Consider the following 142,206-nt stretch of genomic DNA (forward strand, 5'->3'; position numbering starts at 1 on the left):
CCATAACTTTATCTTTCCCTCTCTTGTGCCAAATTTTAATATTAAAGTTCTGCAGAGACCAATGCATTAAAGGCTGGTTGTTGTTACATATTTGGGACAGGATCACTAAGGGGTTGTGGTCCGAATACACAGCAACAGGCAGTGGAGTGGAACCGACATAAACCTCAAAGGGCCTGATCTACTAAGATCCCATATAAAGAGTGCTAAATTGCGTGTGCATTATAACAGAACGAGATTTAATGCCATGGAATTGGAGGTGTTAGTGGAAGAGGCAAACAAACATGTTGTTGAGCTACAGCAAAGAAAAATAATATAACTCAAAGAAACGCGATATGGGAGAGTATCTGCAAGAAAGTAAATGCTGTGGGTAAAACAAAAAGAACAACCAATGAAATTAAGAGAAGATGGCAGGACATAAGAAGAAGAACAAAAGAAAAAATAGCTCATAATAAAACCTTTGCAAATAGAACAGGTTGGGGGCCGGTGGAAGAGATGCCTTTGACCAATATTGAGCAGCAGGTGCAGTTCGCTTTCAGTTAAAAAAAACTGTTCTCTCTGTCCTCTTCCATGCCGTCTCCTCCTCACCATAATAACTGCAGCCATCTGTGCATAACGCTGTGCCGATTGGCACCTACCTTTCAAACGTATTAAATATAGATGCAGTCACAATAACCGCAATTATTTTCAGGCTTTGTAAATCACAATGCGTGTGAAGTATTTGCATCTACTCCTCCCAATATTTTGCGCACTGGGGTAGAAACGCCCGATATTGCATATTCATTAAGGCAAACTTACTAAATGGACAGCATGTGTTATTCTGCACGCAATCCTCAGTGTGCACCGTTAGCAGTTCGCCTTGCATGTTTTTTTGCGGGTGAAATCAAGTTTGCACACGTTTTTATACGCGCAAACCTTTAGTAGATCAGGCCCATAGTATTGAAGGGGCCAGGAATAAAGCTAATGCTTCCTTCTCAATTGTACTGTAACTCACTTGATGTTTGTTGAACTTCTTAGAGAAGAAACAGACTGGGTGGTCCACACCGCAAACATCTTCTTGCAGCAGCCCCGCGACCACTAGCATCATCATCAAGTTTGAAGGGACTCAGAATGTCTGGAGAGGCAAGAACAGGTGCGCTCCAAAGAAGAGCCTTAGCAGACTCAAGAGCTTCCTGACACCAAGAAGTCCACACAAAGGGCTTAGAGGGACTGGACAGGTTACTCAGGGGAGTAACGATATCCGCAAAGGTTTTGAAAAATCCACGATAGTACCCACACATCCCCAAAAAACGGACCCGTCAGGTCTGGGGCGCTGATAAATCTACAATTGACTGCACTTTTGCATTGACTGGACACACCTGACCTTGTCCGACTTTCTTGCACAAATATGTCACCACTGCTTTCCCAAACTCATACTTTGTTAGATTTAGAGTTAGGGAAGCATCACGCAAATGGCTGAAAATCTCTGTTAAGGTTGCCACATGCTCAGCCCAGGTAGAGGAATAGGCCACAACATCATCTAGATATGCCTCGCAATTTGAAACACCAGAGAGCACCTCAGACATAAGTCGCTGGAATGTGGCAGGGGCGTTCCTGAGGTCAAAGGCATTACCTTATACTGCAAAAAATAATCTGGTGTCATAAACGCAGACATTTCTGTGGGGTGAGGAGTCAGGGGCACCTTTCAATACCTCTTAAGCAGATCAAGTTTTGTTACAAATTTTGCCGAACCCACACAATCAACAGAGTCCTCAATCCATGGCAGCGGAAAAGAATCTGGTTTGGTGATAGCATTAATCAAAACCAGAAAGTTATCACCAGGCTGGAACTTTCTCAACACCGATTTCTGGTCATATCTGTTTTTTATTTTGGACTGAACAGAGGACACCAACTACACGTCAAACACAAGGAGACCCTTGATGGTTATGCAATACAAATGGAAAATGTATTTCTCAATTTTGTTGAATTTTAATCAGAATCTCTTCAACATTGAAGCCATGTAAGAAGGTGCCATATTTGCTTTCCACAAACCAGAACCTAATGTTATTTCATATTTTCTTGAATTGACGTACAGAAATGACTCAGACACATAATCCATTTTATCATCTAAACTACTTCTTCTGAGAAGGCTGAGCGTTTGGTGTAGGAGCCCCTCCCAGGGGTCAGTAGTTGAAAAGTGGGTTTCACACTGAACAGTTTATTGTTTCATTACAGTCCCACAATCAAAACATTTTATCGAAATAATTAGTTGTGAACCTCCCTTTGTTTTTATGACCAATAAGTGAGATCATATAGAATCACTTTTGACAGGTGTTGTCCAACTAAGTACTGTAGCATATCCAGCAGGACTCCCTGGACCTGTGACGTGATTTTGGTGAGAATATACAGTATTACAGTGAAGTTATTGAATATTTTTCATAATAAATATTTCCCAAAATTATACGAAACACCATTTTCCCAAACTAAGTACTGAAGCATAGCCAGCAGGACTCCCTGGACCTGTGACATGATTTTGGTGAGAATATACAGTATTACAGTGAGGTTATTGAATATTTGTGTAATATCTCTTTTCGGTGTTGCACTTTGTAGACGGTCCCTGCGCACTCGTCTCACAGCAGGCTGTACATAGACACCAATGTCCTGTGTCCATCACGGAGGACGAATCATATTGATGAAAACTGTCCTGTAGCCCGTTGTCCACCTTACTACGGTGGGAATTATGCAGCGATGGTTCTGTGAATATCTTTCCAACTTTACTGAACTGTTTTTGAAGGTGTGGGGGATTGGGGCTACGTGAAACCGGTCGGGATGTAGAAGGGGCTGCGTGGCCTAAAAAGTTCTAGACTGTTGTTCTAGATCTATAGCAGCATAACTAAGAGCAGGTCTAAGACAAGCCTGGACCGGCTCTAACTATAAGCTTTATCATAAAGGAAGGTTTTAAGCTTCTCTTAAACGTACAGATGGTGTCTGCCTCCCGAACTGAAAGTGGGAGATGATTCCATAGGAGAGGAGCTTGATAGCTGAAAGCTCTGGCTCCTACTCTACTTTTAGAGACTTTAGGGACGACAAGTAAGCCTGAATTCTGGGAGCGCAGTGCTCTAGTGGGGTGATAAGGTACTATCAGCTCTTTGAGGTGTAATGGTGCCATATTATTAAGGGCCTTGAAGGTGAGGAGGAGAATTTTAAATTCTATTCTAGATTTAGCCGGAAGCCAGTGTAGTGAATCTAATGCAGGAGAAATGTGGTCTCTTTTCCTGGTTCTTGTCAGGACACGTGCTGCAGCATTTTGGACAAGCTGCAGAGTCTTTAACGACTTACTGCTGGAGCCTGACAATAAGGAATTGCAATAATCAAGTCTGGATGTAACAAAGGCGTGGACTCGTTTTTCTGCATCTTTTTGAGATGTTAGGCAAGTGAAAGAAGGCGGTCCTAGAAATTTGTTTTAAGTGAGAATTAAAGGAGAAATCAGGATTGATGATCACTCCCAAGTTCCTGACTGTTTCATTGGAAGCAAGGGCAGTGTCGTCTAGCACAGCTATATCATGAGATAATGTATATCTAAGGTGTTTAGGGACAAGTATTAGAACATGTTTTATCTGAACTAAGTACTGTAGCATAGCCAGCAGGAGACCCTGGTCCTGTGACATGATTTTGGCGAGAATATACAGTAATTGAGAGAAGTTATTGAATATTTGTGTAATATCTCTTTTCGGTGTTGCACTTTGTAGACGGTCCCTGCGCACTCGTTTCACAGCAGGCTGTACATAGACACCAATGTTCTGTGTCCGTCACAGAGGACGAATCATATTGATGATAACCTTACTACGGTGGGAATTATGCAGCGTTTGTGCTTTAACATCGTTTCGCTTATGACTTATTGATCCGGGAAGTCCGAATCTGTGAATATCTTTCCAACTTTACTGAACTGTAATCCAAGTGGGCAGAGAGCCAACAAAGTGCAACGCCGAAAACATATACTGCAAAAATGTTCAACATTCTTCAATATTTTGAGGCACCAAAATTAATACACAGACAAATGGTATTTTACTGTTAAGAACACAACCATAAATTGGAGAAAATATTCAAACACCTCTGAGGGTCAGAGTCTGTCAAACAGTCTGGTTTCTTGTGAAAGAGAGCTGATGATGAATCTCTAATTAGAGATTTTCTTTGATTCTGTTAAAAAATATATATTTTTATGGTTTTGCGAAAATTAAACAAAAGCGCGTTTTTCCAAACTAAGTATTGTAGTATAACCAGCACGAGACCTTGGATGTGTGACGTGATTTTGATGAGAATATACAGAGTGAAGTTATTGACTAGTTTTCTCTTTTCGGTGTTGCACTTTGCAGACGGTCCCTGCGCACTCGTCCGGCTGTATACTGAGACCACATTATTTCTGTGTCCAGCTCGGAGGACAGCTCGTATTGACTAAAGTAAGCGTGTAGCCTGTTGTCCACCTTACTGGGAAAGAGGCGTGGTGTGTGATTTAAGAAGGTTTCGCTCGTGACTTATTGATCCTGGAAATTCGAATCGGTGAATATGTTTCCAACTTCCCGAAGTCTTACTGATCCTGGAAGTAACACCTTCCCTTTGCTGTGAAATGAAAACTAACTGCCTATAGACGGAACCTGCAGAAGGTCTTATCTTATTAACGACGGTAAGCAGACTGTATTTCTATATAACCTCTGAGTGTTGTATAATAAAGAGCAGGAGTGAACCAGAAGATTGTTAAGATGTCGCTGATAAATCGGCCCCATAGGTTTGCTGGAACTGAAACAGTGCAACAGATAGTGTGTTGTCTTCTATGATGTCTCCCTTAAACATCTCATTACATTACATTTCATTTAATTGACGCTTTTAATCCAAAGCGACTTCCAATAAGTGCTTTCAACCTTGAGGGTTCAAACCCTGAACGTCTCATGTTTCTGTGGTGAAAAACTGTTTCATTAAAGACAAGAGAGCTGCAGGTTTCAACAGCCACCTGAGAATTAGAGATCAGCTATCTGTTTACTGTGTACTGGTGTTATCATGGAAGTTTCAATGTCAGACAACTACTGTGAACATGGTCTGTGTTTGAGTTGTGTTCAACTTTCACTTTCAGATATAGATGAAGAAGGGTGGAGTCTGAATATACGTGAACGCACCTCCACCTCTGAACACGTCAGAGGTTTGGTGAAAACTCTTGGTAAAATCACTCTTCCACTTCCTGCACTCATCATGTGATCAGTTATCATGTCAGAAAAACAACATCTGCTCACATATCAAACCAACTCTTAGCTGTGTGGGCGTGGTGTGTTACAGTATCTTGTAACAGCCAACAACACATGTAGGAACCGTTTGCGAACTTTGAAAGGGAACAGAAATAAGCATGAACTTTGGACTGAGAGCAGAGCAATGGGCTGTAAAAGCTGAGCTGACTCCAGTGCTAGGTTTAATGATTAATGTTATCTGCCTGTGAAGATACTCAGTCATCCAGATCATGGTATATCCAAGTGCTAGAAAACAGGTCAACTGGACATGGTTAAGTTTCCTCCAGGTTACCTGAGAGGCTGGACCCACCCTGCTGTTGGTTTCACTGGGAGTTGTTGACACACCTGCCCCGTGTGTCTTAACCCTCCTCCTCTCTTCAGAGATGTTTTTTCTAGTTTAACGTAGATGGCTTCCTTCACTCCTCTTTCAAAACATCGGTCTTTCCTGGCCAAAATGTGGACTTTGTTGTCTTCAAATGAACGTCCATTGACCTTTAGATGTAGGCAGACTGCTGAGTCCTGACCTGAGTCACCAGCTCTCCTGTGCTGTGCCATGCGTTAATGAAGAGGTTGTTTAGTTTCCCCAATGTACAGGTCTGAGCATTCCTCACTACATTCAACTGCATGTACCACGTTGGGTGTTTTGTCTTTGGGGTGGACCAGCAGACAGTTAGAACTGAAGAAGGCTCTTGGATGACAGGTGAAACGTCTTCAAGAAACTCAACCAAGTCCAGTTTACCTATTTTTTAGCACTTGGATATTAATGTTACCACTCACCGAAAATTAAAGAAAGACTTTATTAGATTAGCAGCAGTAATGTTGACAGGTCCCTGCTGTTCTGTGCAGTTTGTACAGCTGAGTCCTCTTTGTTTCCAGATGTCTCCCTCTTTTTGGATTTAAAAATCATCTCCAGCCGGATCTCAGTGAGGGTGACTTCAGCTCAAGGAAACTGCCAACCTGCCGTTCAACATGAATTTGAGAAGTAAACATTTGGAGGCTGCATCTTTGTTGGTAAAGTTGCGTCACACTGCTCCTCGTCACCTACAGTTCTGCTCCTCTTTCCTCTCTCTGTCACTTATTAGCTGTTTTGTAGACATGTCCTGTGGAGGATCTCCGGAGAATTGGGGGCCTGAATTTCTCTGCAGTTTTCCTTTCACACATGCACAACGCAGCAGGAGATTCTCCGCTCAGACAAGTTCACAACAATCACAAATTCTCTGTGGGATTCAAATGAGGGGGGGTGCAGCAGGCAGAGGCAGGATGTGACGTATTAATCCCTCTGCGTAGATCACATGATTTTGTTTACAGCACATTCGCACTGCTGTCGGCTCTTATCACAACAAACACTTATGACATCTTTGTCGGTGACAGAACTTTTTCACCCAGAGATATTTGTTTTCTTTTTGTTTTATTAATTTTTACCATCTGCATAATTGATCAGCGTCAGCAGAATTCTGACAGGCTGCACTTTCAGTCACATTTCGTAGCAGTTGTAAATCAAAGAAACAATAAATACATAAACCTGAATGAGTGGGCTGCCCAGAATAATCCTGACTATGGGCAGCACTGGTGTAGCTCCACCTTAACAGATGCAGACTACTCAGCTTTTCATTTTAGGATGACTATTTGGGCTGGATACTGTTACAATACCTACAATAATCTCACTCCAGAAACAGTCTTGGGACATTTTTCCAGCGGGTTTAAAACATTGAGATTAGGCTGTAAGGAGTGTGGAGATGCGAGACGTTTTTTAGTGTCCGGACAAGCAGCGGCCTGATAAAGCGGCGCCGGATTACGCTCGCACTGAGGTGCCGGGTTCGCGCCATAGCTCTGATGCTGTGAATGAGACTGTGAGTGCGGTGGCTGGTTGACAGCCTGACACAAGGACTCAGCGGCTCAGAGCCCGTTTATGAAGCTACATGCATCTGAGGCTGCAGAGAACTCCTGCAGCTCTGAGTGTCCAGTTGCTGCACAGTCACAGATAAAAGAACATGTTGAGAAAGCAGCTTCTTCAGATGCAGAGATCACACTGTGAACAGCTATGAGGGACAGAGTCTGTCAATCAGTCAGGTTTCTTGTGAAAGAGAGCTGATTAAATCTCTAATTAGAGATTTTCTTTGATTGTGTAAAAAAAATAAAAAGTTATTTATTAATCTTTTTGTATGGTTTTGCATTTGGTGGATGATGTGAAAAAGGGTTGTTTCCGGTAATGTACAATAAACAGATTCTGAAAATCTCCTCTCCTCTCCTCTCCTCTCCTCTCCTCTCCTCTCGTCTCCTCTCGTCTCCTCTCCTCTCCTCTCCTCTCCTCTCCTCTCCTCTCCTCTCCTCTCCTCTCCTCTCTCAGTTATTGACTGTGTCAACATGTCAACCAAGTTTAACTAAGATGAAAACCTTTGCCCTATCCTTCACAGATATGTTTGGTCAAAGTCTTCTGTGTGAATACGCTGACTTGTCATCCAACTGAGTATCAGATAGGGAATAAATGCTGTCCTCTTTGTCCATCTGGTAAGATCCTGAATGAGAAGAATAGGCTGGAATGTTTTTTTTAATGTTTTAGCTTCTTCTGTTGTAAGTAATAAAAATGAAAGTGCAGCGCATGTTACGATGTTACGTTATAACCTGCACTTTACCCTCAAGATGATTTGTCTTTGTTCAACAGAAATATTTCATGAGATTAAATAGTTTTCTTTTCAACAGGAAATCGTGTTATAACACACTGCACGGAGTTCAGGAGCACTTCCTGTTTGCCCTGTGTGAATGACACCTTCATGAATCTTCCCACTGGACTTAAACAGTGTTTACCCTGCACGACCTGTGATCCAGGTAGATTTCTGTACTGACATTTACTGTAGGTTTAAAGGGTCCATATTGTGCAAAATACATTTTCTGGTCTTTTACTATCTGTAGTTACTTGAAGGGGGTCAGTAGGAACCCTCAAAGTATGAAAACAGTCACTCCGCGGACTTTTTCACTCAGTCCATTCTAAGAAATGTGTTATTGAAACGTTGCGTTTCGTACTTCCTCTCCGTATGATGTCATCATGGAATCGCACTCTTCTCTCAGCCCCACCCAGCCGGTACCAGTCCAGCCTCCGGTCATCATCTTAGGGGTACAAATACCTCAAATTAAATCCCAGAAAGGTGTAAAATATGGGTCCTTTAAAATCAGTAAGGAGGCTTACTGCAAGTCTTAAAGTGTGAGCTGAGATGGAGCTGAGCTGTTCTGATGATGTTTTTTACAGTGTCACTGTGTTAGTCTGTTTAGAATAGTTTCCTGCATATCACTGATCCTCTATGTGTCGACAGATTCTGGTCTGAAGACAAACACTTCATGCACAGCAACAACGGATTCACTTTGTGAACCTCTGGAAGGATTCTACTGTATAGACCCCATACAGAACCACTGTGCAGCAGCACAGAAACACAAACAGTGTGAACCAGGGCAGTACATCAAACACAGAGGTGCGTTTTCTAATGCTGACTTTAAGATTTAAGTTTTCAACTGTAAAAAGCTTTGAAGACCACAGAGCAGGTTATTTGAGCCATCCAGTCAATTGTGAATCATTTGGATGATATGCAAATTGTTATTGTTTTTGCAAGTTGTTCATCTAATTGGCTTCACACACGGCATCTGTATTATGAATTGTCAAACGGCAGGTGAAAGTCACTGCCAGTTCATTTTGATGATTTAATGAGTTTAATTTCACCACATTGGACTGAAGAAGATATTCTGATTATCTGATCTCCATCATGGAAACAAAAGTCATAGAATCACTCAGCAATTAGTCTTCAACGTAAAAAAGCGCAATGTTTGCTGGTGCAATGGGTTATACCGATTGGAATAACAGATTTATTTTGAAAAGTTGGGAACTTTGTTCTGAATATTCGTAGAAATAGTGACAAATCATATATATAAACCACACACGAGAACAGTAACAAAATCAATTTAATTTTATGAAAAACATTGACTACTGCACTGTAGAAGTCAATGTCATCCTACCTGATAAACCAGGTAGGATGAACACAAAGTTTTCTAACTTCACTCTGCACCATAGACTGTTATAAAAAAGCTCTGTACACAAAGTCCAGCACACAAACAATACAAAGTGACAGTATATTGTAGAACTGTTTTAGGAGGACTCACTAATAACAAGGAATAATTCTGAAGTTGCACACAATTTGGGCTGCATACAGACGTCCACATATGGGTCTGTGCATGTATTTGCATGTATTGCATTGTCATTTACAGGGACCACAGCTGACCCCAGTGAACTGGCGGATGAGCAAACTCTGAATGTGTCTTTAGTCATGTGTAGGGCTGTCCAACAGAGGCAAAGATGTAATGACACCTCTCTATCTAGAAAACTCTTACATTGTTTCAGTCAGAGAGTGGTGGACATGTCTCATCATGGGTTAGATTCACAGATTTCTGTGTCCATTTAGGAAAAGTTCATCAAAACAGCCATAAAGATTTTGGCTGTGGACAGTGGACAAAAGTAGACGGACAGACAAATCTTCCATCTATCAAGATGATTTGTTTGAGTTGGAGAAAACAAATCAAAATCCCATCTTCCTGTGCAACTGTGATAATAATAGTAACAATAACTTTCTCTCAAAAAAGAGAGAGAGCTGAGTGGCAGCCTGACAAAATTAACAATAATTGGACAATTTTGAAAAACAGCATAATATATACAGTGTTATTTCAAATTTGTATTATTCATATTTGTATTCTTACTACATTTTGCCCATGCACTGCTTTCCCTGTGCTGCTGCGTTGACTGGGAAATGGAGGATTATTAAAGGTACATCTTATCTGACCTTGTCTTATCTTTACACATTACTCAAACCAGTGTTACAAAGCAAAAACAAAACATATATAAAAACAAATAATAAATATAGTCATAAAAGACAGTGCAGTGATCCAGGTGTGATGAGATAAAAGAATATGAAATAGTTTCTGTATCTTTGAAATGTAACATAGAAGAACAGAATTCTGTCAATGTTCCTTAGTTTATAGAATCCTGTTTGTAAGTTTAGTGGCATGCTGCTCTACATTTCATCACACCTCACATAAAAAGGAGAGAATTTGAACAAAGAAATGTTTGCTGATCAAAAACATTAATGATCAAATATTTTTTTACCTTTGGAAATAAGACAGGTCTGATGTCAAATACCACTTTGCTATATAATCCTAATATGATGTGTACACTAGTAACTGTGTATAGTTTGTGTTTGTACAGGAACAGCCCAAACAGACTCTCAATGCTCTGACTGCAGTAATGGAACATTTTCTGACGGGACGCGTACGTCTTGTCAACCACACACACAGTAAGTAAAGAGTCTCACCAGACATGGACGTGCCTGGTTTCTTACACTTGCAGTGAATCTGTGGTGCCTCTACATGGTCCTGTGAAAATGTCCCCCTGTCGTTCCAGATGTGAATCACTAAACCTTAAGCTGATGCAACCAGGAACAGCTTCAACTGACGCTGAATGTGGAAATTCCAGTTTAAATAACTCAGCAGTTGTAATCATCTTTCCACTGGTTGTTTTGGGTCTTTTGGTGTTCGGATTAGTCGCCTTCTTTCTCTGGAAAAGATATCGTTCAGGTACGATGTGTGTGTGGTGGAAGAAAATGTTCTCATGGATGATAAGACCTCCATCAAGTCATGATGTCGTTGATTAAGAGATTTTTCATTTGTTTTGTTTCTGTTACAGGAAAAATAAATGCATCCACAAGGGTACGTTTGTTACTCTCTTTTTCACAGTGTATGTTCTGACTCTGTGTATATGTTGCTATGATGCTTGATGACAATACTTGGTTGATGAAGGTAATTTTATTATTTTATTTAATATTTCAGGAAAACGAAAACACAACTGGAGGAGAATCTGTGACGATGATGGAGTGAAAAGCAGAAGGTGAGACAGCAGCGTGTTCTACATTTAAATATTCATTAGTTGAGGACTGTCTAGAGCCGCTTTCAGACATGACCTAAGGAGGATGTCTACAGAATTGGGTCCAGACTCTCGCCGGTGTTTGTCTTTTACGCAGCAGGAGATTCTCTGCTAGGACTCGTTCAGGTGAGGGGTGGTGCAACAGTCAGAGGCAGGATGTAATATATCAATTCTGCTGCGGAGATCAAATGATTTTGTTACATCACATCGACACCGGGGTCGGCTCTTATCACCAAAAGCTCTCTTGGTGTCGTCTTCAGTGTCTTCTTCGTGTAAGGCACCGCTTTTTTATGCAGAGAGATTTGTTGTCTTTTTTTTTTATAACTACTATAACATGTTTGAAGCTTCATCAACATACCCACTCGCTCGCGGTGAATCCTGCTGTATTGACACATTAGTTAGAGTTTTAGAGAGAAACTCCGGAGAAAGTCCTGAGGCTCTCACTCTGACTTTTGCATTCTCACATACAGCCTCTCTGGAGATTATCTGGAGTTAATGCATGTCTGAAAGTGTCTTAAGACTTCTCTCTGTGAAGTCTGTTCACATGTACAAGAGGTTTCCATTTTAATTCCACATATTTCTCTCCTCAGCAAAAGAGATAAACCTGCAGAGAACCAGTAGACTGTTTGTTCACTGCAGAGTGAATGTGCTCTAGAATCCAGGTATAATCCCACTGGGTTCTAGCACATTGTCTTTGTAGGGTACAGAAATAAAACCACTGCTTTGTTACAAAGGGCACACAGCTCATCGTCTCACAGATGTCACTGCACCAAAACTACAGTCGGCTGGGAATATGAAACTTGGAGCGTCTCCCTACCCCTACCCCTTGTTTTTGAGGGTTATCTTGCCCCTTGAAACGTAGTCACAAGGGTTAGTGGTTGAAATCTTCCCCTTCAAATTGGGACCGCGTTTCAAAAACCCGACACTTCATTAGTAGTTGTTGATGTAAACTAATCCGACAAAAAGTTTTGCCGGGGATGTCATTGTAATAACATTGTTGAGATCTTAAATAAACCAATGCTATTGTTTGCAGTTACTAAACTGACAAACCTATAATATCCTAATAACATCTTTGCTAATGCAGGTGAATCAATGACATTTGCCATTCATCCAATTGAAATTGAAAAGCTTGGATGCTCTGCATTATTTCACGTATAAATCAAAAGCACACAGCTTCAGGCTGCTAGCAGTGGTCTGTATGCAACCCTGCCAGGAGGCTTTGTTATTAGAGGGTTGTTTCCGTGTTTATGAAGCTGTACATATCTTCACACTCAGTTAAGTGGAAGCAATCTTTGGACTATTATTATGAAAATACATAAGAAATAGCTAGTGTCATATTTTTATCTTTATAAATGTGTGAGTAAAGATTCTGTGTTTCACCTGTAAAAAGTTATGTGTTTGAAACATAGATGTCTCTTTTTAAACAGTACAGTGTAACACTGGGGACATTCAGTGCAAATGGATAAAAACAGTATGCATGCACACAGAAGAAGATCTGATGTAGTACCAGAGTCTGGTTCGTAGTATTATCTGTTACTAAGCAACCAACTACATAGTATTTGTGTTTTCAGGGGCTCTTTTAATCTCAAAATGTTTTTCTACCATTTTGCTGCAGCTTCTGGGATGAAATATTTAAATGTTAGTTCACCTGACACCTTCAGATATAGGCGACTTAACTATAGTTAAAGTTTTAAAGTAAAGAACTTGTTTCACCGATTATTATATTTTTTTATTAAGCTCTATCACAGATCATTAATACTGAAGCAGCTGTGTAAGCAGCAGGTGAAGCTACAGTAAAATACATTATTAACAGTTGTATATGCAGCGATGTTCGATATATTGTGAGAGCTTCTTTCTCTTTGGATCATTAAAGCATTTGAGAAAAGCTTTTAACAACTAAGACATTTGAAATAACTACATTTATTTTTCAGAAACGAAACATTTTCAAAACCACTGGTTTGGTTTTTAACAATGTGTTTTAACAGCTTGTTATACTATTTGTTGTTTAAAATCTGTCAAATACATGTAATGGAGAATAAAATACAATAATTATATATATCAGAGTAGAAGTATGAAGTAACAAAGTGGAAATACAAAAGTACAAGTGCTTACATGATGTCAAATAAATATTTGAGATTTACAGTATTTGTGACATTGAGTAGTGTAAACTGTCCAGTCTGCAGAGGAGGAGTTATCATGTTTATCTTGACGTGCATATGCTCTTCTCTTAAGGTCTAAGCAAGGCTAACTCTAGCCAGGTTTTGATAAGCCATGTGTTGGCCATGTGCATGCAGCCCAGAATAATTCATTGTAGAAAAGAGGATAAAATGTCCCTAAAAGAGGCAAAAACCTGTGAGGTGTGTTTTTCTCCAGCAGAGCAACAGATAATCATTAAGCTTGATGAAGAATTCAAACTCTTATTCATCAAGAAAGGAAACATGTCCCACTCAACAAGGCGAAGGAGACGTCATGGCAGAAAATATCTGACTTTCTTACAGCAGATGAGGATTATACAACCACGTGATAAAAATAAAACTTCTGAGGAGGGAGTGAACCCACAGACAGAGAAGAGAGAAGGAAGATTCTTAGCACTGATCTAACAAAGTGAGCAAAATGTCAGTAGTATTAGAAGCTGCAGAATTTGATTACAAACTAATGTTTTTCACAGGTGATGTTAATCTTCTCCACAGCCCACATTGTTTTCATAGTTTGTTTTAATAAATGAACTGTCAGATCCACAAGACTGAGAATATTAAACTGTATAATATGAGTGTGAGTCTGGAGCTCCACTGAGCGGACCAGGGGTCTCATTTATAAAACAATGCTTGGGATTCATACTAAAAGTGTGCGTGCGCACAAACGCCGGAAATGGCGTACGCAAAAGAAAATTCCGTTTATTAAACCTTGCGCACGCACACCTGAACGCAATGTTCACTTTATAAATCACAGTCCACCTGGAAACGTTCGTACCTGGATCTGCCTTATACTCCGCCCTCCACAAGCCCACTTCCAACCATAAATGGTCAATGCAAAGCACGTCATGAATATTAAATTATGCTGCTGACCAATGGGTTTCTGAAACTGACATCGAGGTGTTTGTTAGTGAGGTGGAGGTGAAGAGTGATTTTATGGGACAGCAGTGATGTCAATAATAAAGAAAATACACTGATACTCTGCTGCTGCTGCTGTTAACACAGTGAGTGAGAGTACGATAGAAAGAACGGAGCCTGAAATAAAAAAAGATCCAATTCAAAGGTGGAGGCAAAAAATAAAAACCACCCTCTCAGAATTTGAGGGAACTTGTTGTATTGTCTGTTTGTGTTTTAATCATCCAAAACTGCAGGATTATTAAATTCAGAGACAGCTGTGATGTCCTCAATCTATAGAATTTAACAGAATTATTATTATATGCTCGTGTTTGTACTGGGATGGTTCGGTTCCGTCGGTCGATCTGTGTGATACTGGATTCAGTTCAGCACAAAGATCACAGATCAATAGAATCTATATCAGCTGATCAGACATCGCTGAACCCACGCTTCCTCCTCATCCTTCCATTCACGTGCACACATCACGCAGAATCACGCACCAGTGTCACGGCGGTATTTATTTATTTAGAGCATCGGACCGATTCCCTCACATCAGTGGATCCTCACCTCCTCTCTGGGATATTATTTGGAAAGTTTCTTCATTTCTTGTAAGTGATCTCCTGTGCGCTCTGTGCGCCTGATGGCACAGTCACGTTCACTGCAGTGATTTGATGATACACGCACACTGTTAGAAGATATTGTTAAAAACTGTTCATGACTCGGCTCCATAACTCCACTGTTTAATGGAATCTGAACGTAATTTGCTGTAAGTTGTTTTATATGTTTTTCAATTAAAAGGTTCGTGAAACAGATATGTCGCGCGAGCACAACTAAAGCTGTTGGTTTTAATGTAAATGATGAAGTGGATCAATAATCTGCTTCAGTTCACCACCTCCCGCCTGCACCGCCACTTTCCCGTCTCCAAAACGTTTGTAAACGCATGGGTCAGAGTTTGTGTGGAAATACGCAAATTTTCCCGTCAAGTTTGTTTTTATAAATTACATTACATTTCATTTAGCTGACGCTTTTATCCAAAGCGACTTACAATAAGTGCATTTAACCATGAGGGTACAAACCCAGAACAACAAGAATCAAGAAAGTACTATTTTTTCAAGAAAACCAAACTACAAAGTGCTATAAGTAAGTGCCATTTAAGTGCTACTGAATTGTTAGTTTAAACCTTTATTCAAGGTATAGTCGGAAGAGGTGTGTTTTTAGTTTGCGGTGGAAGATGTGTAGACTTTCTGCTGTCCTGATGTCCATGGGGAGCTCGTTCCACCGTTTAGGAGCCAGGACAGCAAACAGTTGAGTGTTTAGCTCGCAGTGAGGGAGCAGCAAGCCGATTGGCAGATGCAGAGTGGAGTGGACGGGCTGGGGTGTAACGTTTGACCATGTCCTGGATGTAGACTGGACCCGATCCGTTTGCAGCACGGTACACAAGTACTAATGTTTTGAAACGGATACGGTCAGCCATCGGTAACCAGTGAAGGGAGCGGAGGAGCGGAGTAGTGTGAGTGAACTTAGGTTAAAGACCAGTCGAGCTGCTGCATTCTGGATGAGCTGCAGGTAGACCTGCCAGGAGGGAGTTACAATAGTCTAGGCGTGAGATGACCCAACGTTTGCATGAGAAGGGGCGTGCGTACGTTTCAGGCCTCGTTTTGTGCGTACGCAACGGTTATAAATGAGACCCCTGGCCTCTTTCATCAGGCTTGGTTTCCAGTACTCTGCCTAATGGCCATGACCCCCAGGGGGCAATGGGATTAACCACCAGGACAATGTCTCCAATGTTCAAGTTATTCCTCACTTCTGTCCATTTCTGCCTTTCTTGGAGCAGCAGAAGGTATTCCTTTGTCCATCTATGCCAGAAAAGGTTGGCCATATATTGGACCTGTTTCCAGCTACGCCTGGCATAAAGGTCAGATTCCAGAAAGGATCCAGGGGGTAGAATATGTTGTGTTTTTAGCAGGAGTATGTGATTTGGAGTCAGCAGCTCTAGGTCATGTGGGTCAGAGGACACAGTAGAGAGGGAAGTTATTGAGGATTGATTCTACCTAACAGAAGATGGTTTGTAGGCCTTCATCGTCGATGGTTTGCTGATGGAGAGTGGACATCAGCACCTGACGGACAAATCTTATGAGTCTTTCCCAGACTCAGCCATGGTGTGACGTTGCTGGTGGATTGAAACTCCACTGAATACCATCAGGAAGTAGAGCGCCTTGCATTTTCCTCTCGTTTAGTGAACTCTGGGCCTTCTTGAGCTCTGCCTGAGCCCCCACTAAGTTTGTACCGTTGTCTGTTCCGGCAGACTGGTCAGGCACTGCAGGATATTCCCCCTGATTCAGAGGAAGCTGCTCAATTAATTGAAGAGCATGATGTGGAGGACGACATGGAGGAAGATGAGGGCTTCGCTGATATTACAGATGATCCCACAGGGTTGGACCTGGGGGTTCTTCAGGCTTCAGCCTCAGCCTCAGCTCAGACTCCTTATCCCTCCACCATTTCATCCGGTCTTCCTTCTCCGGAACCTGGAACATCCTCACTTGCTCCTGGCACAAACACCCTGGCACCTGGCTCACCCTCTGTGGCTCTTTGCACTCTAGCCTCTAGTTCATCCTCTGAAGATCAAGATGATATTCAAGCTGAAGATGAAGACATGGTAAATCTAATTGTGTTCGTTTTAGAATATGTATGTAGAAATGAGCATGTTTCTTCACTATTTTTGATAGCATATGTTCACATATTTTATCAATAAACAAACAAAGTATTACATCTTCTAAACTGTTAAATCCTTTGCACAGGCTGTTGATGACCAAAACCTCCCTAGATACCAGCATGTGGACAGACTTGCTGAGTATTTGGTGGAGCTTCGGGATCAGACCTCTCTTTGTCTCAGCAACCAACAGGCGAGTGCTATTATGTCACTGTGGGACAAGCTGGATGAAGGTGACAAGCAGCGGGTGGTTTACGTAGCACAACATCAGGAGAGACTTGTGAGGTTATCGGTCCGGTTGCTCTAAATAAATACCGCCGTGACACTGGTGCGTGATTCTGCGTGATGGATGCACGTGAATGGAAGGATGAGGAGGAAGTGAGGGTTCAGCGATGTCTGATCAGCTGATATAGATTCTATTAATCTGTGATCTTTGTGCTGAACTGAGTCCAGTATCACACAGATCGACCGACGGAACCGAACCATCCCAGTACAAACACGAGCATATAATAATAATTCTGTTAAATTCTATAGATTGAGGACATCACAGCTGTCTCTGAATTTAATTATCCTGCAGTTTTGGATGATTAAAACACAAACAGACAATACAACAAGTTCCCTCAAATTCTGAGAGGGTGTTTTTTTTGCCTCCACCTTTGAATTGGATCTTTTTTAATTTCAGGCTCCGTTCTTTCTATCGTACTCTCACTCACTGTGTTAACAGCAGCAGCAGCAGAGTATCAGTGTATTTTCTTTATTATTGACATCACTGCTGTCCCATAAAATCACTCTTCACCTCCACCTCACTAACAAACACCTCGATGTCAGTTTCAGAAAGTTTCACTTCCTCTTCTCATTGCTTGATGCCTTGAACTTGTCATGACTCACCGTGGAAACCCATTGGTCAGCAGCATAATTTAATATTCATGACGTGCTTTGCATTGACCACTTATGGTTGAAAGGGTGCGTGTAGAGGGCGGAGTATAAGGCAGATCCAAGTACGAATGTTTCCAGGTGGACTGTGATTTGTAAAGTGAACATTGCGTTCAGGTGTGCTTGCACATGGTTTTATAAATCTGAATTTTCTTTTGCGTACGCCATTTCCGGCTTTTGTGCGCACGTACACTTTTAGTATGAATCCCACGCACTGTTTTATAAATGAGACCCCAGGTGTGGAGAGTATCACCCGTTGCATGTTAGATGTGAGTAGCTCACCTGCCCAGTGGCCTGACTGCTGTCAGATGGTGTAAAACATTTTCATTAGACTCTGCAATATTCACCCAAGCCCTGCAAAGAAGGGTAAGAGGGCTGATTCAAGGTGGTCCTTAATTTTGAGGGACTACCGTAAAATAAGGCAGCTTGTTGTTGGCAACTGCCGGGTGATGCAGGGACTGAACTTCATCTGGTGGAGGTGAATCAGAACACGCTCATCCGGTGGCATTATAACAGGCAGAAAAAGCAGGAGCTCTCTGTGCTGCTCCAGGGCACTGCATTCCCTCCAGCCCTCCCAGAATCAGATGAGCCTCTTCAGGAGGCAAGAGTGCTCCCTGCTGCACCCACGCCGGCACGACAGGAACATCAGTACCGGCTGCCGCAGAGTACAGCAGGTCAGGCCAAACAGAGGCTGATGGGATCTAGTCAGCTCCCATATAACATCAGGCCAAAGGGACCAGTGAAGAGGCTTTATATGCCAAAAACATCAATAGTGTTATATTTGTGTCTAGGCAGCTAGAAATACATTTATCAAATAGGAATAGATACAATAATTTGAATTTTTCCTTTCCTTTTTCCTTTAATGTTTCCCTTTTTCCTCCCCACTATGGTTGTTTTACACGATAATAACTGAACGAGTTATGTAGGACTGGCAAAGCCCAAGTTTAAGGTACCCTGATTATAGCAAATCCTGCTTCATAGTACAGGACCGAGACATTCTGCCACATTGTTCATCCTCCTTATTTCATGAGAAATATAAACCAAGCTGAGGTTCCACCAAGAATTGAATTTGGATCACAGGATTCAAAGTCCAGAGTGCTGACCATTACACCATGGAAACATAACATTGAGCAGCCAAATCATTACCACCACTGCTTCAGGATTGCTGCAGATACACATTATAGACCAGGTATCCTTTTACCGAGCTGCCGCATGTCCTCCCTAATCTATTTATTTGTGTTCATCAGATAATACCGTAAATTAATTTAAGGACATAATTCATTTGCTCCACAGCCATGTGTCAGTACAATACAGGAAAGTTATCAATTCATGTCTAGAATCTGAAATGGAATACGGGATGTAGTGTAGTGATGACAAATCAGATTTGGTGGCATTCTATTGGCTGGGGAATTCAACAGACTTGTTACCCCAAACAATCTAAAAGCTGAAGTTGGAGTGCAGGAAATCTGTTCAAGCAACAAATTGTCTGAGTACAAGCGAACAGTTTGAGAACATGAGGAGCAAATCTATGCTCAAGCTGGAGCCTTTGAGTGCAAGTGCAGGGTTTTGAGTGAAAGTATTACAAAATCTGGACATCAAATCATTAAGTCCTGCTATCAAACACAAGAGCACACTCTTGAACAAAGAGATGAAAACACCTGACAACATTGGTGGTTCCATGGTGTAATGGTCAGTTCAAATCTCAGTGGGACCTGATTTTGAGGAGACCAACAGTTGTCCAGTCCATCAGCACTTGATGACTCTGTTCAGGAAAGACGTGACATATTACCCATTGATAGATGACCTTTGATTGACTTCAGTGATGTGTCTTGTGTTGTGATTGAAATGGCCAGGCCTTTGGATGCAACAAACAACAACAAGTCTTTGGGCAAACTGTTTTCATAAGTTGGGCTTCTACAGAATTGAAACTATAGAAATATGTTAGCATACTACAAAATAACTTAAACTTAAAGTGCTTTACCAGCTGATCCATGAAAGAAGCTGAAAGTTAGAACATCTTATTCATTTCCTGAATAGAGATTTTGATAATTAGCCATTATATTGTAACCATCAGAGGTAGACTTAACACAAGCTATATACTACTGTAGATGTCTGTATGATGTGAAACTGCATTTTACAAAAATGTGTTTTATTAGTGGTGTAAAGGCAAAGTACTGCATTACCCACAATCTTCAGGTGTAATAGCAATGTCTCTGATTGGCGGAGCTCACTGTTATAATAAATCAGGAGGAAAATAAAGTCCAAAATGGGGGAAAATAAGTCATTGGAAAGGGATCATTCGCAATGCATTCTGGGATCTGGGGTTCCTTCCCTCTCAAAATAATTGTGTACAAGGTCTTGTGTCTTAATCGTTTCCCCCCCACATCAAATGTTTTATGGTGATGATTCATCCTGCTGTGTGGACCGGTTCATGTCGGTTCATGTCGGTTCAATAACTCCCGTACGGTCCCGTTAGCATCGCCATTACTGCTGGTATCTTGCCTGCAGGCTAGCGGAGCTAAACTAACAAGCCAGGTACAGAGACACCGATACCGGCTCATCACTACTAACACATAAATAAAATACTATAGTTTACTTACCACAGAAACTGGAGCGCAGACGTCTTTAACTTCTCCGTCAGGAGAACAAGCCGAACATCAAACCGTATTATTCATCCGATATGTGAGTTAAACCTCTCCACAGACTCAGGTCCTGTTCGGTGACGGGGGTTAGCCTGTTAGCTCAGGTGAAGCTGAGCAGGCAACAGGCTAGGAGCTGGAGTCGCGAGCTAACGGTGACGTCACCTGTCCATCAAGTGATAATTATTCATAATTTCAAACCTGAAAGGTTTGAAACCTTGAACCAGGCTGTAAACAGGTTTAATTCTGCTCTAAAGTCGGGATTTTAACATGGGAGTCAACGGGAATTGACTCCTTCTTGGAGCCAGCCTCAATCGCTCAGTCCGGGATGTTGCCGCTTGGTCCGAGCACTAATTCAGACATCAGGACATTCTGACGGGGCGAATGAAATAAACCTGATTGGCAGATTCAAATGGCTCCGAATAAAGTTGACCCACTTCTGGTCCTGCACATTGAAGAACCTCATGACTGTGTGTGTGAATGATGTATGATTCAATATGATTTAAAATGTGTTGCCTTGTATTAATGTTACAATTATAAATGTCTGTTATAAATATTATGATGACATCATGTTTGTAATTGTGATAATAATAACTTAGCGACTGGTGTTTGATTGAGTCTCTTTACGCAGCTTCATGATTTATTATAAACTTGTGTGACGGTGTCCGGTTTTCCCCCCAAAAAACAGAGACCCTCAAACTTCTTTCTGCAAGAAAGTTGCCACAGTCACTTAGACACAATGAGGCTTCATTTTTGCAGCAGCTTTAATTTATCTGAAGCTCGATGCAGACAACAAAACAAATGTCTCCATTCAACCAAGCTGTGGTATAATAATAATAATAATAATAATAATAATAATAATAATAATAATAATAATAATAATAATAATAATAATAATAATCAACATCACCAGCATCATATTATGATGATTATTATTATATTTATTATTATTATAATAATTATTAGGGCCCGAGCACCTCCGGTGGGAGGCCCTATTGTATTTCGAAGGATTTGTATTTCCCTTTTGGGGCTTTTTCACGGCCGAGACATGCTCAAATTGTTACCAAAGTTTGCAGGGAATTCCAAACCCCAAAAAGTAATTGTATTCTGGAGTAATTTGAAATGGGCGTGGCAAAATGGCTCAACGGCGCCCCCCGAGCCCCCCGGAACGCGTTCACATTGACCGATCTTCACAAAAATCGATACACAGGTGTATCATGACCAGACAAACAAAAAAGTCTGGAGGTGCAATTTGAAAAACGCAACAGGAAGCCCGCCATTTTGCATTTAGTGGCCATTTTGGCCATATTCCACATTTTTACTTTGAGGTACTTGTACCAGGGCTTACATCAGATCAACTTCAAATTGAGATGAGTGTCATCGCAACAAGATGGAGATACAAACTTTTTCAGGCAAATGAATTGTTTTTTTGAGGGCTTTAACATGCTCAAATCGTTACCAAAGTTTGCAGAAAATTAGAAAGTGGTGAAAATTTACGTATTCTGGAGTAATTTTTAGGGCCCGAGCACCGAACAGAGTGGGAGGCCCTATTGAAATTCTAAGGATTATTATTATTATTATATTTTATTGGACTTAAGTGATATATTTATATTCTATTTAAAATAAAATTGTGACTTTTGACTTTAAACGAATTTCGTATCGATAAACTGTGATTGTTTTAACTCACATATCAAATTACATGTTATTTATTTGAGTTGTCTACATCCATGTATTGTTTTTGTAATAAATCATGTTGTTATTACTACTTCGTGACTAAATACAGTGCTGATTGCGCAGTGTAGGAGCTGGCGGAGGGATACTGGATGAAAGGTTTTTTTCTTTTCTGACGATAGTGGTATGACCAGAATATCATATATATCCGAAAGAGTGAACACTTTGTCAGACTTCTGCATCACACTCTGATGTTGAGAACTCTGTCCTATTCAGCTGAATATAGACTCTGATATATTATGATAGATTCTCAATTATTTTCTTAGATATACTCTTTTGTTATATTCTCTGTTGTATTTCCTGCTACAATAATTTCACAAAAGATGATCTAAGAATTCTTGTTTAATTTCTCTCAACAAGAATTTCCACCACACTTTCATATGCTCATACACACAAAACTGCCCTCTCTTGCACAGATATATTATATTTGAAAGAGAATAATAGCATATGTAAGAGAAATAAATAGTACATGTGAATGCAAATAACCATGTCTTAAAAAGAACTGGTCTTGATGTACTTATAGTACTTACATTCCCTTATTGACCTCCCAGTCTGAATTTAAACACAGAATAGGCACAAACCTTAGGGGAATCCCTCAGCCTAAATGATAACCGCATGACTTTGGAACAAGGTTGCCTAGGATGCACCACGTTGCATTCCACGACCCGTGAGTGACAGAAGTCCTATTCCGCACCGCCTCTCCACACATACGCAGTCTCCCTAGATCCCGACACTTGACACAGCTCCTCTCCTCGAACAGCCTGGCTGGTGAGGTGGCTCAACGCTCCTCCTCTCGTCCGACAGCTTAATTAGCGAGGCAGCTCGACACATCTCCTATCCTCCAACAGCTTGACTAGGGAGGCGGCCCAATGCAGCTCCTCTCTTCCGGCATTTGACTGGTGAGGCGATTCGACACAGCTCCTCTCTTCCGACAGTTTGACTAGCGAGGTGGCTTGGTGCAGCCTTTCCTTTCGCACAGACGCGCTACAAGAAACAGGCTAGGCTAACGATAAGGCAGAGCATTTCTCAAACATCTGTGTATTACTCCCTTATTCTTTCTCAACGACCGCCACTACTTTTGCCGCTAGACTCACATTAAAGGGTCGCAAGACTTTACTCTCTAAGGCCAGAACGGTTTCCCATGCTACACACTCTTGGATCTTCACGCTCCCTCTCCTCCACACTCTTCCTCTTCTCCCTGAAAGGAACACTGTGACACAGGAGTCCCCCTTAGTATTCACAGGTGTATATTACAGCCTACCCATAACAGAACATTTTGATTGAATAGGAAATAACATTGAATTCTCAGTTCCTGATTGATGAAGCATGGTTTCACTGACATGGCCCGCCTGCCGAACTAGAGATCCACAAGGGAAGATGGTGGACTGGGAGCGGAACCACGCTTCCTCCTGAGGAATATTTTCAACTCTCCCACCATTACAACGATGTCAGAAATGCTGGATCCACACTGGGACCTTCTGTAATACTGACATCCAAAGGGAACTCTTCAAATGTGCCTGAAGAGGAAATGCAACGGTGACTTCAACCTGGTTTATCAGGTGTAGCGTTATCAGGGAGGACCAGGGGCACTTCCTTTCAGGGCAAACCTTATATAATCCCGGGGACACACTGGTTGTCCCAAGGCAGACAACACTGGTTCAAACTGGGAGCGTGTCTGCCCTAACCCTGAACACACCTCATTGTATTGGTGGAAGAAATTGTAATGTCCCCCTCATTACTACAAAAACTGACCTTGAAAAAGAAGGTAAATAAGAAGAAATACCATGGTTATCTCCCTCACATTCTAACAAAGCTGTAAAGTCGTCTTAAATACAGAGCCTGCACCTGCTCAGGGGTCTCATTTATCACCGTTGCGTACACACAAAACGGGGCCTGAAACGTGCGTACGCCACTTCTCACGCAAACGTTGGGATTTATAAAAACAAACTTGACGGGAAAATTTGCGTATTTCCACGCAAACTCTGACCCATGCGTACGAACGTTTTGGAGACGGGGACGTGAGGTGGTGAACTGAAGCCAGATTATTGATCCAATTCATCATTTACATTAAAACCAACAGCTTAGTTTTGCTCGTGCGACATTTCTGTTCCACACGAACCTTTTAATTAAAACATATATAAAACAACTTACAGCAAATTGCGTTCAGATTCCATTTAACAGCGGAGTTACGGAGCCGAGTCATATCTTCTAACACTGTGCGTGTATCATCAGATCACTGCAGTGAACGGGACTGTGCCATCAGGCGCACAGAGCGCACAGGAGATCACTTACAAGAAATTAAGAAACTTTCCAAATAATATCCCAGAGTGGAGGTGAGGATCCACTGATGTGAGGGAATCGGTCCGATGCTCTAAATAAATAAATACTGCCGTGACACTGGTGCGGGATTCTGCGTGATGTGTGCACGCGAATGGAAGGATGAGGAGGAAGCGTGGGTTCAGCGATGTCTGATCAGCTGATATAGATTCTATTGATCTGTGATCTGTGATCTTTTTTTAAATTCAGGCTTGGTTCTTTCTATCGTCTTCACTCTCACACATTGTGTTATCCACAGCAGCGGCAGAGTATCAGTGTATTTTCTTTATTAGTGACATCACTGCTGTCCCATAAAATCGCTCTTCACCTCCACCTCACTAACAAACACCTCGATGTCAGTGTCAGAAAGTTTCGCTTCCTCTTCTCATCGCTTGATGCCGTGACTCTGTCAGGACTCACGGTGGAAACCCATTGGTCAGCAGCATAATTTAATATTCATGACGTGCTTTGCATTGACCACTTATGGTGTAAAGTGGGCGTGTGGAGGGCGGAGTATAAGGCAGATCCACGTACGAACGTTTCCAGGTGGACTGTGATTTATAAAGCGAACATTGCGTTCAGGTGTGCGTGCACACGGTTTTATAAATCGGAATTTCCTTTGGCGTACGCCATTTCCGGCTTTTGGGCGTACGTACACTGTTAGTATGAATCCTACGCAATGTTTGATAAATGAGACCCCAGAGCACTCATAGCTAAATTGGAGCTACAAGGAGCATTTAAATAAAGCAGAAGCACTTTTCAGGACTGTAAACCAATCGGGGATTGAGAATTTAAACTGTCTTCCTGTTTGGTCAAACTCACTTCCTTTTTAATCATACTTTCTCACACAGAGAATGTAGTAGTAAGACTATAGTGGCGAGCGTGTGAGAGTATGCTGGTGCATGTTTACACTGGTGTGTGATTATGATGTGTGTGAGAAAGGGTATAAATTATTTGTCATAGGGCCTTACTATATCAAACTGCTCCTCATGTGTTGGATAGGCTGGCATGAATAGTCTGTGTTCAGTGGGGCTCTTGTGATGTGCAGACTGACATGAGTGTGTTCAATTTCTAAATAAGTTCAGAGAAATAAACATCAATAGTAACGTAAAAACCATGTTTCATATTTTTTATTGCATTTTATCACAAAAACAAATAGCACTCATATTTATAAATGGGATCTGAGAGGTAATGGCAAATATTAACCATATATGCTGTCTTTATTGATACATTTTGAGATAAAGTAGATATGTCTCTACCTTAAATGCGGTACCGTTAAATGTTGCACCTTTGGGCAAATATTTAATAATTATAATAAAATATTAATGTTAAATATTAATTAATTGATATTAAATGAACCTCGGTGCACCAATGATTCAGTCTCATGAACTTACAAACTACAAATTTGGAACTCTGATTAATTAAATGAATTACTATAACCAAAATTCAGTAGTTCAGTAGTTAGCAAAGTTGAAGGATTGAAGGAAGCTCTTGACAGTGTAGAGGTTGGCAAAATTCATACATGTGCAGTATTAATGAAGACAACATGTGTGTTCAAGAAAAACATTTATTATGGAAATAACAAAAGTAAAAAAACACACAACTAACTAAAAGAGTACTTAGTATATACAGATATACAGTGTATGTGACTGCATGTGTGTGGGGCTCAAAATGGCTGCAGCGTCCACTATGAAGGCCACATGGAATGAATAGACCAAGTGGCTGAGGTCACGTGTGTGTGTAGTTTGGGGAAGTGCATGTGTGAGGTGCTGGTGTCAGGTTAAAGAAAGTGGTTAGTTGCATGCAAAAAAAGACCCTGAGTCTGTGTAAAGCAAAACATAACTAAAAACAGCTTTCAATCAATCAATCAAATTTTATTTGTATAGCCCATATTCACAAATTACCTCATAGGGCTTAACAAGGTGCTAGATCCTCTGCCCTTAACCCTCAACAAGAGTAAGGAAAAACTACCAAAAACTCTTTTAACAGGGGAAAAAACTTCAGAGAGAGCCACATGCGAGGGATCCCTCTCCCAGGACAGACAGAACTGTAATAGATGCTGCATGTGTGTGAGAACATTAGCAAAATAACAGTATTTAAGAAACAGATTGTATAAGAAAAATGGCTGATAGAGATGAAGAGAGCAGCAATGACAAATAAATTGAGGTTCAGTAATGGTAGAGTATGCAAGTAGACATATTGTATATCAAGCAGTCTTGTTGAAATGCTTTCAGTAACGCTTTTATTACCAAAATATCACAGCAACATAAATCAAACTTATAAACATCACACTAATTAAATAACAGTTTTTGCTTATTTTAACTAACTAGTCCAGATTTGTTAACAGTCCATGGGAACAGAGGGGGGTGGGTCCGTTTGGTGCTGTCCGCGAAGTCCAGTGAAGCGATCTTGCTGGTTTGTGGCTTCTGTTGTTGTGCATCTGGCAAGACTGTGTCGTGGCTGCTCGTGCTGAAGCCCTAAGGTAGACTCTCCTGTGGCTGCCTTTTGGAAAGTTTTAGCAGTGTTGGTACATAGTATTGGTGAACAATAGATGGGCATATACATTTGTAGCAAAATCCTGACCACATGTCTCTTTTGTCCTGAAGCCAATATGAATGAATTAATGAATTAACAGTTCATTAATAACTCATCATTGATAAGTCATTATTAATAACGACCACACAGTGACCAACAGTAGCCGGAAGTTGGGTCCAGGGGCAGGTTTCACACCTAGCTGTGAAGATGTGAATGACTCTGGGAGGCTGAGTTCAGGAAGCTCTCCTTTGTCTTCAATCAGATCTGACCTGCTACGACTTACAACACATGACAAGGGATTTGAGAAATCGGCCAATCTTCTTGAAAGCAACTACAATAGGGGAAGGAGTAGAGGATGCTCCTTCACTGCGCATAGTGGACTTTGCCTTGCGCTTGGGTTTTTTCAGTGTGCTCTCCTTACTGGTACAAGTAGAAGTTTCTTCCTGAACTGAATGTGACTTGTTGAATTTAATTTTGGTTGCTTCTTTCATGTGTATTCTGGACTTTCCCTTGTGCTTAGGTTTCTCTGGTGCTTTCTTCAGACTGAATACAGCTTTGATGTCAGCAGTAGTTCCTTTATGATCTGCAAGTGAATCTTCGAATTTGGTAGAGGATGCTCCTTCACTGCGTATAGTGAACGTTCCCCTGCTCTTGGGTTTCACTGGTGGTTTCGTCAGTCTGCGCTCCTTACTGGTGCAAGTAGCAGTTTTTTCCTGAACTGAATGCGAGTCATCCAAGTTAGTATTGGCTGCTTCTTTCATGTGAATTCTGGACTTTCCCTTGCGCTTAGGTTTCTCTGGTGCTTTCTTCAGACTGAATACAGCTTTGATGTCAGCAGTAGTTTCTTTATGATCTGCATGTGACTTATTGAATTTAGTATTGGCTGCTTCTTTCATGTGAATTCTGGACTTTCCCTTGCGCTTAGGTTTCTCTGGTGCTTTCTGCAGATTGCATTCAGCATTGATGTAAGCAGCAGTTCCTTTATGATCTGCAAGTGAATCTTCGAATTTAGTAGAGGATGCTCCTTCACTGTGTATAGTGTACGTTGCCCTGCTCTTGGGTTTCACTGGTGGTTTCGTCAGTCTGCACTCCTTACTGGTGCAAGTAGCAGTTTCTTCCTGAACTGAATGCGAGTCATCCAAGTTAGTATTGGCTGCTTCTTTCATGTGAATTGGGGGAAAATGTTTTCTTTTAAAAAAACTATGCCAAAGTGCATTATCTGGGGTGATTCTTTTTTCCGGATCTACTTCCATCATCTGCTTGAAAAGGTTAACAAAGGATGGCATGTCCTCATTCTCAGTAGTATTTGGGTGATCCTTCATTGTCTCATCAATACTTTTAAACAACAAAGAAGGGAGTACATTGTGGGTTGTTGAATGACCATCGACATGACAGTCACACTCTTCCAGTAGCTCCCATGAAACAGATTTGACGTTGAGAAAAAAAAAGTTTGTGCTGTAAATTCCAGAATTTAGCAGTTTGTCCTCTGGCTGACCCTGCAAGCGCACCATTTCTCTTATTCTATCAAATTCGCAGCTTGCTGAATAAAAGTCTTCGCCAAAGAACATGAAGGCTACAATACAGCCAAGAGACCACATGTCTACAGCCTCATTTAGAGGAAGGCCCAGAATGACTTCAGGGGCCCTATAATCAATGGTCTGCATTTTATAGCCAGTGGTCAGTTTGTCGACAGAAAAAGCCAGACCAAAATCAATCAGCTTCACCTTGAAAGGCCAGCGTTTATGGTTAACCAACATTATGTTGTCTGGCTTGATGTCCAGATGTACCAAACGTAGGTTGCTGAGAGTCTTGAGAGCCATTACTATCTGTTGTGTGATTTCTTGAATCTCATTCAGATACAGTGGCCTACCAGTCTTAATGATTAAATCATCAAGGGTCATGTCAAGCATTTCAAATTCCAGTATATAACTTTCCTTGGTTATGAAATGCCTGTTAAGGCTGACTAAGTTCTCATGTTGGCCATGGCTCCTGAGTCGCATAAGGGCATTCAACTCATTTTCAGCATACCAGGCAAATTTTTTTGGAATGACCTTCACAGCAACTATCTCCTTGGTGTCTAATGTAATGCACTTGTACACTTTACTAAAACCCCCTTCCCCTAGTGGCTTCAGAACTTTATATGTGTTGCAAAGAATGTATTTGGATGACATTTTTGCTGTTAAATGTTAAATGTTAAAAGTTAAACGAAAGTAATTCCAACTGTTTGTTGCTAGCAGTTTGTTGAAATATGGCTCACTATCCTACTTCTTTTTCCTCATTTGGTACTCATTCGGTACTGTAACGATTAAATATCAAGGGTAATAAGAAAGACCTATGAAGTATTACCCTTGATATTTAATCGTTTCTTCTTCTCCTTTGTTCATACTTCATAGTTCTTTACAAGGTTAGAATTTCCTTTAATGTTATATGTTAAAACTTCCCTTTAAAGTTTTTGGTCACAATTTTGCCTTTCAATTTTTAAATTACACTTTGCCTTGTAAGTTTTGACGGTGACATCCACTCAATTGGTTTGTTTTGGTTGTTGGCATCTTTTTCTTTTTTTTGTTTATTAAATTGGATTTTGAACTATATTTGGTAGGAGAAATACAGCTCTAGAGTTCTGGAGCTGGGCAGGGCCTCCTGTTGACTACCTGCGCAGCTGAGCTTCATCTCCTCGTCGACTCCACCCCTCCTCAGTCTATAAAACCCCAGCTCATCTTTACGGTCTTCGCCAGATCGTCTGTCCACCAGTGTGAACCAGCTGCTCAGCGTCATCTTGTTTTTTTAACATCATCTGCTCTGGCCTCAGCCTACCAGCTCCCCCCTTATCACCACCAGCCTGCCTTCCTTCTGGTCTCCACTCCCTACCCCACCCCACTCCAGCTCCAACCAATTGAGCAATAAACATTTTTACAACCATTTATCTATTTTGTTTGCTTCTGGTCCACTAGAATCACATTATAACACTAAAACCAATTCATAGTATCTGCATATTAAATATTGAATAAAATGTCCTTAGTTAGTGACATGGAACTATCAATGGATTCCTGTTTATAATTTTGTCTATGTCAAATGGCAACTGATTTTACTGTACAGTATGTTATCTTTATGAGGTGACATGAAACATTCTATGTGTGACCCTAGTTTACCCTCAATCACATTTATGCCAGGACACAGATTACAGGTTACACTAACACAGTCAAAAGACAATTTTATTATAGTCGGAGACAATAAAAAAACCCTATAGCTGGGCAAGTTACACAGGCCAGCCGACTACGAAGGACTAGCCACACACACACACACACACACACACACACACACACACACACACACACACACACACACACACACACACACACACACACACACACACACACACACACACACACACACAGCAGACTTAACCACTTGTGGGGTTGAATACTTATCTGCAAGAAATTACACCATAACTCGACTGGCTAAATTCGTAATCTGTACAGCCCGGCAACTAAATGAAGGAGAGAGCTAGAGACAGCTTTAAAGCAGTTTAAAGCACCGACGAGGCAGTAGGGTTGTCTTATCAGAATCAGAATCAGAATCAGAATTCTTTTTATTGCCAAGTATATTTGCACATACAGGAAATTGCCTTGGTGTGGTTGGTGCCTTTGGACATAAAAACAACAAATCGGACATAAAACAACAATATATACAGAAAAAACAATAGGTTATGTTATGGGCACGTGCGGTGCTAAGGTGCAGTGATTGGTTCCGGATAGTGCCAACAATATATAAGTTATAAGTTATGTGCGGGGGGGGGGGCAGAGTCAGTGTGATGCAGGGGGCTTGTTTGTGAGCCCCACTGCCATGGGGAAAAAACTGTTCAGGTGGCGCGAGGTTTTGGTCTTGATGGCCCGGAACCTTTTTCCAGATGGGAGTCTCTGGAATAGGTGGTGGCCGGGATGGGAAGGATCAGCAATGATCTTGCCTGCTCTCTTCCTGGTCCTGGAGTGGAACAGGTGTAGGAGAGCCGGCAGGTCACAGCCGATGACCTTCTCAGCTGACCGAATGATCCGCTGCAGTCTGCCCTTGGCAGTGGAGGCAGCGAACCAGACGGTAATTGATGAGGTGAGGATGGACTCAATGATGGCCGTGTAGAACTCGACCATCACTTTCTGCGGCATGTTGAATTTCTTCAGTTGCCGCAGGAAGAACATCCTCTGCTGGGCCTTCTTGGTGATGGTGGTGATGTTCTCAGCCCACCTCAGGTCCTGTGCAATTATAGTCCCCAGGAATCTGAAAGACTCCACTGTTTTAACTGGGGAGTCGCACATGGTGAGGGGGGCGGTTTGGGCTGGGCTCCTCCTGAAGTCTGCTACCATCTCTACAGTTTTCAAAGCGTTCAGCTCCAGGAAGTTCTGGCTGCACCAGGAAGCCAGGCTGTCAACTTCCTCTCTGTAGGCGGCCTCGTCCCCATTGGAGATTAATCCAATTAGGGTTGTGTCGTCTGCAAACTTCAGGAGTTTGACAGAGTGGTGGCTGGAGATGCAGTTGTTGGTGTAGAGGGAGAAGAGTAGAGGGGAGAGCACACAACCTTGTGGGGCTCCAGTGCTGATGGTCCGGGGCTCAGAGACAAGCTTGCCCAGCCTCACGCGCTGCTTCCTGTCTGTCAGGAAGTCAGTGATCCACCTGCAGGTGGGCTCAGGCACGCTCAGCTGTGTCAACTTGTCTCGGAGAAGAGCTGGGGCGATAGTGTTGAATGCGGAGCTGAAGTCCACAAACAGGATCCTGGCGTAGGTGCCGGGGGAGTCAAGGTGCTGGAGGATGAAGTGGAGTCCCATGTTGACTGCGTCGTCTACAGACCTGTTGGCTCTGTAGGCAAACTGCAGTGGGTCGAGGAGGTGGTTGGTTATGGCCTTGAGGTGGGTCAGCACAAGGCGCTCAAAGGTCTTCATTACTACAGAGGTCAGGGCGACTGGTCTGTAGTCATTAAGGTCTGTGATCCTCTGCTTTTTGGGAACGGGGATGATGGTGGATGTTTTGAGGCAGGCAGGTACCACGCATTCAGCCAGTGAGGTGTTGAAGATGTCCGTGAACACTGGAGACAGCTGGTCCGCACAGTACCTGAGTGTGGAGGGGGAGACAGCGTCTGGTCCAGCTGCCTTGCGGGGGTTCAGTCTTACAAAGGATTATATAAAACAAAACAAAATATAAAAACCTAACCAGCTCAGCCATAGGCTACGAAGAGTGAATAAATATTTGCAGCCGATTTAATCAGAAAATATACAAAAAATAATCTATAGGCAAGTAGCAAACTATCAAGGTAAGTTATTAAAATACTAAATTTCCTCAGTTGGTTTTTAAAATGGGGAGAACACTGAATGTCTCAGCCTGCCTTAACTTGAAACTTCACATTAACACAGACAAGGACATCTTTAAAAGGAATCAGTAGAAAATATGATGTCACATTATATGCAATATTTTTTTGAATTTAACATGTGATACTATGTGTTCTTTAATATGTATGTAAGTATTAATGTTGTTTGTCTCTGTATATTGGCCCAGAGATACCCTTGTTCTGTAGACCTACACTCTCACCTCACTCATTACACCGTCTAACTCCTTTACCACCCAGTCTTACCACCCCGTCATCTTTGACACTCTCTTCCCCATGACAAATTTAGCTAAGAGTAAAATAAAGGATTTCATAATTCATTGTCTTAATCGTTATAAATATTTCAGTGAGCTGTTCCAAGAGCATCACTTGTCTAGAGAGAGTTTGTTACTGATGTACATTCAATCATTCAAATATGTCAGGTTGTCCACTGGCAGTTTACAGACTATTGCACTATGCTAAATTGTAGTATACTTGTAATTGCCTGTAGCTTTCGCGGAGGGGACAGATATTATTGCACGAGACATCACTCGCTCCGGGATAATTAGAGACTTCCTGTTGCTTGATAAAACACCTGCTTCACGTCGACATCTTGACGATTGCAGGAAACGGTAGGACAGCAGTTGTATGGTGATTCCTGAAACAAAGAGACAAATTTGAGTAGAAGACTGGATTAATCATCGTTTTAACACCCCTCGCTGAGTGGAATGAGGTACAAAGCGGTCTAATTAGGGCCCGAGCACCTCCGGTGGGAGGCCCTATTGTATTTCGAAGGATTTGTATTTCCCTTTTGGGGCTTTTTCACGGCCTAGACATGCTCAAATTGTTACCAAAGTTTGCAGGGAATTCAAAACCCTAAAAAGTAATTGTATTCTGGAGTCATTTGAAATGGGCGTGGCAAAATGGCTCAACGGAGCCCCCCGAGCCCCCCGGAACGCGTTTACATTGACCAATCTTCACAAAAATCGATACACAGGTGTATCATGACCAGACAAACAAAAAAGTCTAGAGGTGCAATTTGAAAAACGCAACAGGAAGCCCCCCATTTTGCATTTAGTGGCCATTTTGGCCATATTCCACATTTATACTTTGAGGTACTTGTACCAGGGCTTACATCAGATCAACTTCAAATTGAGATGAGTGTCATCGCAACAAGATGGAGATACAAACTAACTCAAAGATCGATTTTTCATCACACGGTGTGACCGTGGCGTGGCGTGAAAGTTTGATTACACGCCATTAAAACACGAGGTTCTGTATCTCAGATATATTTGATCCAATCGAGTCCAAACTAGTCATGTAAGACAAGAGTCCCGGCCTGATGACATCTACACAGAAATCATGACTTAAAATCACAGCGCCACCTGATGCCAACAGGAAGTGACATGTTTCATACTTTGATGCACTGCTCCTGGCTGCTTAACAATAAACAGCTCAAATGAGCTCAGTCAAGTCATTGGACCATGGTCAGAATCGTGACATTTCCTCAAACCGTGTAAACATTGAGGTGCGGCGAAGGATCATCCTTCGCCAAAGGACACGATGTTGTCATAACTACAGTGTGCATTGTCCTATCACTGCCAAACTGCTGTCTCATGATCAGAGACCAAGCCTGAACAGCTCTATGTGTCAATATTTCCTCAGTGTCATAGCGCCACCTACTGATTCGCCATGAAACAGGAAGTACTTTGTGAATCCACTCTGCATTATCCTACCGGACCCCAAATGTTGACCTATAATCACAATCCAGACCTGCACAGCTCCATATATTAATATTAGTGCAGGGTCATAGCGCCACCTACTGATCAGTGTGATAATTAAGTTGTTGTAACATTGTCCAATTGACACAAAATTACTCACGCTACATCAGAGCCCCTTCTTCAACAGATATATTAGTCTGTATGTAATAATAGTGATGGCGCCACCTACTGGCAACAGGAAGTAAGCTTTGTTTTACAACTATCGTTCGATTTACATAACATTTTCACATTGTGATCTGCAATTGATAGCGTGGACCGTAATGAGCAATTAGCAGGCAAGGATCGGCATCGCGTGACGGACGCAGGAAGTGAAGCGTTTGTCCTTGCCGCAGTGCGCAAAACGCATGCAACGTGGAGACATGCGCTTGTTCAATGATCTCTCTCTCCACTAACCACAACAGGCTTCAAATTGCCTGTGCTCGGGCCCGTTAGTGCTACAACGTAGCCCTAGTTATTGTTGTTATTGATATTATTATTATTTGTATATGCATTATTATAATAATCATTATTATTATTATTATTTTAATTAGAGAGGTGACTATGACTATAGGAACAGAGTCTAATGCAGAGTTTACAAATAGTTCTAACGTGAAATATGAAAATGTGTGGTATTGTTCATTGTAAGAATTGTGAGTAGTGTAGTTCTAGTGCTGCTCACACCTCTGATAGACTTACTTCTCTAGTTAAATCTCTACATATTTATCATGTGCAAATTATTGTGAATAATATCGTAGGAACTTGTATGTGACAGCACCTGAAGGCAGCACCAAAAACTAACTTAATGTGTGACATCACAGAGATAAAATAAAAAAATTATAAAATAAAATAATCAGACCTATGTCCAAATTCTAAAGGAGCGAATGAAATCAACTTGATTCAAATGGCTCAGAATGAAGTTGACCCACTTCTAGATCCAGGCCCGTTGAGAAGTAAACACTCACTCAGCTTGTTGTTCCCTCGACAGATGTGACAAAAGACAGATGTTAGGATTTACTGTACATGAGCGGTTCAACTCCGCCTGCCGTGCTGCCAGTGTGTGACTGATGTATGATAGAGAAACTCCTGCACCTATACAAGCACCTGATGACTGTGTGTGTGTGTATATATAATAGAATAATATAATTTAAAATGTGTTGTCTTGTATTTGTAATTAATGTTACAATTATAAATGTCTGTTATCAATATTATGATGGCATCATGTTTGTAATTGTGATAATAATAACTTCACGGCTGGTGTTTGATTGAGTCTCTTCAGAATCAGAATTCTTTTATTGGCCAAGTATATTTTCACATACAGGAAATTGACTTGGTGTGGTTGGTGCATAGAACATAAAACAACAATATATACAAGTAGACAAAGTATTAACTGAAAAATTAACAAATGGCAAAAAATAAAAATAGAAATAAGAGACCAATGTTTTATGAAATAGAAACATTTTACTCAGCTTCATGATTTATTATAAACTTAATATTGTTTGAATCATAATTATATTCTTCAATGTTTGTAATCTCGATGAGCAGCTTCTCACATGTTCCTCTTGTATTTATTTATCCTAGAAACGGAGCTCGCAGCAGCTGTGTCTCTTCTGCCACTGCGCCACCCAGCGGCTGCTTCGGGCCAGTTCCGGTGGCTGTGATGCTGTCGGTCTCTCCTGCGTGACAAGGGCGCCACCTGCTGTCGTATTTTTTCATAAATTTAGGACAATTCGGGACAAAATTTCAGACAAAATGAGGAACGCTTCACGAATTTGCGTGTCATCGCTCATTTGCGTGTCACCGCCCGCCCCCCTCCCTTCTCTCTCACACACTAACACACTATCCCCCTCCCCCTCTGTCTAACTGCCTGCACTATTTGTTTTTGTTACTTCATTTCCGCACCAGTCCGCCCGGTTGTTGTTTTTAGCCCCTCCCACTCACCTTCTATTCCTCATCAAGGGCCAAGCACCACAGGTAGCTCTGACTGACAGGTACACAAACCAATTAAATCAATCAAGACACACTAATTTTACTCAACCATTGCTTTTAACTTTCTTCATAACAGTTTATTTTAGAATTATCTTTAACTGCTTATTATCTTAATCATATAAAATTCATATAATACCTAAATTATGACATCATTAGTTTTATCTGTTTGCTAATCACTATTTTCTTTGTATATTAACCCAAAGTCTGATTCAGAGTTTAAAACCTACCAGTGTCTTAAAAAAGTCTAATTTGGATGCTTCGGCAATAAACAAATACAGGCCCATATCAAACCTGCCATTTTTGGAAAAAATCATTGAAAGGGTTTGTTCTTCTGCAAATTCACACTTTCTTGGTCCAAAACAACATTTTCTAGAGGGTTAGATTTTCAGTCTGGATTTTGAACACACCACAGCACAGAGACTGCACTTATTAAAATTTTAAATGACATACATCTGAAAAATGATGCATCCAAAACTCTCAGTGCTGCATTTGACACGGACGATCGCAACATACTACTTGACGGACTAGAAAAGTGGGTGGGACTTACTGACAATGCTTAATTGGTTCAAATTTTACTTACAGGATAGGGACTTATTTGCCCTAATTGTTCATTATGTATCTAGGCGAACAAAGATTACATGTGTGGTTCCTCAAGGATCCATTCTCGGGCCACTTTTATTCAATATCTACATGCTCCCTCTGGCTCAGATTATGGAATATTATGACATCTCTTACCGTACTTGTGCTGACAACACAAACATTCTATATCAGAGTGTCGTCTCAGTACTACAGTCCCTTACTTTCACTGAGTAAGTGTATCAAACATATCAATGAGTGGATGTCCCAGACTTTTCTCTAGCAAAATCCAGAAAAGAAAAAAGTTATTGTGTTTGGGCCCCATTAAAGGTTGAAATATCGGGTAAATATTGCAAAGTCTCTTAAAAATGTTTTTCAACCAGCCGAAAGTCACTCAGTCAGTAGCTCCACAACTCGCAGCTAACATACAGCGGATTGCTGAGGGCTTCTTAAGTGTCCTGAACCGTGCGAATGTTCCGCAACTAAACTGCTTAATTGTTTTATCTCAGGCAAATGTTATGTCTTTATATAATGTATTTAATGATTTTACTTCAATGTCCAGTTTGATGCAGCAGCACCCGTAATCCAAAACAAATTTCTCCCATGGGAGACAAGGAAACCTTAACCTCAACCTGGAGCCTGAGAAAACTCTGTGATCATCTGTTATGTCACAGTGGCCCATATTATCTTCCACGTTTTCCTACACATACTCCTCCTCAATTAGTTGAGCTGTCTCCTCAGAATCAGGGTTGTAGAGCCAGCTCCTCTCTGGACAGATGTTTGTTAATGCCGCCATCAGAGAGGGAGAACAGGCCCTGGGACTGAAGCTGCACACTGATAGGTGTGACATAAAGACTGGGTACAGCTGATGAGCATATGATGTATTGCATCCCAGGGCAAGTCAGTGAATGAAGTGCCAGATATCCAGCTTCACAGTGATGTCTGGACACCCTCTGAATCTGGCCTTCAGCTTGGTCTCTCCTGCCTCTGCACAGCAGCCACAGTCCACATACAAGGCAACAGGGGGATTCACACCAGCCTGCTGGTATCTCTTCAGCGGGTCTGCTGCAATCAATCAGTCAATTCATTTATGAGTATCTGACCATACTCATTTCAGTGCGATCAAAAGGTCTTGTTCTCGGTGGTACAGCCAGGGTACCACACTTTACTGCAGTATGTGATCATGGCCTCAATGGCACACTTGCAGAAATTAACCAGCAGCTGTGGACACCACAGTTGTGTTGCTGGACCACGTCATATTCTGGCTGATGGGTACTCCCAGGTATTTAAGAGTCTGAACTGCCTTCACCCTCTCTCCATTGATGTTGATGGGCTGATGTCTCCTGAAGTCCAGTATCACTTCTCCTGTTTTGTTCGGGTTATGAGGTTGTTGCTGCAGCTCCAGCTCTCCAGGTTTTTTTACCTTTTCCCTGAAGGCTGACTCATTGTTTTTGGAGATCCTGCCCATTATGTTGGCTCTGCCCAGATTTGCACAATGTCAGAAGTGGGATTCGAACCCACGCCTCCAGAGGAGACTGCGAATGTAAAGATGTAACTAGTTAATATTTGTAAATAATAATTTTATTGTAAATTGTTTTTTTAAATGTTTGTATTGAACTCTTGGAACTACTGCGTTAGTTAATTCCATATGCCCTGTTTTGATCTTGAGTTTAAGTATTGATATATTATAATCATTGTATTTATTGTACCTTTCATGGTCTGTTTAAATTCAATCTTTCAAAAGCGTTTCTATAATTCTTATTTCTATGAACAAATAAAACTGATTTACAGCAATGTATGAGTGGGTGTTTTTAATGACAGTTAGCAGCACAACAACAACAACATCAATAAGAATAAATAATGGTGATTATTATAATGATGAAGCAGATGACAACATTCAATAACAGAAACTGCTGTGTGATTTACAAGTTGACATTCTAACTCTGATGTACAGTAGAAGACATGTCCTCCACCCATGTCATGTGATGAGTCCTGTGGAGTGGGAGGTAGTAAAGGTATGTTGTGCAAGAGTAGGTAGACTTGATGTTGGCTAATTATTAATAATCATAAAATATGATTATTAAAATAATAAAATAAAATAATTTATTAAAATAATAAAATTATTAATTAAAAACAATAAAGTTATCAATTAAGAATAATGAAATAATTAATGAGAAACAATAAAATGATCAATTAAGAATAATACAATTTGTAATTATAATTTATCAAAGACGGGACACCACCCTGGTATCAGGGACCAACAATCAATCTGTAAAGATCAGTCTCATAATCTGGAAAAGTTCAATTAGAAATCTCAATATTTACTATTGATGATTATATAATGAACAGTGAAGGTTTTAAATTCAAGCACTGCTATCATAATCCAGCTGTATTCACATACATATGCACAAATAATCACAAAAATACCGGTACTTTAAATACAATAGAATTTATTTAAGATAATAACATCAATGTTAATTAATGACTACTATCCTAACAAGAACCACTATATCAAAGATAAAACCACAAACACGATTTATAACACACATGCAATACCTGTGTGTGTGTGTGCGTGCGTGCGTGCGTGCGAGAGAGGAGGGGGAGTCAAGATGGCGTAGGAAGTCACGGGGGATGACGTCATATTACTGAATTCAAGATGGCGGTCTAACCGCGTGGTGTCGTGTTACTGAATTCAAGATGGCGGTCTAACCACGTGATTTGACGTAGGCTCGAATTCAAGATGGCGGTATAAACTCGTGGTTTGACCAACAGGAAATGGAGAACAAAGGGATGCTTTGGTTTATCTCGTGGTTCAAAGCGCCGAATGGCGTTGAGATGCGATCGCACTATCTAAGTCCCCGAACGGGTATAACACGTGAATTATGTGGATGCAGGTCGGAACGTGTGTGCAGGCGGGTTTAGGAGAAAAGAGAGAGAGAGAGAAAAGGAAACATGCAAAGAGTGATCAGAGGAGATCTCAAACACCGCCAGAGACAACTTTGCGGGGACTTTACCACTCGGTACCCAAGCAGACGAATTAAGATCCGTCCAGCTGTGTACCTGAGAAGTGTCCGGCCTCCCTCCAGGGGGGGCCATGGGGTCTGTTGGCTCTCAGCCAATGGAAGGCCCGAGTTTAAACTCGGGCGGTTAAAAAACATGGGGGTCCCCTGAAGCATTCTGGGTGTTTTGCCTCATGGCCGAGACAAAAACTCTTGGCAGGCTTCTCAAAGCCCAGGTAGGCCTCATCATCGGCCTTTGTCTGAGCTCGATCCCCAACAGGTAGTTGGGAAAAGAAAAAGTTATGACACAAGAAACTATTCTCATAACTACGTAATGTGTATAAAAATAGGAGGAAATTCGTCATCTTATGATGAATGAGCACGCACCTGCGCATTCCCATTCGCGGAATATCCAAAAACATCCAAAGTGTTATATTTGTGTCTAGGCAGCTAGAAATACATTTATCAAATAGTAATAGATACAAAATTTCTAATTTCTTCTTTCTTTTTCCTTTTTTCCCTTTTTCCTCCCTTTTCTCCTCCTTTCTCTTCTTCCCCTTCCTTGACGGACTATTGTTCCCCAGTTTACACAAAGGGCTTAGAGGGACTGGACAGGTTACTCAGGGGAGTTACGATATCCGCAAAGTTTTGGAAAAATCCACGATAGTACCCACACATCCCCAAAAAACGGACCCGTCAGGTCTGGGGCGCTGATAAATCTACAATTGACTGCACTTTTGCATTGACTGGACACACCTGACCTTGTCCGACTTTCTTGCACAAATATGTCACCACTGTTTTCCCAAACTCATACTTTGTTAGATTTAGAGTTAGGGAAGCATCACGCAAATGGCTGAAAATCTCTGTTAAGGTTGCCACATGCTCAGCCCAGGTAGAGGAATAGGCCACAACATCATCTAGATATGCCTCGCAATTTGAAACACCAGAGAGCACCTCAGACATAAGTCGCTGGAATGTGGCAGGGGCGTTCCTGAGGTCAAAGGCATTACCTTATACTGCAAAAAATAATCTGGTGTCATAAACGCAGACATTTCTGTGGGGTGAGGAGTCAGGGGCACCTTTCAATACCTCTTAAGCAGATCAAGTTTTGTTACAAATTTTGCCGAACCCACACAATCAACAGAGTCCTCAATCCATGGCAGCGGAAAAGAATCTGGTTTGGTGATAGCATTAATCTTCCCAAAGTTATATTACAAAAGCGGGGAATTTGCAACAACCATTGAAACAGGGACTATGGGAGACAGATTGGTGTCGCTAGAGGACTAACATTTTAACATGTTTACATGACATACTCAGGATTTCGTGAGTTTTAATCACATAATCACTGTCACTCAAATGGCGGTCCACAACATAGGGACCGTAAACTTTAGCCTGCAGGCCTGAACCCCCAACTGGTAACAAAACCAGAAAGTTATCACCAGGCTGGAACTTTCTCAACACCGATTTCTGGTCATATCTGTTTTTTATTTTGGACTGAACAGAGGCAAGAAACTGTCGAGCCGTTTCACTGGCATGGTACGACTTCACTTTCATAGAGCTGACATCATCCAGCACAGGGATTCCCAAAGTGTGGTGTGCACGAGCTGCCTCTAGGGGGTGCGCGAGAGGAAACATGTAATGGTGCTCTCTCCCCCTCCCTCTCCCTCTCTCTCTCTCTCTTGCTGCAGGCTGAGCCACCTGCGCTGCACTTGAAAATCCTCAAATGGATCATCTTTTTTATCCATATCTGTTTCTGAGCCTATGCATGTGCCACTCTTTGTTCTTTACGGGGTGGATCGTGTGTAACTTTATTGTAATTTGATTCAGATTAATGGTGTTCTAATTTCCGTAACCGCTGTTATGTATGGTTAATTGTAAATTTAATTTGATGCAATTTTTCTTTAATGCGGCTGAAAATATGACAGCATTTTTCCCCATGTTCTCTCATGATGGGCAAATCTGCCTCTGAGCCTGCGCGTGTGTCCTCGCCATCCTCGTTGCTCTTTAAAAGTGACGGCTTGTGTAACTTTGTTGAAATTTATTGAAACCTTGTTGCAGTGTTTCAGTTTCATTCGAATGTGAGAGCGCATTGTTGCGATCTCTTGATTATTTTGTTACGTGTGTTCTGATCATGTGTTCATGATTAAAGATGATGCTTTGCATGCAGCTATAAATAGGCTCTGTCGCTGTTTTTTTGAAGGTGTGGGGGATTGGGGCTACGTGAAACCGGTCGGGATGTAGAAGGGGCTGCGTGGCCTAAAAAGTTCTAGACTGTTGTTCTAGACCTATAGCAGCATAACTAAGAGCAGGTCTAAGACAAGCCTGGACCAGCTCTAACTATAAGCGTTATCGTAAAGGAAGGTTTTAAGCCTACTCTTAAACGTACAGATGGTGTCTGCCTCCCGAACTGAAAGTGGGAGATGATTCCACAGGAGAGGAGCTTGATAGCTGAAAGCTCTGGCTCCTACTCTACTTTTAGAGACTTTAGGGACGACAAGTAAGCCTGAATTCTGGGAGTGCAGTGCTCTAGTGGGTTGATAAGGTACTATCAGCTCTTTGAGGTGTAATGGTGCCATATTGTTAAGGGCCTTGAAGGTGAGGAGGAGAAAATTTAAATTCTATTCTAGATTTAACCGGAAGCCAGTGTAGTGAATCTAATACAGGAGAAATGTGGTCTCTTTTCCTGCTTCTTGTCAGGACACGTGCTGCAGCATTTTGGACAAGCTGCAGAGTCTTTAACGACTTACTGCTGGAGCCTGATAATAAGGAATTACAATAATCAAGTCTGGATGTAACAAAGGCGTGGACTCGTTTTTCTGCATCTTTTTGAGATGTTAGGCAAGTGAAAGAAGGCGGTCCTAGAAATTTGTTTTAAGTGAGAATTAAAGGAGAAATCAGGATCGATGATCACTCCCAAGTTCCTGACTGTTTCATTGGAAGCAAGGGCAGTGTCGTCTAGCGCAGCTATATCATGAGATAATGTATATCTAAGGTGTTTAGGGCCAAGTATTAGAACATGTTTTATCTGAACTAAGTACTGTAGCATAGCCAGCAGGAGACCCTGGTCCTGTGACATGATTTTGGCGAGAATATACAGTAATTGAGAGAAGTTATTGAATATCTTTCATAATAAATATTTCCAAAACTTAAGCAAAATCCCTTTTTCCCAAACTTAGTACTGTAACATAGCCAGCAGGACTCGCTGGACCCGTGACATGATTTTGGTGAGAATATACAGTATTACAGTGAGGTTATTGAATATTTGTGTAATATCTCTTTTCGGTGTTGCACTTTGTAGACGGTCCCTGCGCACTCGTCTCACAGCAGGCTGTACATAGACACCAATGTTCTGTGTCCATCACGGAGGACGACTCATATTGATGATAACTGGCCTGTAGCCAGTTGTCCACCTTACTACGGTGGGAATTATGCAGCGATTGTGTTTTAACAACGTTTCGCTTATGACTTATTTATCCGGGAAGTCCGAATCTGTGAATATGTTTCCAACTTTACCGAAGTCTTACTGATCCAGGAAGTAACACCTTCCCTTCGCTGTGAAGTGAAAACTAACTGCCTATAGACGGAACCTGCAGAAGGTCTTATCTTATTAACGACGGTAAGCAGACTGTATTTCTATATAACCTCTGAATGTTGCATAATAAAGAGCAGGAGTGAACCAGTAGATTGTTAAGATGTCGCTGATAAATCGGCCCCATAGGTTTGCTGGAACTGAAACAGTGCAACAGATAGTGTGTTGTCTTCTATGACGTGTCCCTTAAACATCTCATTACATTACATTTCATTTAATTGACGCTTTTATCCAAAGCGATTTCCAATAAGTGCTTTCAACCTTGAGGGTTCAAACCCTGAACGTCTCATGTTTCTGTGGTGAAAAACTGTTTTATTAAAGACAAGAGAGCTGCAGGTTTCAACAGCCACCTGAGAATTAGAGATCAGCTATCTGTTTGCTGTGTACTGGTGTTATCATGGAAGTTTCAATGTCAGAGAACTACTGTGAACATGGTCTGTGTTTGAGTTGTGTTCAACTTTCACTTTCAGATATAGATGAAGAAGAGTGGAGTCTGAGTATACCTGAACGCACCTCCACCTCTGAACACGTCAGAAGTTTGGTGAAAACTCTTGGTAAAATCACTCGTCCACTTCCTGCACTCATCATGTGATCAGTTATCATGTCAGAAAAACAATATCTGCTCACATATCAAACCAACTCTTAGCTGTGTGGGCGTGGTGTGTTACAGTATCTTGTAACAGCCAACAACACATGTAGGAACCGTTTGCGAACTTTGAAAGGGAACAGAAATAAGCATGAATTTAGAACTGTGAGCAGAGCAATGGGCTGTAAAAGCTGAGCTGACTCCAGTGCTAGGTTTAATGATTAATGTTATCTGCCTGTGAAGACACTCAGTCATCCAGATCATGGTATATCCAAGTGCTAGAAAACAGGTCAACTGGACTTGGTTAAGTTTCCTTGAGGTTACCTGAGAGGCTGGACCCACCTTGCTGTTGGTTTCACTGGGAGCTGTTGACACACCTGCCCCCTGTGGGTCATGTGTGAATTGCAGTGAAACTTCCTGGGGATGGAAGTCAGGACTCTGTTGTATGTGGCTGAAAGGTTGTGTCTTAACCCTCCTCCTCTCTTCAGAGATGTTTTCCTAGTTTGACGTAGATGACTTCCTTCACTCCTCTTTCAAAACATCTGTCTTTCCTGGCCAAAATGTGGACTTTGTTGTCTTCAAATGAACGTCCATTGTCCTTTAGATGTAGGCAGACTGCTGAGTCCTGACCTGAGTCACCAGCTCTCCTGTGCTGTGCCATGCGTTAATGAAGAGGTTGTTTAGTTTCCCCAATGTACAGGTCTGATCTCAGTGATGGTGACTTCAGCTCAAGGAAACTGCCAACCTGCCGTTCAACATGAATTTGAGAAGTAAACATTTGGAGGCTGCATCTTTGTTGGTAAAGTTGCGTCACACTGCTCCTCGTCACCTACAGTTCTGCTCCTCTTTCCTCTCTCTGTCACTTATTAGCTGTTTTGTAGACATGTCCTGCGGAGGATCTCCGGAGAATTGGGGACCTGAATTTCTCTGCAGTTTTCCTTTCACACATGCACAACGCAGCAGGAGATTCTCCGCTCAGACAAGTTCACAACAATCACAAATTCTCTGTGGGATTCAAATGAGGGGGGGTGCAGCAGGCAGAGGCAGGATGTGACGTATTAATCCCTCTGCGGAGATCACATGATTTTGTTTACAGCACATCCACACCACTGTCGGCTCTTATCACAACAAACACTTTTGACATCTTTGTCGGTGACAGCACTTTTTCACCCAGAGATATTTGTTTTTCTTTTTGTTTTATTCATTTTTCCAACTGCATAATTGATTGATGAAAGAATAAATATTTGGTCGTTTTAGTGTCCAGTCGTCTCCTCCTCTCCTCTCCTCTCCTCTCCTCTCCTCTCCTCTCCTCTCTCAGTTATTGACTATGTCAACATGTCAACCAAGTTTAACTAAGATGAAAACCTTTGCCCTATCCTTCACAGATATGTTTGGTCAAAGTCTTCTGTGTGAATACGCGGACTTGTCATCCAACTGAGTATCAGATGGGGAATAAATGCTGTCCTCTTTGTCCATCTGGTAAGATCCTGAACGAGAAGAATAGGCTGGAATGTTTTTTTTAATGTTTTGGCTTCTTCTGTTGTAAGTAATAAAAATGAAAGTGCAGCGCATGTTACGATGTTACGTTATAACCTGCACTTTACCCTCAAGATGATTTGTCTTTGTTCAACAGAAATATTTCATGAAATTAAATAGTTTTCTTTTCAACAGGAAATCGTGTTAAAACACACTGCACGGTGTTCTGGAGCACTTCGTGTTTGCCCTGTGTGAATGACACCTTCATGAATCTTCCTACTGGACTTAAAAAGTGTTTACCCTGCACGACCTGTGGTCCAGGTAGATTTCTGTGTTGACATTTACTGTAGGTTTAAAGGGCCCATATTGTGTAAAATACATTTTCTGGTCTTTTACTATCTGTAGTTACTTGAAGGGGGTCAGTAGGAACCCTCAAAGTATGAACACAGTCACTCCGCGGACTTTTTCACTCAGTCTATTCTAAGAAATGTCAATACCTCAAATTAAATCCCAGAAAGGTGTAAAATATGGGTCCTTTTAAAATCAGTAAGGAGGCATGTTACTGCAAGTCTTACAGTGTGTGGGCTGAGATGGAGCTGAGCTGTTCTGATGATGTTTTTTACACTGTCACTGTGTTAGTCTGTTTAGAATAGTTTCCTGCATATTACTGATCCTCTGTGTGTTGACAGATTCTGGTCTGAAGATCTACACTTCATGCACAGCAACAACGGATTCACTTTGTGAACCTCTGGAAGGATTCTACTGTATAGAACCCATAGAGAACCACTGTGCAGCAGCACAGAAACACAAACGATGTCAACCAGGGCAGTACATCAAACACAGAGGTGCATTTTCTAATGCTGACTTTAAGATTTAAGTTTTCAAAACTGTAAAAAGCTTTGAAGAACACAGAGCAGGTTATTTGAGCCATCCAGTCAATTGTGAAACATTTAGATGATATGCAAATTGTTATTATTTTGCAAACTGTTCATTTAATTGGCTTCACACATGGCATCTGTATTATGAATTGTCAAACGGCAGGTGAAAGTCACTGCCAGTTCATTTTGATGATTTAATGAGTTTAATTTCACCACATTGGACTGAAAAAGATATTCTGATTATCTGATCTCCGTCATGGCAACAAAAGTCATAGAATCACTCAGGAATTTGTCTTCAACAGTAACAAAATAAATTAAGTTTAATTTTATGAAAAACATTGACTACTTCACTGTAGAAGTCAATGTCATCCTACCTGATAAACCAGGTAGGATGAACACAAAGTTTTCTAACTTCACTCTGCACCATAGACTGTTTATAAAAAGATCTCCACACAACATCCAGCACACAAACAATACAAAGTGACAGTATATTGTAGAACTGTTTGAGGAGGACTCACTAATGACAAGGAATAATTCTGAAGTTGCACACAATTTGGACTGCATACAGACGTCCACATATGGGTCTGTGCATGTATTTGCATGTATTGCATTGTCATTTACAGGGACCACAGCTGACCCCAGTGAACTGGCGGATGAGCAAACTCTGAATGTGTCTTTAGTCATGTGTAGGGCCGTCCAACAGAGGCAAAGATGTAATGACACCTCTCTATCTAGAAAACTCTTACATTGTTTCAGTCAGAGAGTGGTGGACATGTCTCATCATGGGTTAGATTCACAGATGTCTGTGTCCATTTTGGAAAAGTTCATCAAAACAGCTGTAAAGACTTTGGCTGTGGACAGTGGACAAAAGTAGATGGACAGACAAATCTTCCATCTATCAAGATGATTTGTTTGAGTTGGAGAAAACAGATCAAAATCCCATCTTCCTGTGCAACTGTGATAATAATAGTAATAATAATGTTCTCTCAAAAAAGAATGATAGCTGAGCGGCAGTCTGACAATATTAACAATTGGACAATTTTGAAAAACAGTCTAATATATATAGTATTATTTCAATTTTTCATTTGTTTCATATGTTTATTCTTACTACATTTTGCTGCTTTCCCTACACTGCTGCCTCGACTATGAATTTCCTCCATGGAGGATTATTTAAGGTACATCTTATTTGAGCATGCAAAAAAATATGAAAACAAATAATGAATATAGTCCTAAAAAACAGTGCAGTGATCCAGGTGTGATGAGATAAAAGAATGTAAAATAGTTTCTGTATCTTTGAAATGTAACATAGAAGAACAGAATTCTGTCAATGTTCCTTAGTTTATAGAATCCTGTTTGTAAGTTTAGTGGCATGCTGCTCTACATTTCATCACACCTCACATAAAAAGGAGAGAATTTGAACAAAGAAATGTTTGCTGTTCAAAAACCTCAATGATCAAATATTTTTTTACCTTTGGAAATCAGACAGGTCTGATGTCAAATACCACTTTGCTATATAATCCTAATATGATGTGTACACTAGTAACTGTGTATATTTTGTGTTTGTACAGGAACAGCCCAAACAGACTCTCAATGCTCTGACTGCAGTAATGGAACATTTTCTGACGGGACGCGTACGTCTTGTCAACCACACACACAGTAAGTAAAGAGTCTCACCAGACATGGACGTGCCTGGTTTCTTACACTTGCAGTGAATCTGTGGTGCCTCTACATGGTCCTGTGAGAATGTCCCCTGTCGTTCCAGATGTGAATCACTAAACCTTCAGCTGATGCAACCAGGAACAGCTTCAACTGACGCTGAATGTGGAAATGACAGTTTAAGTAACACAGCAGTTGCAATCATCGTTCCACTGGTTGTTTTGGGTCTTTTGGTGGTTGCAGTCGCCTTGTTTTTATGGAAAAGATATCGTTCAGGTACGATGTGTGTGTGGTCGAAGAAAATGTTGTCATGGATGATAAGACCTCCATCAAGTCATGATGTCGTTGATGAAGAGCTTTTTCATTTGTTTTGTTTCTGTTACAGGAAAAATAACATATGTATCCTCTTCCACAACGGTATGTTTGTTACTCTCTTTTTCACAGTGTATGTTCTGACTGTGTATAGGTTCTGTGCTTGATGACAATACTTGGTTGATGAAGGTAATTTGATTATTTTATTTAATATTTCACGAAAAGGAAAACACATCTGAAAGAGAATCTGTGACGACAATGGAGTGAAAAGCAGCAGGTGAGACAGCAGCGTGTTCTACATTTAAATATTCATTAGTTGAGGACTGTCTAGAGCCGTCACTCTGAATTTTGCATTCTCACATACAGCACCTCTGGAGACTGTCAGGAGATTATCTGGAGTTTAGTGCATGTCTGAAAGTGTCTTAAGACTTCTCTCTGTGAAGTCTGTTCACATGTACAAGAGGTTTCCATTTTAATTCCACATATTTCTCTCCTCAGCAAAAGAGATAAACCTGCAGAGAACCAGTAAACTGTTTGTTCACTGCAGAGTGAATGTGCTCTAGAATCCAGGTATAATCCCACTGGGTTCTAGCACATTGTCTTTGTAGGGTACAGAAATAAAACCACTGCTTTGTTACAAAGGGCACACAGCTCATCGTCTCACAGATGTCACTGCACCAAAACTACAGTCAGCTGGGAATATGAAACTTGGAGCGTCTCCCTACCCCTACCCCTTGTTTTTGAGGGTTATCTTGCCCCTTGAAACGATTCGATTCTGTGTTTCACCTGTAAAAAGTTATGTGTTTGAAACATAGATGTCTCTTTTTAAACAGTACAGTGTAAAACTGGGGACATTCAGTGCAAATGGATAACAGAAAATGTCAGTAACTCGACATCAGTGCCTTACTGTTTGGAAAGACAAGGCCTACTACTTACTGTAAATTACCTATTAATGCCCTATTGGTTTTGATACATTTATTTTGAAATGGTTTAGACGGAAGGAGAAATGTTATACTTTATTTTGAAAAGGTAGTTCCTGAAAAACGGAAAAGATCGCTAAATGGCAGGTGTGCCTCGCTGTTGCATGAAAAAGTATTCCCATTAGTTGTTTAGCACCTGGCTGAGAAAGGCACAAGGTTTGTGATTATTTCGTTTATTGTTATTATTATAGGCTTAATTCTAAACGTCTTTGTAAGAAGTGTAAGGACACGTGTGTGTGTGTGTGTGTTAAATTTACTATGTGGGGCAAAGTATGCTAGAACTGAAACTGAATCATTATGATAATATGATATGGAGTTTATAAGGAAGTCATATTTGTTTTGTTTTCCTCCTAGTTCTTACGGTGTGTTCATATAGCTACACTTACCCTTAAAGGTGTAATTTTCACATCTCTTTATTATATATCGGTCTTTTGAGGATAAACCAAATGGATCGGCATTATGCCTCAGGAAGTCTTTGATTTCCCTGACCATTTTACGGTCCATTTTTACTATATATTTATGTGTCCCTGACTAAACTGTTACTAATCTGAATATTACCCTGTGCTAATTTATGCCTATTGCTACTCAAATCTACCCAATATCTAATATCTACAATAATCGATCCTATATCTAGGTACTTGAGATACTTGAGCATTTGTATTAAATTAAAATGTTTGTGATGTGCTAATATGTTAATTGGTGAACATTAGCTGGGGAGCCTTTAAATCTCTGGGCCATGTTGTTTGAAGAATTGTATATAAAATGATCATGTGCTGAATGTACTGCTGATACAAAGTGTGACAGTCTGACTCAGAGATGCAGTCTAGCACCTCTGAGTACAACAACATGCCTCGCAATAACCGCAAACAGGCTTGTTGTCAAACTGAACTATGTTTCCTGCCATATAAGGAAATGTACCCAAAACAGGAAACACGCCTGGAGAGAAGTGACAATCAAGACGTTCTGCAAATGTAACCCCACCTATACCTTGTAACTGAGCTTTTGAATAAATACACTGTACACGGGAAGTACCGTCGAAGTTGGCTGCGACCTACTCAGAGGTGCGGACTTCCCTTGCAAGTGAAAACTAAGTACTTGTCTATGTGTGGTGTTTGATTCAGTGAATTCTTACAGCATTGTTATATGTCTGGGTGAAATTCCCTTGACACATGTACGCTTTAGTTACAATTTAATTATATAGTATTTGTATTGTGTCTGATGAGGAAACGGAGAGATAAGAAACAGAGGACACAAACAAATCTTCAAAGGTGTGGCTATTACTTTAGTGAACCATAGAGGTTATTTGGACATAAATGGGTCTCTACAGTGACTTTTGTAGTGCCATGGCAGTTTGAACTTTGTGAAGATGAGTGCGCAGATGTGCATATGTGTTGCATCTACACACAATAAAAGGCCTTACACCAAACCAGCAAACCATGACACTAGTATTTCTTTCTGACGTAAAGCTCTTACGAGCCTCTCATTACTCATGTTTGTATACTTGCTTCATACTGTTAAGACTAAAATCTATGTTTTCCTTTGAATATTGTTAAGACTAAAATCTATGTTCTTCTTTGAATATGTGTCTGTGAAGATGGCAATGAAACTGAACTAAACAAGTGCAGTATGTTAGACAGGGGTGGGGGCAGGGGCAGTTTGGGCTGAATCTGAATAGGTGGGAAAATGTGTGGCCTTCACATAGTGACTGATAGTAGCCGTTGCTGGCTGGTTTTAATCTTGAAGTTGATTGTTGTGTGTGTGTGTGCGTCACATCGCAGTTCAGTCTTGCACCTGTCTGATAATGCCTGTTTGAGAAGACTGTACATCTGTGGCAGACAATAAACTGTACTTTAACTTGTTCTCATACCTAACTTACTATATTACAGCATAAACTCCATTAGCTTTATTTCAAAAATCACACATAGATGAATGCACTGTTTTCTTAAAAAATACTGACATACCCTTAGAAAGAATTCAAGCAGCGGCCACTAGGGTCTGAAGGACAGATAGGAACATGTGCATGCCATACTGAAAGCTCACAAGCTGTCAGCCGATTCAAGGCTTGTTTTAAAACACCAAACCAAACACTGTCAGAATGTGAAGATTTGACCCAGCGACTGTCAAAGGAGGGACGAAACTGGAGCGGCTTCTCATCATTGACAAATTCCAGTGCCTTGAGGCTGGGACCAGCCTGTGCACTAGCCACGTGACTCCCCCTCCTGCTGAAGTTCTACCTATTATTATAAATATTGCACCCACCGTCTGCTCGGGGCGACTCTTGACTTCCCTGGCGGTATTAGGCGGCTTGCGGGTTGTACGTTGAGTGCCCATAGCTATGTAGTAGCTGTTCATTGCTTCTAAATAAATACTTTTTTGAACCAGACCGGTATAGACATTTGGAGCGCCTAAAAATTACGAAAACACAACTATGTTTTAGTCTCTCATTTGATATACATTTATCTTCATAAATTGTCATGGCTTTTTACTGCAGAATAGCTGAGAAATTGAAGGACAAGTCTGTGAAAATGCCCCAATGTATTCATAATGTAGTAATATTTGGATGAATTTTATGAGTCTTTTCCAGTGGATTCCTGTCCGTGGTGTCTCTGACTATGCAATTTCCAGATTAGAATTGGGAAGAAACCTCCTGTTTTCACAGACTCATTCCACTTCAACATGACAGTCGATCACCTCTGAGTGTCATCGACATTATATCAGGAAAGACTGAACTAAATTTTCTAAATTAATCCACTTTAAACTGTGAAAAGGGATTTATTTATTTTTTTTAAACAATTATTTAATTGTTAATGAATATCATTTCAGTGTCTTACCTTCCTCCATGTTGTTTGATGTACTCTCAAAAATGCATTTCCAAATACACGTTCAAGGATATGAGGTGGAGTGTGTCAACTTTACATTTGTCAACTTTGATTGCACTAGTTGAACTTGTTACCCACATTGATGGTCTGCATGAGGAGCTACAGAGACAGAGTGGAATAAATAAAATGCAAAAGAAACAATGGGGAGAAATTAAACCACTTGTTTGGTACTGTAGATATATATTTTTTTAATCACACTTCAAATATGTTTACCATTTGCATTTCACACTGCCGGGAGTAAATAATAAACAAAAAAACAATTACAATAAACTATTCATATTGCACCTTTTAAACATGCTTTACAAAATACACAAAAATATACACTAATAAATAGAGCTAAAAATACAATTAAACTTTTGAACAACGGTGAGCGACCTACAGAGAGAGTAACATCTACGATACGATACAAATTCCTTTATTAGTCCCACAATGGGGACATTTGCAATGTTACAGCAGCAAAAGACATCAAGTTGAAATATAAAGAAACAAATAGCAATATAGAAAAATATGAATGGAATTGAAATAAACTGAAAATAAACAAATATATACAGTGTATACAGAATATATTGCACAAGGGAAAGTCCTGCGTCAGTCCTCTGTATTCTCTGTCGTCCTCGTCAGTGATGAGGCCGACAATCGCAGAGTTGTCAGAGAACTTCTGCAGGTGACAGGAGGGTGAGTGGTAGGTGAAGTCTGCAGTGTAGAGGGTGAAGAGGAACGGAGCCAGGGCCGTTCCCTGCGGGGCCCCTGTACTGCAGATAGCCGTGTCAGACACACAGTCCCGGGTGGTGGGGTAGTGTGCTGGGGGAGGAGATGAAGGGGGTTGCAGCTGGGCTGGCAGGGTAGGGGGCGGGGCAGGTCCCTCCTTTATACAAAAGGATGAGAACGATTGAAGGATTCCGGGGATTTAAGCGCATATGCAGCAACTCCAGCTTTCACCCCTTGCTCGTTCCAGGTCCTTGGTGTCCATATTCAGGCACTGTTCATGGAACCATCTTTCACACTTGTCACACTGAATCTGTGAAATGACAATGTGGAAATCTCAAATATGATTTTAAGAGTGTTCTCTTACATTTAAGTGGAATTTTTCCACAGTTAAATGACCTGGGGGAATAAGTACTGTTGGAATTGTATGGACACTGCAGAGGTATGCCTTGTTGAGACACAGAGGGATGCCACAGACCCAGTGGCAGATAGAGTTGCATTGTAAAAGCAGAGGCTTATAGGGAACCAATCGAAATCAAGATGTTCATTTTTCCACAGCCATTATGGTTTTGTATTTATATAGCGCTTTTCTGGTCTTGTTGACCACTCAAAGCTCTTTACAGTACAGTTTTACATTCACCCATTCACCCATTCACACACACATTCATACAGTGCATCTATTAGCAGCACTTTGTTGTTCTATGAGGGGCAATTCGGGGTTCAGCATCTTGCCCAAGGACACTTCGGCATGCAGATGGAGAAGACTGGCCGACCTTCAGGTTGGAGGACGACCGCTCTACCCCTCAGCCACAGCCGCCCCCATTACATTGTGCAATCAAAATTTACTAATACTAATCTACATAATAATTACTTAAAGCATGAAAACATGTCATGGATGATCAGTGTAAATACTCTGCTTATATGTTTTCAATTAATGTTGAATTTTCAACTTAAATTTCTGCTTCCACAACACCTGAAAATGCTACTATAAATGCTACTACATGTTTTAAGGCAATGTAACTAAAATGACATTCAGTCTTAATATCAGTTTAATCCTTCCCCATTTTCCAACTTGAAAAACCTAACAGCAGCTTGTTTTGTGACACTGTCATTGATCTTCAAAAAAAAACATCAATCAAAACAATAAAAAAAACAAAGAGAAATTAAAAATACTCACCCAATTTGTCAATGGAGGCCCTGATCCAGGAGGTTTTGCCAGCGAACACATGGCACAATTATTGGCCAAATCAAACACTAAAATATAAGCACAAACTATAATAAATTAGAAACACCAACATGTGAAATTTATTCTTACATGCAGTAGTGTACATACTAAAACCTCCACCCCTTGTTTTGTAAGTAAGTATAAATACAAATAAGTTCTAGAGGCAGCATTTTTACATGTTGTGGTAAACATAGATCTAATAAATAGCTTTTCTAATAAAAAGCAGCATGGCCCATAACTACAATTTTTAGGCTATTCTTAATCAAAAGCTACACTGTAAAAGCTCTGAATGTATATCTTAGGAGGAGATTGTATGACTGCTGTGAACCCTCCCTTTGCTCTACAGTTACTATCACTTTCCTCTGAAGCTTACGTAAAGATTGTCAGTAGAAATTCAAACCACAGACAAATACTCTTCACAAACCTGATGCCTGATTTCAATATCTGAAGAGCCATTTTTTGTCTCTCAGTGGCCATTTCATTTCTTGATGTCCCAAATGTTATGACTGGAACAGCTGGAAATGCCTTCATCACTGCCCTGGCCATCTAAACCAACACAAACGTTCAAATCATAATATGTACCTCGTGATTGCAAAATGCAGTTTTCTTAAGGTAAGCAAAATGTGTCCTATTCATTATTACATAGCTGTTCTACTGCTGATTATTATACAGAAAACTGTGTAATGACTGAATGTATTGAAGACAAGTGTGAGCTAACCCACTTAAGAAAAACAATACATTTTTAGGTGTCAAATTATATCCAAAATCACTTACCATGATGACAATGACCCCACAGCTACTGCTATCCTGCTGTGTTGGATGAGTCAGTACTCCTCCTTTCCATTTTTTGTCGACCCACTCAGTTTTTCCAAGGCTCACTCTCCTCATTTTCAGATACTCACTGTGTGTTGTTTATGAAAGATATTTGGAATTCAAAAAAGCAGGGAAGGTTTGCAACATAAAAGGAAAATTGTAATGAGATCCAAGTATTCTTACAAAATTTTTATTACAATTTACATTTTAAATTCAAAATAATTCTGTTTAAAAGACGAATGTAATTCCTTGAACGCATGATAAGATTACATTACACGACATTTTAGAACAGATTTCTTTTCAATTTATAATCAAAATGTATCACCTCTAACCTATTGAACAACAACAGTCTATATATATATATATATATATATATATATATATATATATATATATATATATATAGTGTTCACAAATGGTTAATCCAGTATCATATAGTTCTTCGGCGGCAAGTTTGGAGTTGTCTTCCTCATTGGAACCTGGTGCAGGATCCACCAGATAAACAGTCTTGTTGACTGCATTTATGTACTAACATTTTTTAAATGAATTCAATTAACCAAATATTTAAAGGGGACATAGCATGCCCATTTTACCACAAGTTGATATGGTTCCTTGGGGTCTTAATGAAATGTCTGTAACATACTTTGGTCAAAATACCACAAGGATCATTTAAAACAGCACCCTTTTTACCCTGTATAAAACAGCCCTCCACAGAGTGACCTGTTTTGAGTGCCTGTTCCTTTAAATGCTAATGAGCCAGCTCCCCCCTCCCCCCTCTCCCCCCATGATTTTAAACGATATAAATTACATATTTTATATGATATAAATTATCAAATATGCATCCCATACTTTGTATTCCCCTTCTGTTGTCCTGGAGTTTTAATTTTCCCAATCACATAATTAAATGTCCCCCTCTGCCCATCCACTACAAGCACACAAGCAGACAGACAGAGAGAGAAAGAGAGGTGGGGGGGGGGGGGGCTATGAAGACCATCATTTACCCCCGAACCCCGACATTCAACGGGTACAACAACAAGCGGAGAAAGCAGAATCGCGGGCTGACCTTATATATACAGTCTATGGGGCTGACCAGCGCGGAGAAATGCACCAAGACCATGTAGGGAGACTTCCAGTTCCTTGTTACGACACAAAACCCAGGAAGCTCAATCGAGTCGCTCAAGCATGACGTTTCTGACTTAGAGGAACTATAACAAAACGCGCGAGTGTTTTTTTCCCAGAGTTTTTGGGTTGGTAGACATGCCAGATACCCACATTAACCTGTAGAAGCACTAACAAAGTGGAATTTGCATGCTATGTCCCCTTTAATAGACCTTTATAATAATACCAAAAATCTGCAGGATTATAAAGTAAATTCACATACTAACCAAAAGATTCCAGTGTACATTTGCAATATTTACAAACAACACAATGCCCTGGAAGTTCTCAAAGTTCACCTGTGAAAGTATAAAAATATTTATTTTAGTTTCATTATGAATCATTATTAAATCATTATTTTGACATATTTACAGTGATATAAAATGATGCATTTCACTATTCACAAATAATACACAAAAGTTTCTATTAATTCTTGCCTCTATTAAATTTGTAGTACCTAAAATTCCAGCTCCTACACACACACACACACACACACACACACGCACACACTTAGCATTCAGATTACCTTGGCTAAACTTTGACGGGCAACCTGCTCTCTCTTCCCAAACAGGATCACACCTGCTGTGTAGTGGTTGAGAATGTAGATGTTTTTCCCAATCTGCAGCTGATTTGCCTCAAGCTGTAAAAGGCCTTCAACTGCCTACATCAGAGGAATTGTTGTGAGAAACACAATTTGTAATTTCACAAATCTAAATATAAAAGATATGTGAAACGGCTTAAAAGATGAATGTAATTCCTTGAACACATGATAAGTTTACATTACACTACACTTTAGAACAGATTTCTTTTTGGAACTACAGCTGTAAAAAAATAAAAAGCTAAAAATACCTCGCCTAACAGCCACTCACTGTGGTGGATAATAAGGCTGTTGCCTTTTATCTGGGAGGGGAGCACAGAAACCACAACCTCTGTGTCCTTCTTTTTCCACAATGTGGTGAGCTGAAAGTTAGAGAGGTAAGCAAAACACAATACATATTTGGTAAAACATAAGAAATTCAATATGTTGGATTTTTCTATCTCTTTTTTGATGGAAACACATGTTTCTTCGTCCATATATTAGATTTTGGAAATTATTTGTGTTTATTGGGGGAATAATAGTTGTACACTTTACCTCTTCTTGTGGAGTTTGAAGCCTGGAACTCCTCTGCACATTCTTTAATTGGATACCTGATGCTTCATGTTCTCCAGTCAGTGCTTCCATTTCCTCAGGATCCCCCTGCAGAGATGATGATGTTGGCTCCTGGGATGTTACTTTGTGTGTTCCTGCCACAGCAGAATCCCCCTAAAACACTTAGGGCCAGAGCACCGAACATTGCAAGGATGCATTAGGGCCCAAGGTATTTTTATTTTACCAAATTAATCACATTTTTGGGGGGCTACATGTACTTGAAAACTCATGAAACCGGAAGTTGATGTAACCTAACTGTACATGCTAAACCTGAACCTTCAGGTGTGTGACAGAAAGCCCCCCCCCGGAAGAACACATCTACATGCCAATTTGCCAATTTTTACAGACAAATAAGACAACTACTGTTACTAAACTTGAAAAGACTAATCGTCTGTGGCTGAGTGGGTATAGTGGTTGTCCTCCAAACAGTAGGTCGGTGGTTTGAATCGCTGAAGTGTACTTGGGCAAGATGCTGAACCCCAAAATTTGCTCCTCATAGATGTCAGGTGCATTGTAAGTTGCTTTGGATAAAAGTGTCTGCTAAATGACATGCAATCATTTCTATACTTTTGTGAATGAATACCTGTCAGGGTCTTTTGGGAAACGACCAAAGGCAAGATGTGTACTGTCGCATTGACATTTTTTGCAGTAGATTACCAAACATTGTATTCTTTGATGCCACAGGGACATAACTCTTGAGTTTTGCTGGGTTCTTGGCATGGGTCTGAACTGGCATTTAAATATAAAATGGTGATATCCTTACGTGGCGCCATCTAGTGACCATTGTTAAAAAGTACACCAGAGGTTTGCCGCTATGCTTATACAGTATAATCTTTGGATTGAGTCAATTTGCACGATTAGGTCAAGGTTAGGCTAAGGTTCCTAACTAATTGAAATGACACACGGCATCTGTATTATGAATTGTCAAATGGGGGGTCAAAGTCACTGCCAGTTCATTTTGATGATTTAATGGTTTTAATTTCACCACATTGGACTGAAAAAGATATTCTGATTATCTGATCTCCGTCATGGCAACAAAAGTCATAGAATCACTCAGCAATTTGTCTTCAACATAAAAAGTGCAACGTTTGCTGGTGCAATGGGTTATACCGAGTGGAATTATTTTGAAAAGTTGGGAACTTTCGTCTGAATATTCGTAGAAATAGTGACAAAATATATATAAACCACACACGTGAACAGTAACAAAGTAAAATCAGATACATTTTATGAAAAACATTGACTACTTCACTGTAGATAAACCAGGTAGGATGAACGCAAAGTTTTCTAACTTCACTCTGCACCATAGACTGTTTATAAAAAGCTCTGCAGACAACATCCAGCACACAAACAATACAAAGTGAAAGTATATTGTAGAACTGTTTGAGGAGGACTCACTAATGACAAGGAATAATTCTGAAGTTGCTCTGGAGCAGGACAAAACATAGGACAAGAGAACAGGCAGGCTTAGAATGGGCTCTTCCAATGTGGTGTTTTATTTTAGTGTATGCAAATTGGATGCTGATTGTGATAGTGTGTTTACACCAAATGCGGCACACATTTTTGCGATGCCCTAAACCCTTTGCAGGATCATTTGAGTTTATTTGGGTTAATCGCGCGGAAAAACACAACCGGAGTATTTGCCTGTTCTTTCCCGGAAGAGAGAAGGACGAGCTTAGTTCCATTCTAAGGTTGGATGAAGCAAAATTCGTTATAAAAGCACCATTAGGATCAGCATAAGACATGTCTAGACTTCAATATGGAACTTGAATGGTTTACCAAACTTTCTGCATTCCTTGTTGGCTGAGAGTTGAGTACTTGTTCTGGTCACACATACGTGCCCACAGTTCCATTCATAAAATGAGGCTCTGCGTTGTTCTGGCGTTCAGTGCATGCGTACCTGACCCCACATTTCACTCTAGTAGGCAGATATATTGTTCCTGGAGCATGCACAGTCAATGTGTACAGTCAACGTGGACACACAATTTGGGCTGCATACAGACGTCCACATATGGGTCGGTGCATGTATTTTACCCATATAAAGATAATGGGTTAGATACATGTCTGTGTCCATTTCGGAAAGTTCATCAAAACAGCCATAAAGACTTTGGCTGTGGACAGTGGACAAAAGTAGATGGACAGAAAAATCTTCTTCCATCTATCAAGATGATTGACTCAAAAAGATTGTTTGAGTTGGAGAAAACAAATCAAAATCCCATCTTCCTGTGCAACTGTGATAATACTACTACTAATAATAATAATGTTCTTTCAAAAAAGAGAGAGAGCTGAGTGGCAGTCTGACACAATTAACAATAATTGGACAATTTTGAAAAACAGCCTAATATATACGGTGTTATTTCATATTTTTATTCTTACTACATTTTGCCCATGCACTGCTTTCCCTGTGCTGCTGCGTTGACTGGGAAATGGAGGATTATTAAAAGGTACATCTTATCTGACCTTGTCTTATCTTTACACATTACTCAAACCAGTGTTACAAAGCAAAAACAAAACATATATAAAAACAAATAATAAATATAGTCATAAAAGACAGTGCAGTGATCCAGGTGTGATGAGATAAAAGAATGTAAAATAGTTTCTGTATCTTTGAAATGTAACATAGAAGAACAGAATTCTGTCAATGTTCCTTAGTTTATAGAATCCTGTTTGTAAGTTTAGTGGCATGCTGCTCTACATTTCATCACACCTCACATAAAAAGGAGAGAATTTGAACAAAGAAATGTTTGCTGTTCAAAAACCTCAATGATCAAATATTTGTTTACCTTTGGAAATCAGACAGGTCTGATGTCAAATACCACTTTGCTATATAATCCTAATATGATGTGTACACTAGTAACTGTGTATATTTTGTGTTTGTACAGGAACAGCCCAAACAGACTCTCAATGCTCTGACTGCAGCGTTGGAACATTTTCTGACGGGACGCGTACGTCTTGTCAACCACACAGACAGTAAGTAAAGAGTCTCACCAGACATGGACGTGCCTGGTTTCTTACACTTGCAGTGAATCTGTGGTGCCTCTACATGGTCCTGTGAAAATGTCCCCTGTCGTTCCAGATGTGAATCACTAAACCTTCAGCTGATGCAACCAGGAACAGCTTCAACTGACACTGAATGTGGAAATTCCAGTTTAAATAACTCAGCAGTTGTTATCATCGTTCCACTGGTTGTTTTGGGTCTTTTGGTGTTCGGATTAGTCGCCTTCTTTCTCTGGAAAAGATATCGTTCAGGTACGATGTGTGTGTGGTGGAAGAAAATGTTGTCATGGATGATAAGACCTCCATCAAGTCATGATGTCGTTGATTAAGAGCTTTTTCATTTGTTTTGTTTCTGTTACAGGAAAAACAAATGCATCCACAAGGGTACGTTTGTTACTCTCTTTTTCACAGTGTATGTTCTGACTCTGTGTATATATGTTCTCTGCTTGATGACAATACTTGGTTGATGAAGGTAATTATTTTATTTAATATTTCAGGAAAAGGAAATCACAACTGGAGGAGAAAATGGAAAGATGATGGGATGAAAAGCAGCAGGTGAGACAGCAGCGTGTTCTACATTTAACTATTCATTAGTTGAGGACTGTCTAGAGCCGCTTTCAGACATGACCTAAGGAGGATGTCTACAGAATTGGGTCCAGACTCTCACCGGTGTTTGTCTTTTACGCAGCAGGAGATTCTCTGCTAGGACTCGTTCAGGTGAGGGGTGGTGCAACAGTCAGAGGCAGGATGTAATATATCAATTCTGCTGCGGAGATCAAATGATTTTGTTTACATCACATCGACACCGGGGTCGGCTCTTATCACCAAAAGCTCTTGGTGTCGTCTTCAGTGTCTTCGTGTAAGGCACCGCTTTTTTATGCAGAGAGATTTGTTGTGTTTTTTTCCTTTTTTTTATTTTTGCAACTGTAACATGTTTGAAGCTTCATCAACATACCCACTCGCTCGCGGTGAATCCTGCTGTATTGACACATTAGTTCGAGTTTTAGAGAGAAACTCCGGAGAAAGTCCTGAGGCTCTCACTCTGACTTTTGCATTCTCACATACAGCCTCTCTGGAGACTGTCAGGAGATTATCTGGAGTTTAGTGCATGTCTGAAAGTGGTTTAAGACTTCTCTCTGTGAAGTCTGTTCACATGTACAAGAGGTTTCCATTTTAATTCCACATATTTCTCTCCTCAGCAAAAGAGATAAACCTGCAGAGAACCAGTAGACTGTTTGTTCACTGCAGAGTGAATGTGCTCTAGAATCCAGGTATAATCCCACTGGGTTCTAGCACATTGTCTTTGTAGGGTACAGAAATAAAACCACTGCTTTGTTACAAAGGGCACACAGCTCATCGTCTCACAGATGTCACTGCACCAAAACTACAGTCGGCTGGGAATATGAAACTTGGAGCGTCTCCCTACCCCTACCCCTTGTTTTTGAGGGTTATCTTGCCCCTTGAAATTTTATTACAAACTAATGTTTTTCACAGGTGATGTTAATCTTCTCCACAGCCCACATTGTTTTCATTGTATGTTTTAATAAATGAACTGTCAGATCCACAAGACTGAGAATATTAAACTGTATAATCTGCCTCCAAGTCCGCCCTCCACACGCCCACTTTCAACCATAAATGGTCAATGCAAAGCACGTCATGATTATTAAATTATGCTGCTGACCAATGGGTTTCTGAAACTGACATCGAGGCCTTTGTTACTGAGGTGGAGGTGAAGAGTGATTTTATGGGACAGCAGTGATGTCAATAATAAAGAAAATACACTGATACTCTGCTGCTGCTGCTGTTAACACAGTGAGTGAGAGTGCGATAGAAAGAACGGAGCCTGAAATTAAAAAAGATCCAATTCAAAGGTGGAGGCAAAATATAAAAACCACCCTCTCAGAATTTGAGGCAACTTGTTGTATTGTCTGTTTGTGTTTTAATCATCCAAAACTGCAGGATAATTAAATTCAGAGACAGCTGTGATGTCCTCAATCTATAGAATTTAACAGAATTATTATTATATGCTCGTGTTTGTACTGGGATGGTTCGGTTCCGTCGGTCGATCTGTGTGATACTGGATTCAGTTCAGCACAAAGATCACAGATTAATAGAATCTATATCAGCTGATCAGACATCGCTGAACCCTCACTTCCTCCTCATCCTTCCATTCACGTGCATCCATCACGCAGAATCACGCACCAGTGTCACGGCGGTATTTATTTATTTAGAGCAACCGGACCGATAACCTCACATCAGTGGATCCTCACCTCCACTCTGGGATACTATTTGGAAAGTTTCTTCATTTCTTGTAAGTGATCTCCAGTGCACTCTGTGCGCCTGATGGCACAGTCACGTTCACTGCAGTGATTTGATGATACACGCACACTGTTAGAAGATATTGTTAGAAACTGTTAATGACTCAGCTCTGTAACTCCACAGTTTAATGGAATCTGAACGTAATTTGCTGGAAGTTGTTTTATATGTTTTTCAATTAAAAGGTTCTTGTGTAACAGATATGTCGCACGAGCACAACTAAAGCTGTTGGTTTTAATGTAAATGATGAAGTGGATCAATAATCTGCTTCAGTTCACCACCTCACATCTGCGTCGCCACTTTCCCGTCTCCAAAACGTTTGTACGCATGGGTCAGAGTTTGTGTGGAAATATGCAAATTTCCCCATCAAGTTTGTTTTTATAAATTACATTACATTTCATTTAGCTGACGCTTTTATCCAAAGCGACTTACAATAAGTGCATTTAACCATGAGGGTACAGACCCAGAACAACAAGATTCAAGAAAGTACAATTTCTTCAAGAAAGCTAAACTACAAAGTGCTATAAGTAAGTGCCATTTAAGTGCTACTGAATTGTTCGTTTAAACTTTTATTCAAGGTATAGTCGGAAGAGGTGTGTTTTTAGTTTGCGGTGGAAGATGTGTAGACTTTCTGCTGTCCTGATGTCCATGGGGAGCTCGTTCCACCATTTAGGAGCCAGGACAGCAAACAGTTGAGTGTTTAGCTCGCAGTGAGGGAGCAGCAAGCCGAACGTTTGACCATGTCCTGGATGTAGACTGGACCCGATCCGTTCGCAGCACGGTACGCAAGTACTAATGTTTTGAAACGGATACGGACAGCCACTGGTAACCAGTGAAAGGAGCGGAGGAGCGGAGTAGTGTGAGTGAACTTAGGTTAAAGACCCGTCGAGCTGCTGCATTCTGGATGAGCTGCAGGTAGACCTGCCAGGAGGGAGTTACAATAGTCTAGGCGTGAGATGACCCAACGTTTGCGTGAGAAGGGGCGTGCGTACGTTTCAGGCCTCGTTTTGTGCGTACGCAACGGTTATAAATGAGACCCCTGGCCTCTTTCATCAGGCTTGGTTTCCAGTATTCTGCCTAATGGCCATGACCCCCAGGGGGCAATGGGATTAACCACCAGGACAATGTCTCCAATGTTCAAGTTATTCCTCACGTCTGTCCATTTCTGCCTTTCTTGGAGCAGCAGAAGGTATTCCTTTGTCCATCTATGCCAGAAAAGGTTGGCCATATATTGGACCTGTTTCCAGCTACGCCTGGCATAAAGGTCAGATTCCAGAAAGGATCCAGGGGGTAGAATATGTTGTGTTTTTAGCAGGAGTATGTGATTTGGAGTCAGCAGCTCTAGGTCATGTGGGTCAGAGGACACAGTAGAGAGGGACGTTATTGAGGATTGATTCTACCTAACAGAAGATGGTTTGTAGGCCTTCATCGTCGATGGTTTGCTGATGGAGAGTGGACATCAGCACCTAACGGACAAATCTTATGAGTCTTTCCCAGACTCAGCCATGGTGTGACGCTGCTGGTGGATTGAAACTCCACTGAATACCATCAGGAAGTAGAGCGCCTTGCATTTTCCTCTCCTTTAGTGAACTCTGGGCCTTCTTGAGCTCTGCCTGAGCCCCCACTAAGTTTGTACCGTTGTCTGTTCCGGCAGACTGGTCAGGCACTGCAGGATATTCCCCCTGATTCAGAGGAAGCTGCTCAATTAATTGAAGAGCATGATGTGGAGGACGACATGGAGGAAGATGAGGGCTTCGCTGATATTACAGATGATCCCACAGGGTTGGACCTGGGGGTTCTTCAGGCTTCAGCCTCAGCTCAGACTCCTTATCCCTCCACCATTTCATCTGGTCTTCCTTCTCCGGAACCTGGAACATCCTCACTTGCTCCTGGCACAAACACCCTCGCACTTGACACATCCTCTGTGGCTCTTTGCACTCTAGCCTCTAGTTCATCCTCTGAAGATCAAGATGATATTCAAGCTGAAGATGAAGACATGGTAAATCTAATTGTGTTCGTTTTAGAATATGTATGTAGATATGAGCATGTTTCTTCACTATTTTTGATAGCATATGTTCACATATTTTATCAATAAACAAACAAAGTATTGTGAGTGAAAGTTTTACGTCTTCTAAACTGTTAAATCCTTTGCACAGGCTGTTGATGACCAAAACCTCCCTAGATACCAGCATGTGGACAGACTTGCTGAGTGGTGGAGCTTCGGGATCAGACCTCACTTTGTCTCAGCAACCAACAGGCGAGTGCTATTATGTCACTGTGGGACAAGCTGGATGAAGGTGACAAGCAGCGGGTGGTACGTAGCACAACATCAGGAGAGACTTGTGAGGTTATCGGTCCGGTTGCTCTAAATAAATACCGCCGTGACACTGGTGCGTGATTCTGCGTGATGGATGCACGTGAATGGAAGGATGAGGAGGAAGTGAGGGTTCAGCGATGTCTGATCAGCTGATATAGATTCTATTGATCTGTGATCTTTGTGCTGAACTGAGTCCAGTATCACACAGATCGACCGACGGAACCGAACCATCCCAGTACAAACACGAGCATATAATAATAATTCTGTTAAATTCTATAGATTGAGGACATCACAGCTGTCTCTGAATTTAATTATGTGTGTGTGTGTATGTAATAGAATAATATAATTTAAAATGTGTTGTCTTGTATTTGTAATTAATGTTACAATTATAAATGTCTGTTATCAATATTATGATGACATCATGTTTGTAATTGTGATAATAATAACTTCACGGCTGGTGTTTGATTGAGTCTCTTCAGAATCAGAATCAGAATCAGAATCAGAATTCTTTTATTGGCCAAGTATATTTTCACATACAGGAAATTGACTTGGTGTGGTTGGTGCATAGAACATAAAACAACAATATATACAAGTAGACAAAGTATTAACTGAAAAATTAACAAATGGCAAAAAATAAAAATAGAAATAAGAGACCAATGTTTTATGAAATAGAAACATTTTACTCAGCTTCATGATTTATTATAAACTTAATATTGTTTGAATCATAATTATATTCTTCAATGTTTGTAATCTCGATGAGCAGCTTCTCACATGTTCCTCTTGTATTTATTTATCCTAGAAACGGAGCTCGCAGCAGCTGTGTCTCTTCTGCCACTGCGCCACCCAGCGGCTGCTTCGGGCCAGTTCCGGTGGCTGTGATGCTGTCGGTCTCTCCTGCGTGACAAGGGCGCCACCTGCTGTCGTATTTTTTCATAAATTTAGGACAATTCGGGACAAAATTTCAGACAAAATGAGGAACGCTTCACGAATTTGCGTGTCATCGCTCATTTGCGTGTCACCGCCCGCCCCCCTCCCTTCTCTCTCACACACTAACACACTATCCCCCTCCCCCTCTGTCTAACTGCCTGCACTATTTGTTTTTGTTACTTCATTTCCGCACCAGTCCGCCCGGTTGTTGTTTTTAGCCCCTCCCACTCACCTTCTATTCCTCATCAAGGGCCAAGCACCACAGGTAGCTCTGACTGACAGGTACACAAACCAATTAAATCAATCAAGACACAGGTAAACTCACTAATTTTACTCAACCATTGCTTTTAACTTTCTTCATAACAGTTTATTTTAGAATTATCTTTAACGGCTTATTATCTTAATCATATAAAATTCATATAATACCTAAATTATGACATCATTAGTTTTATCTGTTTGCTAATCACTATTTTCTTTGTATATTAACCCAAAGGGTTAACCTGCCATTTTTGGAAAAAATCATTGAAAGGGTTTGTTCTTCTGCAAATTCACGCTTTCTTGGTCCAAAACAACATTTTCAAAGATTTTCAGTCTGGATTTTGAACACACCACAGCACAGAGACTGCACTTATTAAAATTTTAAATGACATACATCTGAAATGATGCATCCAAAACTCTCAGTGCTGCATTTGACACGGACGATCGCAACATACTACTTGACGGACTAGAAAAGTGGGTGGGACTTACTGACAATGCTTAATTGGTTCAAATTTTACTTACAGGATAGGGACTTATTTGCCCTAATTGTTCATTATGTATCTAGGTGAACAAAGATTACATGTGGGGTTCCTCAAGGATCCATTCTCGGGCCACTTTTATTCAATATCTACATGCTCCCTCTGGCTCAGATTATGGAATATTATGACATCTCTTACCGTACTTGTGCTGACGACACACCACTCTATATCAGAGTGTCGTCTCAGTACTACAGTCCCTTACTTTCACTGAGTAAGTGTATCAAACATATCAATGAGTGGATGTCCCAGACTTTTCTCTAGCAAAATCCAGAAAAGAAAAAAGTTATTGTGTTTGGGCCCATTAAAGGTTGAAGGTCAGTGCTCACCTCGACTCCATGACACTGAAAACTTACAGATCAAGACAGAAATCTTGGTGTAATTGCTGACTCGAACGTGAATTTCAACAACCACATAACAAACACTGAGGATGTTACCAATGAGGATGTTACCAATGACCAGCTGCCTTATCTTTCGATAGACCCTCAGGATTAAGGACCACCTTAAATCAGCCACTATATCTTTTTTACTTGGCTCGGGTAAATATTGTAAAGTCTCATAAAAATGTTTTTCAACCAGCCGAAAGTCACTCAGTCAGTAGCTCCACTACTCGCAGCTAACATACAGCAGATTGCTGAGGGCTTCTTAAGTGTCCTGAACCGTGCGAATGTTCCGCAACTAAACTGCTTAATTGTTTTATCTCAGGCAAATGTTATGTCTTTATACAATGTATTTAATGATTTTTACTTCAATGTCCGGTTTGATGCAGCAGCACCCGTAATCCAAAACAAATTTCTCCAATGGGAGACAAGGAAACCTTAACCTCAACCTGGAGCCTGAGAAAACTCTGTGATCATCTGTTATGTCACAGTGGCCCATATTATCTTCCACGTTTTCCTACACATACTCCTCCTCAATTAGTTGAGCTGTCTCCTCAGAATCAGGGTTGTAGAGCCAGCTCCTCTCTGGACAGATGTTTGTTAATGCCGCCATCAGAGAGGGAGAACAGGCCCTGGGACTGAAGCTGCAAACTGATAGGTGTGACATAAAGACTGGGTACAGCTGATGAGCATATGATGTATTGCATCCCAGGGCAAGTCAGTGAATGAAGTGCCAGATATCCAGCTTCACAGTGATGTCTGGACACCCTCTGAATCTGGCCTTCAGCTTGGTCTCTCCTGCCTCTGCACAGCAGCCACAGTCCACATACAAGGCAACAGGGGGATTCACACCAGCCTGCTGGTATCTCTTCAGCGGGTCTGCTACCATCAATCAGTCAATACATTTATGAGTATCTGACCATACTCATTTCAGTGCGATCAAAAGGTCTTGTTCTCGGTGGTACAGCCAGGGTACCACACTTTACTGCAGTATGTGATCATGGCCTCAATGGCACACTTGCAGAAATTAACCAGCAGCTGTGGACACCATAGTTGTGTTGCTGGACCACGTCATATTCTGGCTGATGTGTACTCCCAGGTATTTAAGAGTCTGAACTGCCTTCACCCTCTCTCCATTGATGTTGATGGGCTGATGTCTCCTGAAGTCCAGTATCACTTCTCCTGTTTTGTTCGGATTATGAGGTTATTGTTGCAGCTCCAGCTCTCCAGGTTTTTCGACCTCTTCCCTAAAGGCTGACTCATTGTTTTTGGAGATCCTGCCCATTATGTTGGCTCTGCCCAAATTAAAAGCACAATGTCAGAAGTGGGATTCGAACCCACGCCTCCAGAGGAGACTGCGAATGTAAAGATGTAAATCGTTAATATTTGTAAATAATAATTTTATTGTAAATTGTTTTTTTAAATGTTTGTATTGAACCCTTGGAACTACTGCGTTAGTTAATTCCATATGCCCTGTTTTTATCTTGAGTTTAACTATTGATATATTATAATCATTGTATTTATTGTACCTTTCATGGTCTGTTTAAATTCAATCTTTCAAAAGCGTTTCTATAATTCTTATTTCTATGAACAAATAAAACTGATTTACAGCAATGTATGAGTGGGTGTTTTTAATGACAGCAGCAGCACAACAACAACAACATCAATAAGAATAAATAATGGTGATTATTATAATGATGAAGCAGATGACAACATTCAATAACAGAAACTGCTGTGTGATTTACAAGTTGACATTCTAACTCTGATGTACAGTAGAAGACATGTCCTCCACCCATGTCATGTGATGAGTCCTGTGGAGTGGGAGGTAGTAAAGGTAGTTGGGAAAAGAAAAAGCTATGACACAAGAAACTATTCTCATAACTACGTAATGTGTATAAAAATAGGAGGAAATTCGTCATCTTATGATGAATGAGCACGCACCTGCGCATTCCCGGAGTCGAGGGTTTGAGTCCCATTCGCGGAATATCCAAAAACATCAAAAGTGTTATATTTGCGTCTAGGCAGCTAGAAATACATTTATCAAATATATAGATACAAAATTTCTAATTTCTAATTTCTTCTTTCTTTTTCCTTTTTTCCCTTTTTCCTCCCTTTTCTCCTCCTTTCTCTTCTTCCCCTTCCTTGACAGACTATTGTTCCCCAGCTTTGGGGCTGCGTGAAACCGGTCGGGATGTAGAAGTGGGTGTGTGGCCTAAAAAGTTTGGGAACCGCTGATCTAGAATGTTGTGCATCACATTTGGTTTGTCAGCCTGCCACTTTTCCCTGAGTAAGCACAATGGACGATGTGTCGGAAAACAAGATCGGCGGGATTAAAAACCCAATAATTCCTGCGTGTTTCACGCACAGCAAACAGCTGTTTGGTGAAATCTCTCCAGCGCTACCTTGGCTCTCAGGATGATAAGCACTGGTAAGTACTGTGTTTAATTGACCACTAGGACATTACCTAAGCGAAGATCTTTGACATTAAGTTTGAGCCCTGATCACTTTGTATATGCTTAGAAATGCCAAATGTGGTAAAGAATGTGTATAAAAATAGGAGGGAATTCGTCATCTTATGATGAATGAGCACGCACCTGCGCATTCCCATTCGCCCGGTAGGCAAACTGCAGGGGGTCCAACAGGGGGCCTGTGATGTCCTTCAGGTGGGTCAACACCAGTCTCTCGAATGATTTCATGACCACAGACGTCAGGGCGACTGGCCTGTAGTCATTTAATCCTGTGATGGAGGATTTCTTGGGGACTGGGATGATGGTGGAGCGTTTGAAGCAGGAGGGGAGTGCACACAGCTTCAGTGATCGGTTGAAGATCTGTGTGAACATTGGGGCCAATTGGTCAGCACAGACTTTCAGGCAGGAGGGTGACACACCGTCTGGGCCTGGTAGACCAGACTCACATCCTCTTCACAGATCCTACAGGCAGGTGGGGGGTCGGTTGGGAGAGGTGAGGAGGCGGCAGGGGGTGGAGGTGGTTGTTTGATGTCAGAGCAGTTGGGGGTTGTGAAAGTTGGATTATCAAACCTGCAGTAGAACATATTCAGGTCGTCGGCTAGTTGGTGATTCTCCACAGTGTGGGGGGATGGTCCTCTGTAGTTGGTGAGGTCCTGCAGGCCTCTCCACACTGACGTCGGATCATTGGTTGAAAACCGTTTTTTTTCAGTGTAGCTCCTCTTTGCTACTCTGATTACCTTTGTCTGTGTGTTTCTGGCTTGGTTGTACAGGATCCTGTCCCCACTTCTGTAGGTGTCCTCCTTGGTCTGCCATGTTTTGCAAATGCCCAAATGACCTGACAGGCTATGATCATGGGCAAAAAGGGAGTTGGCACAACTAGCTGTCGGACTGCATCGTGGTCACTGCCAGGCCCAGAAGACCACCTTCACATGAGGACACCACCCTCAGTGGTGACAGACCACTCCTTTCTGTTTTCTTAAGCTGCATACAAACTTTTAGCTAAAGTACAGTTACTCTGTTGGACCTTAATTAGTTCTATTTTGTGCACGGATAAAGTGAAATCTGGAGTTGTAGACTTGGGGTTATCAATGGGTCCCCATGTTGGTCACCCAAAACTGTACTATCTACTGCAACATTATCATGGACCATGAAAGTATCAGAAAGATGCACCACATCACCTAGTGGCACACGTACATGCACGCATGAAAAACAGAGGTTGAGCCACATGTATCCATAGTGGGGTTCTCAACAACTTCCGGGGAAGGGGAAAACTTTCACTCCTGCAACATCATTCCAGGGAGTTAAGTCAACCACGTGTATTGGCAACTGGGATCGCAACCAACTCGTACACGACCAGACACAATGGAAGAGGACATACTGCATAGTATGGTGAGGCCACGTAAAGCACTCATTTTAACACCCTGTACCAGTATATCTGAGCCATTTGCTTCGAAAAGGGTATCACACTAGTACGATTGAGAGAATGTTTTGCATCGGTATCTCGTGATATTTTAAAGGGCACGGGGCTAGCTCCATCCTCAGGCATGAACACAAAACCATCTAAGACAAATTAGATGTCAATTTTGTCCGCCTGTTCTACCGAAACTACAGTTTGAATCAGCTCGATAGGGGAGGGACTCTCTGACCTTTTAAACTGTTCTGTCTTCTTTAGTACCGGACAATCAGCAGTCAAATGTCCACTTTCATGACAGTACAAACAGTTACGCTTATCAAAGGAAAACGGCAATTAATTGATGGTGATTTTTGTCTTTCACATAGAACTGCCCATCATGGGACACAGATGAGGAAACACACTGTAAGAGCCATTTTATTATTGTTTTGTTTTGCCTCCCACCACTTGGGGGAGCAGTTCTGCTGTCAGCCAGCCAAGAGGTGTATATAATCAGTAGGGTTATTTGACACAGGTGTTGGCTGAAAGTAAGGAGCGAACAGTTTTTGACCGTGTGAGAATGGATGCAAAGGAAAAGTTTGATTTGTTTGTATATGTTCTTGGAAAATACATTTATCACGAGAAAAAGTGGCTCTGCTCTCTTTTATTTGGTAACTGGAAGCTTCGTCATTTTACACACGTCAGAACAATTACTCAGCAACCGTGGTGGCCTCGTTTGACTGGCAAAGGGGTCCCTACACACATGCATATAAATATGCGTGAAGGCAAATTCCTCGGCAAGCACTGCTGCTTGCAATAATGTCGATGGATTGTGGACTATGGTGGCATCTGATTGTAGTGGTGGAACTCCTCAATTCATTATGTTTATTTATGTATATTGGGAAACTTTATTCTAATCAATGCTGTAAATACTATTATTTTGCTGATGTTCTTCCATTACATGTGGCATATATTGCACTTCTGTCCTTCCTGGGAGAGGGATCCCTCACATGTGGCTCTCTGAGGTTTCTACATACTTTTTACCCTGTTTAAAGGTTTTTCTTGGTAGTTTTTCCTTACTCTTGTTGAGGGTTAAGGGCAGAGGATGTCACACCTTGTTAAGCCCTATAAGACAAATTGTGATCTGTGAATATAGGCTATACAAATAACATTTGATTGATTGAATAAGGTCAAAACCTTTTTCTCATTCAAATACACTACAATATTTTCAGGCAAGCATTTCTTAAACTCCTCAAGTTGCACTCTCAAGTTCCTGCAGCTGAACCTTCGTTTCGGTAGCATGACACCATTTATCAAATAATGTGCTCTTTTCATTTACAAACTTGCCATAAATTTGGTTGACAGCTTGTTTACAGAGCATGAACCAAAGCTGGTAGATTTTACCATCTCATAATCTAGGCTCTGGTCTAGAGTAAGACTGTTACATACTTACTACGCTTTACCTTCTAATTTGCATTGCAACAATATTGACCACACATCCTTAGGCCAGTGTAAAGCAGATGCAATGCATACAAGAATAGGAATCAACTTCTGTCTCTCTGAATGGAGGAACAAGTGCCACATGTCTGCTGATATCAAAGCGATATCCTGAGGTAAAAGAGTAGGTGATGTTACTCGATAGGGGGTGTCAGACGCAAGCAGTGGTTCCCACTCCAGCTCCAGAGCTCGCAGGTGCATTGCCCCCCGCTCAAACTCTTTGTTCCTCGCCTATACCTCCTTAATACGGAGCACCAACTGGAGCTCCTTGGCTGTCATGCCAGCCTTAATCGTGGGATCCATGTGAGGTGGGGAACACTGCATCGCTTTGTCCTGATTTTGTTTGGCATTTAAAGGCAACTTGTACCTCAAAGAAATTGGCAACACCACAAATCAGCTTTTTTACACTTTTTAACAGAGGAGTCTGTGGCAAAATCATCCAATTGAAACTCCATACTAACTATACAAAGAAAAAATACTGGCAACTGATGCATAGGACATTTCATATGACCTTGGACTCCTAACACATCACATGCCTTTGATCTTATCATGGAGAGTCCTTTGACCTGTACATCAAAGTGATTCAGCAGGTCAACGTTCACATTACATTTACATTATATTCCAACCTTTGCCTCTATTCAAAAGTCACAACTCAAATACAGCCAACCAACCTATTGAACTCATAATCTGTTACCAAACCAATGGTCAACATCCAGCACATTCTAACCTTAAGTCCTACCAACACTCACCATGGGCTGTACGAAATCCTGCAGGGAAGAGAAGAGGTACCCACTGGGGACCAGCTCTCATTTACATTCTTTTATGAAACCAACCATCACTTACTTGCGGAAAACACAGCCATTTGACACAAACTCAACAACCATGTCTCCAGAATGTAAGAGCTTTTTGGATTGTTTTTTTATTTGTTATTAGATACTGAGATTGGGGTCTTTTCTGATTTACTTGTGAGAACACGAGAAACAAATATATGTTTTCCCCATGTGCAGATGTTCTGAGAAATTTCAAGAAATACTTGACAAAATACGAGCAGAAGGAAATCAAGGACTACAAACAGGTGTGGTACATTGGAAAGCAGGCCAAAAAGATTGATTCCTCCCAAACTCGGCAGTCCAACTCTGGCTATGATACTAAGGAAGGAATCTACAGAGCAGTAAGTGCTTAAGTCTTTACTGTACAGAGACAAACAAATTAATCAATTGATATATAAAAACATATCAATTAGTTATTAATTATTAACTAGTTATTATTTATTAATTTCCAGGTAAAATTATTATTGCTTTAGAATTAAAATGATTGTTTTACAATGATTTGAAAGAATCCAATCTCATCACTTCTAAAAGAAGTAGATATGATATTGGATATTGGTTTATTTTTTCCTAGAGAAAGATAGATATGCATGAACTTTCGATAAAGATATAACTTTTGAATCCACAGCTCATCAATGACCACTTGGGCTACCGCTATCAGATCCTGGAGGTGCTTGGGCAAGGCTTCTCTGGACAGATCCTCAAATGCATGGACCACAAGCCCATGCACCTTGTGGCCATCAAGGTCATTAGAAACAAGGACATGTAAGATATTCACAAACTGAGGCAGAATGATAAAAATCATCAGTCATAAGAATGACACGTTAATTAAAATCTTGTTTCTCACTGAAACATGTTAACAAGTTTTTTCTAAGCTCTTATAGGTTTAAAACTCTTCAATGTTGCTTGTTTTTATAATACTTAAAGTGACAGTTTTTTCATTTGTACTTACACATATTACATACTGTGGTCTGATGGCTTTTCAGTGTTCATGACTTGGCAATGCCTGAAAAGGACATTTTGAAAGCCTTGCAACAGTTTGACAAGGATAACTCAGCCAACACTGTCCATATGAAGGAGAAATTCTACTTCCGCAGTCACCTGTGCATCATTTTTGATCTCTTTCTGTAAGTTCAGAATACACATTCTGTTTGCTTTCATTGTTCTCTGAGCAGGGAAATACTTCAACTATTAGTATGCAGAATCCTGCATAGCAGAACACTTTTTTGAGATTAAAGCTAACCTCTCACATTCATTTTCAGTACGGACCAACATGGATTAAACCACACCAACGAGAGTGAATTCACAGAGGAAGAGTTGAAAAAATACACCATGGACATGCTGAAATGTCTACAGCTGCTTAAGGAGAAGATTGTTCATGGTGACCTTAACTTGGTAGGCATAACACCTCAGAAGATTTTGCAGTTATTTTAACCACACTTAAAATAATTCTAGATAAAGTTTCCTTGAGCAGTACAATAATAATTACAATTGACTGATAACCATGTGCCATTATATTTAGAATTTCTATGACTATAGTGTCATTCAAATTATTCTGATGGCGTTGGTTTGTGTTTGTGGGAAAATGAGATACATAAGTGTGGCATATATGTTCTACGTCTCATTGTCAAAGCATGGTGGTAAAAACATTGTGGTACATTTTGACCACTGGGGGAAAGCAACGCTGTTAATTGTCCAACATAACATAATTTCCTAAATTTGACACATAACGGTTTTACTTCTTACCATCTATTTTCAACTTGATTTAGCAGGACAGCATTCAAACCACATTTTTATCAGGAAATTCATTAACTATTTATATTTCTATGTTACTGTATGTTTTTACTCTTCATCCACTATTGTGGACTGAGTTATTGTTACAGTTGTACACATTCCCTCTGTTTTTGTTCATAGAAAATGTCCCCCATGAAAGGCAAGAGGACAGTGCTGAACCCAAAGACTAATGCCAAAAACAGGGTCCGGCCCTTTAAACCTACAGTCCTACTATCAATCGCCCAGTGCTCTCAGAAAACCCAAACGGATTTAAGCCACAAACAGCAATCTGCCCTGCCCGGGGGCAAGCAGAAGTGCCCACTGGGGCCCAGCTCCCATTCACCTACTGTTATGAAACCCATCGTCACTTGCCTGCAGACAACACAGTCAGTCAGCGGGACATCCTCTGCCATAAAACCAGCCATGTCTCCTGAATGTAAGAGCTTTTTGGATTGTTTGTTTTTATGTCTTTAAATACTGAGTTTAGTCTTTTCTGATTCCCTTCGTGAGAACATGAGAAAACAAGAGATATGTTTTCCCCATGTGCAGATGTTCTGGAACATTTTAAGGAATACTTGACAAAATATGAGCAGAAAGAAATCAAGGACTACACACAGGTTTGGTACATTGGAAAGCAGGCCAAAAAGATTGATGCCTCCCAAATCCGGCCTTCCAACTCTGGCTACGACACTAAGGAAGGAATCTACAGCGCAGTAAGTGCTTAAGTCTTTACTGTACAGAGACAAACAAATTAATGAAATGATTATATAAAAATGCCAATCCAGTGCAGCTTTAATTTCCAGGTATAATTATTATTGATTTAGAATCAATATGATTGTTTAACATTGATTTAAAAAATCCAATCTCATCCCTTCTAAAAGAAGAAGATATGAATCATTATTGGTTTATTTTTTCCTTATATCATATACATGAACTTTCTATAAAGCTATAACCTTTTAATCCACAGATTATTAACGATCACTTGGCCTACCGCTATCAGATCCTGGAGGTGCTTGGGCAAGGCTACTCTGGACAGATCCTCAAATGCATGGACCACAAGACTAATCAGCTTGTTGCCATCAAGGTCATTAGAAACAAGGACATGTAAGAGATTCACAAACTGAGGCAGAATGATAAAAATCATCAGTTATAAGAATGAGACATTAATTTAAATCTTGTGGATATATCTTTTAACAATAGCAGTAAATGTGTTTCACACTAAAACACATTTACAAGTTTTTTCTAAGCTCTCAAGTGCATCTTGTATTCTCCTGTGGTTGACAGGTCAGTATAAGGTGGTTGATGGACTTTGAATCGAGATTTTTTGATCACAATCAGAATGTGTTGGATGAGCTCATAGGACTTGAAACTATCCCTTCCAATGACCAGCACTCCCTTGATTTCTTGAGTGGTGGGATTCTCGTAGAAAGATGTCCTCTTCCCCTTTTTTTGGTGTAACATTTTGAAGTTCTTTGCCCTCAGCTGTGTTGCCATGCAATCTTTTATATATTTTTGTCAGTGGTTGATAGCATACCCCCTCTCTGCTCCAGCGATGCCTTCCTCCACTGTTTCCCCAAGGCCCTTATCTTCACAAGCCATTCAATTTCATGTGGCCTTTTGGAGGGGGTGTTGTTTTTTAATTCCCTGCGTCTTTTGAAACAAAACTTTCTACCCTGTAGTTGTAGACAAGGTCACATGATCTTTCCAGCGTCGTCTTGGTGGTCTATGAAACACATCCAGAAAGTTGTTCAGGTCCTTATTGACTGTTGTCCCATCATCACTGTTGCTTGACTTTAGCCACATCACTTGTGGTCTCTGGCCTTGTATCCTCCTCTCTGTAGCAGTGTCTGACCTTGTTTTCCTGATTAGACTTAGTTCTTGAATTAGCTCCTTTATCCACTGAGGTATTGACTACCAGCAGAATTTAGGTTGTGTCATGAAGCTGTGCTGTGGTCATCTTTTCCCATGCCATTTGGTGTCAAATTGTTTAATTTCATGGTGCGTTATCACCGGTATCTGTTGATCATTGAAATAGTGTGACACTGTGCAGAAAAAGTACAAATATGTATTGCAGCACTCAAGTGTGTGTATGCGTGGCTCCTCATTCCTAGCAAAGTATCAGTCTTATAGGTCTAAAACTCTTAAATGTATCTGGTGTTTATAATACTTAAAATTACTGTTTTTACATGTAATTACACATATTACATACTGTGGTTTGATTGCTTTTCAGCATTTATCAGACGGTATTGCCTGAAGTGAAGATTCTAGAAGCCCTGCGAGAGTTTGACAAGGATAACTCAGCCAACATTGTCCATATGAAGGAGAAATTCTACTTCCGCAGTCACCTGTGCATCATTTTTGATCTCTTTCTGTAAGTTCAGAATACACATTCTGTTTGCTTTCATTGTTCTCTGAGCAGGGAAATACTTCAGATATTATTAGGCAGAATCCTTCATAGCAGAATAGGTTGTTGAGATTAAAGCTAACCTCTCACATTCATTTTCAGGAAGGACCTTCATGCATTATGCCACACCAACAAGGTTAAAGTCACAGAGGAAGAGCAGAAAAAATACACCATGGAAATCCTGAAATGTCTACAGCTGCTTAAAGAGACGAAGATTGTCCATGGTGACCTTAAACCAGTAGGCATAACACCTCAGAAGATTTTATTTTTTATTCTAGATTATGTTAGCTTGACCAGAGCAACATTTTTTTTAAATATTTACTGGCCTAACCTTGTGCCACTACACGTAGAATTTATATGATTAAAGGCAGGTTTCAAACTATTAATGGCATGGGTTTGTGGTAAAATGAGAAGCATTATTTCGGTGCATGCCCTGTGTCTTAATGTTAAAGCATGTGGAGAAAGCATTGTGGTATATTTTGACCAAAGCAAAGCTGTATATGTATTTTAAAATGTATCAGTTATTTAATTAATTAAATTACTTATTTGCGAATGATTTTCGCTTTGCACACAAAGGCACACAAAGTGACTGTCCATGATTATAAGATAATAAATGAATAGTACCTGCATGTTATTTTTCAGGAAAACGTGCTGATCTACAAAAAGGATGATGAGATGCACACAGCAGTCACTGACTTTGGAGGGAGCTACTTTATGAATGAGGATGGTGGGTGAAAGATTTTATTGTTACAAAGTGACATGACTAAAAATGACTAAAAGAAGAAAAAAATTGAGTCAGTGCTTGCAAATGTTCTAGCAAAGTAAATTCAGAACATATGAACACTCACTCAATCTGTATTAATCTCTTTCCTGCTTAAACAGATAGACCTCGTCTGTTCACTAAAGAATACATGTCACCGGAGCTGCTACTTGGCAAAAAGTGTGGACCAGCAACTGACATGTGGAGCCTGGGCTGCACCATCGCTGAGCTTCACTGTGGTTTCCGTCTCTTTCATGGATGTGACCTTCCATATGTCTTCAACAGGATAATGGAGGTAATACTCATCATTAAATAATGCTGTCTTCATTATAATCAAATTGTTGTCATATTTTTTAATAATGATGCAACTGTTACAAATGTTTGAATGTAAATTCCTGCAGGTGCTGGGTGTCCCTCCTCCTGAGCTGCTGAGGGCAGCCCCCAAAAGAAAATTCTTCTTTGGTGAGCAAAAGCATTTCAGACTTTGACCTTCTCCTTTTACACATAATGTTTTTAGCAGTGCAGGGCATTGTAAAACTCACCCGCTAATTCATCTTGGTTATGCAGATTCTAATGGCATCCCATATATGAGACATTGCAGAACCACTCTGGAAACAAAGCTGAACTCTATTGATGTTCATTTCATCAATTTCATCGAGCGCTGCCTTGAGTAAGTACACGCTCTCAGAAACACTCATGAGAATGACACTGTAAAAAGGCAACACTTTGGAACTATGAGCAACAGCATCATCTGCAGCCACACATGGTTATAAATTATGTTGGGCTCAATGTTTGAGCAATTAAGTGGTTTTCATGTGGAGAAAAAAACAAGCCTATCAATCTCTTGACCAGAGCTCTGATTGTGTAGTCACCCTCACTGAACTGTAACAAAACTGTGACCCATGATGCCTGGCTTCCTGAACCAAAAGAGCTGCCAATATACCTAACCCTGTTTAGAATTGTTGATATTTTAAATGTTTGCTCAGTTAATATTTCAGAGATAAATGCTGGTTTTGAATTAATTCAAAGTCTTTTTAACTGATCTTCATGTCAGCATTTCTTGGGCCTGATTCTGACAATCAAAGCTGCGACTAACGCACTTCTCACAGGCGAATGTACCTGATCACCAAAGTTACATAGAGTAAGAACAGACGTTAAGGGTGAGAAGTGAGAATCAAAGTGTCACCATTCTCTCTGTTCAAAGTCACTGAAACAAATTTTGAAGTTGCTATTTTAGGGTTAAACAGTTGCACAGTGTTGCTTTAAGTATAATATATATATAAATATATATGTGCGTGTGTAGAATAAAATTAATTTGTTCATTTTGCGAAATTAAGGATCTCTTCATTACATGCATGCATCTCATTATTTAGATATGATCCAAAAAAGCGCATGACACCAAAGCAGGCCTCACAGCATCCATGGATTCATGATAAGTTGAAATGTGCAACGAGAGCTGGAAAAACTATATCAAGTAAGTCTTTAGTCTTTTCATATCTACAGCACTTAAACATGACATCAGCAGTAATTATATGGAGCCAATGTGCCACAGCACTGGCAAAGATCTATAGGTTTTGGTGCCATGAAATCTAGACCTGAGATTCATGGTCCCAACAATGATTAATTCTTATGACTGAACTGATATCTGCATTTTTAACTGGCATCACCAGCAGATTAAGTTTGACTTAAATAATGAAGAATCATCATCAACAAAATATATAGGCACTAATTATAGGACACACATTTATTTTCTCTAATGGGTGAGTCCAGACTTTGATCACGGCCTGACTTTTCTTGTATTGCCACCAGCAGGTCAGAATTAAACTACTGGACTTAAAAAAGTCCAGTACTTTGGTATATCACCAAATATCAGAACAATTGACATTCACATCAGTGATGAGCATGTGGACATTAGCATTAGCATTGCTGTGCCCGTGTCTCCAGAGCAGAATTGTCATTGCAGAAAAGAACTATCTTGTTTATTTACCTTCTTCCTGTCCACTTCCACACAGATGCCTCAGTGTCCTCCAGCAACACTTCTGCACTGTTGAAAAGGAAAAAAATCTCTCCGCCTCAGCCCCAAAAAGCTTTGCTTCTTTCTTACTCCCACCCCTCCTGTATGTAATTGTTGTGCATATGGCAATAAACTCTTGAATCTCCTGTCCCCATTTCTCCTCTCACCCCAACTGGTGGGTGAATTCTTCACACCTAGGTGTGAAACCTGCCCCTTGACCAAAGTTCTCACTACTATTGGTCACTGTGTGCCTCAGGACCTATGAGGTCACCAGGCCAATGAAACCCCAGTTCCTCCTCTGCTCTCTCTCTTTCTTATCACATCTCCTCCCTCCCTCTCCCTTTCTCAACTTCTCCTGGAGGAGAGGCGTATCTCTCCTGCTTACCCAGCTAGGGAGACATTCTCTTTACCCAAGCTCTTCGGACCTCCAAGCAGGTCTGCCTGAAGCAGACTGCTAAAACTTTCCAAAAAGGCAGCGACGTGACAGCCTGCCAAAGGACTTCAACATGATAGCATGTAATGATTCACCCAACTATATATTTCAGACATCCGACGTTATGGAGCCTCAAAGTGCCTTCCCTCGTACCTCTAAGACGGTCATTTGAAGCTGTTCAGGACTTGTCTTGTGAGTATTTATTTGTAGAAACTATATATAGAAAACATACTGTTATTAAAGATAGACTCACAAGGTTTTATCTATGCTGTACTTGAATTTGAATTCAACGTTAACCTTGATTCTTGCTGTTCTGGGTTTGTACCCTGGGTTTGAATGCACTTATTGTAAGTCGCTTTGGATAAAATCGTCAGCTGTAATGTAATTCTTCTCTCAATTTTCTCCATTTCCCTCTATCTCAGCTCTCTTTTATTGAAATCTACTGTCCTCTTTCAGTCTCTCAACTTAACTTGTCTTACTTTCTTACTTAACTTAATTCACATATTATCTCTTACTTACTAAAGTTCTTACCTCTTAAACCCTCCTTCTGTCTTTATGTTATTTTAACTTTCTCTGGGATACTCACAAACTCATATCTACCTCCAACGCCTTGTCTGTTTCTTTGTTTTCTCCCTTCCTGTCCATCAGTCAAACTTCTGTTTTTATGCTCTTTAATGTACCATGTTATATTAAGATTCTCTTACGTTAGGATATATTTGTGTCTAATTTGACATTTGCTGGTCATTTTGAGACTGATCATTCTGGACCTAAGTAGCCTTGTTATTTTATTGTCTAACAGTTTTGTTAGATCGACAGTTACAGATCACTTTATTTCTGTTCAAATTATATTCAAGCCCATAAACTGCCACTTTTGGTCACTGATATGTTTTATCTTGGAGTAGAAACAGTGTTGAATCTTGAATTCAGTACTGACTTTTCCATTTAAATCCACCATGTGCTCACAATTGTATTTTGGTGTTCAAGATGTGACGCATGTTATTATTAAACATGTAATGGAAATGTATTGGTCCTTTAGTGAAGTATATGTTGACAGGTGTTGACAGGTAACATTTTTAAAGTGTAAAATAATAAGTTACATCAGCTTTAAGTTGAGTTAATAGAAGTACAAATTTAAAGTTATTACAATTAAGAACATTATAAGTTTTATCAACTCTGAATTAAGTTAACAGAAGTAAGAATTGAAAGCAACATTGTAAAATTATAAGTCTCATCAACTTGAAGTTGAGTGAACAGAAGTAAGGATTTTAAGTTGTTACAATTTGAAAATATAAGTTATGTCAACTCTGAGTTAAGTTAACAGAAGTTAGGATTCGATGTTGCTACAATGTATATGTGGAGGTAGGCTTGGTTCGGGCGCTCAGTTGTGGGAGAGAGAATGTGCGGAGCTAGCTCAGCAGGAGCCGTAACAGGTGAGTTGATTGGCACAGTTGCATTGAGTTGCATAATCATCCTCTCCTTTAAATGCAGAGTGCTGTGCTGCCTCAACCCACGATTGTAACCGCATGTGCCACAGTGGCAGCCAACGTGGGGCTCCACGCAGCCAGAGATGCGGACCGGCAGACGGAGATGGTGCTGGTGTGGTTGGCAGAGGACTTTGCGTCTGTGTACCGTAAGCAGGCAGCGGAGAGTAGACGGTGCCTGAAGGCTCTCCAGAGGCAGGTGGAGAGGAAGACGGCTCCTGCTCCCGCCTGACGCACTACGCTGAAGGAGGCAGTGAGCGCTGCACCAATTCCACGTCCCCGCACAGCACTGGAGAGGCCGGCGGTGAGCGTGTGTCGCCGAATCCGCTTCCCCATGTAGCGCTGAAGCTGGTAAAGGGCGCAACTCCGATTCCGAATACGTCGCCAGCAATTCTAGCCATTCATGGATGTGCTGTAAGAATGGGTGACGCAAGTAGAGGGAGATATATGTGGAAGCTGTGGGAGACATCTTCAGACTTGGGGGTCAGAATCGCTCATGTTACTCTGTTAGTGTTTGTACATTGTTTCACCTTCTGGTCTCCTTGATGCATCAAGTCTGCATTAAAATCTTCTGCATAAGACACCAGCTGCTGCCTGAGTTCAACTTTCACCAGCTTCCAGAAAACTTCCATAACAGTCGTTGTAAAAAAGAAAATTCAAAGATTTATCCCCAAATCTTCATGAACGTTTTCTTTCTTTTACACGTACACACACACAGTGCTAATGAATAACTGATTTATTTGGTAAATCTTTAACAGTTTCAAAACAATATTCTTTGCACTGAATGATTGATAATTACAGCCAATATTCACACACACTGTGAAGAAACTTCTATGTGCTTACATTCAGAAAGATAAATAGCTGGGTGTCACAGGTAAAGAGAAGACAGAATCAGGGGCACAGGAAGGTCATGGTAAAGAAGTAGTGCTGTCAAAGGTATACACAGGCACAGAACACAGAGAATGGCTACTTTTTCAATGGAGTAAATCCATCTCTAATACGTAATAGTACATGTTTTGAGGTAACGTAGACAAGCAACATTTATGTCCAAACCATATTTAAATATTATTAATGATTTCAAGCTCACAAAGTTGTTCACATTGTCATGTGTTTTCTCCTTTGTAGGGATAATTACCCTTGTGAATTGTGATTTTTCTCGTGAAATATCATCACTTTAGGCCCGATAATTACTCATGTATACAACCTGGATGATAGAGTCAAAGTCTACATGTGCATGCTTAGTCCCCAGTATATAGTTTACTCCTCAGTTGCCACTATGCCACTGGAGTGAAGAGAGACTAGAAATGGGACTGAGGCAAGAAACACTGATGGGCATGTGCATCAGTGTCCGACAGGCAAGGCACAGAAAGGAAAGAGGGAGGAGGGGAAATTACAGAAGAGGTGCTGGGGGAGAAAAAGGATGGTGAGAAAAGGGATGGGTTGCAGAATGGAAAAGCTACAGCAGAAACAAAATCTGTGGAACGGTTCTACGAAAATACTAAGTTGATTCTTTTTGTTTCACTTGTTCATACTGTCATCTGATTTCCACTTGATTCCAACGTATTAAACATTTAAAATTGGATATTATGTATTTGTGTGTGTGTTTGCATGACAGAGAGAGTAAGGTGCAAACATTTTTTTCCCCCAGGCTGTGCCCAGAGCTGGCAGCAGACACGCTGAACGTCCAAAACGTAAATATACTGTACTATATATCTGCGAATGTGTGTGTGTTGGTGTCATGGTGTGCTGAACTCTGCTCATGTTACTGTATACAGTCCATGACATGTATCTGCAGTGTGTCCATATCTGGAGCCTGGTACTGGCATTTGGGACAACATAAATCTGGCAGCTCCTCAGCTCCAGCTGCCCCTTGATCCCCGACTGGCACCAAACCCTGATTACGGAATGAGGGGGCAGCGGGCACCGTGTTAAAAGCTGGACCAGGGAACAGACCTAAAGGGAGAAAAAAAAAATCTTAAAAGAAAATAATGGGAGAAAATATATTTAATCACAACAATGTCAACATTCTGTGTTGTCACATTTGTGGCAACCGGCTGAATTTACCTCCAGGGTTCTGTTTCTTTTGGCTCAGTTTGTTAAATTGCCAAAAATGAGATAAAACATCCAACAAAGGTAAAGATGAAACTAACAATTATTATAATTATTACTACTAGTGCACTGCCCGTTCTACACATGCTAGACAGACAGAGATTTCTCCTCTTTCCATATTGTGAATAAGAGATGTGTATTATAATTTTAAAAATGATGCGTCTTTGACACGTTCCGGAGCTACGTCAGAATTATTCCTTGTCATGAAGAGTCCTCCTCAACCGGAGAGTGAAGTTAGAAAACTTTGTGTTCATCCTACCTGGTTTATCTGCAATGAAGATTTTATAGCCAATGTTTTACATAAAATTAAACTGAATTTTCTTTATTACTGTTCACGTGTGGTTCATACAAAAATGTAAATGATTCACTGAACTTTAGTTAATATTTAATATATTGAATATTGGCTAGTTCAGAAGTCTGTTAAGTAATCGACACAATTATTCAGACCCAAGTTCACAACCTTTCAAAATAAAAGTTCTGTAATTCAGCTCGATATAATGCATTACAGAAGCAAAACTAACGTTGGGCTATTACTTTGATGACAAATCATCAAACAGGAAGTGATTATGTGAATATTGTTGCCATGAAGGGGATCAGCCCCTGAGCTATGAGACTGTCTCAGTCTAATATCTGAGGATGTAGAAGAAGACATGTTCAAGCCAGTCCATAGACTGAAGACAAACTGCCCTGCACTCACTGACTGGTACAGAATGCTGGTCACCTGTTTATTTGAATTTTATTAATATTTAAAGGGGACATAGCATGCCCATTTTACCACAAGTTGATATGGTTCCTTGGGGTCTTAATGAAATGTCTGTAACATACTTTGGTCAAAATACCACAAGGATCATATAAAACAGCACCCTTTTTACCCTGTATAAAACAGCCCTCCACAGAGTGACCTGTTTTGAGTGCCTGTTCCTTTAAATGCTAATGAGCCAGCTCCCCCCTCCCCCCCCCCCATGATTTTAAACGATATAAATTACATATTTTATATGATATAAATTATCAAATATGCATCCCATACTTTGTATTCCCCTTCTGTTGTCCTGGAGTTTTAATTTTCCCAATCACATAATTAAATGTCCCCCTCTGCCCATCCACTACAAGCACACAAGCAGACAGACAGAGAGAGAAAGAGAGGGGTGGGGTGGGGGGCTATGAAGACCATCATTTACCCCCGAACCCCGACATTCAACGGGTACAACAACAAGCGGAGAAAGCAGAATCGCGGGCTGACCTTATATATACAGTCTATGGGGCTGACCAGCGGAGAAATGCTCGTCCCGTGTGAACAGCCAGGCGGCTGCGCGCTTGAGAACGGCGCTGCGCTGCCTCGCTGCGGCGCTTCCGCGTCCGGTGTACCCCGGCGTAACTACTGTAACCCGGCGTAACTACTGTAACCCGGCGTAACTACTGTAACCCGGCGTACAGTAGAGCTGAACACTGCGGAAGTCTTCCACACAGCTGGCAGTGTGGAAGACCGCTGCGAGGCAGCGCAGCGCCGTTCTCAAGCGCGCAGCCGCCTGGCTGTTCACACAGGACGAGCATTTCTCCGCGCTGGTCAGCCCCATAGACTGTATATATAAGGTCAGCCCGCGATTCTGCTTTCTCCGCTTGTTGTTGTACCCGTTGAATGTCGGGGTTCGGGGGTTACAGTAGCGCTGAACACTGCGGAAGTCTTCCACACTGCTGGCTGTGTGGCGCTGACACAAATTCCAGCTCACGCACGGGAGAGCGAGCGGTCGCTCCCGAGCAGCTGCTGCAGCCTCCCAGTCCCAACGATCCAGACAAATGCCACATGTGAGTGAATCGCGGGCTGACCAGCGGAGAAATGCTCGTCCCGTGTGAACAGCCAGGCGGCTGCGTGCTTGGGAACGGCGCTGCGCTGCCTCGCAGCCTCTCTGCCTCCGGTGTAAACCCGGAAGTAACGAGTGTGGGGGGACGGGGGGTGGGGTGGGCCAAGACCATGTAGGGAGACTTCCAGTTCCTTGTTACGACACAATACCCAGGAAGCGCAATCGAGTCGCTCAAGCATGACGTTTCTGACTTAGAGGAACTATAACAAAACGCGCGAGTGTTTTTTCCCCAAAGTTTTTGGGTTGGTAGACATGCCAGATACCCACATTAACCTGTAGAAGCACTAACAAAGTGGAATTTGCATGCTATGTCCCCTTTAACACGTCGCATGTCCAAATCACACAAACTTCGGCACTGCACTTTCTCAGGCCACTAAATATACAGATGCCAAGTGTGAAGTTGATTAGATGATCAGTTCGTAAAATATGAGTTCCACATACAGAAAGATAGACGTTTGTGGAATTAGTAGGTAGATTATTATTATTCAAACATTCTATTGATATAAAATAGTGATAATAACATAGTGAACTGTTTAGTCAAAATCTGAAAGTCCTATATGAAAGACTAACACATACACACACATATATATATATATATATAGTAGTAATATATATATATACAACAATTTGTGTGTTGGTTTTCATGTACCTTGTGGAGGAGGAATGTGTGGCGCCCGTGGTGGAAAGTCTTCCACGTGCCTCATCTTCATTAGCTCCATACGTGCGCTGCAGAAGTGAATCCAGACAAATTTCATGAGGGCTTTCAATACAAGCACGGTACAAATAAAGATACAGTTCTGACTCCAGGTGTGACATGAGGCTGCATCTGATCAGCAGTTGAGATCTGTCTCCCTGCTGATGGGCTATACGGTAAGATTTGAACTTCCTCAGCCACAAAAAAGCTAAATGAACACAGCAAGAGCTGTAAGACAAGTACATACACCTTCAATAAATCTTCCCCTTACCCATATACAGGGGACAAATAATAATTGAAATGGACATATGTTATTCACTTACCGTGATGTGGCTTCCTGTTTGAGCCTGTCAATCTCAGCTATGGCCTGAGTCAGTTGGTCCTGCAGCTCCTCTTTCTTCTGGTTCAGCTTCTCTCTTGCTTCTCGCTCCGCTAGGAAATCTGCTTTGTAGATCTCAGCCTGAGGAAACACACAGACAGTGACATAGGGCGGGAGATTTGACCTTAGCATCCCATAAACATGTTATGGCTTATACAATATTTGTACACGACAAGTGATGTACGACAATCTGACATCCACACCGATGTCATGCCTGATCTGTCTTCCAAGAGAAACTGTGTGAAAATGAGCACTGAATGATATAACTTATCATTTCATACTCAGTCAAAATAGAAATAGAAAAGTAAGTAAAGGAAAACAAATACATTGGGAATTTGGCCACGCTACAACACAAAGCAAGTGGAGGAGACTGAACAGAAATAAACAAATTTAAATGTCAATATATTGTATGTACAACACAGTTTTTTATAACGGTGGAGTTTAAACACCCACACACAGAAGCCCCCAGACCCCGCCCCCACTCACATACATGATCCGACACCATCGATTAATAACTAAATACACAATAATAAGTTTGTCATCTAAATCATAACCATCCGATCCTGTTTACTGAGCTGGTGAACTCACTGATTTAAGAACAGTGATGTGAAGCATGTTGCGTGTCCTGAAGCATGTCGGTTTGAAGAGTGATGCGATTCAAACAAATCAACTACAAAGTTACTGATGACAGATCTTTGAACTGAACTAGATTAGATAGAATTATTAAAATGAAGAAAACTATTTTTGATCCCTACATCTAAAAACAACCTGCTCAAGAGGTCGAATCCCAACTTGTCTATCAGGTATGACTGTACCTGAGCAGTGAGGACAGGAACTGTCTCCAGTGAGCCTTTCTGTTGCTCCACCTCTTCCTTCAGTTTATCAATTAGATCCTGCTTCAGGGCCAGTGCTCGCTCTGCCTCCTCTAGTCGGCTGCACAGATCTCCTCCCTGAAGGACAAACAAGCAAGACACATGAATGTCAAGACTCGTATAAATTAGGTAAACAGCCAAACTAATGAGAGATGTTGAACTGTGTGTTTACCTCACTCTTCAGTTTAGAATCATAGTCTCTGAAGAGGCACGTGTAGGCATGCTGCAGTTGTGTTAGTTTTTTCCTTAGAGAAAGAAAGGAAACATAATTTTACCTTACAGTATAAAATACCAAATCTCAGGTATCATGCTGGAAACAGTGGAGGATTCGGAATGAAACTGAGCAGCTGTTATTATCACAGTGAAACTCATAATGCTCATGAATAAAATGAATTACAGGTGTATTGCCTTGTTATGGAGCCCTTTCTGTCCTGATTTAAAAAAAATCTTTTGAGTTGGTGAGAGAATAAAATTATAAGATAAATGTATTAATATATTTTGCCCACAAGTTAATTAAAAAATGTTCTAACAATCCAACGTGGTACTGAAAAGGGGTTTCAAATTTTATGTTTACTGAAGGGTTGATACCACATAACAGTGAGGTCAAAATTAATCAATGATGTCCTTCATAGCAACAGGTATTACATGACTCAATATTGGTAAAACTGTGTGTTGGTTAAAACTGTTTCTTATTTTGTTTTATTTATAAATTCAAAATTAATAATGTCACTTAACAACCAGTTGGGACACTACTATCTCTCTATGTGTGTGTGTGTGTGTGTGTGTGTGTGTGTGTGTGTGTGTGTGTGTGTGTGTGTGTGTGTGTGTTGAACACACTTCTCCTCTGTGACCACATGTCTCTCTGTCTTCAGGGCCTGCTCCAGGCTCTGGGTCTGCAGCAGAAGCTTGTCCATGGCCACATGATGCTGCTTCCTCAGCTGCTCTAGCTCCCGCTCTGCCAGCTGCAGGGCCTTCAGTTTACTGGACAGCCTACACACAGGTAAAGAGAAAGACGTTAATAGAGAGACGACTCTATGTTCTGTATATATTCATGCTGTAGTTACGTGACCACTCACTTTTCTTCCAACATTTTGCGTTCATGCTCGCTTTTCTCTAGACAGCTCTGTCTCTCGTTCAGTTCTCCTAATAGGGAAGTTGCCTGAGCTTTCAGTGCCTCACAGTCCTTTGCTAGCTGCAGAAATACAACATGGTTAAGTTAGTGGACTAAATGCTGATATTTAAGACCCTTCTACAGCACCACCATATTTAACTCCATTAAAGGGCCCATATTGTGTCAAATTAATTTTCTGGGCTTTTACTAGCCGTAATGACTTAAAGGGGGTCAGTAGGGACCCTCAAAGTATGAAAACAGTCACTCCGCAGACTTTTTCACTCAGTCCATTCTAAGAAATATGTTATCGAAACGTCTCGTTTCGTACTTCCTCCCCCGTATGATGTCATTCGGGATTGCACTTGTCTCTCAGCCCCACCCAGCAGGTACCAGTCCAGCCTTCGAACCCACCACCACCCCCCCACACCAAACGCGACACGAAGCAGACATGTTGCTGAGCTAGCAGCTTGTTAGCTACCACAGGTTAACCACAACAAACACTGAAGAAACACTGCAGCGTGGAGGGATGTAAGGAAGAGAATGTGTCCGTGCACATTCCTCCTAAGAACTTTACTGTTCGAGACCATCGCTTACGCTTTATTTCTTCCGACATGCCGTGCCGCTGTGCTCAGTACGGTGTAACGCAGACGTTACTCCGTATTGAAACTCCATTGTGAAACTCCGTACTGTAACTCAGGACGTTACTCCCGCATTGGCCGACTGTCCTGCTAAAACTTGAACAAACATGAGGACGGTGTAACTTAACGTTCAGAAACATCCTGTTGTAACCGACTGTAAATATGTGGCTGGTCTTCTATAGATGTATCCAAACATAACGTGACTTTCAGCTGTATTTAGCAGAGAGAGTCAATGCGCCAGAATGAGACCGGTGATAGGCCTGGTCGCGTGTCACTCAGAGTGCAGTCAGCCAATCAGAGGAGGGGCTCAAGAGGCAGGCGAAAACAGCCTGTTTTGTCGGCAGCTCCAGAGAGAGGCAGAAGAGAAGACATGGAAATACACATTGCAGCATTTTTTTTCAACTTTAAACCACTGATATATAATTTTAGGGGTACCAGTACCTCAAATGAAATCCCAGAAAGGTGTAAAATATGGGCCCTTTAACTGGAACATTTTGGATCTTTGTCGATCATACCTGGGAACAGTCCTTGTCCTTCTGTTTCAGCAGAGCTTCAGTTCTGTCCCGCTGAGCTGAACTCTTCTGCAGGTAGTCAAGCTTCTCCTCAAGCTCCCGATACCTGCAAACAAACAGCTGCCAGATCATTTCAGTACTGACACAGGCTTGCATCTACATTCAAATACATGTATGTATGTATGTATGTATGTATGTATGTATGTATGTATGTATGTACGAATGTACATGTATTATTAAACTGTATATATTACCACAATACGTAAGGGCTGAATAATAATAATATAATAATTGTATATTAAAATTGGAATATGAAACATTTAGACTTATTTAATGATAAGTTACAAAATTATCAGTCTGAGAAGTAGCAACTGATGCCAGCAAACATGGATTTTGTGAATGTATATGGAGTACTCCGATTTTGTATTAAATCCAAGTAGTAATGCCATATTAAGTAAACATTCCATTACAAATATAAGCCCCACAAATTTATATAAACTAGCAGATTCTGTCGATCGATAAATCAATCGATAGATACTTTATCCTGATACTTGATCCCGAAGTAAATTTAGTTGTCTGCTACTCAATTAAATATTCTATTGTTGATAGAATAACTTTGTCTTAACGTTGCCATGCATGACAGGACATTGACAGAAAAACTACTTGAGACAACACGAGTAAGCACATAAAGAATTAACAATAACAAAACAAACAAAAAAATGAGTTAAAACGTAAGAGGAAGACATGTAGTCACATGTAGACAGCGGACATGCACACAGTGAGAAAGAAAGCCACACAGAGCGGTGGGCTCACCTGCCCTGTGTGGCCTGAAGCTGCTCTGTGAGTTTAGCCAGGCTAGAGCTGGAAAAGGAAATAGAAAGAGAGGAAGAGGAGGAAGAGGAGGAGGAGGAGGAGGAGGAGGAGGAGGAGGAGGAGGAGGAGGAGGAAGACATCTCAAAGACAGGCTTTTATCAAGCATAAGTAACGCAGTGCTACTAAAACAAGGTTAATTGAAAATCAACCAGTCTGAAAGATCCAGTGACTTCAAGTCAAACACGCAATACAAGTCAGTTTAGCGCCGTTAGTTCCAAACAATGCATACAAGTATTTTGAGTTAAAGGGGAAATATTTGGTACCAGTCAGAGGAGTGCTGTGCCTCAGAGCGATGTTGAACAACCTCCTCAGCAACACTGTTTGCCTGTGAACACACACACACACACACACACACACACACACACACACACACACACACACACACACACACACACACTTTTAGATCACCTGTGTCTATCCATAATCACGTATAGTCTCCACTGGTCATAGAGACATCACTTACAAGCAGTTGAGTCAGGTGACAGACCTGATGTACCAGAGGGTAACAAGAAACATGAGCAAGTAAGAGCTGGGCAATTAATGGTCTAAAATATTTAATCAAATTCAATAGTGCTTGACAAAAGTTTGAAATGCGATCGAGTTTAAGACAAATTATGCCTGTGCGGATTTTAAAGGTGGGGTAAGCCATATTAATTCAAAGACAATTCTGCTGATATCTCCTCAAAGTCCATGAGCTGTAAGTTGTGTGTGCGCTTGACCCGGACACCACTCCACTGTTCTATGATAGCCAGACGTTAATGTCACTGAAAAGTCGTCTTCTAGCAGCTCTGTGCAGTGCACGTTCAGTGTTTTGGAGGCATAACTTTGACCAGAGGTCTGACAGGAGGAGGTGCAATGTATTGGTTGTATATTTTTTAAGGGTAGCCTGCTCTTGCTAGGTTTTCCAAGATTACCAAACCCAGCTTTAATGCCTTTATGAGTTACAATTTATAACCAAAATCCACCCTAATGTGAGACTGAGGCCAGAGGGTCAAGTGAAAAGATGCTATTAATAATGGCTGCATGTCACACAGGGCACTTTCCTCTATCTGCTTCCGGAACGTTTCCATTTTCAAAATCTTCTTTGCAACGATTAGTTGAATTCTACATTCGATTTCTTATGTTTTGTGATTTAAAATACGTTTCATAAGCACAAGTTTGCATGTGCTTGTTGCTCTTATTTTCTCATGTCTGTCATGCTCTCTGAAGTACTGCATCACTGCACTAGTTCCTTGGAAAGAATTTCTCCATGGTCAAATCAAAGCGTTACCTGTGCCTGGGCCAGTTTGGCACGTAGCTGGTCAATGCAGCGACACATCCGCTCCCTCTCTTTCTCTCCCTCTTCTCTGTCCCTCTCCAGCTCTTCATTCTTCGTCCTCAGCTCTCTCATGCCTTCCTCCAGCTTTTCTTTGTGGCTCTTCAGCAGCTGCAGGAAGTCATTTGGACCTTCCAAGGGCTGCAGGGAAATGACGGGAAGTTGAAAGAAACAGAGATGCATGGATTGTAAACAATCAGCACTGACAGGAGCGAAGTTAACAGAGATAGACTATGTTCACCCTAGCAGAAAAGTAGAAATACACCAAGATGTAAGATAACACAAGAAGAAGGGAGCCCGTAAAAAGAGATCAACTGGGGGGGGGGGTATTAAAAGTGCCAAACAGTGCCTAATAATAATGTGCATAATTCAAAGTCAGAAAAGGAAATATTGATAAAAGTTAGTGAACAACCTCCATTCAATCCAGTTCCTGCTCGGAATTCCAAGACAAATACATGGATATAAGGTATATTACCAAATGTAAAAAAGCAACTTTCAGTTGAGTTATTGGAATATTTATTTAAAATGCTGTTAGTGACCATTGTTAGGGTTTGTATTAAGAACTCAAACAGTGGCATTTTTCCGAGCAGGAAGTGAGGATTTCTGACCTGCCTGTATGCAGTGGCAGACAAGGTGGTCGGTGAAGACTTAAACCAGACCTATAAAAACTATTAAACCAAGTCTGTGGGATCTTATTGGTGGAATCAAGATGGAGTGAGCAGTCTCACCTGGCCATTTTCCCTGCCCATTACCTCCCCCAGTACCTCTGAAAATGAGGTGGGGGGAGTGGGGAGGGAGCTACTCAAGGAGACATCCTAGGCACACGGACAGACCCATTAGATAAAAAATAAACAAATGCATCAAAATTAAAGTCAACAACAGCACCATACATCTTACCAGGCTGCGAGGTGGTGTGGTCTGTGTGTGTTGATCCATCTCTTTGACTCTCTTTCTCTCACGCTGATCTAGAGTCTGAAAGACGGAAGAAAAAAAACATACAACTTCAATCATTTACATATAGATGCCTGGCCCCTTGTGAGTACCCTAAAGGGGACTTATAATACTTAAAATACCTTTTTTCTCTGTCATATAATTAATGTTACAAAGTTGGATGTTCATATTTAACATGGTCGAAGTGGCCTCATGAGACAAAGGCTCAGGTATCAGAGTGCTGTGAACACTATTCCAGGGTTATTTATACTGATGTCGGCTTGTCACCGATTTCTAGATTCGCTCTTCCTTCCAAACATGGCTCTTTCTCCCAAAACACTCTACTAAAGAGGTATTACAGGCATTTGATGTACTCAAGCACACAACTAACCCATGGTGCTGTTATCACATAAGCAGTAGTTTGGTGACAGCATAATAACACTAGCAGTATTAACTTCTCCTGAAAGCAATTGCTTTCCCTTCATTTGGCATTTCCCTATATGAGAGAGGGGCATAAATAGAAAATATTTAAATACAGATTGTGATGCAAAGATTATATCTACAGTTATAATACACAGGGAGGCAGATTATCAGTGTAATATCCATAGAGTCAGAGCACGCATTCTGTAATCTTTGTTGCTGCTGCTGTTTGTTCTGTCCTCGTGATCGGATCAGGGCTCATACAACTTTGGATGGATTTGAAAAGTTGCCATTTCCAAACTCCACACCAGTGAGAGGATGAGGCGGCGCTCATAAGCTTTCGGTGCACCGTCCCTCTGCAGACTTCCGGATGTTCAGCCAATCCAAAGAATGTGGAAATTTAAGGAGGGCTGAGCTAAAAATGTCTGTTTCAGACAGAGGCTCAAATAAGAGGCTGCATCACAGGCAGTTTGAAGAAAATTAGGACTTTTATGTGACTCAAGCAGGGCAGCTCTGGTAGAAGAGTTTCTCTGTGATCATTTTAAATGTCAGTGAAGGCTATGCCACTGCTCCTCAGCTGTCTTTAAACGATACTTATGTTTGTTTTGGCTGTGTGTGAAATCACTCATAGTCCACTATATAGTGAGTTTGCAATTTCGTAGTGCTCTCCAAACTATAATGGAACATTGTATCCGACAGTGCACCGTGAAAAGCAGTGTATAACCAATGGTCACTAATCGAGCAATATCTACCATCATGTATTGCGCTTGCGGCGTTGACAGAAGAAAAATGGCGGAGAGGAAAGAGGGCAGCACGTCTCAGCCTTCTCTCTCTGGCCATTCTACTCCCTCTTAATCTTATCAAAAATATCTGAAATATAATGAGGATAAAGACAGGCAGGTTTATATTTGCTGACATTTTCACAGAGCGACCAGTCTGTTTTAGTGGTTGCCTCAAAGTATTAATACTGAGTGTAAAATAAACATTTAAAATGTATGATGGGATTTTCCACTGGCTGACGTTGTTGTTGTTGTATGTTGTAATCCTGCAACAATGATGTTATTACCTGCATGGAGAAAAGTACCAAGTAGTGTCTGAAACATGTATTTTTTGGCAGATGAGCTCACTATATAGTCCTCTGCATAGAAGTCCCTATATAGTAAAGTAGGGAGTAGTAAATGAGAGGGGGATTTCGGACACAGCCTTTGTCAAACGTCATGATCACAAAATAAAGTGCAGCAGCTTGGAATTTTCTCTAACGCTGGTTAGAGTACAACTTAATAGTATAGGTGACCACAGAGAGCAAGAGGGGACAGAACAGAGGTGACATGCAGGAGCATGAAAACCATCTCTGTCTCCCTTTACTCCCTTTCTCTCACCCTCTCTGCGTAAGACACTAAGGAGCAACTCTACTTGGGGCCCCGATAAACACTGGCAGTGGATCCTGCAGTCATAATGTTGGCCACTCGGTTCCAATAACTTTAAATACATGATTGGCTTGTGAGCTACAGTATGTTGTTCACATTGCCGTCCATTAGACAGGTGTTTAAAGATGTGGCAAAATTACAGTAACTATTACAGGATAATGAAATATCCTCTGCATACACATGACAACACAGGATCATATTATATAAAATGTATATCATGTGTTAAAAGTAGGAAAGCAGCTGTGTGTCTCTCACCATGCTAACCTGTGGTCCCTCGTGTGGACCGTTCCTTGCCGGGCGTCCCTGCAGGTCTTCTGTCTGGCTGGAGCAGTGAGATGAGGATGAAGCTGGTCCATTCACCAGACTCTGTAAGGAGTGGTTTTCCTGGGCCAGCCTCTCCACCAGGGACCTGGCCTCCTGGAAGCGAGAGCTGAGAAATTCTCTTTCCTCTCTCGTCCTTCGTTGCCATCCCTCCATCTCCTCGCAGCGCTGACGCAAGGCCAAGTTGCTTCGCCGCAGGGCCTCTGGAGGACAGAAGGGTAAAGGCAAAAAGTAGATTGACATGTAACATGGTGCCACACAAAATGTCAGGTACAATTAAATACAAGGGGGACACAGCTTATTCTGATTAAAATGAAAGGGAACTGAAGCAGAGGGCAGGGCAAGGTGTGAAATAATCGAGGCGAGCCTAAGGCAGGAGCTGATCCATGCTGAGGATACCTATGGCAAAAAGGTGGAGGCCCTCAACACAGAAAAAGGGGATCTGTAAGATGAGGTGGGCCCACTGAAACAAGTACAGCCCCAGCTCACGCAAAAAGGTGACCAGCTGCAGTTGAAGGTGAAAAATGTTGAGAAGGACGTGCTGAAGGGGATGAAGTTAAACCACAGAGTTATATAAATTTAAATTTGTAAATTGTAACTTGTGTTTGATTTCAAGTCAAAAACAGGAGTCAAAACATCACAGTGAATCATTTGGTGATAAAAGAAGTCTTAATGCTCTTAAAAACAGCTCCTTCTCTAATGGTAATACTCCTGAATCCAATGCGTTTCACTACTCTGGGAAACAATTCAAATTTTTTTTCTCTTTCTATAACATTGCAAGAGAGGTCAGTTTTCAACATTTTTCTTAATTTCACAGAGAATAATTCATGGATCTTGATGGAAAATATCTGCCATGTTGAGGTGACTGATATTTATGAGTGAGTGAAATTATGTGAAGATCCAAATAAAGATCCAGATCTAGTGAATTTAAATTCAGTTTCATAGGTGGACTGTTGGGCCTTGGTGGAGAACCATTCTAGTATAAGACAATTGTAAAATATTTCAGATAGAAGCACTGATATACAATGAATGCCTCTACTTTTAAATTGCCCACACATACACATTATGTTTTCATTATACTTTCTTTAAAATGATCTACTGAAATGGCCATTTAATGTTCCACCATTATGGCTACATTGATACTACTACGTTTGTGTTTGGAAACGCATCAACTCTGTTACGGATACGCCTGGTGTCCTCACTACTCCAGAGTTTTAGAGCCGCTACAACCGAGAAGTTTGGAAATGCTGCTGACTCCATTTTAGGTTGAAAACTCCGGGCTGCATCTTAGTAAAGAAGTTTAGAAATTATGACATCGACATCTGGAAGAAAACAACCAGCATTAAGCCTAATTTTCCAGTGTAGAGCACAGCATGGTTAATGAATCACAAGTGTTGCTGATCCGGTTGTCTTTGCTAACAGTTGTTGTGCATTTAAATTCTGCATTTTACAATGAAACAACTGTTTACATGTGTAGGGGGCAAACTATTATTCTAGCAATCTGTGCCAATTCTGCAACTAACAACCAAATGCTTCCTGCTCACACCAGCGCGCCCATGCCCAGTGTATGTGAGTGGTCATGTGATATGCGTTTTCAGGCGTGTTAGTATGGACATGAAACCAATACAGAGCCAAAACGCTTGTGTGGAAATAATAGTATGCCTAACAAAATCCACTTTACCATCTATTTAATTCCATCAGTAATGACTCCATGCTGAAATATACTATGGTGAGTCATTACTGCTTGATTTGTTACCTCTAAGCTGCTGGTTATCACCCAGCAACCTGGTCACCACTTCATTGGCAGCCAGCTCTGCAGGGACCCGGAGGGCGCCTCCACTGTCCTCTCCTGACATGTCCCACTGCATCGGGCCATCCGGCTGGGGCTGCACCATCCCTATGGATACACATACACAAAGTTATGAATTGGAGTATATACATTCATCCTGACATACAGACACATGGCAAAGACACCTCTACTTTCACTTTCTGTTTACGCTTTCCTCTAAATCCTGGTCCCTGTTCCGAGAGGAGGCCCTGTGGCCCGCTGATGACCGCTGATGTGTGCTGATGTGTGCTGATGTGCAGACTCCTCTGAGCTGTCAAAGCAGGTACCGGTGGTCTGCAGGACATCATGACGTCATCCCAAGTAACCACGAGGCAAAGAGCTTCGGCTGGGACACGAAGCTTGATTCCGACATTTGTTGACATCAGAATTAAAAGTAAAACACTACTCGTCCCTCACAATGCTGTTACATGTACGTGTTATGACCACCGGATGTTTACTACAGCTAACACCCAGGTTGTTTTTCTTCCCCGCAGTGACACAGGATCGAATCTGACCCCGGTGCACATCACACACACCAAACTCCACTTACCCTCAGTCCTGTTCCGCGTGTGTCGTTCAGAATAACACACTCTTCTTCACATACGACCTGTGAGTGAGCGCAGCTGACGTTATTTATCCGAGCTGCTTAATGCTAAGTGAGTTAGCTTCCCAGGTAGCGAGGGTATTAAATCCAGCTACGGAATAATCTGACGAACTCGCTCACTGACATAAAGTCATCGTACGTCTTCTGAACGGCACCTGGCTCAATGTCATGAAGTTATCCTTATACTGTGTGGTTTTTAAGATGGGTTAAGGTTATCAGTCAGAGCCGAGGCGACTGTTGTTAGCTCCAGAGGACATGTGTTTTACCCTGGGTGCAGACTCTCAGGCAGCACTTCCTCTCAGGCTGCATAAGGCTAATAGCCAACTCTAACTTGGAATTTCTCAGCTGCTGATATTTTAGCATGTCTTTAAGTAATTATGTTAAGTCAATAGGTGTAGAGTCCCTAATTTCCTTTTTCAAAAGAAAACACTCCACAGACATCCATGTTGGGAGTGGGTGCTGCCTGACAGGCTTAACTGAGGGTAAACAAACCCCAGTCCCTCAGGAAATCCCCTTCCTTGTTCCGCAGTAGGAGATGACGTCAGCCGTCTGCAGCAGCGGCGCTTCCTGTGCTGTTGTACTCAAAGCGAAAGCATACAAACACGTCTCTGCGAGAAGGAGGCGACATGATGCTCTCTGCACTTCTACTACTGCCATTACTGTCCGCATGGGTTCACCCAAGCTACTCGCTCTACTTCCACATAGGAGAGACGGAGAAGAAATGCTTCATTGAGGAGATTCCAGACGAGACCATGGTGATTGGTAAGATGCTAACTGGACGATGCTAACTAACTAGCCCTGCTCGCGAACAGCTGCTGAAAGATGCGGCTCTGAATGTGGCAGCAGCGAACACACACATTTACAAGCCACAAGGATAGCTTCCTAATGGCGTCTGTAGCTGCCGGTCTACCTGCTAACACTTCATAGTGATGTTCCCATTGAGGGACAGCGTTACACCTGACTGTATGGCTTCATATTCGGAATAACAACTGTGATAATAGAGGCTAGGCACAAAATCACTAAACATATCACTGTTGTTGATTTCATGATAGTAACCAGTCTGATAGAGCTCAAACATGACAGTTCCCAAACGTTTCCTGGTCTCCTCTCTCCTCTCTCCTCTCCTCTCCCCCAACCGGTCGGGGCAGATGTTCGCCCACGTTGAGTCGACCGGTTTCTTCCAGAGTCTTTTCTCTGCACAGTCGCCAAAGTACTCGCTCGTTGTGAGAAATGCTCGGTTTCTCTATGATATGTGGCGCTGTACAAATAAAGTTGACTTTAATTTAAAATTGAGTGGTTGTGCTGATATGAGAGTGTAGGAATGTTTGTGTTCAAGATGGAACACATTCTTTTTCTGGCCAACTTGTCTTCCCACTATCAAAGCTGTTGACCTGTTGGAGATGGTAGATGCCATGAGCGTAAAACGAGGTTTAAATAAGCAGCATTTTTCACCTGACTCTGATGACATCATATTAATGTCAATAATAGTGATGAGTGAGAGTTTCTCATAGAAACATTTATCATCACTCATATGAGTCTGCACTGCCCACACTACTCTGTCTGTCATCCACAATACAGATAGACACAAGATTTAAGTTTATAAATTTAGATCATAAACCTATGTTTATGCCAGAATACCAGTTTTGCATGACTGTTTTCAAATATGTTATGGTGTAGCCTGTTGATCAAAATATGTATATAAATGGAATGAGGTTTTTCAGTTAGTGTATAGAATCTTTATTTATTTAATGTATATCATAAAATTATGATTCCAAGGTCCAGTATGATCATTTGAAAGCTGGTACCAATATTGATATTTTACAGTTGATGAAAACTCATGTATTGGTAGATGACTTTTTTGATGAAAACACATAATGTAAGTAAAATTTACACTTCAATTAGTTTTTTATGCTAAATAATGAATATTTATTCCTTATTAATTTCTGAAATAACAAGAAACGTATGCATTTTCAAGTTGTGCATAAAAGGCCCGAGTGGAGATGCAGAAAAGTAAATATAAACCTTGAAATATGTTTGGGAGAGATGAAAGATTTGATGTGGATAGACACATAATACACACTTTCACATTTCCTTTGTTCGAGCTTTGATTGACGCTGCTTTAATCACATCATCATGTACTATAATGGCAGCTGACTAGAGAATGGACCAAGAAAAGTAGGAGGATGTAGAAGAAGGAAAATCCTGAGTCAGGAATAAGAAGCAGATTGTGGTAATGCACCTTGATGTTGGTGGCCACCTGCCAATAAACCGAATAGAAGAAGACGAAAAATTTGGGCCTTCCATCTCACTTAACCAACTCATAATATTTGCATTAGAAATATGAATAAATTAGCAACTTCTATTGATGATTTTCTGAAAAACCGAAAACCTGTTTCTCTTTACTGTTTGACAGGAAAATACAGCACTCAGCTGTGGGACAAACAGACCAATTCCTTCCTCCCAGCCACCCCTGGCCTTGGGATGCATGTCGAGATCAAGGATCCAGATACAAAGGTCAGGACAGAGGAAGTAGTAATGTCCAACACACCAACATACATATGAATGCAATCTTAAGATTCTTCTCTTACAACTCTCCCAGATAATCCTGTCTCGTCAGTATGGGTCAGACGGACGGTTTACCTTTACTTCCCACACTCCTGGAGAACATCAGATCTGTCTGCACTCCAACTCCACCAAGATGGCTCTGTTTGCAGGTGGAAAACTGGTATGGTCCAAATCATTTTTTTCATTTCATTTTACCTGATCAGTTATTTTCCTTCAAAATGTTTCACACAAATGTTGATTACTATTGACCATACTTTCATATGTTACGTGTTCAAAGTGGGACTTTGAGAAATAAGTGCAGCGTCTTTATCTGTACTAATTAAGGGCTGTGTCATATTCTGTTAAGTTGGGCTAACTCAGTAAATCAGGCTTATCTTTAGGAAACCATGTCAAATCAGGGTTAGATTAGTCTGATAAGTGGAGTTACCATGGAAACGTATCCATCCCTGGTCAGGTTAGTTTTAAGGCTAATGTGCACCTCAGGCTGAAGTAGTGTTAAAATCCCTCTGCATCTGCCTTGACCAGTTGGGCTGAAAGGAGAGAAATGATTACAGATACTAAATTATTTGCTTCATTCTAAAAAAATTAATTGAGCAACAGGGTCAAATCTGGATCCTGCAGCTCTGGAGTAAGAGATATGTGCAGAATTAGGACAGAGAAGAACTAGAATGGCTTAGTAGATCACATACCTCCTCCAAGGGTTAGGCCAACAGTCCTCTTAAATTCAATCAAGATGCACCACATTTCACACAAAAATTAATGTGCCTGCTTTTTATATCAAGATCCATGCATTATTCCTTTGGAAACAGCCTATCTCGCAATGTTAAGTAAACTGGGGGTCGGGGGGGGATTCTGGATCTGCTGCCTAATCTGGATCAGCACCAATATTTAACGGGGTCTTCCCTAACTCCCACCAAGATTTGTGGTAATGTGTTCAGTTGTTTTTGTGTAATCCTGCTTACAAAACCTCCAAACCAACCAACAGCTGGATGAGGCTATCATGGCAGTTGTACTTGTCAGTTTGATCACATGTTGACACTGGCAGAGCAGGGTCGGCACAATATTAAGAGCTGCAGACTTCTAGTGAGAGGCATTTTTGTTCTCTCTCGAACGGTCCGACACACCCACACTGGTGTTTCCAGTTACTCTGGCTGTTCAGCTTCGGGCCCTGGCTGCATGAAGGTAGAGAGGTTAATGCTGGGAATTACTTTGTCTCGCAATCAGGACTGAACAGTCCTACCACATGCAGCACAGCTAACAGGAGAGTGAGGGAGGTGTCACCTGGGAAGAACTCAGAGATGAACATGAATGGAAGGCCTTTAAATGATATCTCCATGAAATTAAAGAAACAGAAACAAATTAACGGTGGTTTATGATCTTATTAACATACACAAGGAACAGATAGTCTGAAAGTAACTGTATGGAGACTGTTATATCACTTTTACTCATAGTGAATCAAAACCACTTCATGGAGATGTTTAGTTCCTAAAAAATGTGAAGTATCTTTTTTAACATTAATTACTGTCTATTTCTTAATCTTATAGTTATTGCACATTAAGTTTCAGCACATTGATGTGTTTTTTTTAATAACATTGAATTCAAGAGACACGTGAGGATACCGACAGGTACACAGATCATCGACACTAAAACCCAGTATACTTGACAGTAAGTGTCCCACTTCAATACGACATGGTCCACCAGTGCAGATCGACAATTCCACTTGTCCGCAGTACTAGGTCCCAGTTAAGTTAGATTTCTGCATTGGAGTTATTAAAAACTGGATCCTATTAGAATCCTATGGGTTTTTAAGAAGTGAATTATCTTAATAAATACTCTAACTCAACAGTCCCTGACTTCTCCAGGTCCAAAACTTGGTACTAGTACATTGAGTTTGTCCCACCTACTCAGATATTTTTATTTAATCCTTTTCCCCTGATGTTGGCTGATATAACTTGTTGAAGTTTATTCAATCTTCCTGTTATACCAGACATATAATACATATAATACTACCTTTTTGACTATTATAAGCATTTATACATGTATTAGTTATTCTGTGGGAGTTCTCAGGTCTGAGACCTCTGTTCATATATGTGAAAACAAACATTCACTTGTACTAGGATGACCTGATTAGAATATGAAGGTTAAGATCGTCAGTAAATATTTTGTTTTAGGAGCAGAACTCAAAAACGTTTTGGATTTTCTTTCACAAAACATGATTTTGTGTATCTGGTATTGATGGGGAGCCTATTTTGTGAAGCCGATTATTGTATTTTTTCCTGTAATATCTATCTAATAAAACTGAGAGTGGGCTCTCAACTCAGAACTTCCCGACAATAATCAACAGAAAGACACCACTAAGAGTTCTGTTTACAGGGCGTGGTGCTAAATTATCCGTCAATACCCCACACCTGTAAACTAAAAAAGTTTGAGGCTGTTCAGCAAATGACGGGGGTCACAAATACATTTTCTGTACATTACAATTTCTAATCTATATGAAGTTCCCTATCATATTTTTTGAAAAGCAATCAGCCGTTCGGTATCAATGAGGGAAATATTATGGGATTAGCTAACTGAGCCAGCACCAATTGATCGGCCCTTCCATGTTTTTTTGGTTCCAGGGGAAATTTCATCTCCTCATGACAAAACATTGACAGAAACATTCCAATCAGCCATTTGTCATTCCTTTCGAAGTTCACAGAATTCAAGAGTGTACACACTGTCTGTTTTGCCATATGTTGCAGAGAGTGCATCTGGATATTCAGGTCGGAGAACATACCAACAACTACCCTGAAATCGCAGCTAAGGACAAACTCACCGAGCTGCAGCTGCGAGTCAGACAACTTCTGGACCAGGTCGAACAGATCCAGAAAGAACAAAACTACCAGAGGGTCAGTTCAAAGAAATACACGTTTGGCCAGGTCATGTTGAGATGACAGTTTTACAAATAAGTTTAGGAAGTGGGTATATAGTTTCAGTGACTTCATCCTGTGTTATCTTTTCCAGTATCGAGAGGAGCGTTTCCGCATGACGAGCGAGAGCACCAATCAGCGTGTTCTGTGGTGGTCCATCGCTCAAACACTCATCCTCCTCATCACTGGGATTTGGCAGATGAAGCACCTCAAAAGCTTCTTTGAAGCCAAGAAACTGGTGTAACGTGTGTGTGAGTACGGGCAGCATCAGGAAACAACATAAAACACAAGAAGACAGACTTGACTGAGAGACATCCACCCACAGAGCCACAGAAACATCCAGAGGAAGACGCGTAGTCTTACTATCAGTCATAAATGGTACAAGCAAATTTACTCCGGCAGTTATCAGTGCGGGGCATTGTTTTTTTTATTTTTATGTTTTGTTCCTTGCTAACGTTTTAAGCTGTTGTTGTTCTTCTGTTAGCAGCAACACAATAGAACACCATTCCTACTGCCTTTCTTATCATATTTTCTTGACATCACTGGTCCGTGTCCTGTTTTTTTGGTCCCTGTTTAAGAAGAGGACGTTTTTTTAAGGTCAAACAGGAGTGAGTGAGTACAGCAGGAGATGTCTAACAATGAGAATGTTAAAGCTGTTAATAACCAAGTAAAGCAGCTTTCAGACATGCACCGAACTCAGGAGATCCTCCGGAGTTTCTCCACAGGGCTGTATCTGTGAGCGCAAATGTCCAATTGAGAGCCTCCAGAGATTCTGCGGACTGCGTCCGTCTTATCCCTGTTGAATAAGGTCCACAGAAAGTGCGGAGGGGCCGATGTGAGAACACGGCAGAACATCCTCCACGGGATTCACCGCAAGCGAGAGGGTGTGTTGACGTCTCCAACAGGCAACAGCAAACTCTGGAGAAAGTCCGGACCCAGTCCTCCGGACTTCCTCTGGAGTTCATGTCTAAAAACATCCTAATTTATTGACTCCTGTTTTTATTTGTATGTTGTTAGTGTTGCATAGTTTTATATTTTGCTAACATTAGCTTTTAGCTGTGGTCACACCTGCAATGCAAATATTATACCGGCCTTGATTCCTCACATGTACATGCTCTGACACTTTGCTTGAACGCCTGTATTTAGTATTTATAAGTAGAACATAAACACTTAATTAATGGTTTATAATTGCCTAAAATATAATGTAATACACTGACATTTACAGCTTTTAGTAATGTATTGGTGATAAGTTAAAATCTCCCATGAAGCCAATGTAACTGGTGAATAGACAGATTATTCATCTTTAATGATAACAGTGTTTAAACGTGTGTCCATCCTTCACAGATGAGTTTATAAATCAAAACTCACAATGACATGTTGAACCTGAAGATTAATTCTGAACCTTAGAAGTAATTATGACCAAAGAACATGAATAAATTTAATTCAAGGTTCACTTACAATTTTTTTTCTTGTAGCTCTCAGCCCCATCTTGTGGCCTTCATCAGAAAATATGGTTTGGAGTAATTGTAAATAAATATTCCACATGACATGAACACAGTAAACAAATGTAAATAACTCAGATTTTATATGTCAACTTGTCAGTCATTTAGTATTAGTCTGTATACCAGTCACAATTTCTTCACAAAAGAGGCTTTGATTATAGTGCATTGTAAACCATTGCGTGTTAACTTATCAATATGAAACAGGGGTTTAAATGAAGTGTTAGCATCCATCCCTCTACTGCCTGTACATAGTTTCCACAGAGTCCAGTTCCCTGCTCATTTTACCAGAGCACGGTCTGTAGTTACAGTTTGTGATACTCACCTGTGATTAGCAGGATTCTAATGAACGGTGTAAATAACAGGTTTAGCTTATTGATTGTCCTGTTTGTTTTATAATGCCTTTCATATGGACTAAATGATGTGCAAGTCTTTACATTTGTTTCGGTTGTGTCACCGAGTTTTGTTTCATCAACTTATTTATTGAGCAGTCATAGCCTGGGTCTTATTGCTTTGAGACATTTGTATTTCTCAACACTGGACAGCATTTTAATTGTTAGATTCCTAATGAGGAAGCATTTGTCAATTGGAAGGAACAGTAATTTTTATCCTACATTTTAAATGTCGATTTAAAACATCCCTTGAGCAACGTTTTCAATTTTCTTTTCTAAGTTGTTACAGTATCACTAACTATTCCAGCTTTTCCAGATGTCACGTGCACGTTCTTAATAAACAAACTGTCTGTGATCTTATTTGTGCCACTTTGCCTCAACTTGAAGAAATACACAATAAATGGCAGTTTTTTTTTTTCCAACAGTACAATTTATTGCTTGGCTTCCCTCAGAGCCAGATTCCAAACTCAACAAGGCAACACCTTGTTCCGACAGCAACCGCCATCTACCCGCAAGCTGATGGACTTCGCTCTAAATCACGAACCAGAAAAATACACTAACCTTTTGACATCTTTGAAGAAAACACTGCGATGCCATCACAGCTGCAGTGTAAAAAAATCTACTGAAAAATACGCTGAAACATGATCACCTCTTTGCATAGGCCACCTCTCATCCCCAACAATGGAGCAGAGCACACGCACGCGCGCGCACACGCACACACACACACACACAAAACACTTCTCTAGCTTCCCTCTTGATACTGTTCCAGTCTAGAACAAAGATAGGACCTGTTTGGCACACAGTACGAAACAATATCAAACACACATTGTGTCATTATAAAGGGATACATGATTTATTAAATCAAGTCTGTTTCATCTGTACAACAAAAACGGTACATTGTTCCTGATCTCTGGGACAATGTACACAGTCGAGCACGTTTCAGCACTGTCACATGTTGGGTGGAAAGGTAGAAAATATCACACCAGAACAACAGACAAATCTCCACACTATCTCACAACTCATGAGAGTAGATCGTTTACCATCTGTCACCGTGTTTTCAGTGGTTGTACATTTGTGGCTTGTAGGAGAGATTTCCACACGGGGGAAGTCAGAGCACTATAGGTTAGTAACACACTACTTTTAAAAAACTGTTAAACTAGTTCTGTAGCGAATGCCACTTTTTAGTGCTTAAAACAGCAAGAAGGGCACAGAAAAGTGAGGAAGATTAAGAAATACACTTTAAAATGATGCAAGAATTTTGCAATCTAACTCCACATGGCTCTGTGGAAACTGTCTGCTTCACTGCTCTGATCCTTCTGCAAGTGAAGAGGATTTTCTTTAGAAACTTTCTTAAAAGGTGTTTCGGGAGGGGGAATCTGCTCAGTGTTCGGACACGGTGAGGTGCTGCATCTTCTTGGCCGCATCTTCGGTCACCGCCTTGGTTGTTTTCTCCGGGCTGGGAGCTGGACTAGGTGCTGGACTGGGATTTGGAGTGTTTGCTGCACTGTTGGGATACTCCCTGTTGCCAAATATGATGCTGCCCACTCGCACGTTGGTGGAGCCCACCTCGATCTTCAACAAATGAGAGGAAAGCATGTTTATAGACACATGTTGCAATGACAACTATAAACCTCCTTACACCTCCATACAGTGCCCCAAACACACATTGTAAAGTATACAGTATATATGGAAAAGCCGACAGGGGCTTTTCTTTGCCAGCGGAAATGTAAACAGGCTTTTCCAGCCTGACTGTCATATGAAGATTTCATATGCAGAAAAAAACTCCTTGTAGGGACTTTAAAATGCATCCTGAATGTGTGTCCTGTGACCAGTGATTGAATCTCACTTCCCTGCTCTATTTGCAAATACTTAATTAAATTCGTAACTCATTTGTGATCGTGAAGACCAAGTGATGTTTTTACGCAGTCTGAGTTTGCAGATTTATCCGATGACAGTGTGTGTGTGTGTGTGTGTGTGTGAAATAAGTGCCAATTCCTAGGTAATTATTCATAGAGTTGAATGAATTCTTGAGGAGGCAGACTTACATACAGTTCTAGCAAAATAAAAAGAAGTCGGCCAAAAACAGCCAAAGACTAAGCCAATTGCTGATATACAATATAATCGTCTTTTCACCCAGCCATTACCAACCAGCCGGTAGGGGTGGGCAATCTTTAAATTTCAACATATAAAAACGTTAACTCTTAAATATTTAAAAAATCCCTTTGACATTTGCTGTATGATTTGTGTTCAGAATGTATTTTTAAGTGCTAATGAGAAGTGATGCTCACCGCATGCTCAAAGTCTGTGGACATGCCCATGCTGAGTTCCATCTCCTCCAGAGGCAGCTTCAGACTGTCACACACCTCCTGCCTTCGACTCAGCAGCATCTACAAGACGGGAATATTGCGGAGATTATAATACTGATTTGAAAACAAGATTTCAGAACATGTGATTATTTTTAAACAGCCAATCTTTATACAGATCCTTTAGAGATGTTGAAGTGGGACCATGACGCAAACTAAGCAGGACATTTTATAGTCGATCTGGAAGGTGACATTGATTGTAAATGACTTCGTATGTAGTTTTCAGTCTCTCAGCTGACATATGAGCTCACATCTGTATGATTACAATTAGAGAGATTGCTCTTCAGTTGAAATATGCATATTTGTTTTTTAAATAATTTGTCTTTTCTTGCTGTTTGGTTTCAGTTTAACTTTTCAGATTGGAGTAATGTGTTAGCGGGCTGGGAGGAGTTGCAATTTTCAGAAAAGCACATTTATAATGTCATTTATTTTAGTTAGAGATGAGTGGATGTTACTGATGCTCAGAAGATTGTCAGAGCTCATGTCAAATGGAAAACACGATGACTGACGACGTCCGAAGCTTCAAATGTCACCTGTACTCAAAATACCTGCACTCACACGCAGCTAAACCCTGCTTGTGCTTAGATTTCCTGCAATCCAGCCTCTGCTCTTCTGGTGCTCACGCTGCTTCTGTGCGTGCTTGAAATGTCTGCTCGTGGATTTTTTTCTTCTGATCTCGCATTTTTTGTGCACCAAGTCTGTCGATATATTCCCCAACCAATAGAATGTCAGGTGTTGTGATTATGAACAAAATTGACCCGCACTCGTTTTGGTACAGAGTGGAAAGAAACAGGTCGGTGTCTATCTTGTTTTTATAGTTACGAGCGACAGTGTTTACATAATCTCATAGATCCTTGATTTTGCCGCTACACGCTGACCAGGGATCTGCTGGACTCCTGCTCCATGACAGTGTCGTTGTTTTTCTTCAAACATACCGACGGTAGCCAGAGTAATAATAAAGATGTGGAGGGCGCAAGTGCGTGAGCCCGGTTTGAGTAGCTGCATACAGAAGCAGCGTGGGCACAAAGAGAACAGCTGAGGATAAAGCACAGGATATCTAAGCACAAGCAGGGTATACACATATATATATATATATATGACTGCAAGCGCACAGTTCTGAGTAAAAGCATCAACATTTTTTAACACAGAATCAATGTCCTGCTCTCAAACTGAAAGACCACGCCTCTCGAATAAAGGGGAAAAAACCCTCATGCAAAGGTGCTTTTCTCAGTTGACCCATGGTGTGATAAGACATACAGTAAATTTCAATGAAATCAGAACTCAGTGACGGCGGGCCTAAACTATCAATACCAATAATCTTACTTAACATATCTTGGGTATCATAAGCTGTCATAGGCTGTTTGGTCAACAAATGTATCACTAAAGTTGCTTTCAGACATGCACTGAACTCCAGATAATCTCCTGACATTCTCCGGAGGGGCTGAATGTGAGAGTGAGAGGCTTCACACTTTCTCCTGAGCTTTTCCTGTCAGCCCCATCTTAAGAACTCTGTAGACTGTCCAAATGAGCTGAAGTGAGATCACGTGACAGATCCTAAAAATAAAAAATACAATAAGAAAACAAATATCTCAGGATTGAAAAGGTGTGCCGTACATGGAGAAGACACAGATGAAGATGTCAAGAGAACTTTTGGTGATAGGAGTCGATGCCAGCTGTAAACAACAACATGTGATCTCCGCAGCCAAATTTAGACCTCAGATGTCACGGTGCTTGCTGCAACCGAAGCCGCATGGGGCTTCATTTGCTCGTCATTAGTTTCAGTCAGTGTTTCATTGTTGTTATTAAGAACAACCTGCCCTGAGCTGATTAGGTCTAAAGAACAGATGAATTAATGCAGGATTAGTACATGCAAGCTTTTGCTCATGATTGAAATAAAAATGAGGTTTGGGAGAAATTATTTTTGTACTTGAAAGTCCGGGTTGGGGCCCAGGGTGAGCTTGTAGCCATAGCGCCCGATGGTCATGAGTCCTGAGAGGTGCAGGGCGGAGCACTGGGACACGATGTGCTTCACTGTATTCACTGTCTCCTCTGGTGGGAGGCCATGTTTACCTGTAACCCACGTCACACATACTGTGTTAGATCAACTGACTCTGTGCGTACAGTACATGCCTGTGATCAAATCAATACTAACTCTGTTCTCCACTGGTGTTGATCTGCAACATGACCTTTAACCTCTGGGTGCTGGCTCCCCTGATCCTGTGCCATGAGCTGTTGACCTTATCAGCCAGTTTCGCGGAGTCAACCGTCTCCACGAGAAACAGGTTTGGCACAGCTGGGAAAAGAAAGACGAGACTCAGTGCTAAGTTGTTGTTGTTTTCTTTCTTTAAAAACATCCAGCTTTAGAGAGAGGGCGGGAGAGCTGACACACACTTACCCAAAAGTTTGTTGACATTATTCTTCTGTAGATGGCCGATGAAGTGCCACTTGATTTCTGGACAGGATTCTAGAATCTGAATGAGGCAACAAGAAACGCTGTAAAAATATGCAACACACTTGGGTCAGAAGAAATTATTTTGACCTTGTAGAATGTAGAAAACCCACCAGTGGGTCTGAAGCTTTATCCACAAGTTCATTAACCTGGCAGGAGATAATGGAGGAGGTCAGTCTTTACATTATTCCTCAGCTCGGCTCCTCTCAGGAGCTTTTACGTTCATGCTGTGACATTTGGAAAGTTTGGAGTGAAGCAGACCAGCAGCATTTCACACTCACGTAGTTTTCTCCAAAGTTACGCTGCCCTTGTCTGTACGCCTTCACGACCATCTCTGGGGGTTTGGTCTTGCTGACGGCTACAAGACGGGGAGGCACAGCTGGCAGCGTCTGGGGAAGGACAGAACACACACATTTTTCATTTGCCTCACTATATCACTGCGTCACTATATCACTGCGTCACTGGATCACTGTATTACTGGATCATTGCGTCACTGGATCACTGGATTACTGGATCACTGTATTACTGGATCACTGTATTACTGGATCACTGCGTCACTGGATCACTGCGTCACTGGATCATTGCGTCACTGGATCATTGCGTCACTGGATCACTGTATTACTGCGTCACTGGATCACTGTATTACTGGATCACTATTTCTTATATCGCAGCACCACTACATCGCTGTGTTACTGCGCCGGTATATCGCTGTATCACAACACTACTGGATCACCCCAGACCCTAACCCCTGTACTACTACACTACATGCATTACCATGTCACTGTATAACTGTATTACTCTGTCACTTCACTTCAGTTTCACTGGATAGCTGCATGCCTGGATCGCCATATGGCTGTATGACTATCACTGGATCTGTGGCTCACTGCATCACTACAGCACTTTGCTGCTGTATCAGTGTGTGGGGTCTGAAGTGTGAGTCAGCCTCCACAGGATCCTTCAAAACAAATGACGAAGGCGGATTGTGTGTGGCTGCTGCTGTGCTCAGATGCAGCGACACATCAGTCGGTCATCTACTGGCTCACTAACCAACTCATTCCTCCATGCTCTGACCTACATATCATCTCTGATGCCATGTTGTTTTTAAGGAGGAACCACCTGATATCTCCACTGTCTTTCACACAGAGTGGTGTGAGGGGGAGAGGCTGGTCTACATCAGCCTGTGTCACACGCACATCGTGAACACGTGCACACCAGTAGCTGTCAAGGTGCCACCTGCTCCCACGCGTGTGAAGATGCCTCTACCAGCCGTGCACGGTGTCAGTGCAGCCACGAGCCCGGCTGTCTCCCGTCCGAAGGTTGAGGTGCTGCCTTACATAACGAGTCGTGCCGCCGCAGCCACACTCTCCTCCGGACCCCGAGTGTGGCAGCGACGGCAGCGGTGCCCCCGAGCGGAGCCCGCCGGGCTGCAGTTACCTTGAGCCGCCGTGCCGCCGCCTGGTTCACCCGCTCCACCACCGACTGTACCGCCTTCCCAACCTCGTCCGACATTGCTACTTTCCACATAGCGTCAGGCGGCAACGACAAACGACGTCAAAGAAACTTGTCCGCGATGACGTCAGTCGCCTTTCAAAGTAAGAGTCCGCTGAAAGCAGGAAGTCCACAGTCGAGACGGCGCCCTCTACCGTCCCTGCTTCAGCATTGAGAGTATATACAGGTGCATCTCAATGAATTAGAATATCAGGGAAAAGTTCGTTTATTTCGATAATTCAATTCAAAAAGTGAAACTCATATATTATATAGATTCATTACACACAGAGTGAAATATTGCAAGCGTTTATTTCTTTTAATTTAGATGAGTATGGCTTACAGCTAAGGAAAACCCCAAATTCAGTATCTCAGAACATTTGAATATTGTGAAAAAGTTCAATATTGTTGACTCACGATGTCCCACTCTAATCAGCTAATTAACTAAAAACACCTGCAAAGGTTTCCTGAGCCTTTAAATGGTCTCTAAGGCTGCTTCAGTAGGATACACAGTCATGGGGAAGACTGCTGACTTGACAGTTGTCCAGAACACAGTCACTGACCCCCTCCACAAGGAGGGTAAGCCACAAAAGGTCATTGCTAAAGACGCTGGCTGTTCACGGAGTGCTGTATCCAAGCATATTCATAGAAAGTTGAGTGGAAGGAAAAAGTGTGGTAGAAAAAGGTGCACAAGCAACAGGGATAACCGCAGCCTTGAGAGGATTGTGAAGCAACGGCCATTCAAGAATTTGGGGGAGATTCACAAGGAGTGGACTGAGGCTGGAGTCAGTGCATCAAGAGCCACCACGGACAGACGTATCCAGGACATGGGCTACAACTGTCAAGCCACTCCTCGTGTCAAGCCACTCCTGAACCAGAGACAACGTCAGAAGCGTCTTACCTGGGCTAAGGAGAAAAAGAACTGGACTGTTGCTCAGTGGTCCAAAGTCCTCTTTTCAGATGAAAGTAAATTTTGCATTTCATTTAGAAATCAAGGTCCCAGAGTCTGGAGGAAGAGTGGAGAGACACATAATACAAGTTGCTTGAAGTCCAGTGTGAAGTTTCAGTGATGATTTGGAGATTCATGTCATCTGCTGGTGTTGGTCCACTGTGTTTTATCAAGTCCAAAGTCAACGCAGCCATCTACCAGGAAATTTTAGAGCACTTCATGCTTCCTTCCGCTGACGAGGTTTATGGAGATGCTGATTTCATTTTCCAGCAGGACTTGGCACCTGCCCACACTGCCAAAAGTACCAGTACCTGGTTTAATGACCATGGTATCACTGTGCTTGATTGGCCAGCAAACTCGCCTGACCTGAACCCCATAGAGAATCTATGGGGCATTGTCAAGAGGAAGATGAGAGACACCAGACCCAACAAGGCAGACGAGCTGAAGGCCGCTATCAAAGCACCCTGGGCTTCCATAACACCTCAGCAGTGCCACAGGCTGATCGCCTCCATGCTACGCTGCATTGATGCAGTAATTCATGCAAAAGGAACCCCGACCAAGTATTGAGTGCTTATATATATGAACATACTTTTCAGTAGGCTGACATTTCTGTATTCAAAATCCTTTGTTTTATTGGTCTTATGTAATATTCTAATTTTCTGAGATACAGAATTTTGGGTTTTCCTTAGCTGTAAGCCATAATCATCAAAATTAAAAGAAATAAAAACTTGAAATATTTCACTCTGTGTGTAATGAATCTATATAATATACGAGTTTCACTTTTTGAATTGAATTATCGAAATAAATGAACTTTTCCCTGATATTCAAATTTATTGAGATGCACCTGTATATACACACTCACCGGCCACTTTATTAGGTACACCTTGCTAGTATCAGGTTGGACCCCCTTTTGCCTTCAGAACTGCCTTAATTCTTCGTAGCATAGATCCAACAAGGCGTTTAAACGATGCTCAATTGGTACTAAGGGGCCCAAAGTGTGCCAAGAAAATATCCCCCACACCATTACACCACCACCACCAGCCTGAACCGTTGATACAAGGCAGGATGGATCCATGCTTTCATGTTGTTTACGCCAAATTCTGACCCTACCATCTGAATGTCGCAGCTGAAATCGAGACTCGTCAGACCAGGCAACGTTTTTCCAATCTTCTATTGTCCAATGTTGGTGAGCCTGTGCGAATTGTAGCCTCAGTTTCCTGTTCTTAGCTGACAGGAGTGGCACCCGGTGTGGTCTTCTGCTGCTGTAGCCCATCTGGGTTCGACGTGCTGTGCGTTCAGAGATGGTATGCTGCATACCTTGGTTGTAACGAGTGGTTATTTGAGTTACTGTTTCTATCATCTCGAACCACTCTGCCCATTCTCCTCTGACCTCTGACATCAACAAGGCATTTTCGTCCACACAACTGCCGCTCACTGGATATTGACTCTTTTTCGGACCATTCTCTGTAAACCCTAGAGATGGTTCTGCATGAAAATCCCAGTAGATCAGCAGTTTTTGAAATACTCAGACCAGCCCGTCTGGCACCAACCACCATGCCACTCAAAGTCACTTAAATCCCCTTTCCTCCCCATTCTGATGCTCGGTTTGAACTTCAGCAAGTCGTCTTCACCACATCTAGATGCCTAAATGCATTGAGGTGCTGCCATGTGATTGGCTGATTAGCTATTTGTGTTAACAAGCAATTGAACAGGTGTGCCTAATAAAGTGGCCGGTGAGTATATACAGGACTGTCTCAGAAAATTAGAATATTGTGATAAAGTTCTTTATTTTCTGTAATGCAATTAAAAAAACAAAAATGTCATGCATTCTGGATTCATTACAAATCAACTGAAATATTGCAAGCCTTTTATTCTTTTAATATTGCTGATTATGGCTTACAGCTTAAGAAAACTCAAATATCCTATCTCTAAATATTAGAATATCATGAAAAAGTATACTAGTAGGGTATTCAACTAATCACTTGAATCGTCTAATTAACTCGAAACACCTGCAAGGGTTTCCTGAGCCTTGAAAAACACTCAGCTTGGTTCAGTAAACTAAATCACAAGTATGGGGAAGACTGCTGATCTGACTGCTGTCCAGAGGACCATCATTGACACCCTCCATCAGAAGGGTAAGACACAAAAAGAAATTTCTCAAAGAGCAAGCTGTTCACAGAGTGCAGTTTCAAAGCACATCCACAAAAAGTCTGTTGGAAGGGGGAAATGTGGCAGGAAACGCTGCACAACCAAGAGAGATGACCGCAGCCTTAACAGCATTGTGAAGAAGGGTCGCTTCCAGAATTTGGGGGAGCTTCAAAGACAGTGGACTGAAGCTGGAGTCCAGGTATCAAAAGCCACTGTTCACAGACGTGTCCGGGAAATGGGCTACAATAGCCGTATTCCCATGGTCAAGCCACTTCTGAACTCAAGACAACGGAAGAAGCGTCTGACTTGGGCTATGGAAAAGAAGCACTGGACAGTTGCAGAGTGGTCCAAAGTCCTCTTTTCAGACGAAAGCAAGTGTTGTATTTCATTTGGAAGTCAAGGCGCCAGAGTCTGGAGAAAGGCTGGAGAGGAGCAAAATCCAAGTTGCTTGAAATCCAGTGTGAAGTTCCCACAGTCAGTGATGGTTTGGGGAGCCATGTCAGCTGCTGGTGTTGGTCCACTGTGTTTCATCAAGTCCAGAGTAAATGCAGCTGTGTACCAAGAGATTTTAGAGCACTACATGCTTCCGTCTGCTGAAAAGCTCTATGGAGATGAGGATTTCATTTTCCAGCATGATCTGGCACCTGCCCACAGTGCCAAAACCACCAGTAACTGGTGTACTGACCATGGCATTACTGTCCTCGATTGGCCTGCCAATTCCCCTGACCTGAACCCCATAGAGAATTTGTGGGGTATTATGAAGAAGAAGCTGAAAGACACCAGACCCAACAATGCAAATGAGCTAAAGGCCGCTATTGAAGCATCCTGGGCATCCATAAACCCTAAGCAATGCCACAGGCTGATTGCCTCCATGCCACGCCGCATTGATGCAGTAATCCGTGCAAAAGGATTCCCAACCAAGTACTGAGTGCATTAATGGACATTTTCAAATGTTTGATTTTGTTTTGCTGTTATAAATCTTTTTTTTACTTGGTCTGAGGAAATATTCTAATTTTTTGAGATAGGATTTTTGAGTTTTCTTAAGCTGTAAGCCATAATCAGCAATATTAAAAGAATAAAAGGCTTGCAATATTTCAGTTGATTTGTAATGAATCCAGAATGCATGACATTTTTGTTTTTTTAATTACATTACAGAAAATAAAGAACTTTATCACAATATTCTAATTTTCTGAGACAGTCCTGTATATATATATCATATTCTTGACTGACTCAGTTGAGTTTATTAAAGGTACAGAAGTTGTTTCTGAGACGCTTTATATCTTATTTGATGACGTGAAGTGGACCACGTCCCGATCAAAACATTGGTCTGATAAAAAGGAAAGAAAGAAAAACGAGGAGACATCCACCGTCCAGCAGAGACAATATAACCTGAAGTTAGCGAGCGAGTCATGCAATAGAGTATTACAGTGAGTGACAGCCCACTTTAAGAACAAACTAATTTAATTTCCCATTTTCTCCATGACATTTGATTCACAGAAAAAAATTTACATATTGGAAAATGGGAAAAAGGCAATGGTACAAGACTGAGTACATAATTATTGTAAAGTGAAGGAACTATGCATCCCATACACCAATGCACGTGCACTTCCCAAAAATGTCAACGTGTTAAGGCAGTATCTGGATCAGTGCACTGGTCCATGGCTGGCTCACTCCCCCCCACAAACACTGCACCACTGTGTAACTACATCACAGTCCCATTGCATCAGTCTGTAGCTGCGTTCATTGTATTGCTGCATTAGTGTATCGCAAAACTCCTTCAAGGTGTTCTTGAGATATCGTCTTTGTGAGATCACAGAAACCTTGCTCTTTGTCCACTCAATTTTTCATCGGGTCCCCATTGAGGACAAGTGAATATCTGCACCAAATAAAAAAAAAAAAAACTCACGTTGAGATCATGTTTACAAAAGGTTGGACGGAAGAAAAACCAGAAACATAATGCCTTTGGCTGTCACTGACACAAATACATTAATATTCATCTAAATGTTCCAAAGAATGTTTCACCTTAAACTTCACACCTTTGTAGGGCCGTCTGTCTTCTTCTCACTAAACTTTTCACATACTGAATATACAGTTTTAAGTCTTGTCCTCCTAAGAAAATGATGTCAATACAAAAAGCAGTTGAGCTGGAGCTGCAGGTCTGCGGATCTGGGAAGAGCATCCAGATAAATAAACTAATGTCTCCTTGATCACAAACAAAGCCATGGCTTAAGTGAGATGCTGTTAAGATTTAGAGACACCTTCAGACAATATTCTGTGGTTGTGGTAATGCAGTGTACGTTCGAAACTGAATCAACAAACAAAATACAAAGAAAACTGATTTATTAACACATACACTATTCAAAATAGAAAATAGAAAAAAAAACGTCCTCGTCAGTGGAAATCAGACATCTGATAATTCAAAGACACGATCAGCTCTGCCTCTTTCGAACAAAACACGTGACTAAAAGGGGAAACAGAATGTAAAAAGGTGTGGGTCTTTCTCTCCTCCATCTGCATCCAGCTCCCCCTCTATCATACTCGCTCCAAGGCCTCCAGCATGATGATGCTGTTTCCCCGTATGACCTGTGAGAAATGAGACCACAGTTATGTTAAATATTATTTACATGTTGAAGTGTTTCTGAGTAAAAGGATGACATTTCAAATTGGTCGTACTATTGCTGTACCATATCTTCAATTGTGTCAGCATTTAAACCCTGAACATTGTTGCTGTAACCATATCAGGCTAATTTAACAAGGATATGCCCTTTTTCACAGAAGATACTTTGACTTTCCACAGCAGGAAAAGCACAGCTGCCACAACATCTGCTTTCCATTTAGGTCTCACAGTGTCGAGCAGAGGGGATATCATTAATGAATGAACAAAGCAATGATTTGTCTTATCAATTACACCAGTGTCTGCTGTGAAAAACATCCATTCCAAGAAATCCAAATTGAATCTATGCAGACCACAGACAACACGGTGTCAAACCAATGCATCCAAAGCCTGATATACTTTACTCCTCCACTGTTGTCGTGCTGGTTGGTGTGGGGTGTTTAGGCAATAATCAGGATTAGAGTCCTTTAATATTGGTTATCTGCCAATGCAGACTTCATTCCATTAATATGCACTTTAACAGCTGGAAAGCCACTTACCACCATGCCGATGCTGTTCTGTTGTCCTCCAGGGCCCATCTCCAGACAGTCATCCATCACCAGGTTCATAAATGGGTCGAACCCTCGAAGGATGCCCTGCACGTGTCTGCCTCCATTCAACTTCACTAAAGGACAGAAAGAGAAGAAACTGTGAGAAATATATTCCATGTTTGTTTAATTCAGAAGTTTACTCTCGTCTGGAGTTTGTTGGTATTAAGCACTTCACATTGGGGTTAAAGTTTAAATATCTGCAATCTATAGAAAATTAACGCATTTTCTGTTTCAATCTTTAGAATGCTATTCAAAGTAAATATAACCCTTTCTGCTCTTCGTTATGTTTTGAAATGTAAGAATACCTGTGGTTTTCTTATGTGGCCATGTCCTGAAATTATAATTTTAGGTAATCAGTCCAAAGAAAGTTTTTCGGATAGATTTAATTCACATTAATTTGGGATTAGATTCCAACAATGAACATAGCTACCAGCATGTTTTCAGAGTTGCTTTATATGCTGCACAACCCTTGATGAGACTTTGAGGGACTGATCCCTAATGGCAACATACTTAAGAGCAATGATCAAGAGTTATGACTGGAGGTGACAAAAATAACTGATGTTGTAAACTAATCGGGTTATAACTACCACTGTGCACATTTTCTCTTTTTGTTGTTATTATTGTTTGTGTTCTTGTTTAATGGGGTTTCATTGTCTTGTCTTACCCGTAGGTCTTTGTGTTGTATCACCCAATCTTGAAAAATTTTATATATCCAAGGTTAAAGGTTCAGTGTGTAGAATTTAGTGACATCTAGTGGTAAAGTTGCATGTTTCAGCTTAATACCCCTCCCCTTCCAAACATGAAAGAGAACCTGTGGTCTTCTTCAGTGGTCATAAAATCTAAAAAAGTGTTTAGTTTGTCCAGTTTATTTCATAAATACATTTTGATTCTATCTTAACAGCATCAATTAAATATCCACTAACACTAACCCTGTCAATCAAAAAATGTTTGATATATGATTATTCATCAATACTCTGATTCCATCTACTAGAATGTCAGTCTAGTGCTTTTCTGTCCTGCTGTAAATATCAGCTGACCTCTGGGTCTCAGACTGCTGACTGATTAGTCCTCTAAGGAACCAATGTACCCAAATAATGGCACTTGAATGTAGTGCAGCTGTGTGGAGGCCTCTGCATCTCTTATATTTATCCCCTTACTCATTCAGGCTTTTTTCTTTCTGGTCCGTCTGAACATTCGGTTCGAGACTTGCTTCCCTTTTTAACGACTAAACTGTTACGGTATTCAGCAGTGACTTGTTAGCTGCAGCCCCGAGGCTCCGAACCAACTGAGCAGATGAAGCTCATGTTCAATGGCCATTTAAAACCCGGGAAGAGGCTCCTTCCGTGTGCTGTACTCGATGATACTCACATGAAAGCTTCTTGTCCATGAACCTGGGAGAGAAAACATAACATCAGTTTTCTTTCGTCACGCTCGCATTTCATACAGAACCGAGCCCAGGCAGGTTAGCTAGCATTAGCTCGTTTAACTTAGCAAACAGGGCTATATACAATACTATACCATACTAAACAAAAACTACACAAAACCTGCTGGTGTGAAAATATTTATTTGTACAACTCACTTCTTCAGCTCGGGCGGGTGTGCTTTGCTCATTGTTTCTTGTTTCTCAACACGCCGACGCTCACTCGTATGAAGATCGTTTCACAAAACCGCGGAAGGAAAGCGTGCACTGGGAAACCGGAACCTAAACAGCACACTTCCGCCACGGGCGTTGGGTTGTTACTGCTAGATAGTGCCTCCATGTGGCCTGGAAGAGGCAGGACTGGAAATGTTTTATCGAAAAAACATGACTTGTGTTTGTTACTGATCATTTTCTAAGCATAGAAATAATCACACCCAAGTGACAGAGTAAAGTGATCAAGAATTGTCTGACGAATATGAGATGACTTCTTATTTTGGCAGATATTTAACGGAGGCAGGGAGATGACAAGACCTTATCTTCTCCACAATAGATTCGATTCGATGAGAGCTGCCTGGTATCTGAAGCAGACATTTTGTAATTAAGAGTGAGAACATTTCGTTTCCTATTTTATCTGTGCTTCTCTCAACCCACAAACAGCTACATTTATCGATTTATTTTAAATATGGAGGGAAGTCTCTTTAAATAGAAAGGTCTGAAGATGTGTTCCCACCACTAGCGCCCCACCAGTCAGTCATCCTTATCATTCTCCAGTAAATGTAGATGCTAACACGTTAGCAAAGAATGGTCAGTGTAAGGGAATGGTCACACAAGCGCAAATGTTTCAGTGACGAACCTTCACATCTAATCCGTGTGCGCGAGAGGGCGAAGAAAACATTTGGTGAACTTTGACTCGCGATATTGGCGTCCTGTATTTGTGAGTGGGCCTTAAAGGTCCAGTGTGTAAGATTTAGGTGAAAGATCTATAGACAGAAATTTAATATAAAATAATCCTAGTGATGTTTTCACGAGTGTGTTTCATCTAAATTATACAAATTGTTGTTTTATTTACCCTAGAATGGGACTTTATATTGGGGGGGGTCCCCTCTATGGAGACCACCATTTTTCTTGTAGTAGCCCAGACTGGACAAACTAAACACCCTTTGAGTTTTTATGAAAACTGAAGGTTACCACAGGTTCTCTTCCATGTCTGGAAGGGGAGGATGAGGTGAGGGTTTTAGCTGCAACATGTAACTTCACCACCAGATGTCACTAAATTCTACACACTGCAACTTCAAAGAACTGTTTAGTCTGTCAACAATCGCCTGCACTACTCTAACTCCAAACTTTCAAAAATGTACTCTAATGTGGTGGATAGCTGCAATAGATGTCATAATTCACCAGCAGATCTTACTCACATGTTTTGGATCTGTCCACAACTTAGTGGGACAAAGTATTCAAAGTAATATCAGACTCCCTCAGTCTTAATCTCCTACCCAACGCCTGGATGTGCATTTTTGGTGTTCAGGGTGACGAAGACAAAACTTTAATAAATAAACACAAAAACATAATTGCATTCTCAACCCTTTTGGCACGAAGGAGAATCTTAATGGATTGGAAGTCACATCATCCCCCAAATGTTTCTATGTGGTTGAGGGATTTGATGTTCTTCTTAAATTTTGAGAAAATGTAATTCTCGCTGCGGGGTCATCCTGAGACATTCAAATCCACTTGGGGTCCGATCATACAATACTTTGACAAATTGAAGACTCTCTCTTTAGATTCATAAACCTTTTCCGTTTCCCTTGGACTTTCCTTTTCGTCTTTTTATTTAATTATTATTATTGTGTGTGTATGTTTTTATTTTTCCTTTGTTTTTAAACAATTCCATCCTGTAATTTGTTAACTTATTTTGCTTAGACTCCTTGAGTTATTAATATGGCAATGTACTTTCTGCATCGAGGCAGTGTGATCTGTTTTGGGGTGGGGGGGAGAAAATTAAAAAAATTACATGTACGTTGTATTATTGCATTCCTTGTGCTTTTGAGAATAAAAAAAATAAATAAAAAAAAATAGACTGTCAACAATGTAGAGAAAGTAATTTCATGGTAAGTTCTCAGGATCGTTCAGACTTCCCAGTTTAACAGCATGACAAAGAAACTCAGAAAAAAAAACAGTTTTTGATACGTTTTAATAATAATATTTATCTACAAAGAGTCAAACAAAAAGAGCTTGAAAAAGTGGAAGATTCCAAAACTATTAACTGATTTTCTATATTTTCACAGTAGCTCTTTGAAAACAGTAGCTGAAAACCCTTTATAACAAACAAACTAAAGAAAAATTCCTGTTGATCCTTTTCATTAACCAAGCACACGCATTACTCATCCCACAGACCAATGGTCTATCATTTTGCATATTGAGGTAATATTACCAGAGTTTAAGCCAGCTAAAAAGGCAGGCCATATTGAGAGGCATTGGGCTGGGTAAAATTATCTGCGTCAGCCATGTGGATTTCAAAGAATAGCTGAAACAGTGCATAAAAATGCTCAATTTACATTTCCCCTTCTGGTATCGCTCTTGCAAATACCACACAAATATTAACCAGGCTCGACCGTGACCCTGTATGACATGAAAACAAGTAATGGCAAACAACACATCTGGCAGTGCTTTGACTTCTTTCCTCATTTCTATTACTTTCAGATTAGTCAACAGGTCTAAATGTAAATCAACAGGGAAATCTGTCATTAGGATCATTCCCATGTCAGATTCAGACTATTTAAGAATCACACTGTTGTTTTGGCAATTTTCTTTAGCCTATCACACTACCACAAATTTCAGTGTATTTCGCTAAGAATAATAGAGAAACAAAACAAAAAAACCTGTAGATAACTTTACACATAGGTGATCCATCTCAGTGAACGTGTTGGCTTTATGTTTCGTCAAAATGTTGTTAGTTATATGTTGTAATGAAGCTGAAACTCAGGAAGCTGTTTTCAGACATACAATTAACTCCAGATAATCTACTGACATTCTCTGGGGGGCTGGATGTGAAATCGCAATTGTCAGAGTGAGAGCCGGCCAGTCCCCTAGTGAGAAGTCAGGAGGATCCTTCGCAGGGAGTGTCTGTTAATGACGACAGATGCAAAAATGGGGGAAAAAAATGAATAAATCAAAAAGGATACAAATGTTTCAGGATGAAAATGCCATACACATAGAAGACACAGACAAAGATGTCTATCTGTCTGAAAACAGCTTTGGAGATGGCTGCTTAACAACATACACAGTATCCCTTTTGTAATTTTTGGGAAAACATTAGCTTCCAGGGTCATTCAATTTCCCAACAGAACAACTGGTCCTGTCTGAGATCTGTCCCACAGACACGACATCAATGTTCAGTTTTCAAATACAAAAACATGCAGCGATAGCATTAAACAGTAACTAAATGGCCACTATAGAAAACATTAGAAATAATATTGAATTAAAGAATTATTTAGAAAAATGATTAAGTAAATTTTATTTATACTAATAGACTCTGGGATCGGCCTTTATCAACCAATTTCTTCAACCTTTGCTATGTTGGTGTGAATAAATTAAATTAAATCCGTGGACCAATTAAAGCCAGATGCTCTGAGCGCTCAGTGAATGAACTGGTTAATCAACAAGAATTCCCCCTCATCCCTCTCGGCTCTCTGGCCCTTCAAGGCAAAAAAGGTAAATCACTGATGACATTTAAACTGGATGTCAGACTTTCCTGGCCTGCTGCATGTAGGCCTCTGTGAGGCTGTCCTCCTCCACCCTGACTCGCAGGTGCTCCTGACAGTGTTCTAGGAAAGAGTCCATGGCTGAGAATCCCTGCTGACAGGGCACACAGTGGTACAGCCTGTGCCTCTTTGAGCCCGGCCATTTACAGGTGTCCATCTCGTTTGTGCACACACTGCAGTGCCTTCTCTTCACACACGACTGGTGGAGCTCCATGTGCTCCCAGAGCTTGGACTGCAGAGAGAAAACCTCCGCACAGGAGGGGCATGGGAACTCTCTCTCTTCTTCCTCCTCCTCCTCATCCTCTGCCTCCCCCTCCTTCACTTCAGGCACTTCCTTGCATCTCCTCACATCAATCTCCTTAATCTCTAAACTGGGCACTTTCCTGGGCCTCCCTCGTCCAGGCTTTACCGTCGTATCTTTTAAGTCGGCTTTCACATTGTTTGGTCTTTTTTCTGGTAACCTGTCTTTGGCAGTGCTTCCTCCAGACCCGCCTTTGTCGTCGAGTGAAGATACGCTTGAGGTTGTGTGCCATCTGTAATGTGCCTTAAGTGACAAATGATGGAAGAAGACTTTGCCGCAGACCTTACACGGATTCCCATGTCCTCTCCAGCGCCTTTTGACGACTGGCTTCGGGTCTCTCCTAGTACTTTTCTCTCTGCTGTGCTTCTCTTTCCTGTGCATGTAGAGCTTAGAGGTGCTCCTGAAAACCATGTCACAAGAGCGACATTTCAGAAACTTCTTTTTGGATTTGGAATTTTTATTTGGATCTTCATTGTCATCTTCTTCTTTCCTCATTTCTCCACCGGTACGTTCTCCTTTGGTCTTTTGTCGCTTTGGGGCCATCGACTGCTCCTCAGAGTGGTTACACTGCTTGTGGCGTTGCAGACCAGCCTCTGTACGGAAGCTTCTTGAACAGAATTGGCACACACGGACAGCTCTGCTGCTGGGCCCGGGGGTGTCTGAGGAGTCAGAGCGGGTTGTGTCTTCCTCAGAAACTGGAGGAGAATCATCTGGAAGGCTGCTCGCATCAACTCCATCTGATGGGGATGGTGGTTCACTGCAGCCAGCCTGCTGATGCTGCAGCAGGGCCTGCTTCTGGCTGAAGCCTCTCCCACAGGGAGCACATGCGTAAGGGCTGCTGTCCAGGAGGTGAAGGGAATTTTCCTGTGGCCTGCCGGGATCTGAGGTGTGATGCGTGCATGAAGGGCACGGAGAGCCACGCCGTGACTCTCCACAACAAAGTTCACACGGAGAGGAATCACCATCGCACTTATGTAGCTGCAAGGACGACCGCAGGGAGAACTCCTGCCCACAGGAGGGACACCGGTGAGGTTTGGGTAATGAGTGTTTTAATTCTTGGTGGTGCAACAGATCGGTTGCATACGGGAAACTCTTGCCACACTCTGGACAAACATAAGCGTGCAGGTGGGACGATCGCTGCCTCTGGGTCTGGGTGGGCTGTTTGGTGTCTGCCCGAGCGATGAAGCTGGCGAGCCGGGACAGAGTGTCTGTTGCTGTCGTGGAGCGACTGAACGACTCCGGGGTCCTTGTGGTGCTCCAGCTCACTCCATCCATCCTCCTTTTCACCAGGCTTCTCTCCAGCAGACGTTTAAGTCATCAGCCTGAAAACTGCACAAGTACAAGAGACTAAATTCAAGATGCAGCAGTGTTTTAAAAAGATAATAATTCAACATGAGAGCTACCAAGCTGCTAATCCCCGACAGTGAAGTCCGGACAGCAGCTAGCCAAGTTTGTTGGGGAAACGCAACTACTTGTTGGCTTGATGCTCGACAGTGTCGATGTTATCTCCTCAGGTGAATAACACCTGAATGTACGAGCAGTGGACACGGCGGTGAGCCCGCGCTACTTTGTACAGGCAGACTGCGTGTTCGGCTAACGTTAGCTCGAAGCTAGCTGAGCTAATAAAGCTAATAAAAGCTCACTTCCCTTTAGCTCGACTTACCTCCGCTCTCCGTCAGACTCACTGGAGCACTGCAGCTGCGAAGGGCCGCGCGGTTCGTCGTGTTAACGCTCGGTGTCGGACTGACATGGCTGCGAAAGTGAAACACAAGTTTGTTTGTCCGGAGGGGGGCTTCACCAGCGAGCTGTTGGGGTCACTTCCGGTACGTCACTTATCACTTTATTTATTTCACTTTATTATATATATATATATATATATATATATATATATATATATATATATATATATATATATATATATATATATATATATATATATATATATTGTGTGTGTGTGTATATATAAAGTTGTAAAATTGATATAGAAGAACAGGGACCTCCTCCATATATATATATCGCATAAATAAAGTTCAGCAGTTTTTTGGCTATTTTCCTCTCAAGAATTTGTATTACAATGCAATGTCTATTATGTAGACTGTAAATAGAGGCTGTGTTTTCATGTACTTATGGATTACACATTTTCTCAGAATAGCATTCAACAGCAAATCATAATTTGTATCCTCCACTATGATTCCAAATGTAACCATATTTCACCTGAGAAAGAGATTGGAGTTTAGGTTCCAGCCAGGTGTACATATCACACCAGAATGTACAGTTGGAAACTTAATGCCTTATGAGATGTTTATGCTTAAAATGCTCTTAAAATTATGTAAAACAATATGATAAGATTATTAAGCAATCCCACAGCCTATAATCACAATGTCTTATAACTAGTTTCAAAGTAATGAAGATCTGCATCTTCCTCAACTTTTGGACAATGGACATGCTCTCACTAATTGTTACTGACAACTGGCTCCACTATCAACTCTGGGACTTCTTATACTGGAAAAGAAATGTAATTATTTTGTAAGAAACTATCTCTCTGAAATAATGTTCCCAAAATAAAACATATTTCGCAAATTTGATAAGAAAATCAATAAAAAGACTGAGTAATGAATTTAACATTCCCTATTCCCCAAGAAATGAAAACACTAATAACACAATCTTTTATCCTTCAAAATATTTTTTGGGGTTTCATTTTAATATTAATGATAGTGTATGCTCATTTTGCAAAAGTACTATTGAAACAACGCACCATAATGTTTTGTTATGCAGTGTACGCTCATTCTGACTTAATATTCTCAAATGGTTGAGATAAAACATCGGTTCTTTTCCAGCTTCTATCTCTAAAGACCATTTAACACAGGTATGATCTTACCAAACAATAATGAGGAACTGTGTTGTATCTACTTCTATGTCTGGCAAGAATAAAATCCTGAAATCATCGCTCAAATTAGACTTCGAACAAAAGCACCAAAATCACTTAATATTATAAATAAAATCCCAACTTTGAGATTTCGAGTGATAAAACAGTTGCTGTTTCCTTGCACAGTCCCCCTCTGCTGCATTGTACCTGTATAGTGTTGATGCCATACTCCATATTCCCAATAAAGTTGAGAAGAAAAGGAATGAGCTTTGACTTGCGTTGTGACCGGCTAAAACACAACACAAAAAAAGACACACTCTTCATGTTGGCACTTGTATAACAATAGTTTAATATAAACAAAAAGTTAACATACAGCAGGTACTGTAATCATTTTATATTTCTTCATTCAAGGCTGGAGCCAGCAGTGAACTCTAATAAAAGCACTCTAATAAAACACATTGTATCGGCCCAATAAAGATGAATGTTGAAACAGCACAAACACTTCTTGGTACAAATCAGCAAGTTGTCCGTTTTTGTCGGCCTTTTGTTATCGACATTCTAATTGACGACACTTGACCTTTAACACAAGCACAGCATGGAGTGACCAATACCATCATTGTAGGGACACAATCAGTTGGTGCACCTGAATGAAGAAAACCAACGTTAAGGCTGAAGGCAAACTGTGACCATGTTTCAGCTGAAACATGGGGGATAAAAACGAGATTACTGGTGGATTAATAATGCCAAACTGACAATGAATGATCTATAAACAGGTATAAGATTGTTAAGACTTTTCCAAAAATTTTAATTATCGAGTTCGCTAATTAGTTTTAAGCATCACAGTGTCTCCCTTACTGAATATAATGTCAAAGTGACCCCACCCATTCCTGGACCCGAACTAAGACTTCTAATGCTTCAAAATTCAATGTGTTGTAGTCGACAATGAGCAGGGCTGTATAATAATTATCACTGGTAATGAAGGTATTTGAGTAATAGTAACACCCTCCCCCCAACCACACACACACGCTGAAAAATGCTGTTACAAATAAACACTGGAAAGAGCAAACCAAATCAGAAACACATATAAAACACAAGCATTAACATTTATCCATGTTACACTGTGACAGGATGGAGTATGTTAAGAATTCACCACAAATGAGCTGCACTGTGTCCGTAGGTAGGAATGTGCCACTAAATGTCTTTCAGTACCAACAGACATTGACAGGGGAACTTTCTCAGTTCAAAATCTCCATAAACAATCATACTAAACTACTTTTTATTATCTGCAGTTTCTTTGTCTATTTTTTGTTAGTTTTTTACAATGGCCACAGGTTTTTAATTCAATACTGCACAGACTATCATAAGATCAGTAATAAGAATGCTACTCTTATTGTTATGCATACAAATGGAGTTTGGTAAAACAAACACTCCACAAACACAGGCCAAAAGATCAGTGTTTACTGATCTCGTTTTGTGCTGTTAGAAGAGTGTTTATATGTGCTACAATCTTTAACTCAAATTGTATTTCAATTGCCTAAAATATAATAAAACTTAGATTAATCTAAGTCAGTTGCAACATGAAATCAGACCCACTTCAGCAGACATATGAATGAGTTCCACAGCTACGCCAACCTGAAGTTCTTCCCATGTTTCTGATCCCTTCAGAGGCAAGTCAATTTCAAAATGTACCAGTGTCGACATTTATGAGCTGCACACAAGAGCCTGGTAGTTATTCTTAAAAAAAAAAAGAAAGACCAGTGGGACAAACATATCATATCAGTTTCTCCACCTTCCACCAAAACAGAACCTGAAAGGAAACACAGTACCTACTATTTGCTACTGTTAGGTCTGAGACCTAAATACAAACCAACATATCATTAGTGGAAACTGATTCAATTGAGTGATTGAGGCCCAAACTCTGGACGTTGACTGGTTGATTGTACAGTGCAGATTTGGTAACCCTGAACCAACATATACGCACAAATTAGCTGTCCTTATTCAGAACAGCTCAACAGTGTCAGACTAAACACGTTTGTAAAAAAGAAAAATGACAAGGTGATTTAGTTGCCTGGGTTACACCTAATATGTTTCCACTGTAAAACTTTAACTACAACAAATCTGCAAAAAAATAGTCATCTTTCACTAGAGGATGATCTCACAAACATTCATCATCCCTTTATATTACAGCATGTACATCTCAGTGTACGCTTGACTTGAGAGAGAATCAATGTTGCTTGACCAACAGTACAGGTCCACCAAAATGGCATAGCTATGGTTATGGTAACCGTCCATTGATCCAGTGCAGTACTATAACTGCAAATAATCTCATTGTCACTGAGCTCGATGGCTGCACCATGAGCCATGGTTTTCAGTGTCCAGTGGAAATTGACAAGAGAAGTTCAGTGGCTCTGAGGAAACATCCGACATGTCTCCTGGAGCTGCACTTGATGACACCAGAATACACCTCAGAGACAACACTTCATTTTTTTCGAGGATCTCCGAATGGAGTGTGTCTCTCGCAGTCACAGTCTGGTTTGAAGTTTGAAAGTACTGTGTTTGCTAAGACGAGGAGGCCCTGAAACTATCTCTTGTAGTGGCTGGGTGCATCTGCAAACATGTACTTCAGTCTGTAGGCCTCAGCCAGGAGGAGACCCACTTCCTCGTTCCCCCAGTGGATTGTCGGAACATTCTGCAGTAGCATGAGGAGGCCCTGAAGAGCAACAGAGAATCAGTTCATGACTTTCACACTATATTTGGAAAGTAGGAGTTAATAACAGAGTATGTATAACATTTCAGAAATATAAAAAATACGTGGGCTTATCTCTGACAAAGTAAAATCATGTCCCCTACTGTACAACAGCCTGTATGGAATTAAAGCAACACTTAACTCTGAAACTGAATTTATTGACCATATGCTTTTCAGCAACAAAGTAGTTCTTTAACTTCCTGTGTGTACTAGAAGGAATCATGTGTAGTTTTGTGTGGATTGCTGTCTGCTGCTAAGATCAACTCACACATGGATTTGAGCAAACATCTGATAATGTAACACAGTGACAACAGCTGCTATCGTGCATAAATATGAAGTTACAGTTGTTGAGGGATATTTTGAGCACAGGGCGCACATCAGTTATATTTTGTAGAGTAAATATTGTCAAAGAATCTTAACCTGCGGCTCTAGAGTCTCTTTTGCTCTCACTCTTAGTTTTACGTTGTCACTCGTTCTACTTAGCTGACCGACTGTTAGGCCCAATCCCATTTCACCCCTTGGCCATACCCCTTTGTTTTGCGCGTTCACGTGTAGGGGTAGGCTGTCCCAATACCTGTTGGGACGGAGGGGTAGGGCCAAGGGTAAGGGCTCTATACCCCTCCAAACAGAGATTTTTCAGACCCTCACTTCAAACGGAGGGGTACCCAGAATGCCTTGCGAATCACCGGCAAGCTGGGTGAGAGACCAGCTAATGTAAATTATCACGTATAGAATTTAAAGTCAACTAAAGGGAAAATCCAGCTTTCATGTTGAATTGGGGAAATTGAGATGCCAAGATTCAAGAGTTTCTTTATATGAACATATGTCTTGATTTCATCTGTTAGCTCTGCTCTCAGTATTTAGTTTGGGTTACTTTCTCAGTCGTGTGTGAGCAACTGCTAAGACAGTGGTACCTGAAAGTCAACCATGGAGAGAATCTCTTTGCGCCACTCAATGAGAAAAGCAGCACAGACGTACAGGTGGAAGTGGGAGAAACCCTCTGCTTCAGCCTGTGAAAAAAGCAGATTACAACTCAATTAAATCCATCATTCAAATGTGACAGGCAAAGATAATAAACAGGTCAAAGTCGGCCTCAACACCTGAACCCAGTCAACTTAACAGATGATTCTTTTTTTTTTTTTTATTCCTTTCTTATTTTTAAGTTTCAATTATGGTGTCCAGTCTGCACTACCTGGTAGGTGTCCCAGAGACGGATAGTGCAACGAAGAGGCAGCTCCCTCATCAGCAGATTGTTCATCCACCGGAAAGCAAACTGCAGGTACTCTACCTCATACCTCTTGAAATGATTGTGAATGTCCTCTGGAGACATACAACACACACACACACAGAGAGAGCACTCTATCACATTTAGCAAGTAGAAGCTAGTAGTAAACAAGCTCAAAATAAGGAGGAATGAGCAGAGCACGTCACATAAAAGTACAGTTATGGATGACAACTGTCAGGAGTCCACTCACCATCTATCCTGCTGACCAGCTCCTCTAAAGCCTTTACTTTGTTCTGGATTCCAGGCTGAGCAAAGGTGTAGTTGTCCTGAGAAAATAACAATCTAAGTAAACGGGCCCACTTTATTGTTTTATGTTCACTGACGTGTTTGTGTGTAAGCAGACCTGGATTCCGTCCAGCAGCTTACTCATGCACCAGAAGCTATCAGCTTCGATGTTTCTCTGGGTGTCCAGAGGCAGCCCTGCCATCTCAAAGTTCTCCACATCCTCCACTGAAAAACAAGACAACACTGATCATACAGATACGATCTGTATATGATTCCTCAACGCTGCCCTCTGCTGAGGTGGCTAAGTGACATGTTTATGACCCTGGATTTGGTAACAACACTGTAAAATGTAGCGTCATGAAACTGACCATCTGAAGATAATGGGGCTCTAACAGGAATTCTCCCGCCAGTAACTTACTGACAAACTCTGACAAGAAGACGACAAAGAAGGGTGTGACTAGGTCATTGATTCCCTGGACGTAGCCACTGGCTGGGTGACGGATGGCCCAGATAAAGAGGATACGCTCAAACACCTGAGGAAGGAAAGACGACAACATGTTTGATTAGCAGATGTGTGGAGCAGATTCACTGAGAATACAAGGCAAACACCAATGGTATAATTTTCATCATGATTCTTAACTTTCTGTTTTAGTATTTCAGGAAAGTTGCTTTGAATTACAATGTTCAACTCTTGCTTGGGCTCAATTCTTTGAAAATAATTTCAGACAGAGATGTTGATACCAGATCTGAATTTACTGCAATCTACTTTAAACTCCAACACCCATGTATTAACAGGTATAGAGATCACAGAATCAATGCAACATGAGTTTACAAGCTTTTCTCCTGATAATCATCATCATCTCGGTGAGAATTTGATTACTGTGAAAGTACGTTAATGAGTGAGTGTCAGTTGTTCAAGTGTGAATGGCTGTCTTGCAGCATTACTGTAGGACTGTAGCATGCTGTATTTTTGACAATTAAAGGGTTTCTCTAGATTTAGTAGTAGCAGGCCAAGCAACCACCCCATTCCAAACAGGCCAGTTTCCAATGGACACAGCACTAGTTCACAATATAATTGGTCAAACCACGAGTGTTGACGAGAAATTTTAATATTGTGATCTAAGTTAAAAACAGATCAACATAACATCTAGAACTTAGCATTCTTCATAAAATCTCTCACCTCACAGAAATCTCTCTTTTACATGATCGAATCCTGTGATTATATTTAAATGAATCCTGAGTCCTTGATATATATATATATGCTTCCATCACAAACCAAGGTAATCTCAGTCTTGCTGTCTTTGAGCTAACTGAGTCGAAGATCAATGATCTCAGATCACTATTATAGTTGTTATTAGCAACTATTAGCAACTATTAACATATATTAGCAGCTATTAGCAACCATGAGTGAAGTATTTAATATAGTGTGAGACTAAGCAGTGATAACCACCAGGAGCTTGTGAAGAGTGATTTACAGCGAGGTGAGACCCGAATAATGAGGGAAAACAATGGAGACAATAGGAATTATGTTCAAATATTAGGGCTGGAGAAAAGCTTGGACTTTGTTATGATGATGTTTATATGGTTTAGCCATTACATACATGCTTTGGTGCATTGTATCTTCTACTGCTATGCAAAGGAGATCTATGTCAAAGTGAGGCTACCTGATCGAATAAAGGATATAATAAAAACAGGTTCAAAATGAGTATGGACAATAAATGGATTATTGGGGGGAAAAGTTATTGCATGGTCACACGCTAATAAGGTGTGGCCACAAGTTATTAAGACGTAGGGACAAGATAACTAATTCATGGCCACGAGATACGAATCTGTGCTTTACTGACAAGATCAGCGTACTGAACTGAAGAAGCCTCTTAGATGAGAGGTGAAACATTTCTCTTAATCACATGATGTAGCCTCTATAAAGGGCTTTAGGTTGACCGGCACGTCACGATGGTGATCTCGACTATCAGCTCACCTCTGGTGATCTCTGAGTTTAGCCCATAGCTAGCTGATAACCTACTGATTTTGCTTCATGATAAAGGATCTAGCTTAGAAGCAACAAAGTTAGAGTTCCCATCTCAGTGTTTCCTCTTTATAGATTTTACATTTAACATTAATTTAGACACAAGTGCACCGGTCACCAACCACAAATACCAGCTGGCCACATCAATGATTAACACTGACTTACCTTCATTTCCAGGAGACTCTAACCTTAACCTAACCACTACTTGGCTAACCATAACCTAAACCTAACCCCACACCCACACATGTCTTCACCTAAAGAATATAATGGTTTACATTATGAGGACTTACAACATCAGAAAAACCACACCCACAGACAAATGATGCTAAATGACCTTCTTCCGTATTTATAATGTAATGCCTCTGTTCTGCAGTAGTTTAGATCTTACCTCTTGTACCACAGGCTGCTGGAACAAGGGAACCAGAGGGTTTGTTCTTGGAATGTCAATGTGGATCTAACAGGAAGAAAGATTACCAACATTAAAATGTTACTCAGGATAATCAAAGCTCATAACATGTTGACTTTAAAATGGTGGTGTTAACTGATTTTGACACATTAGCAGTAGAAGAATATTTGTCAACTTTACCTGTCTGTATGTGTCCTTGAAGTGCTCGTCTGTTCTGGAGTGGTAATACTGCTCTATGAATCCAAAGTATTCTTCTCGCTTCCTTTTTAGCACCAGCTCTCTGCGGTCCTTGTTGGCCGGCAGGTAGCCCTGTCAGAGCACCACAGAGAAAATACATAAGAGAAAGTGTCGGTGAGAAGAAACGTCTTTTTGATTACATGAACAGTTTCAGAGGAACAGAACAGGACGGCCATTTGAGATAAGACAACAGCCTGAAGACAAGGTTGCATGGATGGATAAGGCTTTTGACATCATGTCTGCATTTTCCTAAAGAAATGGAAATGGCTACACAGAGGCTAGAAAATTTTACTTTGGAATATTGAGACAGGATGCCGTGTAACCAGCCCGAAACGTGTGATACTTTAAAACTGAAGGTCATGAGACTTACAGAGAGAAGTCTCCATGTGATTGGCCGGACTTTCTTTGGAATACCTGACCAGCTGTGCTTCCGAAGTTCCTCTGTAAACAGCACAGAGCAAGATAGAAACACAAATGATTAGCACTGGATTAAAACCACAGCAGCGATCAACACACTGAAACACACAGTATATTCAGCTGGCTGTAACTTAGAGGGAAGTGTTGGCATGTAATACTGAATTCTGACAGCAGAATATGTATGAGGAAGGTCAACTTAACCCTCTTCTCTCTCAAATGACATTTAAACATTTCTTATGCAGGTCGACCCATTCTGTGTAAATCTGAATGTTTTATTATTAATACCTACTCCATAGCTGTGTACCAAATCAGCTGCTGCATCCTCTGGAGTTTAGATTCTGTCTAAAGTGTGGCCTTCCTAGACCGAGAAGACCGCGAGGGGAGAATCAATAAGATGGCTGGTCTATGGAGGACTTCCTATGGCATCCCCAGCTTTTCCTACCCTTTCTGTTGCATCGTCAGCTACTTTGAGCCATTACACTTGCTGCAGCCTAGAACGCCTGCATGGTTAGCTTGTAAGCTCTGTCACAAGTGCTCAATGTATCCAGAGATAGGTTGGCCTGAGAAAGATCCATTCATTGAATCATTTGTATTAATGGATGGATGCCTTTTTCAGTCGTGTCTAGTCACAATGCTGTGATGCCATGGGCCTTTAAATGCAGCTTCCGAAGGATGCGGCCCCTACAACACAACTCATATCTACACTATGAAAATGTGAAGCTGTGTGGTTTGCTCTTCTACTGTACCTAGATCAGTGTTGGGACTGGCAAGCAGCTGCTTGAATTTGTCCAGTCGGCTCTTCTCCCGCACCGTCATGGGTGGTGCCCCGGATGCATTCTGGTCGGAGATCCGAGCCACTAGTGGGATGATGGGACGAACTGGGAGAGACTGCTGCTTCTGCAGCGTGGATCGGACTATAGAGGGCCGTGCAAGCAAAAATAAGGTTATTATATAGGTTATTATGTAAAAACATGTGTTTAATTAAAAAACGAAGGACACAACAATCAAACTACCAAAACCCCAGAAATAACACACAAAATTCTGTTTAAATTCTTGCAGACAAAAACATTTAATTGTTCATCTATCACCTGTTCTGACCGTTTTCAGACTGTGAATGTCCTGCCTGGTACATTCTAAAGGCCTGATAATCCCAGTGGTCCTTAGCTTTACTATGAATCACCTGATAAGATGCTCAGTAACTCTTAATGCAGAATGTAGTGCTGCAGCACACGAGTCACATACCTGAGGACGAGTTGAGGTGGGCCTCACTATTAGACTTGACAACCTTGCCATTGACGGTCTCAGAGTCCACGTCTTCCTCCTGATCATCCTGGAGGTTCTGAGGTTCTGGGCTAAGAGATGCCAGTCTGTGTGACATCCTGCTCTCCGAGTCACCCGCCTGACTCTGCTGCTGGAAGGACAAAGGAAACACTTCAGAATATCTCTGCTTATTTCACACCAACCCCATGCCCGTAGTGGTAAAAATGATGTCTTATAATCACATGGATCTGTGCAGGCGTAGAGGGCAGGTCTGATGACAGGGATGAAGTTGGGGCGGGGGTCCCGAGGAAATCATTGTCCTCCTCATCATCGATGTCCCAAGCATCGTTGGTGCTGCAAGCAAACTCGTGGAAGCTAGAGGCCTTTTTTGTTTTTAGATTGTTGAACTTGGGCTTTGTGTCTTTGGGATACCTGCAGGGGACAGATCCAGAGGTTAAACAAAGAAAGCCAGAAAAAAAATATTTAACAGTCTCACTCATGGCAGCAGCCGTTGTTGATATATACTCAGTTAAGAGATGGTATCACAAAAATAAACAATGAAACAAAACTGCTAAGCCAACAAAAAAGAACAGGAAAACAAAACTATTCTCTCAAACAGGCAGAGGTATGTAAATGTCAATATTGGTACTGCATACAATCCACACATGCTCAGGTCTTCACAGCAAGGAACAATTAGCTGCAAAACAAAGTGTGAAAATGGGAGTGACACAAACAAAATGCATCCACGGGGGTGACCTGACACCATGCAGTCCAGTTCTCATGTGCTCACTCACGTGCGTCGCAATCGCGGGTCGAGAGGTGGATGCTGTGCTCCATAGACTGGTTGTACGCTGTAGAAGATGATGTGAAACGCGGTCACTGCTGTGCACAAAAACACATGCAGCTTCCAAGATTCTGTGCTAACTAGGCCTAGAGGAAATCTTCAGAAGACCTACTCATGAATTATTGTTCAGAGGAAGGTTGACAGACGCACATATTGTCCTTGTCTGTGTTGTTTTGTTTCCTTTGTTTATTAGTTGCAGTAAATTGCTCAATCCCTTAAAAAATCTGCATAATCACAGATGAGGAAGCACCACTGATGGAAATGATACGTTAGCCAATGCACAAGGTTGAACATATACTGTGTCCAGTATTACAAAGAAATATATACACACACAAGGGAAGGAGAGTGGATAGTGCCCATCCAACTTCTGCTGTGTAAAACAAAACCAATCCAAACAAAGGAAAAAGAGAGGTTGACAGCACACTGTAATTTGCAGTTAACAGATGACATCTGAATTCAACCCTCCGACTAAACTGAGAATGTGCTGTTTTTAGTGAGTACTGAACTGAACTAGGGAACAGCTTGCACACCCCCCGTGTTCCTTACCACCCTGTGGTGGCCATTATGTTCAGCGGATGTGAGAATCTTGATGCTCAGCTTCTTTCTAACTCTCCGTCGGCCCAAAGCAGATACAGATAAGACTTGTAGAATGGGATCTGGGCCAGGGCCGTAACTGCCAACAACACTCCTCTCCTTATCTCTTTTCACTGCAGCCCCCTCCACTACATTTTAGGTTTTTTAGGCTTTTCTAACAAAACACATGCTCATGCTCAACAGTCACACAGTTGTAGTTGTGGTTACACAGCGTGGTAACTGAGGCAAGTATCTGTGTTCACAGCACAAATAAAATATTAGTTACGTCTTGTAAACAAATAATTGACCTGTCACTTTTCAGACCGACGGCTTTCGGTCAAACTTACTGGGAGACTAAATATTGTCTGAGGTCAGTCGTTGTTTGTTCTCCCTCTGAGGACAAAGACATTTTCTAATGAATATTCTTTTTTCCCCACACCAGCATTGGTCTAACACAAAACCTATCATCACTGTTCATCCAAAGGTTCCCTGTCGCTGTCTCAGAAATTCACACATGATACCCTCATTCAAACTAGCTGAAAAGCTTTTGTGTGAATATCACAAAGCAATAAATACCACTAGTAGCCTGGATTTTTGTCAAACTGTGGCTAAATGAGAGGCTAAAATGTGTCACCCTCGCTCATTTATTTGCATGCACAAACTGACAGTAAGCCTGATGGCTGAGAAGCGAGAACTGGGCCTGCTGATAATCTGGCAGAGCCAGAGTCCCTTGTTTAACAGCAGCAGACTTGTTTTATCAGGAGCGGCTCAAGGACAAGCAAGACTTTCAGCTGGCTTTTCTTGTTCAAACATGTGTTTGAGTTTGGGTTCCCAGCCTTCCGCCCACCACAGTTTGAGAAGGATCAGTGTGTGTGACAAAGGCAACAACGCCCTCTCCTTAGAGATCCTCTCTTCTCAGATTTCCATAACAAGCTGCCCACCACCACACGACCTCCTGTCGGCTGCAGCCTCTCTGCCAGGCAGCTGCATGGAGCCAGCGCAGGACAGCTACTCACGAGTCTTGATAGTCATGAAGACATGCAGGCCAATTAAGACAAACATAAAACACATATGCATGAAAGTGTCATGCCACAACAATGATGACTTTTCATTTTGCACAAGAGTGTATAGTGAGAGGAATAAAAGGAGAGTATACCCCCAGATCCTCAGAGCAAATTATAACCCATTACAATGATCTTTATTGAACAAGCTCTACAGGCTGGTTCTAACCATACAAGCCAAAATGCTTCGCATACATTTCTCTGAAAAGCTTAACAACACTTGACTAATTCTGTCTCAGCATCTTGACAAAAAGAATAGTCATTAGCTGCACAATAAAACAATTTGACCAAACTCTAGCCTCCCCTAAAAACAAAGATGGCATCTGGAAATGACACATTTTGAACCAAAATAAAAATACATGTTTGCTACCAGCTATATTTGTCTTGACTGGAACTATCTTGTATTGTTTTATATTGTTATACAAAATACTGCAGTAATATTTCCCCTGTTGTACAAGACACATGTACATGTAGGAATGCCTAAGAACAGCAGTAAAATAACCCGGTGGGTTTGATCATGTATATATTTTTCAGAGAAACAAACACTAACTTCCACAGTGACACAGGAGTACTCAGTACATGAGAACTTAGGCCTAAATCACAGGTAATAGTCTGAATGACCTTCAGTCAAATAATACTGTTTTCCCCCTGACTTCTCACTCTCTTCTTTGTAATAGTAGGTATACTACTATCATTACATTGCTGCTCCCTTCGTCTCTGTCTGACATTTTGTATAAATACTTTAAAACATTGATACACCTCTCCATTTATGTTTGACCCGGTCTTTTCTCATCAATGTTGTAAATATTGTAATTTTGTTGATGTGCTCTGCTACACATCTATTGCACTTCTGTCCGTCCTGAGGGATCCCTCACCTGTGGCTCTCTCTGAGGTTTCTACGTTTTATTTCCCTGTTAAAAGGGTTTTTTGGGGTCGTTTTTCCTTACTTGTGTAGAGGGTCAAGGGCAGAGGACGCCCTATGAGTGATTTGTTAATGTGGGCTATACAAATAAAATTGGATTGATTACTAATAAGTGTGTAGCCTTTTTCCCATATAACCCACAAACATACTATGACCGGGCTCCCTGCCTCTTGTGCATACGAGGTGTGGTCAAAACTGACACAAAAAGAGGATGTTGTTCATGTAACTTCTGACTCATCTTTACAAAATCAGAGGTCTGAGACGCCAGCATAGATCCTCATCTGAATAAGTGCAGTGCTGCCCTCTCTCAGTCTGGGGCCAGTCTCTGGCTGAGGAAACATATGGCGGGCGACGCACGGTGTGTGACAGCTGGCAGCTCCACACAGAGAGGTGGAGTGTCTCCCTCAGCAGACACACACTCACACAAGACGGCGCAAAGTCACACAACACACACGAGCGACTCATGACTACAAGTCAGGCATCTACATTTTAAATGTGCGAGATCAACTTGAAGCTCTGCATTCCAGCCCAAACCAGCTATGATCATGTTTCTGTCCTGTCATACCCTTCATTACTGTGTGACACTCACTAAATGAACGAACCTAACCTCGCATCGGTAAGGAAGAGACAGTGACGAACACCCACCTTCCGGGAACCTTTGCGTTTCTCCTCCAAAAATTGATCCTGTTCTCGGTGGCCATACTCGGTAAACACAACCCCCTTCACTCCCACACCGACATGAACAAACCGCGGGGGAGCAGCTTCCGTGTTTCAGTGTCGACAGCTCCGGGCCGCTCGGCTCCCTCATGGGTTCAAACAGCCGGTGGACGGAGATATTTCGCTTTCGAATGCTTAAGATGTGTAACAGGGAGCACTGGAAGCCGCCATCTTGGAGCACAGCGACCGGGGCGTGTGATTGGCGGGCGGGGGGAACAGGTGCAGGGACGGTGGCCAATAGGAGGATGCGGTGAGGTGACGGCGAGGGGGATGCTGCGGACACGGGGACGCGCGGAGAGAAGCTCCGCTGCTGGAGGGAGTTCGTGTCACTGTTCGAACTTCAGCCATGTTGATGCCTGCGTGTTGTTCGCATGTGAGACAGGAGGCGACATGGCGGAGGAGTCTCCCTCCAGCACGACCTCTGGACAGAGAGACAGGTGTTACACTGAATACTGTCACCCATGATATCCTGGTGCCTGACCTGACAAAGCATTTCAGCTCTTTTGCTTTTCTAATTAATACTTAAATTAATTTCTCATGATTTCTTATGACATGCAGGGAATAATAATGACTAACTATTGAGATATTAATCCTTTGCTAGTTCTAGTTTCTCAGTTGTAGGGATTTGCTGCTGTTCAGTTCAGATTAAACCTGCAGGACAGAGACCCCCAGTGTACATGTTTTATTATTATATTATTATAACCCCAGATACCCAGAAACCAACCAGTGCTGTAAGGCTGAAAGGCTTAATTTTGTTTAAGGTTGATTGGTCGACTAACAGGAAATACAATATATACATACATAAAAACTATTTGAATAGTTGATGAAGTTATTTGTTCAGTTACCTTTACTTGAAAGTCAGTTTTAAAGAGAGAGAATATACATATATATATATAAAAATGTAAATATAAAGAAAAGTAATCCTGCACTTTGACAGCTGTTGATCAAAATCGTACCTCCTCCATAGATGGTCAGACACGTTGATTACTATTAACCAAAGAGTTTGATATTCAGATATTAAGATGATCCACTTTCATTGCAACACTAACCTGTGCTCTTGTCTAGCTGATGTCTGACTTCCTTGGTTTGTGAAAAAAATATTATATTTAAAATGTATTGCATTATCAGGACTAAGTTGCATTCATAATCAGTTTTAGGAAAATAAAAAAGACAAAGTAAATGTCTGATGTAGCGAGGGAGGTCTGACTCTGCACTGTTTATTAAATACAGTTATTCCTCACATTAAAAGCCATACAAACCACAGACCAGAACACAAATCAAAATACTTCCTCTGCTTGAAGTAATACTTCTCTTTTTTTTCTTCTCTAGATGCTGCAGGTTGAGCCTTTGTCCACATGAGGGCAGCCATTCTCTGTTCCAGTGAAGGAGCCATAGTCAAAATGAAACCAGTTGAACCACCTCTTATTTACTGTAAATGTTTGAAAAGTGAGTTTTCCATTCATGCTTTATGAGTTATTTCATACAATCAGATAGCTGACAGAACAGATGTGTGCAAAGTGGAATGAGACTGACTGACTTGTCATCTAATGATGAACTAAGTCATTTTATTTTCATCATTATTCATTCAACTCACACAGTTCCTTTTAAAGTCCTTGTGTCCCATTCAAATGCAGGCAAATTCGGATTTGGGAGACGTGCCTTAGTTTCGTTTTTACTGCTCTGATGCATTTGAATCGCAGGTGCTCTCCTGTGTCTGTTTGTTTAGGGAAATCACTGCAGCCCCTCACCTGTCTTCACCTCCTCCAGCATCCAACGAACTTCAACTGACAAAACCCAGGTAAGAGTCTACATTTGGGTTTCTTGCTGTACTCTTGTAGTATTTTTACAGCCTGGGAACAAATGTGTGCCGTGGATCTTGTGTCATTATGAGTGGAGAATAGTTTTATTCACACGTTTTCTGGGATTATAAATTTGTTCAAACTTTTGTTTTTTTTAAAAGAGATTTTGAATGTTGCCTTAAGCAAGCCTTGTGACTTTCTGCCACAGTGTTGAGTTTCTGCGAGGAAAACAGTGGTGTGAAAGCAGTAGGCTGAGAGGAGATACACTAATAGAGTCACAAGGCGGGACAATAGGGAACTGTATGCGGGACTACTGGAGTTGCCTGGGGCTCAACAATTTTTTAAATGACACTCCACATTTACTTTGAACTTTTTCCTGGCAGACCACCAGGGCGACTTATATAATTTCTTTTAGATGGGAGACATTTCTACTCTAAGTATACACTAAGTCTCTGCTGTGAATACAAATATGATCTGTAACTTAAAACCCCCTCAAATGATCATTTTAATGCTAAGTCTGTGACTGAAGAGCACACTGAAGCAAATAGTTTTTTCAAAATAAATGTATAGTGTGCTTTTCCACGGCACATGCTCATGAAGTTTAAGCCCCCAGCTATATTTTGGTTTGTGTGACCCCCTTGTTTTGCTCCCTCTCCCACCCCTGAAAGGAAAGCTTTGTGACTTCTTCTCTTCCTGAATGCTTTAGTGGCAACAGAACTACTCCGACAGCATTCTTTAAGGAAAGAGGAACTTTTTTCTTTTGTTGTCCTGTGACTGTGGCGAGTGTTCAGCTCTGTAGTTGATCTTAAAGTTTTGAAATCTTTGGGGGAATTACAGCTAAAAGGATTTGATGAAAATTTGCACAGAACTTTTTGAAAAGAAAAGGAAAGGAGGTGAGTTTTCTTCTTCATGTGACTTACTTCATGTTCACTTTAAACGTAACATGTACATAATGTACATCTTACACTTTTTGCTTTTAAAATGATAAAATACATAAGTGACATAGAATATTGTTTTGTTGGTGTGACAAAAAGAAAAGGGTCATTTGAACAGACACTTTGAATAAGAGCACAACTTTAGTTTAATTTGTCAAGATAATGGCTCCTGTGTTGTGGACACTAAGAAACTCAGTCTCCTCTTCAGGCACATGGTGATGTTTAGCGGAGTTCTTCATCTCAAGGTCATCGGGTCATCAATAGCTGTTCTCACATGCTCCGACTGTGACCAGGCCATGAAGGATTGTGAATTCTCGGGGAAAGGTATGACAGAGAAGTCTGTGTGTGTGTGTGTGTTTGTGTGTGTGTGTGTGTGTGTGTGTGTGTGTGTGTGTGTGTGTGTGTGTGTGTGTGTGTGTGTGTGTGTGTGTGTGTGTGTGATGTACTGTGTACAGTCTACATAATTCATCTGGCATGTAGGTATGTGTTGTAGATTTCCTAATTAAATT

At 41.2% G+C, this 142,206-nt stretch overlaps 10 protein-coding genes and 2 long non-coding RNA genes across 29 annotated transcripts in view; 6 read left to right on the top strand and 6 right to left on the bottom strand.

Moving 5' to 3' along the window:
- Positions 1-2,384: 2,384 nt before the first annotated feature.
- On the bottom strand, positions 2,385-20,566 carry LOC117765407. Its single transcript, XR_004614570.1, has 3 exons — positions 20,556-20,566; positions 3,816-3,922; positions 2,385-2,698 (listed from the first exon to the last, which is right to left on the bottom strand). It is a non-coding gene; the product is annotated as an uncharacterized LOC117765407 (long non-coding RNA).
- Positions 4,381-10,986, top strand: LOC117765397 (tumor necrosis factor receptor superfamily member 14-like). Its single transcript, XM_034591997.1, has 7 exons — positions 4,381-4,657; positions 6,126-6,260; positions 7,664-7,757; positions 7,950-8,075; positions 8,558-8,713; positions 10,492-10,579; positions 10,687-10,986. The coding sequence occupies exons 2-7, from the start codon at positions 6,219-6,221 to the stop codon at positions 10,934-10,936; spliced, it is 756 nt and encodes a 251-aa protein (XP_034447888.1). The 5' UTR covers positions 4,381-4,657; positions 6,126-6,218; the 3' UTR covers positions 10,937-10,986.
- On the top strand, positions 4,408-43,620 carry LOC117765408. The gene is made up of 3 exons (XR_004614571.1): positions 4,408-4,503; positions 19,936-19,941; positions 43,309-43,620. It is a non-coding gene; the product is annotated as an uncharacterized LOC117765408 (long non-coding RNA).
- Positions 43,621-44,709: 1,089 nt separating this feature from the next.
- On the top strand, positions 44,710-60,744 carry LOC117765394 (tumor necrosis factor receptor superfamily member 14-like). Of its 3 annotated transcripts, XM_034591985.1 has the most exons (7): positions 44,710-44,800; positions 45,387-45,480; positions 45,673-45,798; positions 46,167-46,322; positions 47,924-48,011; positions 48,118-48,287; positions 48,397-48,591. In XM_034591985.1, exons 1-7 carry the CDS (start codon positions 44,759-44,761, stop codon positions 48,465-48,467), a joined length of 747 nt encoding a protein of 248 aa, XP_034447876.1. In that variant the 5' UTR covers positions 44,710-44,758; the 3' UTR covers positions 48,468-48,591. The 3 variants fall into 3 exon arrangements, with proteins under 3 accessions (XP_034447876.1, XP_034447875.1, XP_034447874.1); XM_034591984.1 differs by lacking the exons at positions 48,118-48,287; positions 48,397-48,591 and adding an exon at positions 60,343-60,744; XM_034591983.1 differs by having other exon boundaries at positions 48,118-48,591.
- Positions 60,745-69,406: 8,662 nt separating this feature from the next.
- Positions 69,407-80,348, top strand: LOC117764879 (dual specificity tyrosine-phosphorylation-regulated kinase 4-like). Its single transcript, XM_034590993.1, has 17 exons — positions 69,407-69,425; positions 73,360-73,523; positions 73,808-73,944; positions 74,166-74,306; positions 74,442-74,574; positions 75,094-75,388; positions 75,502-75,665; positions 75,920-76,056; positions 77,183-77,323; positions 77,459-77,594; positions 77,999-78,083; positions 78,239-78,411; positions 78,518-78,578; positions 78,684-78,786; positions 79,490-79,590; positions 80,129-80,233; positions 80,329-80,348. The coding sequence occupies exons 1-17, from the start codon at positions 69,413-69,415 to the stop codon at positions 80,346-80,348; spliced, it is 2,109 nt and encodes a 702-aa protein (XP_034446884.1). The 5' UTR covers positions 69,407-69,412.
- Positions 80,349-82,765: 2,417 nt separating this feature from the next.
- ikbkg (inhibitor of nuclear factor kappa B kinase regulatory subunit gamma) lies at positions 82,766-98,216 on the bottom strand. Of its 8 annotated transcripts, none has more exons than XM_034591965.1 (16): positions 97,883-98,206; positions 97,261-97,401; positions 95,448-95,707; positions 93,304-93,378; positions 93,135-93,221; positions 92,362-92,547; positions 91,355-91,416; positions 91,032-91,079; positions 90,222-90,324; positions 89,034-89,149; positions 88,795-88,947; positions 88,130-88,202; positions 87,901-88,035; positions 87,030-87,166; positions 86,662-86,738; positions 82,766-83,997 (listed from the first exon to the last, which is right to left on the bottom strand). In XM_034591965.1, exons 2-16 carry the CDS (start codon positions 97,397-97,399, stop codon positions 83,807-83,809), a joined length of 1,842 nt encoding a protein of 613 aa, XP_034447856.1. In that variant the 5' UTR covers positions 97,400-97,401; positions 97,883-98,206; the 3' UTR covers positions 82,766-83,806. The 8 variants fall into 8 exon arrangements, with proteins under 8 accessions (XP_034447856.1, XP_034447855.1, XP_034447857.1 ...); XM_034591964.1 differs by having other exon boundaries at positions 95,439-95,707; XM_034591966.1 differs by lacking the exon at positions 91,032-91,079 and having other exon boundaries at positions 95,439-95,707; positions 97,883-98,216.
- Positions 98,217-98,472: 256 nt separating this feature from the next.
- On the top strand, positions 98,473-105,707 carry tmed4 (transmembrane p24 trafficking protein 4). The gene is made up of 5 exons (XM_034592002.1): positions 98,473-98,698; positions 100,350-100,450; positions 100,536-100,661; positions 103,243-103,389; positions 103,505-105,707. The coding sequence occupies exons 1-5, from the start codon at positions 98,563-98,565 to the stop codon at positions 103,652-103,654; spliced, it is 660 nt and encodes a 219-aa protein (XP_034447893.1). The 5' UTR covers positions 98,473-98,562; the 3' UTR covers positions 103,655-105,707.
- On the bottom strand, positions 103,852-111,637 carry plpbp (pyridoxal phosphate binding protein). Its single transcript, XM_034591982.1, has 8 exons — positions 111,548-111,637; positions 110,395-110,502; positions 110,227-110,262; positions 110,060-110,135; positions 109,817-109,957; positions 109,592-109,734; positions 107,590-107,688; positions 103,852-106,873 (listed from the first exon to the last, which is right to left on the bottom strand). Exons 1-8 carry the CDS (start codon positions 111,635-111,637, stop codon positions 106,682-106,684), a joined length of 885 nt encoding a protein of 294 aa, XP_034447873.1. The 3' UTR covers positions 103,852-106,681.
- A 5,165-nt stretch (positions 111,638-116,802) lies between these two features.
- Positions 116,803-119,625, bottom strand: snrpg (small nuclear ribonucleoprotein polypeptide G). Its single transcript, XM_034592009.1, has 4 exons — positions 119,479-119,625; positions 119,268-119,290; positions 117,849-117,973; positions 116,803-117,278 (listed from the first exon to the last, which is right to left on the bottom strand). Exons 1-4 carry the CDS (start codon positions 119,508-119,510, stop codon positions 117,228-117,230), a joined length of 231 nt encoding a protein of 76 aa, XP_034447900.1. The 5' UTR covers positions 119,511-119,625; the 3' UTR covers positions 116,803-117,227.
- A 1,863-nt stretch (positions 119,626-121,488) lies between these two features.
- Positions 121,489-125,200, bottom strand: si:ch211-148l7.4 (uncharacterized protein LOC563603 homolog). Of its 2 annotated transcripts, none has more exons than XM_034592020.1 (2): positions 125,042-125,200; positions 121,489-124,707 (listed from the first exon to the last, which is right to left on the bottom strand). In XM_034592020.1, exon 2 carries the CDS (start codon positions 124,651-124,653, stop codon positions 123,058-123,060), a length of 1,596 nt encoding a protein of 531 aa, XP_034447911.1. In that variant the 5' UTR covers positions 124,654-124,707; positions 125,042-125,200; the 3' UTR covers positions 121,489-123,057. The 2 variants fall into 2 exon arrangements, with proteins under 2 accessions (XP_034447911.1, XP_034447913.1); XM_034592022.1 differs by having other exon boundaries at positions 121,489-124,669; positions 125,038-125,200.
- Positions 125,201-128,735: 3,535 nt separating this feature from the next.
- tbc1d22b (TBC1 domain family, member 22B) lies at positions 128,736-139,156 on the bottom strand. Of its 3 annotated transcripts, none has more exons than XM_034592024.1 (14): positions 138,892-139,156; positions 135,641-135,697; positions 135,089-135,278; positions 134,829-134,994; positions 134,333-134,500; positions 133,540-133,610; positions 133,113-133,241; positions 132,915-132,980; positions 130,919-131,033; positions 130,619-130,725; positions 130,466-130,541; positions 130,183-130,310; positions 129,905-130,000; positions 128,736-128,954 (listed from the first exon to the last, which is right to left on the bottom strand). In XM_034592024.1, the coding sequence occupies exons 1-14, from the start codon at positions 138,945-138,947 to the stop codon at positions 128,826-128,828; spliced, it is 1,554 nt and encodes a 517-aa protein (XP_034447915.1). In that variant the 5' UTR covers positions 138,948-139,156; the 3' UTR covers positions 128,736-128,825. The 3 variants fall into 3 exon arrangements, with proteins under 3 accessions (XP_034447915.1, XP_034447914.1, XP_034447916.1); XM_034592023.1 differs by having other exon boundaries at positions 134,829-134,997; XM_034592025.1 differs by lacking the exon at positions 135,641-135,697 and having other exon boundaries at positions 134,829-134,997; positions 138,892-139,155.
- A 1,533-nt stretch (positions 139,157-140,689) lies between these two features.
- The window catches only part of myt1b (myelin transcription factor 1b), a 111,824-nt gene continuing 110,307 nt past the window's right edge, over positions 140,690-142,206 (top strand). For 5 of the 6 annotated variants that reach the window (XM_034592011.1, XM_034592012.1, XM_034592016.1 and 2 more), the window contains exons 1-2: positions 140,690-140,761; positions 141,906-142,021. In XM_034592011.1, coding sequence (XP_034447902.1) covers positions 141,910-142,021 — 112 coding nt within the window. In that variant the 5' untranslated portion in view covers positions 140,690-140,761; positions 141,906-141,909. The remainder of the gene's footprint in view (positions 140,762-141,905; positions 142,022-142,206) is intronic. The other variant, XM_034592013.1, reaches the window with a different exon arrangement.

The sequence above is a fragment of the Hippoglossus hippoglossus genome, chromosome 7, assembly GCF_009819705.1.
Source record: "Hippoglossus hippoglossus isolate fHipHip1 chromosome 7, fHipHip1.pri, whole genome shotgun sequence".
NCBI lineage: Eukaryota > Metazoa > Chordata > Actinopteri > Pleuronectiformes > Pleuronectidae > Hippoglossus > Hippoglossus hippoglossus.

Coding starts and splice junctions, on each gene's coding strand:
- LOC117765397 (XM_034591997.1), top strand. CDS start 6,219: ATGAATTTGAGAAGTAAACATTTGGAGGCTGCATCTTTGTTG. Junction 7,758..7,949: donor CTGTCCTCTTTGTCCATCTG/GTAAGATCCTGA, acceptor TCTTTTCAACAG/GAAATCGTGTTATAACACAC. Junction 8,076..8,557: donor CTGCACGACCTGTGATCCAG/GTAGATTTCTGT, acceptor ATGTGTCGACAG/ATTCTGGTCTGAAGACAAAC.
- LOC117765394 (XM_034591983.1), top strand. CDS start 44,759: ATGAATTTGAGAAGTAAACATTTGGAGGCTGCATCTTTGTTG. Junction 45,481..45,672: donor CTGTCCTCTTTGTCCATCTG/GTAAGATCCTGA, acceptor TCTTTTCAACAG/GAAATCGTGTTAAAACACAC. Junction 45,799..46,166: donor CTGCACGACCTGTGGTCCAG/GTAGATTTCTGT, acceptor GTGTGTTGACAG/ATTCTGGTCTGAAGATCTAC.
- LOC117764879 (XM_034590993.1), top strand. Junction 73,524..73,807: donor AGGAAGGAATCTACAGAGCA/GTAAGTGCTTAA, acceptor TTGAATCCACAG/CTCATCAATGACCACTTGGG. Junction 79,591..80,128: donor AGCTGGAAAAACTATATCAA/GTAAGTCTTTAG, acceptor ACTTCCACACAG/ATGCCTCAGTGTCCTCCAGC.
- ikbkg (XM_034591964.1), bottom strand. CDS start 97,399: ATGGTGCAGCCCCAGCCGGATGGCCCGATGCAGTGGGACATGTCAGGA. Junction 93,222..93,303: donor CCACACCACCTCGCAGCCTG/GTAAGATGTATG, acceptor CCGTGTGCCTAG/GATGTCTCCTTGAGTAGCTC. Junction 83,998..86,661: donor ACACATTCCTCCTCCACAAG/GTACATGAAAAC, acceptor TTCTCCCTTTAG/GTCTGTTCCCTGGTCCAGCT.
- tmed4 (XM_034592002.1), top strand. CDS start 98,563: ATGATGCTCTCTGCACTTCTACTACTGCCATTACTGTCCGCATGGGTT. Junction 100,662..103,242: donor TGTTTGCAGGTGGAAAACTG/GTATGGTCCAAA, acceptor CATATGTTGCAG/AGAGTGCATCTGGATATTCA. Junction 103,390..103,504: donor AAGAACAAAACTACCAGAGG/GTCAGTTCAAAG, acceptor TATCTTTTCCAG/TATCGAGAGGAGCGTTTCCG.
- plpbp (XM_034591982.1), bottom strand. CDS start 111,637: ATGTGGAAAGTAGCAATGTCGGACGAGGTTGGGAAGGCGGTACAGTCG. Junction 110,503..111,547: donor CGGCGGCACGGCGGCTCAAG/GTAACTGCAGCC, acceptor GTCCTTCCCCAG/ACGCTGCCAGCTGTGCCTCC. Junction 110,263..110,394: donor GTAACTTTGGAGAAAACTAC/GTGAGTGTGAAA, acceptor ATCTCCTGCCAG/GTTAATGAACTTGTGGATAA.
- snrpg (XM_034592009.1), bottom strand. CDS start 119,510: ATGAGCAAAGCACACCCGCCCGAGCTGAAGAA. Junction 119,291..119,478: donor CACCCGCCCGAGCTGAAGAA/GTGAGTTGTACA, acceptor TTTCTCTCCCAG/GTTCATGGACAAGAAGCTTT. Junction 117,974..119,267: donor CATGGACAAGAAGCTTTCAT/GTGAGTATCATC, acceptor TCTGTCCTTTAG/TGAAGTTGAATGGAGGCAGA.
- si:ch211-148l7.4 (XM_034592020.1), bottom strand. CDS start 124,653: ATGGATGGAGTGAGCTGGAGCACCACAAGGACCCCGGAGTCGTTCAGT.
- tbc1d22b (XM_034592023.1), bottom strand. CDS start 138,947: ATGGCCACCGAGAACAGGATCAATTTTTGGAGGAGAAACGCAAAGGTT. Junction 134,998..135,088: donor CTACGCCTGCACAGATCCAT/GTGATTATAAGA, acceptor TTGTCCTTCCAG/CAGCAGAGTCAGGCGGGTGA. Junction 130,001..130,182: donor GTCTCTGGGACACCTACCAG/GTAGTGCAGACT, acceptor CTTTTTTCACAG/GCTGAAGCAGAGGGTTTCTC.